The 144,179-nt window shown below is 36.7% G+C and overlaps 5 protein-coding genes across 5 annotated transcripts; 2 read left to right on the top strand and 3 right to left on the bottom strand.

Moving 5' to 3' along the window:
* Positions 1–27,564: 27,564 nt before the first annotated feature.
* LOC107807702 (uncharacterized) lies at positions 27,565–32,094 on the top strand. Its single transcript, XM_016632139.2, has 6 exons — positions 27,565–27,981; positions 28,904–29,088; positions 29,216–30,568; positions 30,940–31,075; positions 31,177–31,562; positions 31,664–32,094. The coding sequence occupies exons 1-6, from the start codon at positions 27,690–27,692 to the stop codon at positions 31,898–31,900; spliced, it is 2,589 nt and encodes an 862-aa protein (XP_016487625.2). The 5' UTR covers positions 27,565–27,689; the 3' UTR covers positions 31,901–32,094.
* Positions 32,095–32,451: 357 nt separating this feature from the next.
* On the bottom strand, positions 32,452–35,349 carry LOC107807704 (protein SENSITIVE TO PROTON RHIZOTOXICITY 1). Its single transcript, XM_075226539.1, has 2 exons — positions 35,213–35,349; positions 32,452–34,123 (listed from the first exon to the last, which is right to left on the bottom strand). Exon 2 carries the CDS (start codon positions 34,092–34,094, stop codon positions 32,550–32,552), a length of 1,545 nt encoding a protein of 514 aa, XP_075082640.1. The 5' UTR covers positions 34,095–34,123; positions 35,213–35,349; the 3' UTR covers positions 32,452–32,549.
* A 16,389-nt stretch (positions 35,350–51,738) lies between these two features.
* On the top strand, positions 51,739–99,150 carry LOC107788684 (phospholipid-transporting ATPase 2). Its single transcript, XM_075226538.1, has 25 exons — positions 51,739–51,916; positions 57,147–57,375; positions 57,717–57,930; positions 58,337–58,453; positions 59,509–59,601; positions 59,702–59,876; positions 66,541–66,707; positions 69,198–69,302; positions 72,522–72,619; positions 72,709–72,851; positions 74,254–74,350; positions 74,475–74,584; positions 74,676–74,840; positions 77,816–77,970; positions 78,131–78,211; positions 78,386–78,506; positions 80,912–81,018; positions 87,055–87,186; positions 90,009–90,162; positions 91,838–91,955; positions 92,038–92,211; positions 92,405–92,456; positions 94,846–94,973; positions 97,213–97,363; positions 98,275–99,150. Exons 2-25 carry the CDS (start codon positions 57,251–57,253, stop codon positions 98,608–98,610), a joined length of 3,318 nt encoding a protein of 1,105 aa, XP_075082639.1. The 5' UTR covers positions 51,739–51,916; positions 57,147–57,250; the 3' UTR covers positions 98,611–99,150.
* Positions 99,151–108,112: 8,962 nt separating this feature from the next.
* LOC142167181 (uncharacterized) lies at positions 108,113–109,032 on the bottom strand. The gene is made up of 3 exons (XM_075227341.1): positions 108,859–109,032; positions 108,491–108,664; positions 108,113–108,445 (listed from the first exon to the last, which is right to left on the bottom strand). The coding sequence occupies exons 1-3, from the start codon at positions 109,030–109,032 to the stop codon at positions 108,113–108,115; spliced, it is 681 nt and encodes a 226-aa protein (XP_075083442.1).
* Positions 109,033–133,353: 24,321 nt separating this feature from the next.
* Positions 133,354–138,193, bottom strand: LOC107788685 (tetratricopeptide repeat domain-containing protein PYG7, chloroplastic). Its single transcript, XM_016610385.2, has 5 exons — positions 137,833–138,193; positions 136,596–136,656; positions 134,872–135,164; positions 134,302–134,448; positions 133,354–133,907 (listed from the first exon to the last, which is right to left on the bottom strand). The coding sequence occupies exons 1-5, from the start codon at positions 138,004–138,006 to the stop codon at positions 133,626–133,628; spliced, it is 957 nt and encodes a 318-aa protein (XP_016465871.2). The 5' UTR covers positions 138,007–138,193; the 3' UTR covers positions 133,354–133,625.
* Between the last annotated feature and the right edge of the window lie 5,986 nt (positions 138,194–144,179).

Genomic DNA, 144,179 nt, shown 5'->3' with positions numbered 1-144,179 from the left:
TCCCGGACCATCCGATACTCTACCTGAACATAGGACCAATTCCAAAATCACCTTACGAACCCGTTAGAACCTTCAAATCCCTATTCTGATGTCGTTTACTTAAAAGTCAAACCTTGGTCAACTCTTCCAGCTTAAAGTTTTCGATTTGAGAATTATTCTTCCAAATCAACTTCGAACTTCTCGAAAATCAAAACCAACTACACGTGTAAGTCATAATACATGAAATGAAGCTACTCGAGGTCTCAAACAGTCGAAAGACATGCTTGAGCTCAAAACAATGGGCTGAGTCTCCCCCACTTAAAAATACATTCATCCTCGAACGTGCCAAGAACTGCCCCAAAGTTTCCAAAATCACTGTATAACTCCTTGTGCACCTACCCGTGCCACCACACCCCATATGAGGACATTAGCTCAAGCCAGACTGAAGATTCTTCCTGCTACCTTAGCCCACAAGCCTTAGAACCAAATTCCAACATCCAAAATTCTCTACCATGTCTGATTCTAACCATACATACAATGTATCAAGCTGCACCAAAACATACATATACACCCAACTCGTGACCACATGATGTACCGCATCGCTCATACGCCTATAGTAACATCATCCAACCACCATAGTTATAACCTTTTAAACCATGTACCAGCAATAAACCTCGTGACACATAAAAGTTCTGTTCCAAAGCTTGCGACACTGCAACGATGAAAGAGATGTACAAAATATCATGACCACCCACCAAATCAATAAATCATGGAGTTCTTCAGTTCGGCAAGAACTATTTCCACATTCTGAACTGATTAGCGATATTCTCCCTCACAATATACGTTATACAAATGTGTTTGCATTATTCCAGGTCCAATGACCTTGTCTCGCCCTGTACAAGCTTCTCGGGAAATAAGACACATCAAACGCCGTCTAAAATCTCATACGACATCATCAATGCGCCAACACACCACAACTCAAATATGACCAATGAGGAAAGTGAACTAGAGTACAGAACTATACACCCTGCGTAACGAATAATACAATCAAATAAAGCTATGAACCTATCCCATAGATGAGAAGTAAAACACACAAAATAGTATAATAAGTTGTACCCAACATCTCACCGTTGCGGCGTGCAACCCGATCCAAACATTATACCCGTGGAGGCGTGACACTCAATCCATACATAATCAATCTGCATGGGAATACTCATCGATCCAAAAATGATCATATTCACTAGATACACATATAATAACCACAAGCACACCAAGTGTATAAATATAACCCGGGGGGAGACGGATAGCATCATGTACTACAAGGCCCAATCATGACTAAGGTGCATTAACAAATCAGCATCTCGAGAGCCATCTCGCTTACATAAAACTGCAAGACTACACAGGATCACAACACACGTGTAAATAATTAAGCGCCTCACAACCTACATAGTATAGAAGTAACACAGGAAATAAATAGTGACATGAACAACATCCACTATGCCTGAAGACTCATCCATAGACTATGTTGTGCTGAATAAACATATCCGATCTGGTGTAGAATATACATTCACATTAGACCTACTAATAGCCCTCTAAACCGATTCTGAACATCTCAAAATAGGTAAGCATAATTTCAAGATCCACAATGACCCTATTCTTGACACAACAAACCGTCAAATCCTAAACAAACTTCCACTCTACTCCAACCACGGGAATAGTGCATTTCTCAAATATAAACTCTCCAATTTGTGACGGTACCAAAATCTCTGTACTTGACCTCAATCTCTACTACTTAAATGATTGATGCGTCGCACCTACATAATCATCCCATGGGAGGTACTCCCACAACCTCCCGTACCAAGTAACAAAATTTGAACATTAATGGCATTCGACCATGCTATTTTTGTAGTGCTAGTCAAACATCTGCAAATCATTATACAATACTTCTTCCACAAAATAAACCATCCTTAGGCTACCCGAAAATAGTGCCAACATACTCTGAACATCTAAAAGCTCCCCCGCTCCTTCGAGCTCGTGACATTCCTGTCAAAACTAAACTGCAACCTTGATCCTTCAATTCCAATTCCATACAAGAATTTCATCGGCTAGAAACCTTTTACTTAACTCATTTCAGGAGGAAAATTGCAACACACAACCAACTTCTCATAACCATAGAAAACACAAACATCAAGTCGTGGTCTAAACCGCTATTATTTTTTCGATAAACTATCAGAATTAAATACCTTCAAATCAATAAAATTATGGAGACTGCCAAGCCCACAAGTATAGCCACGAAACACCTGTATAAACTTACAACACCGAAGGAACCGATCATTTCCTTAACCATGCTGATCCAAACCATTTCTAAATTGATTCAGCTTCTTCTGATTTCCCCTTGACTTGCCTTCAAAGTAATACCTCTTTTTACCAACACATGATGGATCCCAATCAACATTCATCCTGAGTGACCGCAAACCGCAAGACTGCATTGCCTCAATACCCATACCATTTTATACTTTACCTCATGCACTCAATAATATCTCTAACGGATACACCCATTCTAAAAGGATATTCTGTGAATCCTAAGCTATTTCCTCTACCTTTCTAGCACTACATCGCATACCTGGTGATATTTATAGAAATACTCCAAGTCTCTTTCACACTCCGATGCAAAACTAAATCATTATCCACATAACGAACCCGAAAATCCTTAGGCACCACACTTTAATTCTTGAACCCACTAGAACCATTGTTGAGAGTCGCCCATTCTAAAATAGTCACGAATACATGTCACGACCCAAAACTCCACATGTCTTGATGAGGCCTATCACAGAACTAGGCAAGCTGACAATCCCACTAAAACTAGGCATTTATTTATATTAAAAATAAGATGAAGCAAGTTTAATAGTAATAACTCTAAAAAATAGCCGATATAGACAACTGCGACTCGGATACAAATTTCCCAATAAATTTGAGTGTCACTGAGTACATGAGCATCTATACAATAACATAGTCTAAAACATCGTCTAGGAAAGTAGAACAATACGAGTAAAACTAAGAGATAGAGGAGGAGAGTCAAGGTCTGCGGACGCCAAAGAAGTTACCTTGATGATCTCCAAATGGGTAAAAACTCCAAGATCAGCAACCACTGTGCCCGAAAATACTTGGATCTGCACACGAAGTGCAGGGTGTAGCATGAGTACAACCAACTCAATAAGTAACAAGTCTAACCTTTGGGCTGAAAGCAGTGACGAGCTCAACCAATATAGTTCAAATACAGAGTTTGACAGTACAGTAATGACAGGAAACATGACAATAATATCTCCAAGAAAAACCCATAATCTATTCGTACACAGTACATGAAATGTAGACATGCTTCCAGGTTTAATGGTAAAGTTCAACATAGATAAAATATGCCAAGTGTGACTGATATGAGGAATATGACATCTATATAAGTATATGACATTATGAATACCGTATGTGATGCAACACAATGAAAACTTCACGTACTCATACTCTAAGAGCACTCAATCCCCATAACACATAACACATAATTTAAGGATTCTATTCCCTCAAGTCAAGGTTAACCCAGACACTTACCTCGCTTTGCAAATTTCAATCAATTATTCAACCATAGCTTTTCCTTTTAAATTTACCTTCGAAAGCTTCAAATCTATTTACAAATAATTCAATACATTCAATACTAATCATAGGAATTAATTCCATATGAATTTATATATTTTCCGGATAAAAATCTGAAATTCAATAAAATATTCGACAGTGAGACCCACATCTCAAATCTCAGAAAAACTCACGAAATACGAACACCCATTCCGAGACGAGTCCAACCATATAAAAATTATCCAATTCCGATGTCAAATGGACCTTCAAATCTTAAATTTTCGTTTTTGGAAGATTTTATAAAAATCTGATTTTTCTTCCATAAATTCACGGATTCATGATATAAATGAGTATGAAATCGTGAAATATAATCAATATAGGATAAGGAACACTTATCCCAATATTTGCCCGTGAAAATCGCCCAAATATCGCCTTACCCGAGCTCAAAAATGGGAAAAAATTGAAAATGGGTCGAAACCCCATTTCCAGAACTTAAGTTCTGTTTCTCGGATTTTTACCCTTCGCGTTCGCGAAGGTACTCTCGCGAACGCAAAGCACAACTTTGTGTTGTCCAATTTTTACTCTTTGCGAATGCGAGGGCTACCTCGTGAACGCGATGTTTGCCTGGCTTGGCCTTCGCAAACGCGAGATGCCCTTCGCGAAGGCTAATCTTTCCTGGCCAGCCTCTTTCCCTTAGTGAACGCGAGGCTTCTATCGCAAAGGCGAAGCTTTGAACCTCAAGCCTTCACGAACGCAGTCGCTATGTCGCGAACGCGAAGCACAAAACGTGTCAGTCCCAATTTGCTCTTCGCGTTCGCGAGAGTACCTTCGCGAACGCGAAGAAGAACACACCAGAAGCCTGAAGTCTGCAGAAAACCAGATTTCCTAAGTCCGAAATCATCTCGTAGCCTATCTGAAACTCACCCAAGCCCTCGGGGCTCAAAACCAAACATGCATACAAGTTCTAAAACATCATACGAACTTGCTCGCGCGATCAAATCGCCAAAATAATACCTAGAACTACGAATCGGACGCCAAATCAAACGGAGTTTTCAAGAAAATTTTAAAACTTATATTTTTTACAACCGGACGTTGAATCACGTCAAATCAACTCTGATTCTCACCAAATTTGACAGACAAGTCATAAATATTATAGTGGACCTACACCGGGCTCCGGAACCAAAATATGGACCCGAGGTCAATAAATCCAACATCAGCAATTTCTTAAAAATCATTAAGCTTTCAAGCTCTTAATTTTTCATCAAAATTCCATATCTCGAGGTAAGGATCTCGGAATTCGATTCCGGGCATACGCCCAAGTCCCAAATCATGATACAGACCTACCGGAATTGTCAAAACACTGATCCGGGTCTTTTTTTCAAAATATTGACTAAAGTCAACTCAATTGAGTTTTTAAAGCTCTATTTCACATTTTAATCCATTTTTCACATAAACACTTTTCAGAAATTTGTACGGACTACGCATGCAAGTCGAGGAATGATAAATGGTGATTTTCGAGGTCTTAGAACAAAGAATTACTTATTTAATTTAAATATGACATTTTAGGTCATCACACACAATTAACCCAAATCCTAAGGGGTAGTTCCCCCACACAAAGTTAGGCAAGATACTTACCTCAAAGAAGCAAAACTGATACTCTAAATGACCTTCTCGTGTGAAATAACCTCCGGACGGCTCAAAATCTAGCCAAACTAACTTCATAATATAAATAAAAACCATAAGAAACAATTCCGAATAATAAAGCTTCGAACTTTAAAGAAAACTAAAAAGTCAACCCAAAATAGTCAACCTCGGGCTAGCACCTCGGAACCCAAAAAAATTAACAAAATTCAAACACCCACTCCGATACGAGTCCAACTATACTAAAATTATCAAATTTTGACATCCAATCAACCTTTAAATCCTCATGTTACATTTTGAAACGTTTATACAAAAATTCTCATTTTCTCCCATTCAAATCACTAATTTAATATTAAAAACAAAGATGGAATCACGAAATATAATTAAATCTAGATAAAGAACACTTACCTCAATCCAACACGTGAAAATCCTCTCAAAATCGCTCAAATCCAAGCTCTCTAACTCAAAAAGTGGTAAAATATCAAAAGCCCTCGAAATAGAGTACTTACATTCTACCGAGTGAAATATACATCGCGATCGCGGAACATACATAGCGATCACGGAGAACAAAGACTTCAGCTACCAAAAACGTACTTCGCAAATGTGTGAGCATGGTCGCGAACGCGACACTCAACCGCCCAGCAAACATCGCAAACGCGCTCTAAACCTCACGAACGCGGAGAGCAATCTCCTGGTGACCCTCCCAAATTCCTTGTATGTGATCGTGTATACCACAGCGCGAACGCGAAGACATCAAATCCTCAAAGCCTCGCGAACGCGATCGTCTCTTAGCGATCGCATAGAACAAAAGTGCCAAATTCCACAAGACACTATGCGAACGCGAATTCTTCATCGCGGTCGCATTGAAGAACACCAGGTGACAGAAATCAGCAGTCCAAAAATAGAAGGAAATGGCCGGTAGCCCATCCGAAACACACCCGAGGCCCCCGGGACCCCGTCCAATCATACCAACCAGTTCCATAACATAACTCGGACCTGCTCGAGGCCTCAAATCACATCAAACAATATCAAAACTATGAATTGCACCTCAAATCGAACTTAATGAACTAATGAACTTTTAACTTCTACAAGTCTCGCCAAATCATATCAAATCAACCCGGAATGATGTCAAATTTTGCATGCAAGTTCCAAATGACACAACGGAGCTATACCAACTCCCCGAATTGAAATTCGAACCTGATATCAACAAAATCAACTCCCAGTCAAACCTCTCAACCTTCCAAACCTTCAAGTTTCTAATTTTCGCCTAAATGCATCAAGTCAACCTACGGACCTCCAAATCCAAATCCGTATACACACCTAAGTCCAAAATCACCATATGGAGCTATTGGAATCATCAAAATACTATTTCGGAGTCGTCTACACAAAAGTCAAACTTCGGTCAACTCTTATTGGTTAAGCTTATAAAGCAAGAATCATCCTTCCAAATCAATCCCAAATCATCCGAAAACCAAACTCGGCCACACACGCAAGTCATAATATATGATACGAAGCTTCTCTAGACCTTAATCCACCGAACAGGACGCTAATTCTTAAAACAACTGGTCAGTCGTTACATTCTCTCCCTCTTAAATAAATGTTCGTCCTCGAACGTGCCAGGAACCGTTTTGAAGTCATCAAATCATTGCATGAACTCACCATACATACGCCCGGGGGTGATTCCACGTCACCCCAATCCATGAAGGCCCAACAACATTATCTCAACTGAAAATTATTCCTTCCACCCATACTAATAAGCCTTAGAACCAAATTTTTCACCATCTGAATCTTCCTAAAGACCTGATCCCCGCATAAACACACTGTATCAACCTCAACTAGCTGTCACAGCTAATGCATACGCCCATAAGGTATGACCACCCGACATAATACATCGCCCGTATGCCCATAACAACATCTCTGACCATTATAGCTGCCCATAATCAAATCCAGCACTAGCAATTAACCTAATACCAGCTAGAACCATGTTCCAAACCCTCACAATGCCAATAACGATGCAAGAAACATGAAGATCCCATGACCATTCACTCGAATCAATAAGTCACATCTAATGCCACCTAGGCACATACCTCACAAGATAACACCCAATAAGCACAACGCGAATATGACTGAATGTACAAAGAGAAACACATGAGAGAACTATCAAACAAGCCCGATAGGCATAACTCCTATTCAGTATCATATTATGAATCAATTCTACAATAGAGAAGTAAATCATATGAACTAGTCACAAGGATCTCATCCTAATATAACTCCACCACGGCACATAGCCAAGTTCAAGCATATCAAACCACATGAAAACTCGAGGATCCCATCCTCAGCTCTGAATCACATGTAGAATACACATCATACTAACCGAAACCTTCCGTGAAACAAAATCACAACACGTAACGAACTCCTTGTACCGGTAGGGCATCTAAATCAACAATCATAACCAAACCATCCATAAATCACATCAAACCTACCGTAATGAGTAGCAGAAAGTTATTTTTAGTCTCATAGCTCTCAATAGTGAACAAAATAAAACGATAAATACAGGCTACCACTATAGAATCTCCCAACAGTGGTAAACACATTAGCAGAGTACAAAATTACTAAACTCACCCATATGAAGCAAGGTAGGAGGACTCACCCTGATAAGCGGAATTGAATCAAAATAAGAATGACGCTCCTCTATAATGAATCGAAACCATACCTGTAACGACACCATCTAGTGAAGAGGCCTCAACCCTACCATGGTAAGCATACTAACAGGCCGGGTCTCCCCCTCTAGAGCACCCTCTACCCGCATGTCCTCCACCCCTAGCTAGTTGTCCAAGTGGAGTAGCAATTGGAATGGAGCCCGTAGCCCGAATGCTCTGATGAAATCCGCCCCTCCCAAGTCTGGGACAATCTCTCATGATGTGCCTACTATCACCACACTTATAACAAACCCTCTGCGGACATGGTTGCTCGTACTGAGTCCATGCCAGATAACTGGAATAGCCGTTGTAGGAACCCTGTGCTGGTGGTGCACTAAAAGATGACTTCCCCACATGAGTACCCTGACTAACTAGAGCACCACGAGTAGTCTGAAGTGCGGTCTAGACTGGCATTGCCTGAGCCTCCTCCATGATGGGTCATCGCTGAAGAGTAGAATCCAATGAACCCTCCTGAACCTTATGACCTCTTGGTCTCCTTATCCTCCCTCTCCTTACCCCAAATACACTATATCATCCTGGCAATCTCCACCGCCTGTTGAAATGGAGTAGCAGTCTTCAACTCCCGAGAGATGCTGAATATAAGATTATAACTAAGACCCTCAATAAATTTGCAGACTCGCTCTCTGACTGTAGGAAACAAAGTAGGTGCATGACGGGAGAACTCACTGAACCCGATGGCGTACTCTGACATTGTCATGGTGCCTTGACGCCACGCATCCCGGAGAGTCTGGGGAACAAACTCCCTCAAAAATATCTCTGAAAATGAGCCCAAGAGGGTGGTGCTGCATCGGCTGGTCTACCCTCCTTATATACCTGCCACCACTTATATGCTACCCCTGACAACTAAAATGTAGTAAAAGCAACTCCGCTCACCCCCACAATTCCCATGGTAAAGAGAATACAGTGAAACCTCTCTAGAAATATCTACTAGTACACAACGATCCAAAAACCAAAGCTCAATGCAAAAGATCCTAGCATGAACCACGTAGCCCAAAAGCTCATAATCCACTGTATTTCCTCTAAAGCATCCCATAATGCCGCAACCGAGATACCCACTCTGAAGAGACCTTTTGTGAGTTTGAAGTTGTTTCTCTAACCTCTCTGATGCTGAAGTGTAGAATTATTAATGATGCAGAAATACTGCAAGTCCCAGCATTATCCCATACAAATCTCAGATCTTAATCATATACAGATTTCGGGGAACACCTTCAATACCACATATACATCGCAGGCCAGAACTGATATAACATATGACATTGCAATCTGATCGTCGATAGTGGACTCCCATACTTGTCGCGAAGCTATATGACACAACATCTGATGATCCACTATACTAACCCTCATAGCTTGTACAACACTAATCATGAGATACCTCAAATCATCTACTAAGTGCATATCCATCCTCGTGATAGTCAAACTCGCTTCCTCCAGTACATTGAATGATAATATGCACCTTTCACTGAGTAGAAATCCCATACGAACCACATAGTCTCAAATACTACCCACTATCCTCAAATCATCATCCACGCCATGACCCTACCACAATCGCGATGATTAGGCAACCAATTAAATCTTCCCAAGTTCGTACTTATCAACCAGATGCCAGAACCCGTTGCACCCCCACGTGAACAACTGGCTGGTCTCTCAATACATTCGAATCCTCAGTATGGACAACATGTTGAGATAATTTTTGAGCATCCCCGGCTCCCTCGTAGCTCATCCACAACATCACTGTCACATCCCGGAATTTCCACCTTCGGGGCTGTGATGGCGCCTAATATTTCACTTGCTAGGCAAGACAACGTTAGAGGATCTTTAAGCAAATTTTTCAATCAATTCAATTAAGTAAAACCAATTAAGCCGAAAAGAAACTAAAACGGAAGACAAATTACATAAAACTAATAATATCTAAGTACAACCCGGATCTGGAGTCACAAGTTCACGAGCTTCTAGAATCTCTACAAAATAGGGCTTGAAATAAATACAACTGTATCGAATGAAAAGAATAGTAAATAGGGGAAATGGAAGGGGACTTCAAGGTATGCGGACGCCAGCAGATCTACCTCGAGTCTCCAAATGCCAATCCGAGCCGGTACGCCTCACAGACAGTTGGGACCAGTACCAAAATCTGCACAAGAAGTGCAGAGTGTAGTATGAGTAAAACCGACCCAATGTACTCCGTTAGTATCGAGCCTAACCTCGACGAGGTAGTGACGAGGCTATGATAGGACACCCACATAAATAAACCTGTACAGACGGAAATATATGTACAACATAACAACAAATAAAGAATTAACAAGTACTAGTGGGAGGGGACATGTGAAAGGGGTACAATATACGGTAACTACCGCAGGGAATAATAACAAGAATCAGTCAATAAACCTTCAATCAACAAAATGAACAAGCATAATGAATAAAACTACATGACATCACCCTTCGTGCTTTTACTCTTAGCCTCACCATGAAACATTAATAAGGGCACGGCATCACCCTTCGTGATTTTACTCTCAATCTCACCATAAAATGATAAATACGGCACGACATTACCCTTCATGCTTTTACTCTCAATTTCATCATGAACAATAGATACGGCACGGCATCACCTTTCGTGCATTAACTCTCAAATATGGCACGACATCACCCTTCGTGCATTAACACTCAAATACGGCACGGCATCACCCTTCGTGCATTAACACTCTCCCTTACCATGTAACAATGAACATATAACAATAGAGAGATAGAATAAGCAAGATTAAGTCTTATGTCAACAATGGTTCCACAACACCAATCTCTTCTTTAGAAACAATATTCAATTATCACAGATAGCCCATAAATACGGAAAGAATGATCAATTTAGTAATTAACTAGGGTAAGCATGGATATCATGATCAAAGAAAGAAATAAATGACAAGAAACAAGTCCCACCCGTATGCTTTAACCCAATAACAATGCATAAGTACTCGTCACCTCATATATACGTTGTATCCAGCATTTAAACAAGTAGCAAATAGGCAAACAAATCCTAATCCCTCAAGTCAAGGTTAACCACGACACTTACCTCGCTCCAACAGTCGACTCAAAGCTCTACCGGAGCCTTTTCCTTAGAATCCGTCTCCAAGCCACTCGTATCTAACCACAATTGACTCAATAATGTCAAATATTGCTAAAGGAATCAATTACAATGCATAAATTTAGGATTTCCACACTTTTCCCCAAAACATGAGGTAAGGACCAAAATTCATTTTCCAATTCACCCCCGAGCCCGATTATGTAATTAGTTTCGGAATCCGACCTCAATTTGAGGTCTAAATCCCTAATTTGCAAAAACCCTCAATTCTTCCTAAATCCCTAGTTTTCTACCATGGAAGAACAGAGATTAGGGCTAGAAATTAATGGGTGATGTTAGAAATGGAATAAAATGAGTTAAAGTGTACAAACCTATGAATTGATGTTGAGTTTTCTCTTAAAAATCGCCTCTAGGCCGAGCTCTAATGGAGAGTTAATGAAAAATTTTGGTCTGTTTTTAATCACTGGGTGTCAGGCCTTCTTCGCGTTCGCGAAGGGCCTGACGCGATCGCGAAGCAGTGGCTCAAATAGCCTACGCGTTTGCAAAATACCCTTCACGTTCGCGAAGGCTTACACCCACCAGCCTACGCGTTCGCGAGCCTTGTGCCGCGTTCGCGAAGAGTATTGGTCAGTTCCCAACCCCCACCTCTATTTCACTACGCGTTCGCGATTGACTGGTTGCGTTCGCGTAGAGCAGGCCCCCCAATGCTCCGCGTTCACGACCAAGGTTTTGCGTTCGCGTAGAACAAAATCTCCCCCAGCCCATTTTACCCTTCACAATCGTGGGAGTATATTCGCGACCGCGAAGAAGGAAACACCAGAAACCAGCAGAAGTGAAAAACCAGCAAACTTTCTAAGTTCAAAAGGTCCATACGCTATCCGAAACTCACCCGAGCCCTCGGGGATCCAAATCAAATATGCACACAAGTCCAAAAACCTGATACAGACATGCTCGCGCGATCAAAACACCAAAATAACACCTAGAACTACGAATCGAACACCAAATCAAATGAAATTTTCAAGAAAACTTTAGAATTTCTATTTTAATAACCGGACGTCCGAATCACGTCAAACCAACTCCATTTCTCACCAAATTTGACAGACAAGTCATAAATATAGTAATGGACCTATACTGAGTTCCAGAACCAAAATACGAACCGGGTATCAACAAAGTCAAACATTGGTCAAACCTTTGATTCATTAAGCCTTTAAACTTTACAATTTCGACAAAAATCGATAACTCGAGCTAGGGACCTCCGAATTCGATTCCAGGCATACGCCCAGGTCCCAAATCACGATACGAACCTACTGGGACCGTCAAAATATGGATCCGGGTCCGTTTGCTCAAAATGTTGACCGAAATCAACTCAAAGAGATTTTTAAGGCAAAATTTCATACTTTATCATTTTTTTAACATAAAAGCCTTCCAAAAAAATACTCGGACTGTGCACGCAAATCAAGAAAGGCTTAAGGAAACTATTGGAGGCTTTGAAATACATAATTAAGGTTTAAAACTCTAGATGACCTATCGGGTCATCACAATCCGAGCCATCGGCGCATAGCTGATATCGAGTGTGCAATATCATACACGAGTGGATGCAAAGGAATATAAGATATATGATTTAAGCTGAATCAAAGCCGCATGATAAGGAAGGAAAGAAGTGGAAATTCCTAATAGTTCTGTAGCCTCTCGAAGATAAGCACAGACGTCTCTGTACCGATCCGCAAGACTCTACTAAACCTGCTTATGACTAGTAGCACCTATGAACCTAGAGCTCTAATACCAACTTGTCACGACCCCATTTTTCCACCTCAAGACGTCGTGATAGCACCTAGTCTTTAAGACTAGGTAAGCCTAACACATGTTGATTATTAATGAAATTTACCTAACTTAACTGCAATACATTAAATAATATCTATAACAATATAGTTGTACCAACATCAGTTACATAACCCCAAAACCGGTAGTAAAAGTCATAAGCTTTTCAAAGAGTCACTAGAAATAATAATACATCATTATGCCGGAATAATAGGAAACAATGGAAATAAAATACAACAAAGGGTGACTTCAAAGCCTGCGAACGTCAAGCAGGTATCTTGAATTCTCCAGCCGCGCAGGCATAAGTCTCAAACCAACTCGATCATAAGTACCTGGATCTGCACAAAAATATGCAAAAGTGTAGCATGAGTACACCACAGCGGTACCCAATAAGTATCAAGCCAAACCTCGGTAGAGTAGTGACGAGGCCAGGCCAAGACACCTACCAGACATGTAAACATGTGCTGGATATAACTTAAAACTAACAATGGAAAGAACATCAATGTAAGACCAACAGCAGAAGGATCACAAATTTACAATCAACAGTGAAAATAATAGAAGCACGAAAAGCAGAAAGAAATAAACGAGTTATAAAGAAACGAATGACAACTCAATCAATCAAATCGTTCCTAATGCACAATTTACAAAAGGAATTACCCGAGGTACCACACCTCGTAATCTTAAATCATAAATCACAACTTCAAATATTACACGCATGGCACCTCGTGCCCATATTTTTTCAATCACTTTCGCACGGCAAAACCCACGTGCCACCATGTATATTGTATCCATGTCAAATGCTAATTAAAATGTTCAAGAGATTTATTTATATACAATAAGGCATAATAACAACCTTGAATAAAGTAGGGAATCAAATTATAAAATGAGTTTATTCTAGAAATCATTTGGGTGAAGAAAATAATATTTTCAAATAAAATAAAGTATCGGATAAGCTACTGAATTAAATACAGAATTTGTTAAATTAAAACATAATAATGATTTTTTTAAGTAAAGTAAAAACATCAATAAGGGTAAGGAGTTTAAGTTGAGAAATTAATTAAAGTTAAATATGACAACTATTAAGAATAGTAAAGTACCGAATGAAACGACGAGTTTTAGCTTAAGAGTCACATAAGGTAAGCATGTTAATAATTCTTTTATTTAAAACCGTTATGTTACCAACAACTCAGTTGGGTATGAGATAATGACTTTGCGCAGTAAATTCATCAAGTCACCGCGGAAGCATAAATTGACACATTGAAGTGATACAACAGTTCACATAGGATGCATGACTCATACAAGACATAACAACAACAGCAAGTACAACACACATAATTCGTTACGGAGTGCAACCCGATCTCACTGTATCATCATTTATCAATATCATAATCCTCCCTTATTCCACCATAGTATCAATAAGCAATATCAAGTATCACGTATACAAACCATTGCAGCGCGTAACCTGATCCTACCGTATCATCATTTATCAACCATAGTATCAATAAGCAATATCAAGTATCACGTATACAAACCATTGCGGCGCGCAATCCGATCCCACGGTATCGTCATTTATCAATATCATAATCCTTCCTTATTCTACCCGTTACGGCACGCAACCCGATCCCATCGTATCATCATTTATCAATATAAAAATCCTCCCTTATCCACCTGTTGCAGCGTGCAACCCGATCCACAAATAATTTCAAATAACAATAAATCAATTTACAAGAATTTCTAAAATCCAAGGGTATGAGTGAACGGTAATAAGGACCACGTAATAATCAAAAGAATGCAACAAATATTACAAAAAAGGAAAAGTAAAGCACGTGACAACTAAGGTATGTAAGTAAAACAGTTAAGACAAGTAGCAAATAGGCACGAAGTCACGGAAGGGACGAACAATTCAATATTTTCACAACAAATAGCCCATGGCTCAACCACAATGTGTACAAGAATTTCAACAATAACTAATAAATGGGAATACTCAACAATTAAGAGGTAACAAGACAATAAGGAAGGCAATAACTTCAACTAAAGCATATAAGAGCAAAATAACAAGTAAGAGGTAGAACAAGTGCTAACAACGTCAAATAGAGCATGTAAGAGTAGATTAACAATGAGAGATATAATATGTTATGACAATTCAATTAAAGGCATGGAAAGAGTATAGATAATCTAAACCGGTCAAATACCATATATAGGTCATGTACCCACTCGTCACCTTGTGTACGCGACTTTCACATAACACGAATAGCACAATTAGCCCAAATCCTAAGGGGTAATTCTCCTACACAAAGGTAGGCAAGATACTTACCTCAAAGAAGCTAAATTGATACTCTAAAATGACCTTCTCGTGTGAAATAACCTCCGGACAGCTCAAATCTAGTCAAAATAACTTTATAACATAAATAAAAATCATAGAAAACAATTCCGAATAATAAAGTTTCAATCTTTAAAGAAAACTAAAAATCAACCCAAAAAGTTAACCTGGGGCTCGCACCTCGGAACCTGACATATTTCACAAAATCCGAACACCCACTCTGATACGAGTCCAACCATACCAAAATTATCAAATTCCGACATCCAATCGGCCTTCAAATCCTCATTTTACATTTTTAAAAATTTTATACAAAAATTCTCATTTTCTCCCATTCAAATTATTAATTTAATGTTAAAAATAAATATGGAATCACGAAATATAATCAAATCCGGATCAATAACACTTACCCCAATCCAAAACGTAAAAAACCCCTCCAAAATCGCTCAAATCCGAGCTCTCTAACTCAAAAAGTGATAAAATATCAAAAGCCCTCGAAATAGAGTATTTATATTCTGCCCAGTGAAATAAACATTGCGATCGCGGAGAACAAAGCCTTCAACTGCCAAAAACGTGCTTCGCAAACGCGACACTCAACCGCCCAGCAAACATCGCGAACACGCTTTCAACCTCGCGAACGCGGAGAGCAATCTCCTGGTGACCCTCCCAAATTCCTTGTATGCGATCGCATATACCACAGCGCGAATGTGAAAACAGCAAATCCTCAAAGCCTCACGAACGCGGTCGTCTCTTCACGTTCAAATCGAACTTAATAAACTTATGAACTTTCAACTTCTACAACTCGCGCCGAATCATACCAAATCAACCCGGAATGAAGTCAAATTTTGCATGCAAGTTCCAAATAACACAACAAAGCTATACCAACTCTCGAAATTGAAATCCAAACTCGATATCAACAAACTCAACTCCCGGTCATACCTCTCAACCTTCCAAACCTTCAATTTTCCAATTTTCGCCAAAATGCATCAAGTCAACCTACGGACCTCCAAATCCAAATTCTGACGCACGCCTAAGTCCAAAATCACCATTCGGAGCTATTGAAATCATCAAAATACTATTCCGGAGTCGTCTACACAAAAGTTAAACTTCGGTCAACTCTTATAGCTCCTAAAGCAAGAATCATTCTTCCAAATCAATCCCGAATCATTCGAAAAATCGAACTCGACCACACACGCAAGTCATAATACATGATACGAAGCTGCTTGAGACCTTAAGCCACCGAACGGGACGCTAATTCTCAAAATGACCGGTCGGGTCGTTATAATTTAATAATAATCTCCAAATTAGTTGACAAGAGCTTGAAAAAATAATCATCTTGTTGTGCTTAATAATAATTAATATGTCAAAAAGTAGGAAAAGTTATTATTGCTTGTTTACTCGTTAGCCTTCTCACTTCACCATTAAGAACAATAATACGACTCATTAAAGCTGTGGCTGGAGTTGTTGGTTGTATGAACAACTTGTACCAAAGTGTTGAAAACCTTAGTGTGGAAGATCTATTCATAGAACAATGCAAAATCATACTACTAAATACCAAGAATCCCTATCCAAAATATTGTATGAGGTTAAAAATGTACATAGATGATTCCGTCTTCGAGAAGTATTTCATATTGCTCAAAGCAAAGCTATTTCATGAATGTGGTGTGTTGATGTGAAGGGAAGTTTACTAAAGAGAAGTTTTCTTGCTAGCATTCTTCAAGCTTCTCTCAAACAATATAATTTCAATCCATCCGTGGAGCCAATAACTCCATCGTTAAAATAATTACAATTATCATCAGTCCCAACTCAATTACTAATTTGGATACAAAACTAATTCTCTGAACCATTGAAATAAATATTTCTTCCGGTGATGCATGAACTTTGGTTCTCAATGCAACATCCGAACTTTAGTTAGTTCTTTGTTTCTATTATAAGTTTTTGCACCTTTTCGAACACCAAAACCTTTTGCCACGGCATAGGAATTGTAGCTTCATATGATTCATTTTCAGAACAAAATTTCGTCCCAATCTTAAAAGTAAAGTCGTTGTCGATGTTAATCACATTATGCGCCAATGTAGAACAACCTTGAACATTAACGTCATTATGATCTAAACAATAAAGTAAAATATTTACATATAAGTAACAATAAATATATAAGATTAAGTTTTATCATTCTCTAAAATAATGAGCAGACTAAAAATATTACGTAATCGAATAGAATTTCGAGATACGAAAGTCTTACTTAATTGTGTGAAGTTCACATTGTCAGCAGCATGTAAATCCTACATATCAATTCTTTGAGCAAAAGGTTATTTTGTTTTTCTTCTTCAACACAAGTAAAGTAAAATTCATGTGCGCTGCTGAACGGAAGTAAAGGTTAATTGGAGTAGCTTTTTAAATGCATATATTTTCTTACTATTTTGATTATTGTGTTATTACTTGCTTTTGTCTTTAGTTAGGCATATTAAATGACTTTTAAATTGTCTTTTTTAGTTTTATCTTCAAAGTAAATAAATGGGACCCATGAATCCACTTGTCAAATAATTAAGGGCCTCACATAAGTATGACATGGAATGTGAGACACAAAATAAAATTTCTCTAACTGTACTAGTTTCGTGTCTTCTTCTTTCATCCACAGGTTTTTCATCTTTGACTTCCATCGTCATATCTACGGCATATACCAGTGCCGTGTGTATTCTATCTTACATAATTTTTGTTTATGTGCAGAAGTTAGAAAGCAGTCGTCATATAGAGTATTATTCTTTTTTGTGATATTCTTAAATTAAAAATCTCAGAAAGTAGAAGCTCATATAAGGATTTCTTTTCATTTATTCAATTAAAAAAAGATAACTTTGCATAGTGGAGATTTGTTGGAGTTTTTAAAATTACGATCATTCGATGCAATTTCAGGTGAGTCTTCAAAGGGAAAAGGATTCGAGATTGGTTCCTTTTCAAAAAGAAATTTGTCCTCCTTTGTGGAGCACCAAGTTCACAAATATTATTTTTTATTTTCTTGAAAATCCTTTTTTTTTTTAGTTTGTGACTCTTAATTTCCTTTCAATAAAAATTTTATAGTTGAAAATGGTGGAAAATGAGAGTTCATTGTGTATTTTTATCTTAGGTAATCAGTATAAATTAAAAGTGAATTAAAAATACTTATAGTTACGTCAATTTAGAATAAAATACTATAGTAATCAATTTTTTATAGTGCTAACAGCTTTACGGATATGATAGTCATTTTAACAGAAAAAAATATTTAACAATACTTGTTTACCAAACACTTCAATAACTTTTTTTCAGTTTCAATACTTTTATCCAAATGAATAAGTGTTTATTTTTAAAACAAGCTCCAACACTTGAAAAGTACTTTTAAGCATTTGTGTTTAAAAGTTATTTTTTTAAGTTAATTTAAACGGGCTCAATTTTCTGTGTAAAAAAGAAGGCTCACAAAAATCTAGCTTCTAGTTTTTTGGGGACAACTCATCAAGATATTCCCGAAGGCATTTCTAAATCAACTCCTTCTATCCCACATTAATTTTTCTAAGTTAATCTGGGAACCAAAATTTACAATTTTTTTTTTTTTTACTATTTAGGTAGTTAAAACTAAAACCTTATTCATAGGCTGATAGTTTTATCCTAACTAGTATTAGAATCCGTGCGATACGCAGATAATTTGACAGAATATTAATCTTATAAATTTATGATCTAATATATCATATTATTTTAATAAATATTAGTTGTATTTTATTATTTAATATATTTACAAAAATATAACAAAATCTATACAAAATTAAAGGATACACATCATATAGTAATCAAATAAATTAGTTGTTCCTTTTTTTTTTATTATTGAATTAGAAAATACTTAGTACTATACATTTACTAATGTGAATTTTGAACAATAATAATTTTGATACTACTGTTCAAAATTCTTCAATTGTCTAAAATTATTGGTAATTTTGTTTGAATGTTATTTATTTATACTTATATTTTTAATTAATTCAAAATATAAGTATCATAAAATTATATTTATCCCCCTCTTTTCGTATATTCAATTACTGTAATATTTGATTAGTTTTCTCAATTTTGTAATTTATTAAAAATTTAAATGAAAATATGTTTTTACTAAATTATTATTTTGAATTCATCAAAAGTATAAAGAGATAAGCCTTTTATTATTTTCATAAAAAACTACCAATATTTTAATAATTATTAATTTGTGTTATATATATATAATGTGTTTATCTTATGTATAATATCCTAATAGTATCTTTATATTTTTATATTTTTTATTGTGAAATTATGAGTTCTATTTATTAACTAAAATTTTCTGCCTGAGAAATTTAATTAGTATATACATTTTTAAGCTATCGCTTGAATTTTTATTTTTTTTAGTATTCTTCCTTTATAACTATTTATTTATTATGATTTTAGTTAAGTGTATATGTACGACTTTTCTCATCATAACTGTAATTAGAAGTGTTATATTTTTATATTTTCCCACATTTCATTTTGTTCCTTGCTTATGTAATTGTATTATCCATTACTTAATATTATTAAATTATCATATGAATTATTAATAAATTATCAGTTTAATATAATAAAATAAATATAATTTTGTATTACTCTTAAAATTTAACTTGACTTTATCATGTATGACTTTCTCATAATTATTTCGATATTGAAATTTATCAATAATATTTTCTTAATATTTTAGAGTATTATTTATTTACTTAATTTTATCAAAATAAATTTAAAGTGGGGGATAGAATCACATTATATGTATTCTCCTCTTTATACATTAATATTTGTTCTATAATATTTAAAAAAAATCGTTATGTTTATCTATAATACGAATATTATTGTATTATTTTTCTTATCAATGGTTATACCACATGGCATCATATAAATATTTTACTTATCTTTTTATATATAGATAGATATTGAGATAGATATTGACTATCATATTAGGAAGAAACTACTTCCAAATTTGAATCCCAAATTTGAATTGAAAATGTTTATTTCTTTATTTTGGTTTTTATATTTTAAAATAATTTTAAAACTCCAACTTGAAACTACTCTCCAATTTGAATTGGCAATTATTTTTTTCAATTTTGTTTTTTATTTTAAAATAATTTTAAAACTCCAACTTTGTTTTGTTAGAAAGGTAGTTTATTTTTTAGTTAGAAAGATAGTTTATTTTATCTTAACAATGCCACTTGGCTTTTTATGGTTATGTCACTTGTCTTAATATTGTACTTTTGCCTCTCCTTTTATTATATATAGATAGATGGTTATGCCACATGGTATCATATAAATATTTTACTTATCTTTTAATATATAGATAGATATTGATATAGATATACACTATCATATTAGGAAGAAACTACACCCAAATTTGAATTGAAAATTTTTTATTTCTTTATTTTGGTTTTTTTATTTTAAAATAATTTTAAAATTTCAATTTGAAACTACTCCCCAATTTGAATTAGCAATTTTTTTTTTCAATTTTATTTTTTATTTTAAAATAATTTTAAAAGTTCAACTTTGTTTTGTTAGAAAGGTATTTTATTTTTTATTTAGAAAGATAGTTTATTTTGTCTTAACAATGCCACTTGGCTTTTTGTGGTTATGCCACTTGTCTTAATATTGTTCTTTTGTCTCTCCTTTTATTATATATAGATTTGACAATATCCTATTATGGTATTCTAAATTTAACAATATTCTTAGACGAAATGTCATTGTTACAATTGGTCAAGTATAATTTACCTTTTCAAATTAAAATATGTCTTACACCTCCAATCAATGGAAGCATGAATTTCAGCTCTGTTAACATCAACTAGTAGTCGTACCCGCGCGATGTGCGGTCAATATTAATTAAATTAAATTATTATCGGGCTTGTTTGAACATATTAGATCGTATTGCTTTAATAAATTTCAATTGTCATCTTATTTGTCAATATGATATACTCAATAATAAAATCTCTATTAAATTAAAGGGGTTTATATAGTCATTGGATAACTTTTTTGTTCTATATTTTTCTCTATTCTATTATCCAATATTTAGTATTTTTACATTGTTAATACAAATTTTTATTAGCAAATTACTTTATTAATATTTTTGTATGCTTGCTTTCTTTTTGTAATATAAGAGGAGATATATATATTATTAATCTTGAAATATTTTTTATTTTAATTTTTTTCTGTTGTTGTCAATAATATTATTTGAATTTTAATGAATAATGTCACGACCCCAATTTTTACCTTAGGATATCGTGATGGAACCTAGTCTTAGAGACTAGGTGCCATCATGACATCCTACGGAGAAAAATTGGGGTCGTTACAAGTTGGCATCAGAGCTCTAGGTTCATAGGTCTACGAGTCATAAGCGAGTTTAGTAGAGTCTTGCGGATCGGTACAGAGACGTGTGTACTTATCTTTGAGAGGCTATGAAACTATTAGGATAGTTTCACTTCTTTCACTCCTATCGTGCGAGTTTATTGATATCGGAGTTTGAGCCTTTGTTATTCTATTCTCTCACAGATGGTGAGGACACGAGCTACAATTACTGATGATGCTGCCCCTAGAGCTGGTGTTGCTAGGGTCTGGGGCAGGGGCCGAGGTAGAGGCCGAGGAGGGGCACGTGCTACAGCTAGAGCACCTGTCAGAGCAGCAGTTGAGGAGCCGCCAGTAGCTCCTGTTGGGGGACAGGCACCGGAGGCGCCTGTTATTGCCCCCGGACTTCAGGAGACCTTAGCACAGTTCCTGAACATGTTTGGTACATTGGCTCAGGAAGGGTTGATTCCGATTGCACCTGCTACTTCACAGACCGGGGGAGGAGCTCAGACTCTCGCCGCCCGTACTCCAGAGAAGCGAGCCCATGTTGGTCAGGTTCCAGGTGTCATGCCGACACACAGCCTATTATTCCAGTTCAGCCCTTGGTTAGGGCAGCAGTATCTGAGGAGGAACAACTTAGACTTGCGAGGTTCAAGAAGTATTACCCTCCTGCCTTTAATAGTTTGGCTTCAGATGATGCACATGGTTTCCTAGAGGAGTGCCACCATATTCTTCGCACTAATTAGAGGGCATGAGGGACCAGGAGAGAGGGGACATGTGGGGCCAGGAGAGAGAGGACGGTGAGGCTAAGAGGCCTCGTGGACCGAGAGGATATACTGGTCCCTATTTTGGAGGCAGGGTACGCCATGGTAGAGGTTTTATGGGTTAGCCAGTTCAGTTTGCACTGCAGGCTTCGTGCGGTGCTTCAGATATCCATGGGTCTCAGAGTGCTCGTACATTTTGTAATCCCATTTACTTGCCTTGTTAGTATACTTGGTTGGGGTCTCATAGGGCTCGGGTGAGTTTCAGATGGGTTTGGATTATGTTGCGCTCTTATTTGATGTTTCGGCGTCGTTATTTTTGGCATAAAGAGTACCACATTGTTAAAACGACTTTTGATTTGTTATTTTATTCAACCATCAGATCCGTATCGTAATTACATAACCATAGCAACAAGAATCGTCGCATTACGAGGTCGTATGAAAGAATTATGCCCATTTCCGTGTCGGGAAAGATTGCTGTTTTGTTTGGCGTTTAAGGGAACAAAGGCAAATTACAGGTGTGAAATGCGATTTATAAGTCTCAGGTATGAAATGCGATTTATAAGTCTCAGGTGTCAAATGCGACTTTCTAAAAAATAGGGGTTCACCATTTTTATCATATTTTGAGTTGTAGACTTCGGATTTGGGTAATTTTTGAGGGGTTCTTCACGTGGTTGTTTGGGGTAAGTGATCTTTACCCGAATTTGATTTTATTTCATGATTTTATATTTGTTTTTATCATTAAATTAGTGAATTGAATGGAAGAAAATAGAAAATTTATAAAATCTTTCAAAAATATAAAATGAGGATTTGAAGGGCGATTCGATATCGGAATTTAATAATTTTGGTATGGTTGGACTCGTATCAAAATGGATATTCGGATTTTATGAATTTTATTAGGTTTTGAGGTGCGAACCCGGGGTTGACTTTTTAGGTTGACTTTTTAGCTTTAATTAAAGACCGAAGCTATATTATCCTGAATTATTTTCTATAAGTTTTATTTATGATTTGAAGTTATTTTGGCTAGATTTGAGCCGTCCGGAGGTTGTTTCACTCGAGAAGATCATTTTAGAATATCTGTCTAGCTTCTTTGAGGTAAGTATCTTGCTTAACTTTGTGGGGAGGAGGAACCACCCCTTAGTATTTAAGTCATTTGTGCTAATTGTGTCATGTGAAGGCCGTGTACACAAGGTGACGAGTACGTACTCGAGCTTAGTTGTGGAAATTTGACCATTTAGGCCTCTTAGGTTCTTATGTTCATTAGATGTGAAGTTGTTTTAGCATGTTATTTCCATTTACTAAATTCACTCTTACGTGTCTTATTTGAAATTGATTGATTCATGTTCTACCCTTGTTGCCAATTAAACTCTTATGTGCCTTAATTGAAGTTGTTGCCTCTTTATTGCCTTGGTGTATTTCCAGTAGTTGCTTAACCTTAATTGAAGTTATTATTATTTCTTCCATAATTGCTTAACCTTAATTGAAGTTATTATTATTTCTTCCATAATTGCTTAGCCTTAATTGAAGTTTTGTTATCCCTTTCATTGTTGACACATTCTTATTTGGGGTCATTGATTCATGATATCTCTCTTATCGTCGAATTGCACTCTTGTGGAATCATTGTTACACATTATCTCTCCCTTTGTTGAGCTATTCTTGTTGAGACCATTATTCTCTGTTGTGTCTTTCTTTGTGAGCTCGTTCTTCCGTTTCTTTGTGTTCTGAAGTTTTTGTGTTGATTTACTTGTCGTACTCTTGTGTTATCATTGTTGTTATCGTTGTACTCGGTGTTGTTGAGTCGAGGGCTATGTGTGGCTGTGGTATTGAAATTGTTTTGAGGAAATATTGTGGCATATGGGTACATGTTGTGAAAGTCATTTTATTGTGTTGTTATGTTTTGGCACGGGTGGAATTGTTGAGAGCATTGTCGGGATATTCGCACGTGATTTTTTCGTGTTGTTGTTATTATTGATATTTGCACATGCGGCATGACAAGACGGGCTATATATGTGGGTTTGCACATGTGACGAGATAAGGTGGGAATATTATTGTGTGCGTGCGGCGAGACAAGGCGGGCATTTACCTTATTATTGCGCACGTGACAAAACAAGGTGGGCTATGTCGGGAAATGATTTGTGATGACTTGTGATCGACTGGGGGCATTGTTATTGTTGATATTTGTGTAGTGGTGTGCCTGCCTTGTGTGAGTTATACCTTGTACATTTTGTTGTGATCGTTTCTTATGTGCCTTTCATTATCTCTACTCTTACTTGTTGACTTGAATTGGGATAGAACACTTCCACAAGCATACACATAATTAATCACCCATATCGGTTTAAGAAGATGAATCCTGATATTATTGACCATTTACATGTACTCCCGTTTACTTGCCTTCTGTGTGAGAGATGTTCTATTGGCGCGTGAATTGTCCGTATGGTCATGAATCATTAATATTGTTGGCACGTGAGTTATCCATGCGGATATTTGATATTGTCACTCTCTTGACACGTGAGTCGTTCGTGCGGTTATGAATTATAATGTGGGAATGAGATTTCAAGTGATTAGGGTTCACGAATTGAGACCCGTGAAATGTGAGTATGAGGTGAAGTACCTCGGGGAAATCTTTGAACAAATCTTATGTGGAAGTCGTTGCTCCATTGAATTATTACTTGTTCCTTCTACTTGGTTTCACCGGACTTTAACTGTATTCAGCTTACTCCATGACGTTATTACATGTTTGTTTCCCTACTGATATTGTTCCCTGATAGTTTCACATTCATACTTGTACAAGTTATTTGATCTAGTAGGTGTCTTGACTGTCCCTCGTCACTACTTTACCATGATTAGTCTTGATACTTACTGGGTACCGTTGTGGTGTACTCATACTACGCTTTCTGCATATTTTTGTGCAGATTCAGGTACCTCAGAGTTTGTTGATCATTAGCTAGCTGATCGGGCATTGCTGTGGAGATTCAAGGTACACCTGATGTCGCGTTCGCACGCCTCGGAGTCACCTTCTGAAATTTTACCTTGTACTGTTTAATTCTATTCTGGAACAGTTGTATTTAGAGATTTTTTAGTAAACTTTATAGAGCTTATGACTTGTACTACCGGTTTTGGGATCGTAAGCTTTGTATAGAAAATTTATGTTCATGTTTAATAGTTTTTGATTGAGTTTGTCATTAATTCAATAAGTGTTAAGCTCACATTGCCATCACGACATCCTACGGAGGAAAATTGGGGTCGTGACAAATAAAATCTCTACTAAATTAAAGGGACTTATATAGTTATCGAATAACGTTTTTGTTATGTATTTTTCTTTATTATATTATCCAATATTTAATAAAATTGCACTGTTAATAGAAATATTTATTAGCATATTACTTTATTTAATATTTTTGGCTACTACTTTCTTTTTGTAATATAATAAAAGATATATATTTTATTACTCTTGAAATATATTATTTTTTAAAATTTTATTCTAATGTTCTCAATAATATTGTCTGAATTTTAATGAATAAAATCTCTATTAAATTAAAAAAATATTTATTAGCATATTACTTTATTTAATATTTTTGGCTACTACTTTCTTTTTGTAATATAATAAATGATATATATTTCATTACTATTGAAATATTTTTTTTATTTTAAATTTATTCTAATGTTCTCAATAATATTGTCTGAATTTTAATGAATAAAATCTCTATTAAATTAAAGAGACTTATATAGTCATTGAATAACTTTTTTGTTCTATATTTTTCTTTATTATACTTATCCAATATTTAATATTTTTACATTGTTAATAGAAATTTTTATTAGCATATTACTTTGTTTAATATTTTTGTCTACTACTTTCTTTTTGTAATATAATAGAAGATATATATTTTATTACTCTAGAAATATTTTTTTTATTTTAAATTTTATCCTATTGTTCTCAATAATATTATCCGAATTTTAGTGAATAAAATCTCTATTAAATTAAAGAGAGTTGTATAGTCATTGAATAACTTTTTTGTTATGTAGTTTCTTTATTCTTTATTATATTATCCAATATTTAGTATTATTGCATTGTTAATAGAAACTTTTATTAGCATATTATTTTGTTTAATATTTTTGTCTACTACTTTCTTTTTATAGTATAATAGAAGATATATATTTTATTACTCTTGAAATATTTTTTTATTTTAAATTTTATCCTCTTGTGCTCAATAATATTATTTGAATTTTAATGAATAAAATTTCTATTAAATTAAAGAGACTTATATAGGCATCGAATAACTTTTTTGTTATGTATTTTTCTTTATTATATTATCCAATATTTAGTATTATTGCATTGTTAATAGAAACTTTTATTAGCATATTATTTTATTTAATTTTTTGTATGCTACTTTATTTTTATAATATAATAGAAGATATATATTTTTATATTTTATATTTTATTCTATTATTCTCAATAATATTTTCTGAATAAATAAACTTTTATTTTTAAAATAAAAAACAAAGAAATTATAGATTTATTTTTTGTAATTGTAGTTTTTTATTTTAAAATAATTTAAAAAATCCAAATTGAAACTATTTTCCAATTTGAATCGACAATGTTTTTTTAATTTTCGTTTATTATTATAAAATATTTTATTTTATTATTTTATAGATATTTAAATTCAAAAATAATAACGAATAACTAATTATTAACTACTTATGTCATGTGGCTTCTTTCTAAGCTGTCACTTGGCTTAAGGAGAGGGTTTTTCCTCTGCTTTTAGATATAGATGGATATTTTCTGAATAAAAAAACTTTTTATTTTTAAAAAGAAAAACAAAAATTATTAAAAAACAAAGAAATTATGAATTGGCAATTTATTTTTTTAATTTTTAATTTTAAAATAATTTAAAAACTTCAATAACTACTCTCCAATTTGAATGGACAGTTTTTTAAAATTTTGTTTATTATTATAAAATATTTTATTTTATTATTTTATAGATATTTAAATTCAAAAATAATAATCAATAACTAATTATTAACTACTTATGACATGTGGCTTCTTTCTACGCTGCACTTGACTTAATGAGATGATTTTTTCCTTTGTTTTTATATATAGATAGATATAGATATAGATTATAAATTTTAAGAAAAGTGAATCTCAATTTTTGAAAAGTTACTCCTATCTGGTTTACCATGGGGTAATTTATCTCAAAAGAAACGGAATTGGAGAGGATTAGAGCCAAACAAATTACAATAAGCATTGTAATAATACCGCTATTAAATGGGAAAATTAGCCGTTTCTTTCACACAGATTGCATTCCCTCTCAAACGGTCACCTTTTTCAAGATTATATTCAAAACCCTCTTCTCATTTCCACCCAAAACACATAGGAGTATACACACACATACTTTGCTCTGTGTCTTCTCATTTTCTTCATTCTTGATCTCATGGCAGACAAGCGGGAAGCTCAACCCATTTTAGAGAGTGTAGAAGAGAAAAAAATTCCAGTGTTTACAGTGCTAAAGAACGGTGCCATTCTCAAGAACATTTTCCTCCTTGACAACCCCCCTTCATCTTCTTCTTCAAATCAAGAAACATCAGAATTTGAAGAGATTTTGGTGGTTGGTAGACACCCAGATTGTAACATTACGTTGGAACATCCAAGCATCAGCAGATTTCACCTCCGTATCCACTCTAAACCCTCCCTTCACTCCCTCTCTGTTACTGATCTCTCTTCAGGTACTCTGCCCTTCTTCTTCTGTAAAGTTTGCATTATTTTGAAACTTAATTTATGGGTTTTCAGTTCTCTATCCCTATCTTGAAATGGGTATTTTGTGTTTGCTTTCGGTTTTTGAAGAATGTCTGTATTCAATCATCATATATGGTTCTTGAAACATCATTTATAGTTTGCTATTTAAAAGTAATCTTCATTATTTGTGATGGTAATTTGAGTTATTTTCTTGAATTTTATCCTACTCTTGTTTGCAGCAGATTCATTCTAATCCTCATATGTGGTTCTTGAATTCTTGAGGGTTTCTATAGTTTCTTCTTTTTGCGTTTGATTGTCTTTATCAATGTGTCATCTTTCAATTTTAGAATTATTGTTGCATTTTTCTTGATGATGACAAGATTTGTGAATTATGCGAAGAATTTACGAAATCTCTATCCATATCTTGATTGTTACAGTATTTTAGTTGTTGAATGGGGTTTTATTACAGACTCTTTGTACAGTTTATTGAGGAGGCTAAATGTTTCCGCGTACGATACATCTGTTTTTGTTTCCTGTAGATACTCTGAAATATTCATTTTATGGTTCTTGAAATTGTTAAAATTCAGCAAGTGTCTTCGAGCAAGTGCATGTCTTTGGGGGTTTAAAATCTTGAATTTTTTAGGGGGTGATGGAGTTCTGTAAGAGCATGTGAACTTTAAACTCTTGAAATCTTGTTGGCTATTATCAATGATACAATGTGTTGTCTTTCAAGCTTCAACCATTTTTCCCAATTGATTTAAGATTTAAGACATAACTACTGATGTCAAAGCCTATTTTTGTGTGAAGGTTTTATCTCTCTCTATACTTTGCTTTCAAATGCATTCTTGTTTAGACATTTCATCTTGCTTCTTTCGGTTAATCAGTAAGGTCATTTCATCTTGTCCTTTGTAGTTCATGGGACATGGATTTCTGGTAAGAAAATCGAATCAGGAGCTCGAGTGGAGTTGAAAGAAGGTGATAGGATGCAGCTTGGAGGTTCAAGCAGGGTTTACAGGCTTCACTGGGTTCCAATCAGCCGCGCATATGATATGGAGAATCCATTTGTACCAGAAAACACACAGGAGGAACAACATCAGGTGAGCTGAAGCAGTAGTAATATATAGGTTCAGAATTATGGTGCAGTAACTCCATTTCTTTTTTCTTTTTTGTTCGCTCTAATTTTTATTCTTTGCCTTGTTGTGCATGCATTTATTGATTCTCTAGGAGGAGAGTGGCTTTTCTCCCCAGAATGACCAAATCCAGAAAGAGGATGATGATATGGTGCAGGGTTTAGACTCATCATTTTCTGGTATGAGTTCGTTACCGCGTGTGAGTAGTTTGACCCCACCAGCTCCTCCACTGCTTGAGAAAATGAGTTCTCCATTTCCTGATAAATACGAGGCAGCAAACAGAAATAATCTACCTGGGAATATCCATGAAAAAGGTGAAATTAGTTTGCTGCAGCCTGCTTCTTACCAACCTGACAATGAAAATAGTGCACCAGAAGCGCTTCTTGACTCAGAACAGTCCAAAACAGAAAATGTAGTAGATGGTACCCCGGAAAGATCACCGCAAAGATGTTCAAGCATTTGGTCTAGAAGGGGAAAACTTTTCAGTGTTCAGATTCAAACTGGTAGAGATAGGGCAATGAATGAAAAAGTTGACATGGAAACTGAAGTTGAATCGCTTAATCGTGAAAGAGCAGGAATTAAATCAGTTTCTAAATATAGGGCAATGAATGAAAAAGTTGACATGGAAACTGAAGTTGAATCGCTTAATCGTGAAAGAGCAGGAATTAAATCAGTTTCTAAAGATCTTTTTGCTAGTGAAAACAAGGATAAAGAGGAAGAGGTCTTTACTCCTGACAAAGAGAACAGTACTCCTAGTTCTCTCTTCCTTGGGTCCATGAAGAAATCGTGTCTTTCTGAGATGACAAATGGATCAGATAGTAAGTCTGTGCTTTCTAATATGGATGAGAACCAAGAGATTTTCACTCCGGACAAGGAGAATAGGACACCAAACACTCGTTTGCTGAGGACGATGAAGAAGATGGGAAGCCAGCATCAAGTTAAGCATCCAAAACCCTTTAAATTTTCATCTCTGAAAAAAGTGGTTGAGCCAATGGCCAGTCGAGCTGAAGGTCTTGTATCCCACAAAAAAGAGAAGCTAGGATCAACTCTAGGATCAACTACTAAATCAACATGGTCTGATATGGATGACAATGATGAAGAAATGTTCACTCCAGATAAAGAAAATATGACACCTGGTACTCATTTTATGAGATCAATGAAGAAGATAGCAATGTTGGAAGATGTTCAGCATCTAGAAGCGTTTAAATTTCCTCTGAACAGTGTAGTTGATTCCATATTCCATCAAAATGGAACTCCAAACCTTGCTTCCAGAAATCTAGAGAGATCAGAGGTAAACACAGTGAAGAACAGAATGGATAGAGTGCCTTTTCAGTCACTTCTTGTGAACAGCCCTGCAAAGACCAGCTCAATATCTCCACACGAGGACGTTAAGTTGAGTGGCAGTCCAATCAAGTATCGAGAGACTAAGGAGGCATGCCCCTTCTCTGTAAGTTCAATATCAAACTTTTATGCTGAAAAAGCTTTTTTATTCTAAGATTAGCATAGACAGAGGCATGTTTCCAAGCTGCAGTACTTGTCATTAGCTTCTGAGAGGTCATAGATTTGGAGAAGTCTTCTTGAAATGATTTTGGCTAGGACGCATTTCTTCTGGTTGCATTTGTTTTAGTTTCTTTTCCACTATATTCTTTGAGACAAGTTGATTCACACAGCAAATTTGTTGGTTCAAAGGATTAGCTAATAATGTTATTCAAACTTTCTTCTTTGTTCAAACCTTACAAGTTAACAGTTAGTTTGACTCTCTGGTGTAAATGTAGAAACTTGAAGATCTCTAATTTGTCTCTTAAAATTTATCTGCAGAATAACAGTGTCGTGGAACAGAATAGGACGTGGACCATGGTAGTAGACACTGGTTCTTTGCTGAATAAAGAATCAAGGAAAAGTTTGCAGCTGCTGCAAGGTCTCAAGGGGACATACCTGATAATACCAAGAACCGGTAATGAATTACCCCTGAAAGTTTCATCATTTTCAAATATATCCATCATATTGGTCTAGAATGCCTGCTTTGGCTGAACATTACCTGCTCATTGTTAACAGTTATAAGAGAATTGGATTGCATGAAAAGGCGTGCTAGTTTGTTTAGAAGGACAACAGAGGTATCTGCAGCATTAGAATGGATAGAAGACTGCATGGTAAATGTAAAGTCATGGATTCATGTACAGAGTTGCGCGGAAGAAACAAGATCAGTGGCGCCAACTCCTCCTGCTACTTCTCCATTGTCTTTGTTCAGTGAGGAGAATGGCATGTTCCCTATTGGTGGTTCTCTTCCATTTTCTCCACAGAGTGGTCTAATGGAATCTGCCTCACCCACAGCAGAAGATCATATCCTTGAATATGCCCTCTTCTTCAAAAGAACCAACAAGAACGGACAACTCGTCCTCCTTAGCAATGATCTTACCATGAAAATCAAGGCCATGGCAGAAGTAAGACCATACCCAACCATCCTACCTTTTCAATATTCAATTTTCCAAAACTAAAAGCTGTACGTGATGAATTCTTTTACCTAATGTTAATTGATGCGCAGGGTTTGAACTGTGAGACAGCAGAAGAGTTTCGCGAGAGCTTAGTGAACCCATTCTCTGAGCGGTTTCTTTGGAAGGACAGTTCTCCTAGGGGAAGGACTTGGTCATGCGAGGATGACTTTGTTCTTAGGGAAACATACTACCGTGGCCCTCCAAAAAAGACTGGAGAAGCTGCAAAAGGGTTGAAGCTCATATTGCTCCATAATTCTCATTATAGGCACATATGTTCAGCCAGCTGAACCAATTGTGTTAGCTGTTTGCTGTTGTACAGCCCTTCTCTTCAGATTGAATCGTTCATGCTATGCTCTCAAGTGCCAATGTTTCACCATTTTTGGAACCTTTTGTTATTGCAATAAAATGGTTGTTTGCTTCTTTTTTTTTGTGAAAATCTGGGTAATTCATAAATCTTTAGTTCTTTCTTTTTTGGTTGTTAGCTTCTTTTTTGGTGCAAATCTGGGTAATTCATAAATATTCGGTTTCGTCCACTCTTTCTTTCTTTGTTTTATTAAACCCCTCTTCCCCCACCCCCCACCCCACCAAAAAAAACAAAAAAAGGAAGAAGTGATAAATTATAGTATACAGTTTGGTGATAAATTATTATCATCTGATTTGCTGCTAAAAGGAACGTAATTCCCTTGGCGAAATGATTAGGGACGGTTCTGATATCAATCGAGATTCTTGTTAGGCTGCATGAGCTTAATCTTCGGTAAAACTGCTCTAACCAGTTAACGAGTTATCCTTTTTGACTTGCTGCAACTGAACAAACTCATAGCAACAATGATACTAAAAATTTTAAGAAAAACAATTTTAGTTATTCTGAGAAACCAATGGCATGATGATAGAATAGATAGCTACACTGAATCAAATACAAATTGAATACTGGTTGTGTTATTCCAGTTCACTAGAACTCATATATTTTGCAGCCTTGTGAGGAGGGTATTCACATGATCCAGATAGCAGAAACGAGAATGAGCTATCTGACTCGTCAAATGGTGGTCGAGGGAACTCTTGAAATCCATTAAGATTGCTAGTATCAAAGTTCAAAGGCGAGAAATAACTGCCTGGATCATCTGCAGCGCTTTTTATATCCCTGGGATTTTGAAACTCATTGCCATGTGAAGCATTTACCTTAAAATCTTCTTGTCGTGCTTTCATGGTGACTTCACTTGTTTGGCCTCGGTCAGATGTCCCAGCAGATCCTTTAGTTTCATCCAGTGGAACTGCAGGAGTATGACCTTGAAAAAGGGCAATGTGTCCGAAAAGCTTATCTTTCCTAGAAAATGTTGTTCCGCAGGAACAAAGCCATTTATCTTTACCACAATGCTTTTCATGTGTTTTAAGATCAGCAATAACAGAAAATTTCTTTATATTACATCTACTGCAAGTATAGGCTTTCTCACAGTGGGTTCTCTTGTAATGGTTTTTCACACATAAGATCGTCTTCAGAGGCTGAAACTTCTTATGCTCCTTATTGCGCTTGCATCCAACATAAGGACAGGAATACCTTTTGATGAGTGTTGGCTCGGAGCTTGGTTCTTTATGAGGCTTTGCAAGAGCTGCTGGAGTCTTGTACTCATCACCATGACCTCTCATGTGCATCCGCAAATTGGCATCCCTCTTAAATCCCTTGCCACAAATTGTGCAAAAGTGAGTGTGTGGTGCAAGGATTTCCTCCTTCTCCAACTGCAGAATCTCATAGGAACCGGGAGGAAGGTTCTCTTCTTCCTCAGCTTCATCTTCATCTTTTGATTCATGTCCATCAACAGCATGGCTTTGTTCAATTCCACAATCTCTCAACTGGTCAACGTGGTTGGACTGATCTTCCACTTTAGTAACACCACCATCATTACATGGCAGTCCCCCGCCATTAGTACATGTTGCAGAAGGAACTGTGACGCCACCAAACTGCACAAGTTGGCTAGCAGCAGGGCTCACGGAGGAAAGTGTGCGCTTCATAGTTGGAAGAAGACTTCCTGCAGTTGATACCAATTGGACTATAATAGAAGTAAGGTCCGCTGTGATTAACTGTTGCTGCTGAACTATAAGGTCATTTCCCTGAAGCCCAGTCTGACCTCTCCGCCCAACAATCAAATGTACTAGTTCCTGGAGCTGATGAATCTTTTGCTCGAGAAACGAAAGGTTGTTTAGCAAAGTACTTGGATCCCAGTCCTTTGTTCTGGTTGAGTCATGATTTTCATTCATCTGATTCCCATGTTGATCCATCTGATATGTGTGTTTTGGTTGAGTAAATCCAGAAAACTGTTGCTCAATCCTGGTCTGTTGATCCAAATAAGAGGAACCTTCCCACTTCTGCGCGTGCAGATTGAAATTGGTAAATGAATGGTTATCTGAGGGCACAATTTTCAGTAATTCATTGCCAGCTGAAGACGACTTTGTCCAAGGATCTTCACTAAGACTGTCATCAGGATCCATATCCGAATCTGCTTCCTAAAGTAAAAAGACTGCACAAAGAAAAGTTGGAAAGCAAAGAAAATTAAGAGCACTTCATCATAATCAATCAAATCCATATGACACAAGCATGAAAACAGTATTTTATTCAGTAACAACTGAATTAATTGAATATACTTTAAATTAAAATCATCAGGAGAGTACTCAAGACCGCAATTTTAAAAGCATTAAAAACTAAGAAAAGAACATCAAAGAAACGTCGTTTTATGATATGATAGGCCGAGAATGATCATACACGAGTAGCATAGTAACGGGTAGGTAGGTAACATTAACTTCTAACAAGCTAATGTTAAAAGTTAACTATACTGCGCCATCCCTGTTCAGCACAGCTACATCAAGGCAAACAAACAGTCTAACTAATAGGATGGATGGTACAACTGCGACCAAATTCATTCTTTCTAATAAAGTTCAAACCATAAATCTGGTGTATCAATTTACATATTTCTAATCATAGTATGTTCTTTATCATCTTGACTTCTAATTCAATTGTCCTGTATCCAACTAATGAGCCTCCACAGAACTAAATATTCCACGCTAAATTTTTCTTTTTTCTTTTTTCTTTTTAAAAGTGAATATCCCACAGTAAACTTCCACAAAAACAATAAATAAAAAAAAAAATCCAGTAATTTTCAAGTCTAATGATTGAGTTAGAACTTAGGTTCAATCCTAAGTCAACGAACCCCCCCCCCCAACCAAAACAACCCTTCCTTTCCCATATACGGGTCAATCTATCCCCCAAAAAAGTTTAACTTATATGCATTAACCAAACCCTTCAACCCCCCCCCCCCCCCCCAAAAAAACCCCCAACCCCTCCATTTCTCTATCCCGTCCGAATTCCTCCACCGCAACCATGAATATCAAGAATCTTATATCAAGAATCTTCAGTAATCATTTCTGAGAAAAACCCCCCACTACAAGATATTCACGTACACATCAAATTCGATCATTTTTAATTTTTTTTTGTATCACGAAATCACATAGTCAACTCATCAAAGACTAAACTTTTCAGCAACAAATCATTATAGGATCCACCAAACACAGAGAAAGTGAACTAAAACCCCTTGGAAATCATGAAAACTAACCAGATTGAAGGTCAGCCAATGCTAAATCTTTCTGTTCAGAGATGTAGGAAAGCGAAAGAGAAAAGTTGCTGAACCCCAGTTCATATATATAATAGGAGTAAGCAAGCGTATTTGATTCCTCCTACCGATTGCTACCCAAACAGAGCCTTAAGGCCTACTGATGGGACCCACTGCTCTCCAAGAATATTCTGACTTCACTTCTCTTAAAAATTTAGTCGCAACTAGAGTTTTACACGAAAAAAGAAACATAAAATCTTTTATTACTTAGTTGTGATTAAATAATAGAGTTTAAAATTTCTTATAATATGAATGTTATAACTCTGTATTGCTGTAATAAACAATTAAATTTTCTGAAAAAACAGAAACAGAAAGTTAGTAATACTTGTTTAACGAAATAGATTCTGAAAAATAAAAAAACAGTATAGGAATAAATCGAGCCCACTGAATACACAGTGTGTCCTTAAGGAAATTATTCCCCTCAAGTACCTGAAGTGCTGGAATATATCCTCCCAGAATAGAACGATTTAACTCACCAGTGTATTGGTACCAAAAACTCTGATGAACTGCGAACCACTCAATGGCCGTAAAACATACTGAAAAATATTGTGAAGAAGAAGAAGAAGAAGAAGAAGAAGAAGAAGAAGCAGCAGCTCAGAAAATTTCGTAAGGAAGATTCTGGGATTCAAACTCTATTTATAGAGTTGCTGGCATTGTTTCTGAAAAGGTTTGCAACCTTTCAGAAACAGCCATGTCTGTTGAAAAGGGGGGTTTGAAATATTGCGGGAAAAATGTATTTAAAATAATCCGGAAAAGAAAACGGGCCTGACCGAACCGGATCGCAGGTCATGGGTTATTCCGAATTAAATTTTTCGTTAATTATTTAATTAATTAATTAAATAATTGAAAGGAATTTTATCCAAAAAGATTAATCAATCAATCTTTGACCGAAGCCGAAGCCGAGCGAGCGACGACGACGGCGCGAGGGTTGCCTTTTTCTTAACTCTTTAAGAGCTAGAAGAAAAGCAATTATATATATACCCATCAAAAGCCTTTTCTTCCTCCGATATGGGATAATGTCCCTTTCCCAAGGGAAACTCAAGTATTTTATTTTTCCTCCATTTCTCATTCACCCTCTTTAAGCTACACAAGCTTAAAATCCCAACAATTTCCCACATGAATGGGGAATGGCTATAAAATAAAGGAATGCACGGACGCGTGTGTGTTTTACATGCAAGAATTAATTGCATCTGGATAAGTAGGTTTCCCTTTGAACTTTTCGTAGTGAACTTATATCGGATATACTCGGTCAATCGGTAGATTTGATATCTTTGAACCGTCGAGCTTTGTTGTATACCTAGACAATATAAGTCACACAATCAATCCTTAACCATCTATGGTTCTCACGGTTGTGTTCGTTTCAGCCATGAACACCGCCTGATTTCATGAGTGCTTAGAGAATGGGCCTTTACTTTCATTCCCCTTGAAGCGGCTTATACTTCACACTCACATAGGTGATTTCTAAACATGTAATCCTATAGATACACTATCTGGTCATATCCTGCCAGACTTAGCAAATCATTAAAAACCTTTAAGCTTTGTTGACTCATCAAAAAGCCTTAATGATTTACCTCGATTTCTGAACATTGTCTTCATCACAAGAATGGGTTGAGTTATTTGACAATGTTGAACCGTCATTCATAACTTTGTTTGATCTCTTTGAACCTAGCTCGTGGGATCTCCAGTCTGCTAGGTAGAGTTACCGTCATGATGACTTGTCCTAGACCTTAACCCCATTCCCTTTGATGATCTTTCAACTGCCTCTCTAGATATGCCTTTTGTAAGTGGATCTGATACGTTATCTCTTGACTTTATGTAGTCAATTGTGATAACACCACTAGAGAGTAGTTGTCTAACGGTATTGTATCTCCGTCGTATATGACGAGATTTTCCGTTATACATAACGCTCCCTGCCCTGCCTATTGCCGCTTGACTATCACAATGTATACAAATAGGTGCCAAAGATTTGGGCCAAAATGAAATATCTTCCAAGAAATTCCGGAGCCATTCAGCTTCTTCACCGGCCTTATCTAAAGCTATGAATTCAGATTCCATTGTAGAACGGGCGATGCACGTTTGTTTGGATGATTTTCAAGACACTGCTCCACCCCCAATTGTGAAAACATATCCACTCGTGGATTTAACTTCAGATGATCCAGTGATCCAATTTGCATGACTATATCCCTCGATCACGGAGGGATATTTGTTATAATGTAAAGCGTAATTTTGGGTATATTTGAGATACCCCAAAACTCGTTTCATTGCCATCCAATGTATGTGATTAGGATTACTTGTAAACCGAATCAGTTTACTAATAGCACATGCTATATCTGGTCGTGTAAAATTCATGATATACATCAAACTTCCCAATACTCTTGCATAATTCAATTGCGAGTCACTTTCACCTTCATTCTTTTGAAGTGCATAACTCACGTCAATTGGAGTCTTGGCAATTTTGAAATCTAAATACTTGAACTTGTCAAGTACCTTTTCAATGTAGTGAGACTGTGATAATGCTAGACCTTGTGGAGTCTTGTGAATTCTGATTCCTAAGATCATATCAGCAACTCCTAAGTCTTTCATATCGAATTTGCTAGCCAACATGCGCTTAGTAGCATTTATATCTGCCATATTTTTGCTCATTATCAACATGTCATCAACATATAAATAAACAATGACTTCATGACCTGGAGTGTTTTTAATGTAAACACATTTGTCGCACTCGTTGATTTTAAACCCACTTGCCAACATTGTTTGGTCAAATTTGGCATGCCATTGTTTGGGTGCTTGTTTAAGTCCATAAAGTGACTTAACAAGTTTGCACACTTTCTTTTCTTTACCAGTTACCACAAAACCCTCAGGTTGTTCCATGTAAATCTCTTCCTCTAATTCTCCATTTAAGAAAGCTGTTTTAACATCCATTTGATGGATTTCAAGACCATACACGGCCGCTAGTGCCACTAACACCCTAATAGATGTTATCCTCGTTACTGGCGAGTAAGTGTCAAAGTAATCAAGGCCTTCCTTTTGTCTATAACCTTTGACAACAAGTCTTGCCTTATATTTGTCAATAGTGCTATCAGCTTTCACTTTCCGTTTAAAGATCCATTTCGAACATAAAGGCTTATTTTCTGGAGGAAGATCTACCAATTCTCATATATGGTTATCCAAAATTGATTGAATCTCACTATTGACTGCCTCTTTCCAAAACGCTGAATCAGAAGATGACATAGCTGCTTTAAAATCAGAATAGTTCAATTAATGGCAAAATCAGAACAGTAAACAATACTGTTATTAACAAAAACAGTATGTATAATTAATAAAACCGAAATTTTTATATACTGTTTCACAGAAAAACGATGAAGTTTTTATGTTCTTCAAATCGTTTTATGAATTTCAATACTCTGATGAAGTTTTTATATCTTCAAATCAGAATAGTAAAATTTAGAAGGAGTAGAAAATCACACAGGTTTTAATCTCCACAAACAAAATACAGAATAAAAAATAATAATTTCCTTAAGAATGTTATAACTCTATATTGCTGTAATAAACAATTAAACTTTCTGAAAAAACAAAAACAGAAAGTCAGTAATACTTGTTTAACGAAATAGATTCTGAAAAACAAAAAAACAGTATAGGAATAAATCGAACCCACTGAATACGCAGTGTGTTCTTAAGAAAATTATTCCCCTCAAGTACCCGAGGTGCTGGAATATATCCTCCCAGAATAGAACGATTTAACTCACCAATGTATTGGTACCAAACACTCTGATGAACTACGAACCACTCAATGGTCGTAAAACACACTGAAAAATATTGTGCAGAAGAAAAAGAAAAAGAAAAAGCTCAGAAAATTTCGTAAGGAAAGATTCTGGGATTCAAACTCTATTTATAGAGTTGCTGGAAAAAATGTATTTAAAATAATTCGGGAAAGAAAACGGGCCTGATCGAACCGGGTCGCGGGTCATGGGTTATTCCGGATTGAATTTTTCGTTAATTATTTATTTAATTAATTAAATAATTGAAAGAAATTCTGTCCAAAAAGATTAATCAATCAATCGATCTTTGATCTGAATCCGAAGCCGAAGTCGAGCCGAGCGAGCGACGATGACGACGCGAGGCTTGCCTTTTTCTTAACTCTTTAAGAGCTAGAAGAAGAGCAATTATATATATACCCATCAAAAGCCTTTTCTTCCTCTCATATGGGACAATGTCCCTTTCCCAAGGGAAACTCAAATATTTTATTTTCCCTCCATTTCTCATTCACCCTCTTTAAGCTACACAAGCTTAAAATCCCAACAATCACGTCACCAAAAAGTACCTACAAATAAACTTTCTTAAAATATAAAATTTATTATTTTTAAAACTAAGATATACTATTTTAAAACTAAGAAATAATACTTGTTGATAAAGGTAATATGATGATGTAATTTTTTTCACTAATGATGCATATAACTTAGACTTTAAATAACATATATATTTGCTTTAATTGTTAAATTATTAAAATTAAATTATTTAATTCGATATAAATTTGAAATAAGTATTTACCCTATGTTAATGGTCTATTCTTATTTTGCTCAAATTAATGGTCCTATTCAGTATTTACTTTGGTGTGCCTAATTGGTTGGTAAAAGTTTTGGGTTTAGAGAATATGTACTAAGAGAATATTTTACCATGTTTATTACACGTAAAATCTGAATTTTTGTATTGATTATAATATGAATTCAACTATCATTTCAAATTTGATTTTTATTTAAATTGTGCCACAATATGACAAAGATTAAAAAAAATAGTTCTCTAACTTTTTTCAAGTGTATGGACGTACCTTTCTTTGTGATATTTGGAGATGAATGTCATTTTCGTTGATATGTATATCTTGATCTGTCACGATTCAAAATTCAAACCGTCATAATGGCACCTAACACAACTCGTTAGGTAAGCTAATTAAAAAAATAACATAATATAATAATGCTGATGTGAATCAAAGATGAGATAATTGAATTTTATATAACTCCCCAAGGACTGGTAGTACAAATCATGAGCTTCTAAGATTTAGAATTTACAAAGCTAGTATGAAATAAAGTACATCATATGTTTGTACTATATAGGAACAAATTAAAATTCTAAAGCTACCAAGATCAAGAGGCAGTTATGACCGGAATGCAGGTACATCTTCAGATCCAGCTCCCGCCGTACGCAGCTACATCAGCGTCCAACATCTGTATGCAAGGTGCAGAAGTGTAGTATGAGTACAACCAACATCATGTACTCAATAAGTAACAAATCTAACATTAATGTAGTAACTAGTTGGGACAAGGGTCAGAGTCCAACTCCAATAACCAGCAACAATTCATAACAATATAATAAAGATGGTACAAGAAATAACTCAATAAATAAATGCTCAACTCGTATACAATTCCGAAAAATAAATACTTTCTTTTCAAGTATGCATGTCTAATGCAATGCATCGCAGTGATGAACTCATGTACTCACACTCTCAGAGTACCCAATCTCATTGTCTCGCATTTTCACTCATCACGCTCAATATTCCGTACACTCAGTCACTCGGCACTATACAAGGCAGATCCAGCCCAAATATAAATGACAACTCGCGCACAGTCACTCAGTATTGTATATGGCCAATCCAGCCCATATATATATATATATATATATATATATATATATATATATATATATATATATATATATATATATATATATATATATATATATATATATATATATATATATATATATATATATATATATATATATATATATATAGAACTGACATGCAGTCACTCAGTACTTTATAGGGCCAATCCAACCCATGGAAGATACATCCCTCGATATAAATAATTAGGCAAGATCTATGCCCAGGGAAGATTCATCCCTCAGTAGAAATAATTAGGCAAGATCCATGCCCAGGGAAGATCCATCCCTCAATATAATATCAACTGCGCTCAGTGGAGGTATGCAAACTCTGGAGGGGCTCCTTCAGCCAAGCGCTATAATGAGCCAAATCCAAACATAAATCAATAAAATATGCGTGGCGTGCAGCCCGATCCCATAAACATCACTCACTATCAGGCCCTCGGCCTCACTCAGTCATAAATCTCTCCAGTCTCTCGGGCTCACAATGTCATGAAACTAGCCCAAAATAATGATATGATGTATCAATAAATAGCAACAGAGACTGAGATATGATATGTAATGAATGAACATGACTGAATACGAAATTACAATTTAAACATTTAATTCGACAGCATAAATGATCTCAGTGGGTCCCAATAATACCAACATTTGTCTAAGCATGATTTCTAACATGAGTCACAACTTAGTTTCTCTATCACATGGAAAATACATGGAAAATACAAGTTAATTGACTACACAGCTCTACGGAATCGTCTGAGTCTCAATTTCTACGGTGCACGCCCACACGCCCATTACCTAGCATGTGCGTCGCCTTCAAACAAAATCACATAACACGTATAATCAGGGTTCATACCCTCAGCTCCAAGTTTAGAAGTGTCACTTACCTCGAACAAGCCAAATCTAATACCGAGCAAATCAAGCGATGCTCCAAAATATCACCCCGCGCGTACCGACCTCCGAACGGCTCGAGACTAGCCGTAAGCAACTCAAATATATCAAATAGAGTCTAAGGAAATAATTCCAATTGATAGATGTCGAATCTTTACTCAAAAGCCCAAAATCAACCAAAAATCAAACCTGGGCCCGTACCTCGAAAATCGACGAAACTTACAAAATCCGACAACCCATTCAATTACGAGTCCAACCATACTAGTTTCACTCAAATCCGACTCTGAATCGATATTCAAATCTCAAAAATTCATTTTATGAAACTATAGACAATTCCTTCGATATTTCTTTAAAAATCAATAATCCAATGCTGAAAACGAAGATTAATTCATGAAATATAATCACAAGTGAGTCAAGAATACTTACCCCAAGTCGTGTGGAAGAATTCTCCTCCAAAGTCGCCCAAACCGAGCTCCAAAATCCGAAAATATGAAATAAATGACCAAAACCTCGAAATATAGTTGTGCCTAGGCGCGTTCGCTTCTGCGAACAATTTAGCCGTTTCTGCAGCGTCGCTTCTGCAACTTGCATCAACTGGAGAAATGGCTCTTCGCACCTGTGGAAACTCATCTGCTCCTGCGACATCGCAGGTGCGATATCAATCGCGCATCTGCGCAGACGTCCAGTCCTGCGCCTCAGCCATCGCTTATGCGATAACGCAGATGCGACCCAAAACTTTGCGTCTGCGATGCTTCCAAACATAGCCCATTTCCGCTCTTGCGACCACTCTGCCGCTTTTGCGGCTCCGCACCTGCGCCCATAGCTCTGCATGTGCGGTCACACCAGAACCCCTGCCAAACCAGCTTCAACCAAATAGTTCCAAAATGATCAGAATCCCGTCCGAAACGCACCCGAGCCCCTCAGAACCCCATAGAATGTACAAACAAGTCCCATAACATAACACGGACTTACTCGAGGCCCAAAATCACACATAACAACATTGAAATGATGAATCGCACCTCAAATCAAAATTTAATGAACTCTGAACTTTCAACTTCCAAAACTTGCGCCGAAACATATCAAATCAACCCGGAATGAACTCAAATTTTGCACACAAGTCTCAAATGACATAACGAAACTATTTCGATTCCCGGACCACAATCCAAATCCGATATCTACAAAGTCAACTTTCGGTCAAACTTATGAACTTTTCAAACCTTCAAAATTTCAACTTTCGTCAATTAGAGTCGAATACTTCTAGAATTATTCAAATACAAATCTAGGCATATCCGGACCTAACGGAACCATCAGAACTCCGCTTCGGGGTCATGTTCACAAAAGTCAAACTTAATCAACTCTTCTACTTAAAGTTTCAAACATGAAATTCATTCTTCCAAATCACTTGAAAACCAAGACCGATAATTCATACGAGTCATAATACATCATACAAAGCTACTCAAGACTTCAAATAGCAGGAACGAATGCTAGCGCTCAAAACGACCGGTCGGGTCGTTACATCAACAATGTGGACTTTATGTACTAGAATTCAAATGTTAATTTATATACATAATTATTGCTCTTTTGGTTTGAACTTTCCAATTCAGTTTATAGATAACCAAAACTAACTCATTTTAGGGATTGTTTGATTGGGGAATAAGTTATTCTAAAGTTACAATAATAGGATTATAATATAAAAATTAAATAGTGACAAAATTATTTAATTTATATATTTTTATTGGGAGATATTTGGTCATTAGACTAAAAAATGGGATAACATAGTATAATATAAAACATGTATTTAGTGTATAATAATAAGTTGGGATAAATTTTAATTTTCAATTTTAACCTTGAATTTCTTTAAGGACTTTGGTGAAAGAGCCTTGGAAAGGATATCTTTGTCATTGTAGTATACTTAATCCCGAGATTATTATCTCACCTTCAATATCTGGTAGATTAATAGCACAATTATGGTATAAATTAATCTCGAAAGTGCTAATTCCATATTCAAAAATTCAATTAAAAGTAGGATAAATTAATTTCGCATCTAATTTCAAGATTATTATCACTTTTCTCACCAACCAAATTAGCCCTTAGGGTCTGTTTGGAAAGTTGTGTGTAATTATATGACTGTGTAATTACTAGGATGGTAATTATACAACTCATAATTACACAACTTAGTAATTGCAATAACATATTTATTTCTTATAACATAATTACAATGTAATTTCAGGTGTCATATTTGATTATACAAGTGTAATTACATAGTTAGATATTTTTTGTTTAAATAAAAGTTAATTAATAAAATTAAATACATTTTTTTTTTCAAAACATATGTAAACGCGTTTTAATGTCTAATAATTATGTATGTACGTAAAAAATATTAGATATTATTTCTATTAGATAATGTAATTTTTACTTAAACATCTGAAAGAATTGTTTGGAGCATAATTTCAGCTAAGAAATATGTTTAATATCTTTTGCTCCTATGAGATAAAGATTCCGCACGCAACTTATTTTATAAACTTTACAAGATCAAACCAGATAAAATATAAATAGTATTTACCAATCTACCTACATTATAAAAAATATTATTATAAAGCTTATAACAAAGCATAATATTTGAAAACTATCATAAGTATTAACCCAAATTGATTAAATAGATTATTCACCTCACCAAAAGTATAAAAAGAATGAAAGATAGTTAAACATAAAAATTCATGAAAAAGGTAATAGTACTACTATAAAAAATAAAGGAAAAGAATAATAAAGAAATAAAAAAAGGGAGGAAAAAAATATAAGAATTTGCAAAACAAAGAAATGAATCAGAATAAAAAGAGTGAAAAGAAAAATATAATTAGAAAAAAGAAGAAGAGAAAAGTCACCATGTAATTACCTCAAATTGTTAAGCCCCTTATAAAAATTAAAGAGTGTAATTAACCTTTCTTAATTACACCAAATTCCATACTGATCAAGTAATTACTTAGCCAGACAAATATTTCAAATTGTACAATTACATCCATCAATTACAAGATAGCTTCCCAAATAATCCATTAATATTTTAAACTAAATATCATGGGATCTTCATTTTAACAAAAATTGTACCTTGATTATACTTCATTTTCCATCTTTTTTTCTTTCCAATTTATGCACCAAACTTGTGCTAGATTAGACTAAGATATTCAATTTACGACAATGAAAGTTACAAAATGAGTCAAAAGTAAATATAAAGCCGAATTTTATAAACATATTTTGAATTCTATTTAACTTTGCACAAACAGCTAAAATTTTCTGATATAGGAAGAATGAAAATAATATAATTTGTTTCTAATTAATACAATAGTTGTTTTATAAGAAATGCAGAGTCAAAAAATAGAATTTAGTTTAACTTTTTATAATTTTAAAACTTTGAAGGTATTAGAGCGGACCTCTTTTGAATTATCTAGTAATATTACTTTGGATCTAGCACATAATTAATAAAATACTTACACTCATTTACCTTTCCATAACTTTTGCATGTTATCTTTTTGCATTTGGACTAGCGTAGAGAAAGTTCTATTCATATGGTAAACATGACTCTCACATAATTATTTATGGAAATTTCTTAAAGGGAAATGTTTTAACACGGATTTAATTTTTTTTTAATCTAATACAAATGTCTAGAGGTGAAATATTGAGAATATTTACCAAAACACAGCGGAGCCCACTAAGGCCCATTTGTTTTTATTAAGATCAATACGTCTAAATTTGAATATACATCTGAATATTAATATGCATATTAAGGTTAAAACGTCTGAATCTTAATACGTATCTGAATATTAAGATGTTTTATTAAGATCTAAATACTGAATAATTAAGATTATTTATTTTCTCTATATCTGAACGTATAAAACTTGTCTTTATTTAAAAATTAATAAGTATAAATTTAAATCAAATTGTACTAATTAATCTAAGATTATATTAATAATATATTTTTTTAAAATTATATGGTAGTTGGTGGTGATGATGGCTAATGGTGGTGGTTGTGGGTGCCGGCTGGATAATGGCTGGTAGTGGTGTTTGGCTGATAATGGTGATTATGAGTAGTACAAGTGTCACGACCCAAAATCCAACTAGTCGTGATGGCACCTAACCCAACCCTTTAGGTAAGCCAAATAACATTCAACACAACTCAACTGAGAATAATGGGAGACAATGAGTAAAATAATTGAATTTTTATACAAAATTCTAAGGATTGGTAGTACAAATCATGAGCTTCTAAGACTTAGAATTTACAAAGTTGATACGAAATAAATATATAATATGTTCAAAGTATACAAAAACATACTTGCAAATCTAAATCTACCAAGGACAAGTGGAAGACATATCCGAAAAAGCAGGTACATCTTTAATGCTAGCTCCCGCCATACACAGCAACATCAGCTCCAAGATCTGTACACAAGGTGCAGAAGCGTAGTATGAGTACAACTGACCCCATGTACTCAATAAGTAACAAACCTAACATCAGGTTGAAAGTAGTGATGAGCTCGGAAGATAGTGGAAGTCCAACATCAATAGCCAATAACAACTTGTAATAATATAATAAGGACAATAAAGGTGAATAACCCAAGAGATATATGCTCAGCTCAATCACATTTACGAGAAAGTATATATGCTTCTCAAGTATAACACCCAAGTCCAAATCTTACCATCGAAATCAACTAAATATGAGTTTATCAAAAGAACCGCATTTATCATTTCACAACATCAGAATCGATGTTCAACCATACTAATTTCACTCAAATATGACTCCGAATCGATATTCAAAACTCAATAAATCACTTTAGAAAAGTTTAGACAACCCCCCCCCCCCCAATTTTCTTATAAATTCATCAATCAAATGCCAAATTCGAAGATAGAATCATTTAATATAATCAAAACTGAGTAAAAAATATTTATCCCCGTGCGGTAAAAATTCTCTTCAAAATCGAGCTCTAAATCTCAAGTTGAGATAAAATGAACCAAAACCTCGATTTTTAAATTTCTGCCCAATTCTTTTGCATTTGCGAACAATAGGTCGCTTCTGCGACAAATATCCCACTTCTGCGGAGACAACTAAAAGCCCATCCTTTCGCACCTGTGGATAAACTCCTGCTTCTGTGACATCGTAAGTGTGATCATATCCCGCTTCTGCGACACTCCTGCCTAGTCAGCATTTCTGCCTCTGCACCTCGTCTTCCGCTTCTGTGATTCCGCAGATGCGTCCCTTTCTCCGCATTTGCAAACATATCTGACCTGCCTAAAATGCACTTTTGCACCACCGGTGCCGCTTCTGCGGCTCCGCGCATGCGTCCATAGCTCCGCATGTGCGGTCACACCATAACTCAAAATCTCGATAATGCTAACATAATCCAAAATGGTCTGAAACTTGACCAAAACTCATCCGAGCCCCTGGGGACCCCGTCCGAACATACGACCAAATCCCAAAATATAACACGGACCTACTCGAGGCCTCAAATTACTCATAACAAACAGAAATCATGAATTGCACCTCAAATCAAACTTAATGAACTTTCAAAGTTTCAACTTTCAAAACTCGTGCCGAACCGTATGAAATCAACTCAGAATGACCTTAAATTTTGCACACAAGTTTCAAATGACATAACGAGCATATTCCAACTCCCGAAACATCAATTAGAATTCGATAACATCAAAGTCAACTCCCGATCAAACCTATAAACTTTTCGAACCTTTAAATTGCCAACTTACACCAATAAGCGCCAAAACTTTCTAGAAACATTCAATTGCAAATCCGGGCATACACCCAAGTCCAAAATCACCATTCGGACCTAACGGATTAATCAAAACTTCAATCCGGGGTGAAATACATAAAAGTCAAACCTGGTCAACTCTTCTAAGTTAAAACTTCTAAGATGAAAATTATTCATCCAAATCAATCTCGAATCATCCGAAAATCAAAGCCGACGATACACACAAGTCATAATATACCATATGAAGCTACTCATGACTTCAAACCACAGAACTGAGTGCAATTGCTCAAAATGACCAATAGGATCATTAGAACATGATGCATGACAATAGTAGTTAATGATGGTGGGTGATGGTAGTAGTGACTGATAACAGTGATGAGTGATATATAGTGGTGATTGGTGATTGTTATAGTAATGGTGGTTGGTGGTGATGGTTGTAAACGATGGCTAGTAGTAGTGACAATTGACATTCGTGCTTGACAATGATGGTGATTGTGGCTGAGGATGGTGGTAATGAGTGGTGAGTAGTGGTTGGTTGGTGGTGGTAGTCTATAATGGTGGGGTACAACGATATCAATGGTGATTGTGATTAGTGGTGAAAGTGTAAGAGTAATAGTGAAATATTATTTTTACCTAAATTCTTGAATGTATAACATCCTAATGGTATTAAGACTATGTTATAGATTGTAATCATTAATATCTATTCAGACTCATTAAGTGATTGTATAATTGAAAAAATAAATAGATTTAATGATTAAGATCTGAATAATTAAGATTCAAATCTAAAAAATAAACACACTTAATAATTAAGATCTGAATGATTAAAATTCAAATATTGTTAATGCAAATAAATGAGGCCTAAGTGACCAATATGGAAGAATCGAATGTCCTACTTTTTCATCTCTAGTCCACTTGCAAGCATTGACCTAGTACTTTGAAAATTTAATGCAACTATTCTGACACGTTGAGAAGACCATGTTGGAACTTGCTAGGAAGCTATATTAGGGAAAATATTTAAACAAATTTTCCATTAGGTCCATTAGATCAGTGAAAAACTTGCTAGGAGCATATTGGAACTTACTTTATTTTGATGTTTACACCAACTCCTACTAACTAATCATAATTAAGATGAAAATATATATTAATAACTAGCTATTACCATTTGGTCATATCAGTATATATAAAGATAAACATATCATATATTAATTGGATTGAGGCAAATACCAAATATGGATAAATATTTTAAAAAATAAAGTATATAGAATTAGATTTTACTAAAATCCACAACATCTAAAAGCTAGATTCCTCATTGATTACATAGAGAATGAAAAAAGGAAAAGAAGAAAAAGATAGTGAAAATTCAATTCCACATCGTATGTGTATTATATTGAGCTTTAATAAGTAGGTGCAAAATTGGTACAAGTCTAATAACATGTTTGGTTAAACTTCTAACATTAGCTTATTTTGGAAAGTGCTTTTCGATTTTTTTTGGGTGAGAATCAGTTTATATTTGACTAATTAATTTAAAATCACTTTTGAGCAACAATTAGTGTTTAACCAATGTCACAACCTAAAATTCCACCATAGGTCGTGATGGCACCCAACGCCGCCGCTAGGCAAGCCAACACTAATCAGCATAACAAATAGTCCAAAACACATCTTAAAACAGTTCAAGAATCAAAATAATCGAAAAGTATTCTCAACCATACGTTAGATATCAAGTATTATTAAAAGAAGTTTGTACAATGATTCAAATACAAGTCAAATGCTAAATCAACCAATACAAAATACGATCAAGCGGTCCTCAATCCCAAAACTCGGTATCATAAGTGCATGTCATCCACTTGAATATACAATACTACTACAATAACTGTCTCGAATAGAACATAGACAAAATATAGTAAATAAATAGGAAGGGGACTCTGTGTGCTATGGATCATAGCATGGAAAGTATCTCACCACAAAGTCTCCTCGACAGCTGCACCTACGTGCCTGTATGACCACTAGATGGGCCTATCTCAGCACCCGCACTATTAGTGTAGAAGTGTAGTATGAGTACGTAATTCAACGCGTACCCAATAAGTATCCAGTCTAACCTCAAAGAAATAGTGCCTAGGGGTCGACATCGACACTTACTAGTGGTCCAATAATCAGATGTACACGAGAAATAGATAGGTATGGGGCATGGCAAGTAGCAACGACGCAGATAAATATGTACAACATGCTTTCCAATAAAAAATCAAATACGAAACCGTCAATTACTAATTACTGTCTCGAATGGAGTATAAGTGACAATATCATATGCAAATGCCAAATCTAAGTCAAGATGCTCAAGTACGCACTAACTCCCTACTGAAATATTCGACACTATCCTGTTGAGGCGGACGACCTCCCATAAGAGTAGTGCAAAGATGATCAAATATTTCACATAATCCCGTCGAGTTCGAACGATCCGATCCAATAAAAATGGTGCCCAGACGGACAACCTGATCCATAAGAATACCATAGAGGTGTTCTCACAAAAGTACTTTTGAGGCAAGCAGACCGATCACATACAAATATTGAAACTTTCGAAAAAGTAAGTACATCACAAGAGTAAATTTGTAAGAGAAGATATAATTTTACGGCTAATCGGGTAGCGCGACAAATCTCTAGAATAGCAAAGCTCGGTAAACTACACAAGTCTAGTCTCAGGCTAAATCGTGAGTTAAATCAATTAAACAGGCAAGATTAACTCAAGTAGTACCGCTAAAGCATGATGTAAATCTAAGTTTACTAGACGTGTAAAAAAATCTAGCATACACACGTATGCTCGTTACCTCGTAAGTACATAGCTCCCATAATACATAGCGCATAACAAATAGAACACCTACGTGGTTAAGTTTCCTCTTACAAGGTAGGCAAGAGACTTACCTTACTCCAAAATCCGATATCGGCTCCTATGCGCTCTAACACCTCAAACCAATGCCGAACAATCCTAAACTAGACAAAGAACATGCAAACCAATTAAAATATACTCAAGAACCCATAATTTATTAATTAGAAACAATTCTCAACCCTACACAAAAAGTCAACCACGGGCCCGCGCGCCCGAGTTCTAAAAATTCTCGAAAATAAAAGTTATTCATAGCACCACGAACTCAAACATATAATTTGTTCTCTAACCCATGCCTAATTTTGTGGTCAAATTCTCTTTTTTATCGAATTTTAGGTTTCTACCAAAATTCCATAATTTTTAACAATTTCTACCAATTTGTATGTTAAATTCCATTTATAATTTATGTATTTAGCTCACAACAAGTTCAAAATAACTTACCTTATGATAGATGACGAAAATGGTCTTCACGAATCACCCCAAATCGCCTTTGAAATAAGAAAAATGAAATAAAATGAGCGAAGTCCTGAAGTTCCAACTTATAAGTCCGCACATGTACCATCCTTCACGAACGCGACCCAGGCCTCGCATTCGCGAAGTACAAAATGCTTCTGCCAAAAAGTTCCTCTTCGCAATCGCGGGACTCCACTCAAGAACGCGATGCCTTGACAGCGCAGCCTTCCGCGAACATGGCCCTGCCTTCATGAACATGATTTGAGACCCACAAATAACTCATGTCACACAATAAATAATCTATCATATGACGTATTTGACATGCCAGCGCAATTGATATACACGCTCGGTTGGATGGGTTTATTATACTATTTATTCCGTCAAGTTAAAGTGTTAAATTGGAAAAATTATAAGTTTGTTTACCGGGTGCAAGTTTAAGTGGTCAGGAGGCCTTTTTGCCCAAAGGTTTTATATCTCGATTTTAGCCATCTGGACAATATTTAGCATTTTTTTAAACATCTTGGGAAATAAATATTTGTTCCAAATAAAAACTTTGCGTAGAAGAACACATTAACACCACTTATTAACTTTTTTGAATAAACCTTTAGCTAAAACCTGTTGCAATTCTTTTCTTAAATGAATACGTTTGTTTGAATTATTTAAGCTACACATACTAGCAACAATTTTTTTATGTTATTAATACAGTTTACATTATTATAATATATTATTATTATTAATACATTTTTCATACTAGCATATAAACTTTTTAAAATCTTTTGCAAGGATACCAAAGATTTTTCCACAAATAAAGTTTCGTTCCATATAAAGATACAAACACAAAAGCATAACGTACAATACTAACGTAGCACATAATGCTCTTCCTAAAATAAAAGTTCATCTGACAAATATCACATCGTTGATTTTCCGGAAACTCACCGTTTGCGCGTGTCAACGGCAGAGCTAACACCACCTCCCTCAGTCACCATCTGCGGCGACTTCATTATAATCTCCGTGATCCTCGCAGATTCCGTAAGCATCTCCTTTTATCTGGACAACTCACTGCAAATTGGATAATTCTAGAATCAAAAGTCTATTGGCGACTCTATTGCTTCAGTAGTAATAGTGATTTTTTTCTTTTCTATTCCTTTTTGCTTAAATTTCGGTTTGTTTGTACTGGAAAGTCTGATAGGTGGCTAAGTTGCTCTAAAAGTAGTTTGTAAATAATTTTACTTGCTTAATTTTAATTTTTGTGTTAATTAATCACCTTCGTCGATTATATTGTTCTGGAAGTAATTGCAATTTTGCTCGTTCATCTATTTATCTCCTTGGGTGAATTCGGATCGTTTACTTTAGAATTAGTGTCTCATTGGTGACTGTATTGCTCATAGAAGCAGTTGTGAATTTGCTTTTGTGCTACTTTTTCGTTTTTTCTGTCTCATGAATTTGGTTCATTGTGCTCTATAAACATAAAACATAGACAAACTATGAGAAGAGGGAGCATGGGGCTTATAGGGGGAGTTAGATATTATGTGGAAGGAAATGTTATGTTGCATTTGAAAAGTTGCACGTGAAGTGTTAGGTTTGCCTAGAAGTTTAGGTGATCCTGGTGGTGGAATGAGGAGGTGCAAAGAATTATTCGTGCTAAAAGAGAGTGCCATAAGAAGTTATGAAAGGCAGAACATGGAGAAGCATTTGAAGAGTATAAGAGATCTAGGAGCGAAGCTAAGAAGGTGATTAGTAAAGCTCGAGTGGAAGCCCTGGATGGCTCCTACCAAAAGGTAGGAACAAGAAAAAGAGAGAAAGAAATGTTTAAACTAGCGCAATGAAGAGAGAAAAGGAGTAAGGATTTAAATCAAGTGAAGTGTATTGAAGACCGATTCTCTGAAGTTTTGACAAGGTATAATGCACGATGGAACTTTTGCTATACTTAGTAGAATTAGACGATTGAGAAAAAATATGCTATGAAAAATATGAAGATGAGAGATGCTTGTGGTTCAAATAGTATTCACGTAGAGGTTTGGAAGTGTCTCGGAGGGTTTCAAATGGGTGACTTATCAAGCTATTTAATACTATACTAGGAAGTCATAGGATGCCCAGTGAGTAGAGAAAGAGTACCCTGATTCTAATTTGTTAGAAATAAGGAGATATTCAAAGTTGTGTGGACAATCGTGACATTAAATTTTATGAGTCATATGATGAAACTTTGGGGAAGAGTGATAGAACATAGACTTAGGGATACTACAAGAGTGACTGGGAATCAATTTGGATTTATGCCCGGTAGATCTACAACAAAGGCTGTATTCTTGCTAAGAAGATTGGTGAAAAACTAAAAATTTATCGCGAGAGGAAGAAAGATCTACACATGGTGTTTATTTACCTGAAGAACATATGATAGAGTACCAAAAAAGACTCTTTAGTGGGTGTTGGAGAAGAAAATATTCATGTTAAATATATAAATGCCATAAATGACATGTGCGAAGGAGGCATCACGAGCATGAGAATAGTAGTAGGCGATACAAAAGATTTTTCCATAATTGTGGGTTTACGCCAATGATCAACAATTATTACTTATAAGCAATACACTAAAGATCGATATTGAGCCCGTACTTATTTATCCTAGTTATGGACGAGCTATCTAACGGTCCCATAGTATGGTATTTGCTGATGATTAAAAGCAAAATAAAAATAACCAGATAGTAAAGTGATCAACAACAACAACCCAGTATAATCCCACTAGTGGGGTCTGGGGAGGGTAGTGTGTACGCAGACCTTACCCCTACCCTGGGGTAGAGAGGTTGTTTCCGATAGATCCTCGGCTCCCTCTCTCCAAGAACTCCCCACCTTGCTCTTGGGGTGACTCGAACTCACAACCTCTTGGTTGGAAGTGGAGGGTGTTCACCACTAGAGCAACCCAACTTGACTATAGAAAACATTCTAGAGAATAAGACTTTTAGGATTAGTAGAAGTAAGACTGATATGAGCTGCAAGTTTACTTAACATAAGTAGAGTGACTGTAAGGTGAGATTAGATGGTATTTTGGTGCCTAAATGCAATTGAGTATCAAGTAAGAGAAGATCGCTTGAGATAGCTGGTCATATCATGCGTTGACCTCTAGATACACTGGTCGTAAGTGTGAAAACACGTCGAATTAATGTGCTAAAAAGGGACGAGGTAGACCTAAGATCACATGAAAAGAAGTTGTCTCGAAAGACCTACATCTCTTGGAACCAATGCAGATTTAGCGAAAGACAGGGCATAATAATAATAAAAAATTATATAGGCGATATCAATTAGTTGAGAATATGTTTTGGTCATGTCAATACATTTACATTAGGTCCTATGCTTTCTAGGAGTCTTTTAGCCCCATTAGAGATTCTTATGCCATAAGGAAATATAGAGAAATTCTAGTACTTTTTATTTTTATTTTACTTTGTATAATGTTAATTTGAGATAGAATTTAAATGAGGAAACTTGGTCAGTGACGATTCATTAACATATCAATAACGGATCCCAAATTTGGATGTTATGTGTTCTAAGTTGGAGTTTGTGTGTTACCAAAAAAAGGGAACCCGTAAAAAACAAAAAGAAGTGTACACCGTGGGACTCAAACCCAAGTACAACTGCTCAATACCATTCAAACTTAAAGGCCTGTTGAACGGGGTCCACAACTGAAACGTAGTCTGATTGGCGACTCTATTGCTATAGAAATAATTTGTTATGTTACAGATTTACTCAACATTCTTTTGTCTTTTTTGTATGTGGTTGTTTGCCCTAGAATTATTGTCTGATTGGCAATTGTGTTGCCGTAGGAGCACAGATTGGTTGTAGAATCACAATTTATCATTGTTCTTGGAGGAGTACCATTTCAATTTTGTGAGACTTGTGAGTTCCACAGCTTGGGTAGGCCAAGGATTCTTGTAGATTAATAATAATTAATGATATCATGAGCTAGGTGATTCCCTCCGATCCGCTCAAGTCTTAGTGAGCAAAGTTACCATAGTAAGGTATCTGGACTGATGGGCGATAGTAGATATCTACCAGAATAGTCAAGGTGCACGCTAGGTGACACGATACCGCCATTATAAAAAGTGTGATATCATGAGCTGAGCTGAATGCATGGTTAGTTGGTTATATGCTATTAGGGTGTGCTTTGGGCAGGGATGATTGCAAGATAAAAAAATCATCTAAACCTTAAAGGTATGCTATAAGATTCGTCTATGTTCGATTCGAACCAGCATTTCAGCATGATAAAGAAATGGACGTTGGGCGTAACTCAATCCCAAAAGCTAGCTCATGAGGTGAGGATTTTTCAGACCATATAAAGAGACCTTCCCATCCCTTGATAGCCTATGTGGGACTCAACATCCCTTGCACGGCGATCTGGAGCGTGGACAATATAAGATGGGGGGCCCAACATCGGTTAATGAATTGGGATGGGCATCTCAATACCATGTTAAAGAAATGGACCTTGGGCCTAACTCGACCACAAAAACTAGCTCATGATTTGAGGATTGTCCAAGATCATATAAGGAGACCTATTTATATTTTTCCACTTGATGTGGGACTCAACACCCCCTCCCCTCCCACGCCCAAGGTTGGACATCTGGAGCGTGGACAACTAAGTTGCTCGGACTCTTCACTTCCAATGCCGCACCCGTGTCGACACGACGTGGGTGTGAGATCCGTACCAGATATGGTTAATCTATTTTGGGTACTTTGACCAAAATCGACGGAGAAATTCAGTACATATACAATGAATTTTTAAAATCAAAACAAAAGTTAGGGTGAAATTGAAGAAAACGAAATAACTTGTATATAGAAATTTTTATGTCAGTCCTTTTTCCTTTTATCTCTTTCTCGGGTTCTCCTCTTGATCAATATTTTTTTCTTCTTAGAATACCTTTTAAGTTTTTCACATAATATCTCATAATTTAGATATATCTTTGTAACTCTATTTTAGCACCCAAGGGTGTAGCCTAGTGGTCAATGAAGTGGGTGAGAACCATGAGGTTTCAGGTTCAAATCCCAGCGGAGGCAAAAAACAGTAGGTGATTTCTTTCCATCTATCCAAGCTTTTGTGGATAGAGTTACCTAGTACCTATTGCTTGTGGGAGGTGGAAGGTATCCCGTGGAATTAGTTGAGGTGCAGGCAAGCTGGCCCGGACATCACAGTCATAAAAAAAAACTCTATTTTTAGATATTTGAATTATTTTTAGCCGAATCTCCGCACCCGTATCAATGCCTGGATCCGTACCCCCGAATCTTAAAATTTAGATCATGAAGGATTCAACCTCTAAATCCGCACCCGTATCGGACACCCGCACCCAAGTCCGAGCAACTTAGGTGGACAGTAATGGGGCCCAACATCGGGTAAATTGGGATGAACCTGAGCTCTAATACTATGATAAAGAAATGGACCTTGGGCCTAACTCAACTCCAAAAGCTAGCTTATGAGGTGAGGATTGCCCAAAACCATATAAAAGAGAACTTCCATCTCTTGATGGCCGATGTGGGACTCAACACAATACCTTTAAATAATTTGTTTTTAAGGAAAATTAGGTAAACTTTAGAATTTGAGGTTCTCTAAATCTCACACTTATGTCACATTGACATAAATATTTCTGATTAAACTAAAAGGAGGCTAAAGGAACACTTGGAAAACATTGGACCTATTGTAGGTTAAACTACTGAGTTTTAATCCCAACAAGTTGATATCACATGTGTAATAAATTTTCTTTTGTTCTGTTTTATTTTTAACAAAGAAGCACCGGTTCCATGAAAGTTTACGTTTTTTGAGATAACTTCCTTCCATATGATTTTAGGTATACTCGTATCCTTCTAGTGCTTCCAATTATCAACCTTTCAGTAATCTGGAGGAGAGATATACCAAAAAGTAGAGAATATACAAGAAAACACGATTCTCTACGAAAGACACCAATTATCTATACAAATAGGAGTCTCATGCGTGCACCAAAAAGCAATCAAAGACAATAGGCTATTCCGAAAGTACAAAATCATGCATTATGTCTGTTGTTAAAAGATAAAATCCTACATATCTGTCTATCGGACTCCTAAGGGGATGGTCTCATGCTGACCATCAACTTTGAGCAGCAATTCTTGTTCTGATAATGTTTGGCTTTGGATGAGTCAGATTTTCTGGTCTTTATTGTTTTCTGATCATTGTCCAGTTTCTTCCTTACAAGTCCTTATTGTTTTTGTAATGTAGTTGTTAACCTTATCAGTTTTATCAATCTTGCAGGTACACTTCTAATTCTTTGGTAATGAATAGACCCATATGACGCTAGATGTGCTTTAACCTCAAAATCAGCAGCTATTACATGAAAACGTGCATATAAGTCAACAATGAAGCGTTATGTTTATATTGACGATGATGATCTGTCAAACAATGTTTACTGTGACAACCGTATCTCGAACAGAAAATATACTGTATGGAATTTTCTTCCAAAGAACTTGTGGGAACAATTCAGGTAACTTTTTAAATTTGTTGTCATAAAATTTTTGCATTCTATTATAGATTGAGTCAGTGAACATGTGGATTTGACATTTTGGGTTTCTCACGAATGTTTTGCTATCATGCAACATTGTGATTTAGTGCGCCAATTAATTCATTTGTGCTTGTTTCATTACATTATCAATTTTATTTGTAACCTTCTTTCGGGTCTGTTATTATCCTATTCATTGTTGTCTAGATTGTTTCTTGCATCAAACTTTGTAAAAGGAACCAACTCTTTCTTATTCTGTTGTGAGCTTGAATTTCTAAATATCTATCTCTCCCTTTTCCTAACAGCTTTATCTTTTTTGTTTCCAGCCGATTTATGAACCAGTACTTTTTGTTGATTGCTTGCCTTCAACTATGGTCACTCATCACTCCAGTAAATCCTGCTAGTACATGGGGCCCTCTCATCTTTATATTTGCAGTCTCAGCAACAAAGGAGGCATGGGATGATTACAATAGATATCTTTCGGACAAGAAAGCTAATGAGAAAGAAGTTTGGGTTGTGCGGAAGGGCACCAGAAAACATGTATAACATTAATGTCTACATTTTTCATTACATTTTTGTTCTCTTATATCAGAAACTATATCAGAAAGTTCATTTCTTATTTGATTTAATTCAACTTTGGATTTGTCTGATTTCTTTCACCTATTCTGTCCTGAAGTGAACATACCCCCAAAAGTTACGTGGTCAAACTTTAGTTTCTTAATACGACCTTCCATTGTTCTTTTCCACTAAGTTGAAAAGTTAATGTGCAGCTTCTCGTATAACACCCTTCGTAGTCAGAATATGATTTTTACTTTTGGCTTGAGCGAGTATCTTGACTCACTTTTACGTATTCTATTTCATCATCTCTGTAATTATTTTCTTGTTTATTGTTTCACCAGAATTCTGATACTGATTAAATGTCTACTTTACTTGTATTTCCTTGTAGATTCAAGCCCAAGACATTTGTGTTGGTAACATAGTATGGCTTCGCGAGAATGATGAAGTGCCCTGTGATCTGGTCTTGATTGGTACATCTGATCCACAAGGTCTTTGTTACGTGGAGGTAAATCATTATGCCTTCATCAAAGTTTTTCTGTTGTAGAAGATTATGTTGCACCTCTTCCTCTTTACCTGAAGTACTAAGCAGACGTGTTAGGATCTGATGGTTGTCGTTAGTTAGGATAAAGGATGGTTGTTATTGTTTGGAAGGGTATCACAGGAGTCATGAGATTCTTGAGAAAAATTATACTTGATGTTTTAGACTTATCTTTCTTTTTTATAAGGTAAATACTCTTATTAATAATGGGAAAATCACCCGTATACAAGTAGTATACCAAAAATGTAGAGATCAACAAAACAACACCCAATCTTCTATACACACTGGACCTTCATGGATGCACCAAAAAGTAACCAGAAATGAGGATAGTCCTCAAGCGTATTGTTCTCTATACCATCAAATGTTCTGCTATTCTTTTCCTTCCACAGGATCCACATAAGTGCTAGTAGCGCAACATCCATGCTCTTCGACTTCTCTTTCTTCTTCTGAATTTCCCGTTGGAGAGTACCTCCGTAACTGTGCCCAGATCACCCATTGCATCCAAACCATCTCAAAATCTCACACCACAAGCAAGCTGCCAATCGACAATGTAGTGGTAGGTGATTCACATCTTGACCTGAACTTTTGCACATGAAGCACCACCTGACATATGTAATCCACCTTTTTTCCAAATTATATGCCGTCAATATAGCTCCTCTCGCTGCTATCCAAGTGAAAAAGCATACCTTTTTTGGTGCTCTGGGAATTCAATTGGGTAAGTGTGAAAAATTTGGCTCCTACGTCACCAAGAGCTTATGATAATATAACTTTATTGAAAACTCGGTGCACACAAATTGTGGATGCTCCAATGTAAACTGCGGGACTAAATCAAAACACTTCTTGCTTGCATCTTTTACTGATGGATGTGCTCTATTTGATTTTAATTATTTATTAATAGATTTGCTGGCTTTTTCCTGATGGATGACCCTATGCTTTTCAGTCTTCTGGAATAATACGCTTTGATGATCACCTCTGTTCAAACTGACTTATAGGACATTTTTTATTGCTATATCATATTACAGACAGCTGCCCTTGATGGTGAAACTGATCTTAAGACAAGGGTGGTTGCCTCTGCTTGTATGGGAATAGATTCCGAATTGTTGCACAAAATCAAGGTAAATAATACTGCTTTCTATTGCAGGGAAATAATCTGTTAGTATTCGTTCTGGTGAAAGTTTCTTCTTGTGTATTCTACATGTTGACGTTCTTCTACAGGGTGTAATTGAGTGTCCCATTCCGGATAAAGACATCAGAAGATTTGATGCAAATATGAGGCTATTTCCTCCGTTCTTGGACAATGATGTATGCCCTTTGACCATTAAAAATACAATTCTCCAATCATGCTATTTGAGGAACACAGAATGGGCATGTGGTGTTGCTGTTTATACAGGCAAGTTTTCATATGAAGAAGAAATAGAATAAGGGAACATTATTGATGAAAGTATAATTTGCTATCAGATACCGCAAGTTAGTGATGTTTGATAGAAGAAGAGCCCGTTGGGCCATGAATTTTTTTTCACTTTTTTTCGAAAATTTTTCACTTTTTTCGAAATCAGTGTTTGGCCATAAAATTTTCAATTTTTATTTGAAGATGAATTTTGGAAATTTTTGAACATTTGAGAAACTCCCAAAGCTGTTTTTCAAAATTTTCACTCAGATCACTCACAAAAATTTAAAAACAACCCAAAATTATATTCATGTCCAAACATAAATGGTCCTTCGACCTTCGTTTGATTCCGACGGCCGGCATAGATCTCATGAGACCCGCCCTATCTTAACCTTATGATCCTAGTCTGCTCGTCTCTGTCTTGAGGCCAATAAAATGCAAATAGGGATCAGAAATGTGGTCAATATCACCAAGAATAAAGAGATACCGTCTATACCTAAATAAAAATTGATGCTTTCATAAGGAAGTCATCGAAGGCTTTCCACCTAGCGCACAACGTTGAGTTCTATTCGAATGTCGTTAAGAAGGCCGACCACATAGGGGGGTGAACCGAAAAACTCAGCTTTTCGGAGCGGACCAATCTTCCGTGCCCCCCCCCCCCCCCCTACTCTCTCTCTCTAAAAAAGCCTTAAGCATAGAAAATTTTTCCTTTTCCATAGGAAACTCCAATTTTCAAATACCATTTTCACTTGAAAAATAATTTCACTTTTTCCGGAATTTTACAACTCTTATGTCCAAACGCCCACTTAATAGGATACCAATATGCGTATTTATTTTTAAAGCTTGGTGATATTTCTTCTAATTAACACCAAGCTGACAGTTGACTAATAGGAGGGAAATTGGTCCAATTTTCTTGATCAAGGTTGATGTATTGCAGGACCATTGGTTGGGTTTGTCTCATAGCTGCTTATATGAGCATGATTTTATCGTGATGACCAAATATCGATATTCGTTATTGTGAAAAGGCACGAGAAAAAATATGTTATTGATATTGGATATTAAATACAATACAAGAGGTCCCTATTTATAGCTATACACTACAAGGAGATATTACTCCTCTTCCAATGTGGGACAAGACTACACTATACATATCTGTAAACTAACACTCCCCTCAAGCCGGTGCATACACATCATATGTACCGAGCTTGTTACACATGTAGCTAATACGAGAACCAGTAAGAGACTTAGTGAAAATCTCTGCTAGTTGATCATTCGACTTTACAAACTTGGTAACAGTATCTCCTGAAAGTATTTTTTCTCTGACAAAGTGACAGTCGATCTCAATGTGTTTAGTCCTCTCATGGAACACCGGATTTGACGCAATATGAAGAGCAGCTTGGTTATCACACACTAGTTCCATCTTACTGATTTCTCCGAACTTTAACTCCTTGAGAAACTGCTTGACCCAAACTAACTCACACGTCGCCATAGCCATGGCCCGATATTCGGCTTCGGCGCTAGATCGAGCAACTACATTCTGTTTCTTGATCTTCCACGAGACCAAGTTACCTCATACTGGAACACAATATCCAGACGTAGAACGTCTATCAAAAGGTGATCCTGCCCAATCAACATCTGTGTACCCAACAATCTGCTCGTGGCCTTGATCCTCGAATAGTAATCCTTTGCCTGGAGCTGACTTTATATACCGAAGAATGCGAATAACTGCATCCCAGTGACTATCACAGGGAGAATCCATAAACTGACTTACAACACTCACCGGAAAAGAAATGTCAGGTCTAGTCACTGTGAGATAATTCAATTTGCCAACCAACCTCCTATATCTCGTAGGGTCTCTAAGAGGCTCCCGCTGTCCAGGCAGAAGCTTAGCATTCGGATCCATAGGAGAGTCAATAGGTCTGCAACCCATCATTCCAGTCTCCTCAAGAATGTCTAAGGCATACTTCCGCTGTGAAATAACAATACCTGAGCTAGACTGAGCGACCTCAATACCTAGAAAATACTTCAATCTGCCCAGATCCTTAGTCTGGAAGTGCTGAAAGAGATGTTGCTTCAAATTAGTAATACCATCCTGATCATTGCCAGTAATAACAATATCATCAACATAAACCACTAGATAAATACACAGATTAGGAGCAGAATGCCGATAAAACATGAGTGGTCAGCCTCACTACGAGTCATGCCGAACTTCTGAATAATTGTGCTGAACTTACCAAACCAAGCTCGAGGGGACTGTTTCAAACCATATAGTGACCTGCGCAATCTGCACACACAACCATTAAACTCCCCATGAGCAACAAAACGAGGTGGTTGCTCTATATAAACTTCTTCCTCAAGATCACCGTGGAGAAAAGCATTCTTAATGTCTAACTGATAAAGAGGCCAATGACGTACAACATCCATGGACAAAAAGAGACGAATAGATGCTACTTTAGCCACGGGAGAGAAAGTATCACTATAATCGAGCCCAAAAATCTGAGTATATCCTTTTGCAACAAGACGAGCCTTAAGCCGATCAACCTGGCCATCCGGGCCGACTTTGACTGCATAAACCCAACGACAACCAACAGTAGACTTACCTGCAGGAAGAGGAACAAGCTCCCAAGTGCCATTCGCATGTAAAGCAGACATCTTGTCTATCATAGCATGTCGCCATCCTGGATGAGATAGTGCCTCACCTGTAGACTTAGGGATAGAAATAATGGACAAAGAAGATATAAAAGTATAATGAGGTGACGACATGTGATGATAACTTAAACCGACATAGTGGGGATTAGGATTAAATGTGGATCGTACACCTTTGCGGAGTGCAATTGGTTGACTAAGGGGAGACAAGTCCGCAGTAGGTGCAGAATCTGATGCGGGGCGTGAATCACCTGGGCCCGATGCTGGATGTGGACGACGATGATAAGTCAAGAGTGGTGGAGTTGCAGAAGGTTAAACTGGATTATGTGGAGGAACTGGAGCTATAGGTGGTGGAGCTACAACTGGAGCTGTAGGTGGTGGAACTGGAGCTGTAGGTGGTGGAGCTACAACTGGAGCTATAAGTGGTGGAGCTACAACTGGTGCTGTAGGTGGTGGAGCTACAACTGGAGCTGTAGGTGGTGGAGCTACAACTGGAGCTGTAGGTGGTGGAGCTGGAGTGAATGAATCTCCAAAAGATGAAACTGGTAGTACCTCAGAAATATCTAAGTGATGACCTGAACTTGTGAAGTATGATTGGGTTTCAAAGAAGGTAACATCAGCGGACATAAGGTACCGCTGGAGGTCAGGAGAGTAGCATCGATACCCCTTTTGTGTTCTCGAGAAACCCAGAAATACGCACTTAAGAGTACGGGGAGCTAACTTATCTGTTCCTGGAATAAGGTTATGGACAAAACAAATGCTTCCAAAGATACGAGGTGGAAGAGAGAACAAAGGTAAGTGGGGAAACATGACAGAGAATGGAACTTGGTTCTGGATAGTTGAAGATGACATACGATTAATAAGATAGCAAGATGTAAGAATTGCATCCCCAAAAAACGCAACGGAGCATGGGATTGTATGAGTAGGGTACGAGCAGTTTCAATAAGATGCCTATTCTTTCTTTCAGCTACCCCATTTTGTTGAGATGTGTACGGACAAGATGTTTGATGAATAATCCCATGAGATTTCATAAACTGCTGAAATGGGGAAGACAAATACCCGCGGGCATTATCACTAAGAAATGTGTGAATAGAAACCCCAAATTGATTTTGAATTTCAGCGTGGAAGGTCTGGAAAATAGAAAATAGCTCGGATCGATTTTTTATCAAAAATATTCAAGTGCACCTGGAATAATCATCAATGAAACTGACAAAGTAGCAGAATCCCAAGGTGGAACTAATCCGACTAGGACCCCAAACATCTGAATGGACTAAAGTAAAAGGTGACTCTGCTCGATTATCAAGACGCCGAGAAAAATGGGAGCGAGTATGCTTACCGAGCTGACATGACTCACACTCTAGAGCTGACAAGTGAGATAAACCAGATACCATTTTCTGAAGTTTTGACAAACTGGGATGTCCCAATCGTTTATGTAATAAATCTGGTGAATCAGTAACATGACAAGTTGTAGAAGGAAGACAAGATGTGAGTCCATGTGATTTAGCAAGGATAAGATAATAAAGTCCGTTTGATTCACACCCGGTACCAATGATCCGCCCCGTACTACGTTCCTGTATAAAAACATGGTCATCAAGAAATAAAACAGCACATTTAAGTGATTTGGCTAAGCGACTAACAACTATGAGATTAAAAAGACTATTGGGAACATAAAGGACTGAATCTAAAGGTAAGGAAGGAAGTGGGCTTGCTTGACCTATTGCAGTTGCCATGGTTTGAGACCCATTGGCCATTGTGACTTTTGGAAGAGATTGAGAATACGAAATAGTAGTGAAAAGAGATTTGTTACCAGAAATATGATCTGATGCACCTGAATCAATGACCCAAGACTCAGAGGATAAAGATTGGGAGAAACAAGTCACGCTATTACCTGTTTGAACAACAGAAGCTATCTCAGAAGATGTCTGTTTACCTGCTTTGTACTGAAGGAACTCAATATAATTTGCTAAAGAAACCATCCGACTATTCAAAGTATCGGTTCCCATGTCGCTACAATTTGTAGTAGTAGGGTTAACTTGAAATAGTGGAAATAAGTAATTCCTGTAAGAAAACTGAAGAAATAGCTTGAAAAACACCGTTTACAGCAGGAAAACAAAACACTGTTCTGCGCCGGAAACACTGTAGGTCGCCGGAAAATTCCAAAGTTGTCGGAATTTGTCGTAACCAGGATGGATAGACTCGGAATTCCCTTGTGAGCAAGCTGTCCTGAAGAAATATTTTTAAAAAAAAAATGGCCGGAAAGGTCACTGTTCACGCCGGAAAAATATAAAAGTGGTCGGAATTTGATTTGAATTAGATGGGTAGGCTCGGAATTTTGAGGAGAGCACACTGTCCTGAAGAAGCTTCGCCAAAAAATGGCCGGAAAGTAACCGGAACCCTCGCCGGAAAAGTTGTTGTCGCCGGCGCGTGGATGAGCGTGGCGGCTTTTCTGTCGGATAAAATTTCAGGGGTTGGTCGTCGGAGGGTGATCTACCTCGTGGTGGTGTTGGTTTTAGCACAACACCGACAGGAAGTGACTTTCACTTAGACAAGCCTTAGGTCACCGGAAAAATTGCACGATGACTAAGTTCTTTCTTCCCGGTTAACGCTGGAATGACGCACAACGATCTTTTCTCACTAATGCTCTGATACCATGTGAGAAGGCACGGGAGAAAATATGTTATTGATATTGGATAATAAATACAATACAAGAGGTCCCTATTTATAGCTATACACTACAAGGAGATATTACTCCTCTTCCAATGTGGGACAAGACTACACTATACATATCTGTAAACTAACAGTTATGTTTTATGTTCTTTTTTCCCTTTTTGTGTCCCTCTAAACTCATTATGTGCAAGAAATAGTTTTCCTTAAGCTGCTGCAATTTAGTGAAGTTTGGCAGAAGAAGTAAGAGGATACTCATCACCTAGCTTATTTTTGATGAATAGAAGGGAAATTTGTGCAATCATAGATTTAAGTAGATCAGAGGTTTGTGTGATTTTTAGAACTAGAAGGGAGGTCCCCTTAAATTATGACAATCTAGAGGGGATGTCAACTTAATGTAATTTGTGTGCAACCTCAACTTCTCTGCATTGAAACATATCCTGATTCATGTGTTTTGAAGTGTCCACTAACTTGGTCCTGTATCAGAACTGAAAATTTGGTTTTTCTATCATCCCACTTCTTCTCCTGCATAATCACGTTTGTCATGTGAAAATCATTTAATATAAATATTTGATGGAGAAAATGAAAGTAGTTTTCCAATTAAACGCAGGCAGATTTTGTAAGTTTTGGTACCGGAAATGCGATACTTTGTTCATCTTTAGAGGTACAGATTTATAGAAAGAGAAAAAACAAACTAGGAAACTATCCCTTGACTTTTGTCAAATTGAATTTCCTGCTTGTTTCCTAATTTTATTTTCGGATCAATAGATGTTTCAGCTGGCCGACACCCACACACCCTGTCTCTTTCAGAAATCTACTTGCCCTTGAGTATACCCTTGTTTTTTAATAAATTGAGTAAACCTCTTAAACCAAACTCTTGGAGACTGTTTGAGCCCGTAGAGATTTCTTTAGCTTGCACACTCTAGTTTCATACCTTTCTTTAAAGCCCAGAGGAGGATCCATGTAAACCTCTTCTTGAAGTTATCCATTCAATAATGCATTCTTCACGTTTAGCTATTCAACAGGCCAATCAAGGTTGGCAGCAACGGTCAGAATTTATTTATTTATTCATTTGTTCTTTTTCCCTTTTTCTTTTCTTGCAGTCTGATGAAAATCAGTTCAATTGCCCTACGTACTTTTACCATTCAGTTATCTTCTTGTCATACGCAGGGAAATGATTTCTCTAAGATTAATTTTCTGAATTGCCCAACTTGTTTCTATTATTTTCCTGTCCTCATAAAGTTCTAAAGTATGAACTAATGCTATCATCTTTTTACTTATAAGCTATGATAACCTGAGGTGCCTCATTTTTCTTCCTTCGTGAAGTATATTCATGACCTCTCTCTCTTTCTTTCAGGGAATGAAACAAAGCTTGGCATGAGTAGGGGCATACCAGAACCAAAGCTTACAGCCATGGATGCCATGATTGACAAGTTGACAGGCGCAATATTTGTTTTTCAGATAGTCGTTGTTATTGTTCTGGGTATTGCTGGGAATGTCTGGAAAGATACAGAAGCGCGTAAGGTTCGCGTCATATAAAACATGTTAATGATATTGTTTATATTATTTTTAAAATTTTGAGTTAATAGTCAAGTATATGTTGGGAGTTATTGAACCTCTGCTGGTTAAACTGTAATTGAAAAACAGAGTTATGTTGTGACCTCTTTATATTTTACCTTTTATGGGTAAACCTTGTTAAGTATCTATATTGTTGAAGTATATGACCATTTGATCTAAAACTTAAGCTATTAAAGAGACCACAATTTAATTTACATAATTATGTCTTCCCCCCCCCCCCCCCACAAATGCGAGCTTGACTCTTTTTTCTTGGGCCAAACACATGGAAAATTTTGTGATAACGGGTGAAGGTGAGACTTGAACCCAGAACCTTGTGCGTGAGACCATCTCATCTAAAAGGTTAAACCATTAGAGAGACCACACTTTAATTTATTTAATTATGTCTTCAACACATATAAATCATGGTGTCACTGTTTCAAAAATTCTGTTTTGGGTGGACTAGACATCATTTTATAACATATAAGAAGATTTCTGCTTTTTGATGCATTTCTTTCACCCCTTTCTTTTTTTCTTTTTGTGGGGGGGGGGGGGGGGTTGTTCGACCAAAAAATTGAGGCCTTCATATTAATTACTTATCCAGGTCAAGGTGAAACGAATCTAAAATAAGGTTGACAGAAATGCTAGAATGAAAACTTGCATTCTGATGCTCAACAATATTTCTTCTTCCAAAGAAACTCCAACTGGAACTTCTGAATGATGTGCAATCATATAAGGAATAATGTGTTTCGGCTGTTTTTCTTTGACATGGTAACCCCACCCCACCAACCGCTTCACCTAGGAATCAAATTCTGGCTCTTTCCCACCTTGCTTCCTGGAGACTCCATATGGTTTTGGAGGTGGAGGGTCCTTACCACTAGGTTATGCCTCCCTTGTCAAATGTGTTTTGGTTATATATATTATGTATAGAGAGTTGGGACTTGGGACCTTGTTAACTTAATGGAGATACTGACTAAGTTGTGGACTTGCGGCCTAAGTCTTGTTTTAATGACATGTGTTATTATTGTTGCCCAAATCTGTTACTCTGTACCAATTTATGTGATGGTATTTCCCCTTTACAAGACTTGGGTATTTCCGTCCCAAGTCTTGTAAAGTTGCTGCCATGTGACCAGGAGGTCACGGGTTCGAGTCGTGGAAATAGCCTCTTGCAGAAATGCAGGGTAAGGCTGCGTACAATAGACCCTTATGGTCCGGCCCTTCCCCGGACCCCGGGCATAGCGGGAGCTTAGTGCACCGGGTTGCCCTTTATTTCCATTTTAGTCTATCTCAAAAAGAATGGTAGCTTTCTATGTTTAGAAAGAATTTAACTTTAAACTTCTGGTTTTCCCTTAATAAGATGATTTATAGCAACACAAATACCTATGGCTTGTTTTAGACCCAAGTTTCAAAGTCTCTTTTTTTTTTCTTAAACTCCTTGCATAGTCAAACATCATCACGACCTCTGTTTCCCAGTAGTTCTGGAATTTGCTTGAACATTATTAGAACTCAGGAGCAATTGCCTATTTTACTGTATAGTGCATACATATGCGTCTGTGTATGTATATATATCTACATGTATGTGAATCCATTATCAAAAAAATGTCTGGGGAGGGAGGGAGTCAGGGAGGTGCACAACTCTGAACTGCTATGGGGTATTTGGAAATTATGAGCTCGGTTGAACTAACTCTCAATCCCAAACTTTTATGAGCTCAGTTGACTCATAAATATGGCTCTATGCTTGCACTTGATCTATGTTCCATGAGTGATGATGCCAGTCAAGATTGAGCGATGAAATCAAGATATATGTACCATCTGATATCGCACTCCAGTTAAATGTGATTTTGCTGTAGATGTATTTATGAGAATTAGATCAATAAGAAGTCACTGAAGATGTAGCATGTGATGAATTAATTTTGCTGTCTCATGGGGTATCCGTCTTGTCTCCATCAGCATTGCTGTGTTCTGGTAGTTCATAATGTGTTTTGTGTCTTTTTCTTATATGCATGTTGAGACATAATATATTAGGTATTAAAACTGTGCTCTCTCTAATAGTTTAAGCTTTTAGATGAGATGGTAACATGCTTCAACATGTTAGCAGAGAGGGCAAGAAGTCCCGGGTTCAAATCTCACTGCCGCCCAATTTCCACGTGTTTGGTCCATGAAAAAGAACTAGGCCCATACGCGAGGAGGCATGTTGCAACATAATATAATTGGGTAATTAAAAGTGTGCTTTAAGCTTTTTGATGAGATGGTCACACATTCAATATTTTTGTATATAAAAAAAGATTATATAATGCGTCTTAGATTGTTTCCTCTTGGAATAGTTTGTATCCCCTTTCTGTCTTGCTTTCTCTATGTTTGATGGTTGAGCTCTCATGTAGCAACCTCTCGAGGTCTATAAGATCCTTGTTTGGTGTGGATTTTCATCTGTCTGATTGCAGGTTTTTGTTCATCTTGTAGCTATGGTATGTCCAATATCCAAATGAAGGTCCATGGTACGAGTTACTGGTCATCCCTCTTCGGTTTGAGCTTCTTTGTTCCATCATGATTCCCATTTCAATAAAGGTATGCTGCGAAGTATCCTTTGCACTATGGTTGTTGCATTATGGCATTTTTTGTCATATTCTAGAGTATTTTTGTAATCCTTTTTTTTTGATAAGGTAATACAACAACAACAACAACAACAAACCCAGTGTAATCCTATAAATGGGGTCTGGAGAGGGTAGTGTGTACACAGACCTTAACCCTGCTTTATAAAGGTAGAGAGGCTGTTTCCGATAGACCGATAAATTTCATTAAAAAAGGGCAAAACATGCCCGTATACAAGGAGTATAACGAAAAGTAGAAAACCTTACAAAAGGACATGGCTTTCTACGAATAACACCCAATCTTCTATACAAATAGGAACCTCAAGGGTGCACCAAAAATAAATAAGGGAAAAGAGGCTACTCCTCAAGGGTGAACAAGATCTTTTTCTACTCCATCAAAAGCTCTCCTATTCCTCTCATTCCAATTAACCCACATGAGTGCTAGGAGAGCAACATCACAAGCTCTGCGTTTTCTCTTCCGTCTTCTGACGGAAGTGAAACATATCTTCTTTCACTGTGCCTGGCATCACCCACTTGAAACCAAACCAACTCAAACCCCCCACAAATAAGATGCTATCCGGCAATGTATAAAGAGGTGATTCACATCTTCTCCCGATTTTTTGCACATGAAGCACCAACTAACACATATAATCTTCTTCTTCCTCAAATTCTTCGCCGTCAAGATCACCCCTCATGTAGCTAACCAAGTAAAGAAGCACACCTTTCTCGGTACCCTGGGAATCCATACCGAATTATGTGGGAAGACAGGCTCCTCCCTAGATAGAAGCTTCTCATAATAGGACTTCACAGAAAAAATGCCATTTTCCCCAGCACTCCATCTCCATGTATCATGACTATCTAGTGAAATTTTTTGGTCGTGAAGCAATTCGAGCAAGTTTTGAAATTCTTCTACCTCCCAATCTTGCAAGTTCTTCTAAATCTCACATCCCACTGCTCTTCTCCTCCTTGTAGACTCCACAACCGTTGGACATGCATTTTTGTAATTCTTAGCAGTCATTTATCAAAAAAGTTCCTTTTACGGCAGTTACGTTTTTCTATTGTAGAATGCGCAAAAGCAAAGGTATCTTGGCAGAAGTAGCAAAGCAATCTGCTATACTTTTATTCAGATTAAAAAGTAATTTGTGCGTTCAAGTTGATTGTTGTACATCTTAAAGACCCAATTTTTATGAATTGTCTAGTTTCACTGGTAGCCTAAAGTATGAACTTTTGGGGAGCAAATAGAACTCCAGGCTGGTAGTGGCTATACAACTGGAGTCATAACTTCAACTTTCACTATTTTTGGCTCCTTTGAATTATATTATTACAATATTACTGTATATACCGGTGCAGTTGAGTGTTCTTTTCTTCAGATCTTTATTATGTTCTGGTCTGAATGTTGGCTCTTAATGGTTAAACCTGTCCTGTGTTGCATGCAGTGAAGAGGAAATTAATGCATAGCCAAAATATATCTTACTACATTCTATACCAATTTCTAGTTATATCCGATAATAGAGGTAGTTGATAGCTACTTTCTTGATAGTTCTGCATAATTCTGTCCTTCGTCCCTTTCTTTGATGGATCCTGGTGTGATTTCCTCTCACTTAATACTGGCATATGCTGACTATAATTCCCACATTCTTCATCCTTTTCACCATATTCAGCGTCTTAACCACCATAAACACCTTTTCTGTAGTTTAGATTCAACTAGTTTAGTAATTTGCTTTTAAATGTTATTCTGTCGTCTCCTTTTACTTTTACTTTTTCAATATTTCTTGTGACATATATTTCATAGGACTCTATGAAGTTAGATGTTTTGAGGAATCGACAGTGTTACTCACGTTATCCTTAATATCCTGATCTGATTGAATTAGCTTTGAAGGTGGTCTAGTAAACTTGAGCACATTATAGAACTAATGGGTAATGGCAACAGTGGTGGATCTAAGATTTTATTCAAGTGGGTTCAGTCAAAGAACGACGCCGATAAATAGAATTTGCTCACTACTCAGTTTTGTTCATCATGTGACCTCAAAATAAAGTCATTGACGCTCTTTTTTTAATCAAAGTTGGGATTTTTAAAAAAAAACTATTTACTTTTAATTTTAGAATTTTATCTATATATTAACAAATTTTACTTCAACCAACTTATAAATTTATTAATTTTAACAAAAAAGTATTTTACCAACTTAAAAATCTTATAACTGTAAGAAATTTAACATAATAAGTATTTACAAACAAAAAAAAAGTAAAAAAAAGGAGTTATGAACTAAAATAATTGATACAAACGTTTAAAGTAAAAGAAATTATACACCAAACTAGAATTTTCAGTATAACACAAATTAACAATTTTAACACATATAAACTAAACTACATTAAATTAAAAAACTATAAAATAATCTCAACAAAGCACTCTCATGTTTTAGCAGAAATTATGAAAGAGAGAACCAAAATTCACTTTATGAAAAGTTTTTTTTTTTTTTTTTTTTGAAGTAAAATAGAGTTTAATAAAAATAGCTATTATGGATACAAGGTAACAATAGGTGATGAAAACAAAAAGATAACAGGTAAAATAGTATATTAGTGTATAACAAAGTAATGAACTGGAGCATGAAATGAAATCTGGAACACACATAAGTTAGCCGCATCAGAGATTCGAACTTTTGACCTCTGCCTCCATTATGAACACTCTTTGCCCCTACTCTGCAGCTTCCATTTGTGTCAAGTGGGTTCATGTCTTATAATCCGATCTTTTTCATGATTTTCTGATGAAGTTAACAGGTGAAAATAATTAATTTTTTCGATGAAGCGGGTTCAATTGAACTCCCTTACTATAAGGTGGGTCCGCCCCTGAATGGCAGTAGGTGATTGAATTCTTTCTCAACCTTTAAGAGGAAAAAGAACATATTTTTAGTTCTATTTATTCTAACTGAAATAATTCTTGTTGAACCAATATACAAACTGAGGGTAACTGTTGACACAAAAATGTAGGGTATGATCTCTATTCATGCTATTGTAGTGGTATAGACATAAAAGTAAATATATGCAACTTTACAAGGATAGGTATGATAATGCTTCCAATTTAAGTTTTTAAATTTTAAAAATAAAATTGACAAGGTTAATTTATGCAATTAGAAGTGTACCTTTTCCTTTTGGATTAGAAGATATATGGCTTCAAATGTGTGTTTGTTCTTTTTGATAGGTATCACTGGATCTTGTGAAAAGCTTATATGCCAAGTTCATTGATTGGGACAATGAGATGGTTGATCCAGAAACTGGTACTCCATCCCGTGCAACAAAGTAAGAAACATTGTCTTAGTTTTAATTTTTGTTTGCTAGCATATTTGCTATTCCATTGGTTTATGTATCTTCTTTCTCTTTCATGGCAGCACAGCAATTAGTGAGGATTTGGGGCAAGTAGAATATATATTGACTGATAAAACTGGGACGCTTACTGAGAACAAGATGATCTTTAAAAGATGTTTTTTTGGTGGAACCTTCTATGGGAGTGAAAATGGAGATGCTTTAAAGGGTAAGGCCTTAGTTATATTTTCCGTGAGTTATCTATTATTGACTCGTGTATTTTCAACTTTTTTCCAGTTTTAATAGTATACATGCTGTCAAAGAAATAGATACAGAAACAGAGTCTAGATAACTTGGAGTACGACCTGATGTGAACTCAATTACCCACACTAATGAATTTCATGTACCCATTAAAATGCTTTCAGCTTTCCAATGTGCTATTTGAGATCCTACTTTGGTGTTTCAAGATGGCTATAAATTGGAAAAAGACTTGATTTTAGACTATTATCCAAATGAATTGCGAGCAGATTTTAGTACTGGTTGAGATACAAGGTGCTTAGTGTAGGGCAATCCACAATCCTAAGAGTTATAGATCTATTTTTCTATTATTCTACATCCACCTCTATTTAGCTTTTTCCTTGGTTATCTTATTGAGATGTTTAAATCGGTAGCTAGCTTTCGCACCCAAGAGCGTGGCCTAGTGGTCAATGAAGTGGGTTGAAAACCATGAGGTCTCAGGTTCAAATCCCAGTGGAGGCAAAAACGCTAGGTGATTTCTTCTCTTCTGTCCAAGCCTTGGTGGATAGAGTTACACGGTACCTGTAATGGTAGGAGGTAGCAGGTACCCTGTTGAATTAGTCGAGGTGCGTGTAAGCTGGCCCGGATATGACGGTTATAAAAAAAGTAGCTATCTTCTTTCTGCAAGCTCTTGTTTAGTACAAAATACTATTTTTGTTAGTCTTGGGTTTTGAGTTAAGTTTCAGAGTGACCCATGATTTCGCTACTTTGCTTCTTTTGAAAAAAAAAAAAGTACGAAAAAGTGGCTGCTTGTCTGCTTTTCTCACAACTCTGCTGCTTGCCTGATGCGGCAAAAGTTCAGAAAAAGGTATTTTCCAGCTCTTTCTTTTCCTTTTCCTGTCAATCCAAACTGTGTTTACTCTCTGTTTGAAATGAGGGAGACTCCTCAAGTGGGTACCCTACAACTTGAGCATGTGAAGTATGCAGATAATTAGCATTGCATAAAACAAACATACAGGACCTTACTCAATTCTAAAGCTTGGGATTTAGATAGTTGCTTCCATGTTTTAGAATGTTTAGCTAGTATGGGCTTGCATTTTGTATATCTGGATAACATTGTTAGTTCCAGCTGGAAGTTTTTACTGCTCTCTTCTGTGTCATGCAAATCTATTGATCAAAACAACTTCAAACTTTTGATCCTAGGGAGGACTATAATATCTTTCACAAAAAGTAGTCTCTCTTCTGTGCATCATCTTCAACTTATTTTGACCTTTCCTTATCTGATTTTCCTCTTTCTCTGGGTTGAGAACTAATGTGTTCTCCATACTCTTTTTCCTTATCAATTACCCTTCTCGCAAAAAAGAAGGTTAAACAAAACTTTGTTTCTCGTGCAGATTCAGAGCTGCTTAAAGCTGTTGCCGCTGGTTCCCCAGATGCTATCCGATTTCTTATTGTCATGGCAATATGTAACACAGTAGTTCCTGTACAAAGGTATTGGATGATTTGTCTATTATTGGTGTCTCTGTTTTCTTTCTGTAGTAGAATTCTGTTTCCTGGTACCTTATAATTATTTTTCTTTCATTAACTTTCATATTTCTTCCATTACTGCCCATAGCAAAGCTGGAGCAATTTCATACAAGGCACAATCTCAAGATGAGGAAGCGCTTGTGCGTGCTGCAGCTCGCTTAAATATGATTTTTCTTGAAAAGAAAGGGAATATTCTTGGTATGAATCTGTGTGAGGAAAGCAGCAATACTATTTACATTTTTTATATAATTGTAATATTCTTCTCTTGAAACCTTCTTTTCTCACGCAGATATCAATTTTAATGCTTCATTGGTCCAGTATGAAGTGTTGGATACCCTAGAGTTCACTTCTGACAGAAAAAGGATGTCTCTGGTGGTCAGGGACTGCCAAAATGGAAATATCATACTTCTATCAAAGGGAGCAGATGAGGCTATTCTGCCTCATGCACATGCTGGTTATAATTCTTTACCCAGTAGTACCGTATTCCATAAATTAACAGAGGAGAAGTCTGAATCTCTGTGAAAGTTGATTTTTGTGTCCTTCTGTTAAAGGATTACACCAACATTTTATCTACAATTTCTTCTCTCATATGACACTATGTATTTGCTGCGAATGTATCATGTCACCTACTCCAATAACTTTGTTTTACTGCTTCTATCATTACTGCACAAGAGCAACTATTAGTATGCCTTAATCTCAAACTAGCGGGAGTTGGTTATATGAATGCAACATCTATTTCGCTCTATTTGGACCAGTTCCATACTAACACTCAATAATTTGGGGTTTGACATTCTGGCATACAAATCTCTAAATATACTAAAAAAAAGGCTCTTGGAAACACCAGATCTAGTGTAAGTTTATCAATCTGATTACATCTTAATACCAATTATTGGTATCACCTCTGTAGATCTTTTGCTTCCATTTTAATTATAGTCTATCTTTTGCTTGCTAAGTCCACATAAATTCAGAGAGATGGTGACTTCCTTCTACGTGATTTTAAGAGTGCTTTTAATGGGACAGAAAATGACTTTGTAAATTTGAAGGAATAGCCTCTTATTCTAGTTTCCTTTTGATGCATCCATGAGGTTCTGGTTTGTATAAAGATTGAGTGTAATTTGTAAAGAATCACATCTTTTGGTATGTTCTCTACTTTTTAGTAAACTAGTATATGGGAGATGTTCCCAACATTGAGAAAATTATCTACCTTATAAAAAATAAAAAAATTCTACCTCGTTCCTTTTAACATCTTAAATCATCACAGTGTCACACCTACAATCTGGTGCTTCCATCACACCATAATGCACAAAATCTAATAATGAATTTAATTTATTTGGAAAATCTCCTTTTTGCATCGAAAGTCAAAAGTTGGACTGGGAACTCAGTTAACAAATGGTGACCCCCTTTTTGTCTGTGTTCACCCTCTTCTTCCTCTCTTTCTGCTTGTCTCTTTTCTCTGTTCTCCTCTAGCAGCACTCCTCAGTGTGTCTCGTGTCTTCTTGTCTCTTCTATCTCTTTTGGAGTTTTTGAAATTCTTAGCCGAGGCGATAAAAAGGTGAAGGTGGCTCTACTTACTTTTTTATTTCTATCATTTTCCTTTTCTTTTCGGTAGGGCTAAGTAGGGAGTGATCTTCCAAGAAACATTTGATTGTATTCCCCACGCTTTGCTACCATTTTAGAGTGACTTTTGTGGAATATTTCTGTGTCGTTTAGCTTGATGTGGACAGCAGAAGTTCTTGTCGGGTTTAGCTCCATTTATAGGTCAAAAAGGCCAGGTGATCATGGTAGCTTCTAGGATGAGCTAAAATTTTATTTTTCGTCTTTGTTCTAACAAGTGGGTTTTTGGTGGGAATTTTAGGCTCATTAGGAGTACTAATGAGAAAATTTCAGGATCAGGGTTAACAGTAGTTTGAGAGGTTTTGATATTGTCACTCGAGATTGTGACGTAAGGGATATTCCTCTTACCAATACTCAATTCGCTTGGTGTAGGCTAGGACATTATCCAATTGCAAACTTGCACATATTGCTTCCTTTCTTCAGTAGAATGAGACATTTCCTTATATAGTACAAGAGATCACCCCATGCATTTTCTCAGATCATTTTCAAGTTGTTCTCCATTTTCCTCAAGTTTTGCTGGATCAAGTGGGTTCTATTCCTTTTAGATTTGAACTATGTGGCTTTCTACTAGGTTTATCCATCCTTTTGGGAAATGGTCGAATGTTGAGTAAACGTGTGGTGGGCTTCTACTCTTTTCAGATTTAAAATATATTCTTTCCCAATGTAACCTAGCATTCTTCTTTTATCTCTTACTTTTAAGTCATCTTTTGCTTTCAAAACTGTCACCTTTTGCTTTCAAAAGTTCGTCCACTTTCATTATTTTGTTTTTGGCTGACAAGGAGAATCTTTAGACAACTTTTAGTTTGCACATGAGATAAATAGCTCAAAAGCAGGAGTGTGCATTTGAGGACAGTAAATGGCAGAGATTCTTTGACAAGTGATTGAGGGAGGAGACTGGAGTGTAGCAGGATAGGTGCAAAGTGAGGTAGAAGAGTCATCAGGCGAACAGTCATGAAAAAAGAATCTCACCTTCAAACAAACTGCATCAATGTGGAAATGAGGGCATAGCTGGGAGGATAGATCTCAGTTTGTCACCCTTTTTATTTTTGGAATTTGCTTTTATTTCTATTGTGACAAGAGTGGGTTGCTCTAGTGGTGAGCACCCTCCACTTCCAACCAAGAGGTTGTGAGTTCGAGTCACCCCAAGAGCAAGGTGGGGAGTTCTTGGAGGGAGGGAGCCGAGGGTCTATCGGAAACAGCCTCTCTACCCCAGGGTAGGGTAAGGTCTGCGTACACACTACCCTCCCCAGACCCCACTAGTGGGATTATACTGGGTTGTTGTTGTTGTTGTTGTTGCTTTTATTTCTATTGTAACATTTTAAATTTGGCACGGGGGAGAAGAAGTGCAGACAGTGTTTAGTTTGTGCATAACAATAAGTAGCTCCGGAACTCTGCGCAATACTTATGTAGGAGTATTCAGCAATGTTTTTGTTCTTTCATCTTAGTCCCTTTCTTAACTAAGTGTTCCATTTATCCTTGACCACTGCTAGAGCATCTTAGATCTGACAAAATGCTGACATTCTACTATTTTGAAATACTTTTCTTTGCTACTGCATCATCTATTCATCTGGTTGCTTAGGAGAGTTAAAATCTGTGGTTGCTATGCATATTTTCACTTTCAAGATTGAGAAGGAGGTGCCTTTTTTTTTTTTTTTTTTTTTGTGTGTGTAAATATTTGGTAATCTCGTGCTGAATTGTTCTGAATATTTATGCTGAGACAATCTGATTTTGTTATGTAAGTTGTATATTTACTAAGCCATCCTGCTGCTCAACTGCCAATGCTTCTTATTTATTGATGGAAAGAATATGTACTAGGACAACAAACACGGACCTTTACTGAAGCTGTGGAACAATATGCTCAATTTGGTCTGCGGACGTTATGTTTGGCATGGCGTGATTTAGAAGAAGAAGAATATCATGAATGGTCATTACTGTTTAAAGAGGCTAATAGTTCATTGGTCGATAGAGAGGTGAGAAATCATCACTATGGTTTATGCTTGCTACTATTTGCTTTTTTCTTGCAGCGAAGATTAGATCACCTGTGTTGTGTGCCCATTGTGCTCTGGACTTTCTGTTGGGTGCTGCACAAGTTTTCAATTGACTGAATGCTCCAATACTTGTGTGCTGCAGTGGAGAGTAGCTGAGGTCTGCCAAAGGATAGAGCATGGCTTTGAGATTATTGGAGTTGCAGCAATTGAAGATCGTCTACAGGTGACACTGCTTTCTTTTTCTTCTCTTTATCCTGGTAAGGCTTGCTTGCTGTCCTGACACAATTCTTGCAGTTATGCAAAGATGCTCCTTTTAGAACTATAATTCATTTTGTCTCTTGGTCAATGAGTTTCGTAATCTGACTTTTCACTTGTATATGTATACACATATATCTAGGATGGTGTGCCTGAAACAATTGAGACACTCAGGAAGGCAGGAATAAACTTTTGGATGCTGACTGGTGACAAACAGAATACGGCAATACAGATTGCCCGTTCATGTAATTTTGTTTCTCCTGGTATGCCCTGTTGATTCTGTTTTCCTTCTGGTTCTTTTCTAATTTGTACTTTCTTGTACAACGTCTCCAACTGTTTGATGACATATTCACGCCGCACTCTTAGATAGCTCAAATGCCTGACTGAGTTTTTACAAAAGATAAGAGACAAAGTTATGCTGAACAAAAATTGCATTAGGACTTCAGAGTTTCTCTTCTGTTAAAGAACTACTGCTGCTTCCCATGTTTGTGATCAACAAAATCCTTCCAATCAACTCCTCGTACCTTATGCTTGCTGCTAGATGCATTATCATAAAGGATTAGTTTGAGTCCAGGTAAAGTTTCCTGCAGTAGGCTGGGAAAGTAAGGAATATTTTGGGCACCTTTGAATTGTCTAACTAAATGAGCACGAATAGTCTTGTGATGGATGTGAAGTGGAGGGCCAAATAATCAAAAGAAAGAAAGTGGCTTTGGTTCAGAGATTCTTCATTGTAGCATTGGAAGTTGAACTCTAGTGCCGCTAAAGAAAGGAAAAGACATAATGATTTCCTACAATGATACTGATGAACAGATGCACTAGAGTCCAAGTTGATACCAAATAAAATGGACAGACAGTGACAGTTTGAGAGCCATTAACAGCAGTGTTGTCAAAGGCGCGCTTAAGCCCTGAAGTGAGGCTCAAAACACGTTTAGCGCTTCTCCTCGCTTTGTGTGTGCTTTAGTGTCGCATCAAAGCTCTAAGGCACACTTTTCCTTGCCAATGAGTGTAATCCTGAAAAGGCGACCTTAAACAATTGATATTTCACTTTATCGTGATTTTTATTTTCAATTTCTTTGTCCATATATTTGTTATTCATGCTTATAATGATTAGTCTTGGACTACATGCATATTTTTACTTTTTCTCCCATTGCACCTTTCTTCATTAAAGCCCACGCTTTATTTGCACTTTGCACTTAAAGCCCCAACGGACCTTAAGAGCGTTTTTGCGCTTTTTGCCTTTGATAACACTGATTAACAGTTTCCTGCAACTCTTGTGTAAATATCAGAAGCTTGGTATCCGACACTTAATCACAGCAAACCTTCTTAGAGCATATATGGAAAAAAAGATAAATAGATGGATAAGAAAATAGAAAAATAAAGTGACAGTTTGAGAGCAATTGATAGGTTTCCTATTATCAGAAGCTTGGACTCCTGAAACAAAGTTCATCCATCTTATTAGAGCTTATACAGTGATAAAGACGGGACTAGTGTTAAAATTTGGTCTTAGGTTACCAAACTGCGGAATGGAATGTCTGCAAGTTCCACTTGCAGTAGGAATGACATGCAGCCACTGTGCTGTCTTTGTTTGTACTGATTGCATGGAGATCAGGGAATTGTTCCTTTGCTAACCATTTATCTGTCCACAATTTCACTATCTTTTCTTTCCTTATTTTCATTTTTGGGAACGAGAAGTAGCACCTCTAGCCATTATATGGACCATTTTGTTATGGGTATTTCGGGGGTGGGGGTGGGGGTGGGGTGGGGGGGGGTGGTTCGGAAGGAGAGATTTTTTTATCATGGCGGTGTTAGGTACACCTCGACTGCTCCACTAGGTACCTCCTATCTCCCACAAGTACAAGTACCGGATAACTCGACTCACCAAGGCTTTGGAGCTTAGGCAAATGAGAAGACATGACCTAGCATTTTATCTCTGTTGGAATTCAAACGATGGTCTCTATTGATTTTCATCCCATTTCATTAATCGTTAGGCCACACCCTTGGGTGCAAAGGGAGAGAAAACTTTGTACCGCCACCGGCTCTCAGGGATTTCTTGGTTATCCAAAAAGGAAAATCTCTTGGCTATCGAAATATATAAAAGACCATAATGCTCTTGGCTCCAAAATGTTAATGGCTAGCCTAAATATAATCCATCTTTCAAAGCGAGCCAGATGCAAAATGAAGTAGTGTTTTCTGATTTTTCCATGATAAGAATTAAGATATATTCGTTATTGAATCTTTTCGTGTTGAGGTTTAATTTTCTTATGATTTCTAATTTCACCCAAAACTGATTGCCGACATTAGCATGTCGTATACTAGGACAAAGGTCCATTTGATTAGATCAAAAGATGCAATGCTGAAAACGAGTTGGTCTTCTAGTTAAAACAGAATGAAATGGAATAATATTCTAGGCGATCTCCTGCCAAGCGCTCTTGTTGCGTGACACATCCAATAATGCCGCAAGCCTTCATCTTCAGAAATGCTTTTCAGCTGCATGACAAAAGCAACTAAATAAGATTGCTTCAAAGTGAAAAAGGAAAATGGATATGCTAAAGGCAGACTAATCCTCTGGATTGTATTCTCTAATGCCATCAATTGTGTCGAGAGAAGTTTTTCCTTCAAAACAATTGTGCTGAGAGATGCTTTTATTTTCTGAATGACATGTTTGCAGAACCAAAAGGCCAGCTTCTGCTGATTAATGGGAGAACTGAAGATGAAGTAGGCCAAAGTCTGGAGAGAGTTCTTCTCACAATGAGAATAACAAATGCAGAACCCAAGGTATGTTGAATTGAATTCATATCTATCTTGACGAGTGTTCTATCTTATTGACTGGTATACTAACTCTTTCATTTGCATCAGCACCTAATAACTTCGAGCCTAAATGTTTTCTTGGCTTACAATTTTATAATCTCCTTTGCTAAAGGATAAACAGAGATCACAAATAATTGAATATTCCAGCCATAACTGCATCTTCAATTGCGTCATTTTCTTAGATCTGGATAATATGAGCTTCTTTCCTTGGCCATTGTACTTGCACATGTAGAGCTTGATGTCGACGTAGGATGTGCACTTGCTTCTGAGTTTCTCTTTGTATTTTTCAGTAGTGCATGAAGTAAAATATGTATCTTTTGAGTTATTTGCTTTTGGAACTTCATGATTTTCCGTGAAGCTTAATGTTTGTGAATTTGTCAGGCTGGGCTCTATATTTGGATTACTTGAAGAGATTCTTAATTAGTTAATGATATCCTAAGAATTAATTTTTGCCTGCCTTAAATAAGGCTGTCTAGAGTGCGTTTAGAGTAACATACAATTATACACAAAGAAGTTCACAAGGATTATACATCAACTCTCAATTGGAAGACTAATGGCTACAGTCAGGAGAAGATGGAAGTCTTCCCCTTTTTTTTTGTTTGGGTAATTATTGCTTAATCAGGAGACTCTAAAATCATAGAAGTGCTTTGTCTCTTCGAAAATATTTGGAGGACTTATTTCAGTAAAGGCAAATCTTATCCATGATGGTCTGGTGAAACATTAAAAAGGGCAGCCCAGCACTCGCTGTGCCCGGGGCCCCGGGAAAGGTCGGACCACATTAGATTTATTGTATGCAGCCTTATCTTTCATTTCTGAAAGATTTTGTTTCCACGGGTTGAACCCTCACCCCTGGTTATACAGTGGCAACCCCTACCGTCGTGCCAAGGCGCCCCTCAAGTGAAACGCTAAATCAGATTTTATTTTTACAAGATCATATCTATAAAGGTATTACCGTGTTGACAAGGAAGTTTCCCCACACAAAGCTGAACAACTTTCCTTTTCCCATAGTTGGGTAGTGTAGAATAAAGTGTTGATTTGCCAGGGGTAAAATACCTAAACCCTAGGTTAGACCATCTCCTTATTCGGTGATGCAGAAATCTGAATGTACATTACTGCAAGTAGATAAAGCTTTGTTGGGAGCTTCCATTTTCCTCCGTTCTATTTCAGGGGTGAGGCGCATTGTCTGAACAAATAAACATTCTAATTTAAATGGTCTTGTAAAATGGATTATTGAAGTTCCTATCTACAGGGTATTTAGACTATCAGACATATTGGAGTTCAACAACAACAACAACAAACACAGTATAATCTCACAGGTGGGGTCTGGGGAGGGTAGTGTGTACGCAGACCTTACCCCTTCCTGGAGAGGTAGAGAGAGTCTTTCCGATCAGTGTTATCAAAGGCGAAAAGCGCAAAAAATCTCTAAGGTCCGTTGGGGCTTTAAGCGCAAAGCGCAATTAAAGCGTGCGCTTTAATGAAAAAAGGCGCAACTGGAGAAAAAGTAAAAATATGTATATTTAGTCCAAGACCAATAATTATAAACATTAATAACAAATATATGGACAAAGAAATTGAAAACAAATTATGATAGAGTGAAATATCAATTGTTTAGTGTCGCATTTTCAGTATTACATTCATTGGCAAGGAAACGTATGCCTTAGAGCCTTGATGCGACATTGAAGCGCTCACAAGGCGAGGCAAAGCGCTCAATATGTTTTGAGCCTTGCTTCAGGGCTTAAGATGATGATAGGTCAGGAGTGGTGTTCCTGTGGCTGGGGATCTAGGAGGAGCAACACTAGACTCCTCAACGGTTGGTATAGGTACGACCTTAGATATATCAAGTTGGTCAGAAGAGGTAAAGAATGGTTTAGACTCAAAAAATGTGACGTCAACTGACATAAGGTACCTACGAAGATCAGGTGAGTAACAACTATATCCCTTATGAACACGAGAATAACCAAGGAAGACACACTTGAGAGCACGAGGAGCTAACTTATCTTTCCCGGGGCTAAGTTATGAATGAAGCACGTGCTCCCAAAAACACGAGGGGGAAGAGAGTATAAGGGTGATTGGGGAAACAATACTGAATACGGAAGCTGATTCTGGATGGGAGATGAAGGCATCCGATTAATCAAATAGCAAGCTGCAAGAACTGCATCGCTCCCAAAACGCAACGGAACACGAGATTCAACGAGAAGTGTGCGAGCAGTCTCAATGAGGTGCCTATTCTTTCTCTCTGCAACCCCATTTTGCTGAGGGGTGTAAGGACAAAATGTATGATGAATAATTCCTTGAGAAGTCATAAACTGCTGAAACTGAGAGGATAAATATTCTAAGGCATTATCACTGCGAAAAGTGCGAATAGAAACACCAAATTGATTTTTGATTTCAGCACAAAAATTCTAGAATATTCATTAAGAAAAGCCAAGTACATCTTGAATAATCATCAATGAAACTAACAAAATAACAAAATCCCAAGGTTGAACTGACTCTACTAGGACTCCATATATAAGAATGAACTAAAGACAAAACAGACTCTGCATGACTCTCAACATTACGCGAAAAGGAGGCTCGGGTATGTTTCTCAAGCTGACACGACTCACAATCTAATATAGACAAACTAGACAAACTAGGCATCATCTTCTGAAGCTTGGATAAACTCGAATGTCCTAAACGTCTGTGAATTAACTCTGGAGGATCTGTAACTAGATATGCTTTGGAGGGATTGAGTGAGTTAAGGTAGTAAAGGCCTTCTGATTCACGCCCTGGTCCAATCGTCTGTCCCGTACTGCGGTCCTGCATAGTAAAAGAGTCATCAATAAAATATATACCACAATGGAGGGCACGAGTCAAACGACCAACAGATCCAAGACTAAAAGGACAGCCAGGGACATAAAGAACGGATTCTAGAGAGACAGAAGATAGGGGATTAACTTGTCCAACTCCTTTTGCTTTAGTTTGAAACCCATTGGCTAAAGTAACAGTGGGAAGAGACTGTGAATACTTAATATTCGACAAAAGAGATTTATTACCAAAGATATGATCAAAAGCGCCCGAGTCCATGACCCATGGTTCAAGAGTACTAGACCGGGAAACACAAGCAAAAGAATTACCAGCAACAAAAGTATCAGTCTGAGCAACTGAGGCTACTTGTTGAGATGTCTGCTTACTTGCTCGATACTGAAAGAACTCGTTATATTCTCCTTCAAATAAAGAAATTCCTTGGTTACCTGTAGTCTCGGTCTGAGCAACATAAGCATTTTTGGGTGGTCGATCATGTAAAGAATAGCACACTTTACGAGTGTGTCCAAGTTTATGACAATAAGAACACTTGGGTCTAGATCTTCCAAAACGACCTCCTCCTCGTCTATTCTCCATAGTTTGAGATGCCCGATTTTCCACTGTCTGGGATGCGAGAACATAGGAGTCAAGTGGCTGTGATGAGATCACTGGGTGACTTGGTGCTGTAGTAAGGTGAAGTAATCGAGAGAATAATTCATTAACTATAGGGACAGTCGGACTAGCCAAAATCTGGTCACGTACTGAATTAAGGTCATTAGGAAGTCCAACGAGTGTAAGAATTAGAAACATCTTCTGTCGTTGCTCTTGTTGCTTTTCAATACTAGCAGAAACTGACATCAACTTCTCAAATTCTTCCATGACTGCCTGTACTTGTCCCAAGTAGACATATCCAATTCCTGTTTCTTCAAGCTTGTCATTTGTGATATCACATTATAGAAACGAGATATGTTATTAGTGTATAAAGTACGAGCCTTTTCCTAAACTAAATAACATCTCTGGAATGGACAAAACAAGGGCATCAACTTGGAATCAATAGATCGCCATACGATACTACATAACTGAGCATCTACCTTCTCCCAAAGTGCTTTGGCCTTTTCGTCTCCTTCGCTAGCCTTTTTGTTAAATGATCTTGAACACCTTGACATTTACACCGCAATTCGACAGACGAAACCCAAGCTAAGTAGTTTGAACTTCCCATTAAAGGTTCTGAGGTAATCATAATATCGGAACTTCCAGAACCCGTGTTTTTAAACCAAACGCATCAACTCCCAAAGACATTGTTAGATAGAAAGTATGTCCAGCAAATTAGCACCAAATTAAACAAAGAATCAACTGTAGTTGCCGGAAAAATACTCTACTGCCGGAAAAGTACTGTAGTTGCCGGAAAAAATTTCAATGTGCTCGGAATTAAAAAATAAAATTATGGGTAGGCTCGGAATTTGTAGGCGATCCAACCATTATGAAGAAATTTTGTCAAAAAGTGTCCGGAAAGTGCTCCACGCGCGGCGCGTGGAGTAGATCTCGTCGGAAAAGCAAAGCTCTGATTGGCGCGTGAGATGTCGGTTGCCGGAGCTGTTTGTTGGGGTTTGGTCGCCGGAGGTTGGGGGACCTTGTGGTGGTGTTGGTTTTTGCACAACATCGATGGAAATTGGTTTGACGAAAAACAACCCTAAAAGGGTCGCCAGAATTGAAGCACGGCGACTTTTTCGGCTGGGTTTTTTTCCCTGGATGTTTTCTCACTGCCGCTCTGATACCATGTGAGAAATAATACACGGAAAATTTGTATTATTGATGTTAATTGTAATACAATGAACCCTATTTATAAGTACACATAATATATAACCTATTCCTATTACCTATGGGACTAGGACTAATTACATATATTTTCACATAGCTATTCTAACAAGGTGGAAAGGAAGAAAAGGGAAGAAGAAGACGAAGAAAGAGGGGGAAGAAAGAAAGAAGAGGGAGACAAAAGACAATAAGGAAAAAGGGGAGAAAAAGTAGCATCAAATAGTAACAATCAGGGAGCAACAATTTCCTGTAAAAGGGGAGAAAAAGTAGCATCAAGTAGTAACAATCAGGGAGCAACAATTTCCAATAGCAATTTTCAAAAACAATGGACGTGGTAGCTAAGTACCAGATATACTAACAAACTAGAAGAAAGTATCTTTCAACCAACATATTGGAGTTCCTATGGTCTAATTTTTTTTCCTATTTCATTATGCTTGCAAAATATGAAAAGTAGGTCGTGTCCTCGTCTGATAACTTTTCTAATCTCACCCTACTGTGTCGATGAAAACATTGTGAAAGTGGAAATAAAGCTGGAAAAGAGGATTTTGGTTTTAGAAAGGTCTAGATGCAAATTCAGAATTTACAGAGCAAAGAAATAGAAAAACAAAACAATGTTAGCTCTATTACAAAAGGTCTAGTCTGAAGTTAAGGAGCTAACAAAGTCCAAAAAAGCTTCAGAGGAATTGACAGGGAAAGATTACTCCAACTACAAAGACTTGTTAAACATCTAGCCTTAAGAATGTATTTGGAGTAGTAATGCCTTCAAAGCATCTAGTATTTCTTTCTGTCCAGACACACCAGAAAATACAAGCAGGGATCATCTTCCAAACTGTCCTGATGGATTTCCCAACCTTTGATGAACTCCAGCTAACCAGGGCATCTTTAACACTCAGGCATAACCCAGTTAAGACTAAAAGCTGAGATGAACAGTTTGTGTCTGTTTGCTTCTTGGCCAAATATGCTAAGGTGCCTGATGGGATGGGATGTAATGTTGTTCAGTAGTCTGTATAGCTGACTTCATACAGTGATTTTGTACAAAATTTTTCTGGCACCTACAGTCGAGTCATTCTTTTGGTGCTGAAATAGTCTTCAAGTGAATGGAAGACTTATACAAGTCCCTCAGTCGTTCCAGATAGGTTCTTTTTCCCCCTATTGATAGCTTCATTTTCTGTATGTGTACTCTAGAGCATTATCTTGTAAATCTTAGAAATGTACTTTCTGAGAGGGAGGAAAAAGAAAAGAACAGAAATATAATTTCCTTTCCAGATTTCTGAAATAACACTAATGTTGGACTGTGTGGTGCTTTTTCTTTTACTTTTTCCTCTTTCATGGTACATGACTCTCACTTGAATTTGTAATAACCCCTGTTAACTCCCAAGCAGATGACTTAGTATTTATCTCACACAGGATGTTGCTTTTGTTGTGGATGGCTGGGCTCTTGAAATTGTACTAAAGCATTACCGGAAGGCATTCACGGAACTTGCTATATTGTCGAGAACAGCTATATGTTGTCGTGTTACTCCATCACAGAAGGCACAGGTATTATGTCGGCTGTCAAAATAATTTTTCATATTCAATGCATTATTTTAAGAAGAGAACAACATCTGTGTTACCTATTTTGATAATGCGAAGTTCATAAGTTCCCGTCACAACGTAAGCCCTGCAAATAAAGTTCAAGCAGTGGAACATTATTCATAGGATATAGCAAGCTTTACTAATTGTATTTAATCTGTCATGTCACTATATAAATTTGGTAGTTTTTGTATTTGCTTCATTCCTTTTGAGTCCGTGTCAGAGTTAACATTCTCTTTATTTGCATTGCAAGTTGAAAGTGCAACTTATCTGGACAAAATGTTTTAACTACTTTTTACTACTATAACCAGTTCAACAAGCACCTTAAATTTTATTTGTTGCTTATCTCCAGATGTGTGCATGTATTTTCTTAGTCATAATGAAGTATCTAAATTCTAGCACGTCAAAGGTTGTTCTAATAAACATGTTTTGAATGGTAAAGAACATGTTAGGAAACTCATGCGCAGCCCTAGTCTGAATATTTTTAGAAGTTTCTCTCTGGAGCATTAGACGTGGATATAAAGTCTTGCTACATGTTCCCAAACAGGGCCATACACTTTGATTCCCAGTACCTTATTCCTGTAGCTTGCATGATAAGATTCTAGCGCTCTTGAAAGGAGCAAGCCATGAACACAACAAATCTGATGACTTGGATGGATGGTCTGACAAAGTGTTGAGTCACATTTGTACATTTTATAGAATGGTAAAGATATACCCCTGCTACATAGCTTGATGTTCCATTCTCAGATTGTTTTTGTTTTTCAATAGTACCTATTAGTCATTTTTAGATCTCCTAAATGGAGCAATTCAGTGGTGTGGCCAGAAATCTCGCCAAGGGTGTTCAAACTTTAAAGAGGTCTAGTAATTGTTTTTCAATGAATGGGTGCACCGAAAATTTTAAATCAATCTGTGCAATATATAGCTAAATCATGAAAATAATTGTAATAGAACTACAATTTTACAGATAAAGCCTAACATAAAAAAGACAACAAAAGAAATTCTGCTAATAAAAGTAAGCATAGAACCAAAGGAAGAGAGAGTCGAGAGGTTTGTAGTCTATAAAGATCTTTTTTGGTTAAAGAAATATTTGAATTTTAACTTATAAGATTTGTTTAATAAACAACTTTTAATTAAAAAACTACTTTTAAGATTAGTTGTATGTTTTTACATAAATATTAAGTTTGAGGAGTTATTTATTAAGAAATTCTTTGATTAAAATGATAGTCCAATAGACCAATGTCGTCTCCGTGTAGTTTTAAAAACAAAATGGGCAGATACGGATGTTAACACAAGGATAACCCATAGACTCCACTTCACTTGGAACACCCTTGGCCATTGGGCTACTTTTCTCAACTGTGCAAAGGATGTTCAAAATATATATATATGCATATAAAGTGGTATTTGACCTATATGCATAATATAATTTTTCGGCGAAGGGTGTTCGCTTGACCACCCTTATCCCAATGTAGCTACGCACTGGAGCAATAAGTAAATCCAGCTAAACAATATCGCATGCTTAAATAGTCATTTTTTGGGGGTGGGGTAGTGGTGGGTAGCTAAGTTGCTCGGACACAGCAATTTGGGCGCCATACCCGTGTCGACACGACACTGACACGGGTAAGGGTGTGGGATCTGTGTCGGATTCGGTCAGACAAGATCGGGTGCGTTGACCAAACAAAGAAGGAAAAGGTTTTATACTTAAAAAAACAGAGACATGGAAAAGGTTTTGTTGGGGAAGAAGACTAAGGAAAGAAGAAGAGGCGAGTGCAGATAGACGAAGAAGACAGAGACAAATTAGGATATGCTTTTTGAAAAGTGATATGCTTTCTTCTTGAAAAGTGATGTGCTTTCTTGAAGAGTGATATGCTTTCTAGCTGTTATGACCGTGTGCAAACTGTTTTGTCTCGTACTCTTATTTATACATTTCAATTGACCATAAAAGGACAAGTTTTTCTTTATCCCAAAAAACTATACGTGGAGCTTGCTTTGAAATCTTTAAGCTTTTGATTCTTTTGACTATGTAAAATAAGAGAACAATAGCAAAAACACGAATAAAGAAGAAATTCACATTTAATAAGTTATAGGTAAGTACTCCACATAATTTAGAGATATATTTATTTTTATTTTAAAATTAATTTTAGCCGGATCCCCGCACCCGTGTCGGTTCTAGGATCCGTATCCCCGAATCTTAAAATTTCCATCTTAAAGGATCCGACCTCTAGATCCGCACCCGTGTCGGACACCCGTACCCGTGTCAGAGCAACTTAGGTGGGTAGTGTACTGTAACATTTCTGCTGTGCTGTTTGAAGAGTGATACATAGGGGGTCTTGTTATTTTCATTCTTTTTTTTCACTAGCAAAGGCCCACCACATAGAAAGGTTACTGCATGATGATGTAGCAGAAAGTTTCGCCCGTTACATATATATTTTAATGAGATAAAATGGAATTGTTGGACACAGAAAAGTTCAGCTTCTATAAAGAAAACTTATTATAACTAGAGCAAAAATACTAGGAGTTTGTGTATTTTGCATGTCAACGATGACACTTTTGAACAAATTTTATAGCCAGGTCAATTTTACCTATGTTTGCAGATCAAGCATTGAAAATGATGCTTCAATCTCTTATGCAAATATACATTAGTTTGAATTTAGGAAAGCAAAAAAATTTCATAAGCTGTTTTTGTGCTGGTATGGTCTTGGATAGCAGAATGCTCTTCATGTTGATGCCTGTAGTTTGTAAAAGTACAGCTTATGGGTGTATAGATCTCAACTACATTTTATTACTTTCAGCTGGTAGAACTCCTAAAATCCTGTGAATATCGAACACTGGCAATAGGGGATGGCGGAAATGACGTGAGGATGATCCAACAAGCTGACATTGGAGTTGGCATAAGTGGGAGAGAAGGACTGCAGGCAGCAAGAGCAGCTGATTATAGTATTGGAAGTGAGATATCCAATACTCTTTCTTTTTTATGTTTCAACGTCTTACTTATGACAGATTATAATAGCTGCTTCTTAATTTATCTCACATCTTTCCTGTGTCAGAAAGAATGTCAAGTGGGCCGGTCCAGGCCCGGGACCGCGGGCCAAATGGGCAAAACGGGCCAGGACCGTTTGGCCCGGTTTTAGTGGGCCTGGGCTGGTCTTGTGGGCCGGTCCTATGATTTGGGCCCGCCAGGCCCGGGACTATTTAGCCCTCCAGGGACCGGGACCGGACCGGTCCCTTAGCGGGCCAAACGGTCCCAACAGCTATATTTAAAAAATAAAATAAAATATAACCGTTGGGCTGTCAAAAATAGCCGTTGGGCTGTCAAAAATAGCCGTTGGCTATTTATAAAATAGCCATTTAACCCCCCCAACTTTGTTTTAACCCCAAACTTTTTATAATTACACTTTTTTCCTATTTTCAACTATAAATACCCTCTCATTCTTTCATTTTTTCTTACAAAATCATCAATCTATCACAATCTCTCTCTAATTTCCTTCTATAATTGCTACTATTGCTTACTTTATTGTTACTAAGTGTATAATATATAAGCTATATTCGATATATATATATATATAGCTTATATATTATACATTTAGTATATATACTATACTATACTATACTATACTATATATACATCTTATATAAGCTATATAAGATGTATATATAGCTTATCAAATATAGCTTTATATATATATATATATATATATATATATATATATATACTATATGTACATCTTATACAGCTTATATACTATACACTTAGTATATATATACTTTTTAGTAGTAACATGAAATGACCTAAGTATGATACTTTTTAGCTAGTATAAATATGGAATGATAGAAGATCAAGTTTTAGCTCAACTCAGTTTTAGTTGAAACTGTAATCTGAGTTGAGCTAAAACTTGATCTTCTATCATTCCATATTTATACTAGCTAAAAAGTACCATACTTTGGTCCTTTCATGTTACTACTAAAAAGTATATATATACTAAGTATATAAGTTATATTCGATATAAGATGTATATATAGTATAGTGTATATATATATTAAATAAAATTTAGGTCACAATTCTATAATAAAATTTACAAAGCATTGCTTTAGATATTTTTTTTAACATCCTTTTGTCTCTAATATCTATTTAATTTTTTTTTTTTTAAAAACATCCGTTGGGCCCATTTAGCCCGCGGGCTGGGACCGTTCCCCGGGACCAAACGGTCCCGGTCCCTACAAAAAGACCGTTTGGCCCGTTTAATTTGGGCCCGGGACGGGCCCGGGACCGTTTGGACCGGCCCACTTGGCCCGTTTAGGCCCGGGACCGGCCCACTTGCCACCCTTAGTCAAGAATATGAAATAGGTAGCATAATAGGTGGCAGTCTAGTTTAGTACTCACTAAGATTTAAAAGCTCTCTTACTAAAGATCGGAGGTGATGATAGATTGATAATTATGCATTTGTAACCAGTGGTAGACCCAGGGATTTGAGCAAGTTGGTTAGACACTTAGATATTATATATATACTCCTGCTAAAATTCATCTGTCATTTTCTTGGGAAATGCTAAAACAAAAAGGGTATTTATAGGCATTAATATTTTGGCATTTACCAAACTCATTATCTTTTAATGTTTCGTGCAGAATTCAGGTTCTTGAAAAGACTGATACTTGTCCATGGACGTTACTCTTATAATAGGACAGCATTTCTATCCCAATATTCCTTCTACAAATCCCTCCTAATATGCTTCATCCAGATTTTGTAAGTGCTAAACTTAGTTTGTCGTTGAGTGACTCTTGAAAGCTTTGACTATGTCGTGTACTAACATTACGATACATACCAGCTTCTCATTCATTTCAGGTGTTTCTGGAACAAGCCTTTTCAATTCTGTTAGTTTGATGGCATATAATGTTTTCTACACAAGTGTTCCTGTTCTAGTCAGTGTCCTTGACAAAGATCTCAGTGAAAGAACCGTAATGCAGCATCCACAAATACTGTTCTACTGTCAAGCAGGAAGGTTTGGGATTTGTACTCATTAAATCCTTTGCATCTTAATTACTGTAGTTGCTTTTCATCTGTTCCAAAAGACGCAGTTGGATTATAGCTTTAATTTTCGTGGCGTCTCTTTCCATGAAGGATTATTCATTTAATTTTCACGTTCTCTGATATTATACTAACCCCTTTTTTTCATTAAACCATTTTCTGAACAGGCTTCTTAATCCTAGCACATTTGCTGGATGGTTTGGACGGTCTCTCTTTCATGTGAGTACTATTTGGTTCAGATTTCTAATTTTCATTCAGTGGAGTCCTTAGAACTGCACATCAATCATTTTGAATTTACAGTCTCTGGAGATTTTGCAAGTCATGGAAGTACATAGACTTTGGTGTAGCCAGTCATTATTCATATTTGCTTTAACTTAGTTTGCTTATCCTGGATGTTTCCAGTTTCAATTTACTTTAGCTGTTCCCTCCTCCATAACGTTTACCTTTACTTCTTTGTCCATTTCAAAACACCCATCTATTTCCTTAAGTGGAAAGTTTCTCCTTTTGCACTGATCAAAAGAAAGTTTCTCCTCTGAGAATTCTAATCAATATGAACTAACACTATGTGACATTATTTGATCTTGATATAACATCTTCAATGGGGAACTCAACTTCTTTTACGTTTCAAAAAAATTGACTCTCTCTCTACCAACTATAATCGAGGCAAACTTTCTTGTATTGGTCTTTTAGCAAGAAGAAGGTTTACTTTTATTTGATGGAGGGAGTACTTTTTGGTCCAATGCATATTATAGAGAAGTGTAATGTCACAGCCCAAGTCCATGACACGTATTATCTGCTTTGACCCAAGAGACCTCATGGCTTTGTCCCTTGGGTCATCATCGAGCCCTAAAGTGCACGTACCATGTGAACTTGTGCTTTATCTTATATAACACTTCACTATTCTCTCTCTTTTTGATGTGGATTGGCCTAAAGTGTCATATGCCTCCTTTCTTCAAAAGCTTGCCAGCCTAGAAGCCTTCTAGTCCTTCTCTTTGTCCCACCCTCATCAACCTGCCCTCCATCATAGGCATTACATATCACCCCTTTAAGGACTTGATCGTCTGAGGATTGACCAACCATCATATTGCAGGAGTTCGGCTCTGATACCATATTTGTTATAGCCCATGCCATGGCGTGTATTGTCCACTTTGGCCCAATAGAACTTGCGGATTTGTCCCTTGGTACGCTATCATCGAGCCACAAAGCGCCTACCATGTGAACTTGTGTTCTGTTTTATATAGAATTTCACTCTTCTCACCCTTTTGATGTGGGATATGCGTAAGTGTCATATGCACCCCTTCTTCGGAGCTTGCTAGTATAGAAGTGTGCCAGTCTTTCTCTTTGACCCATCCTCCGTCATGGATGTCACTTACGCCTTAAGGTTTGCGCTAACATCGTGCTGTGGGAGTCCGTTTTCGATACCACACTTGTCACATCCTAGCCCATGACACGTATTGTCCTTTTTGGCCCAAACAAATATCATGGATTTGCCCGTTGGGTTATGCCATCATTGGCCCAAAAACGCGTGTACCATGTGAACTTGTGCTCTATCTTATATAGCACTTCACTCTTCTCTCCCTTTCTGATATGAGATTGGCCTAAGGTGTCATATGTACCCCTTCTTCAGAAGCTTACGAGCCTAGAATCCTAACAGTCCTTCTCCTTGACCCACCTTCATCAGCCCGCCCTCTGTCATGAGCGTCACACATAACCTGCTTCCATCTTTTATTTCTCTAATCAAAATACTGAACTAGGTCAAACTGTCAAACTTTCATAGATTACCTTTAATAATATAATATCAGGCGAGGCAAAATAAACCCGAGCTTCAAATTAACAAACAACTTTTTTGGGGTTAGTTCACATACTAGATGAAGTTTGTCTTTTAATATGAATCGTCATTATACAGACCCATACGAACTATTATAATCAACTGGATACAAAAAAATTCCTATCATGTCAAAGAAGAGAACAAAAAGCAAAATTCTTTCATATCTGAGACGTATTATCTGATTTCTCTGCTGGTGACTTGGAGCTTGACCTTTGTGGAGGCTTTCCTAGAGAATGACGTAGGCTTATTGGTATTCATCTGCGAATGAAACTATAATTCTGTTGATTTCTTGTTTAGCTTGGAATGTTATACAAGTTTGCTCAATAATATTTGCCACAGTTTTGCTGAAGGGGCTTATTGCCTTGAGCTGAATAAAGGAATTTCATGGAGAAGTCAATGTGTCATTTGTTGGAGAAATTTGGAAGAATTTGTAGTTTAGATTCCTTCACTCATTTTCTGATCAGTTTAAGCATGCGTTCTCTTTTTACCTTTTTTTTTTTGGGTAGATTGACATTTTTATTGTCTTTACTCTTTAGTTAGGTGTAAATGTAAGATCTGACCGCCAGATATCGTTAACCTTATTTTGTTTCACCGAAAAGCTGAAAGAATTTCTTGGGATATATTATGTGGTATTTGCATGTCCATGTGCCTGCATACAACTTATTGAAGGAATTATCAATCGCTTAAAAGTTGGTCATATCTGCTGCTACCTGTTTCTAGTAGTCTCTGATAAATCTGGTTTTAATATTTAGCCATAATGATTGGAGGTGGTTTTTTCAGGCTATTGTTGTCTTTGTCATCACCATACATGCATATGCTTTTGAGAAAAGTGAGATGGAAGAAGCATCTATGGTGGCACTTTCAGGATGTATTTGGTTGCAGGCGTTTGTTGTAGCACTGGAAACAAAGTAAGTATATGCTCTAAATTTCACTACCTTATCCGCAGATTCTAGCCCCCGGTGCTTGAGTAGGAAAGAGGATTCTGGCTGCCACAGATTGACAAATAAGCGAGAAGGATCCTTCATGAAAGTTGGAAATTTAGTTGGTCCTTAGTTTTTGGCTGGTTTTCAAGCCCATGCCACATGTCAGCACCCTAGGGGTATGTTTAAAGACCTCACTTTCTTCCCATTGAAAAGAACTATAGAGAAAAGACAAAGAAAAGGGGAAAGCAGGTCTTACTATCATCATTGCTATCTTATCCTGTGTTGTTGTTCCTGCCTTTGGAATCTCTGTCTGACCTCTACGATCTTCTTATTTGAAACTGGTAAGGAGAGAGGAGTATACCAACGGAATCTAAACTGGGCCAGGGAGTTACAACGGGACTGGGCATCGTGATGTATCTGAGCTGGACGAGAGAGGTCCAGGATGGGGGTAATACTGGAAGTTTGTGATGGTGATTTTTTTTAAGAAAATAAGAGAATAGCTTTATAGGTGCTAACCACAGTACACATGATATTTATTCAAAGTGAGATAATATTTTAGCATTTTAACATACCTCAATGGAAAGTAACCAATTTGAGTTTGCTTATTTTGAATACAGTGATAAGACATAGTTAAGTAAAGATTAAGCTTTTAGACAAGGTGGTGACACAATTCAACATTGTATTAGAGGAAGCAAAAGGTTTTGGGTTCAAGCTACCCTTATCAAAAAGAATTTTTCACGTGCTTGATCCATGAAAAAGAACTAGATCCACACAGGAGGGTGTGTGTTATGTTTAAATAAATATTTAGTGTACCCTCTCTACCAGCTTAAACTTTTAGATCAGCTAGTCACACAACTCAACATATAGCAGAGTAGTCAAAAGTGAAAAGCACAAAGTAAGCGCCAAAGTTCTTTGGGTCCTTAAGTCGAAAGCACGATTAAAGCATTGACTTAAGCAAAGAAAAGTGCCAATGAAGAAAACATAATCGAAATGTAATACAAGAAAATGTAACTATAAGCACAATTAATTCCAGAGACCATGTTAAATTTCTACTATAGATTGAAGGGATGTAGTTTTAGGTTTTTAGTGGCTAGTTTCTTATAATGTATATCTAATTTCTTATTTTGAATCACTAAAGGTTTGGTCATGACGTTTTCTTAACAATTAATGCATCATTTTGTCAACTATATTTATTGTCTATTGTTGTGCACCTTGAAGATTATGCTAAAGCACCAACTAAGCAAGGTGAAGCACACAACTCGAGCTTCATTTAGCTTCAGGGCTTAAGCATGCTTTAAGTGAACCTTTAACAACACTGACACATAGAAAGCAGATAGTCTCCAGAATGGTTTTCGGTAAACAACAACATACCCAGTGTAATCCCACAAGTGGGGTCTGGGAAGGTTTTGTTGGAATCTTGATGGAAAAGTGTTTGGTTGCCTGAGTCTTGCCGAAAACGTTTCAGCTGCTAGATCATTGGACAGATTTCAGTCCAAATTTTTGCAGAAATAGTGATCGAAAAAATGCAGGTGCCTTCGTAATAGACATTCAAGAGGCGTGGTGTAGCCGACAAAAAGGAATTAGAACTGCAATTAAGCAAATATAAAAAGTAAAACCATGCAAATGAAGTTCTGGAACCATTAAAAATTTCTTATGCAGAGGCAAAGATACAGTTATAGCTTCTAAGATTTAGTCACAAGTTTTCTAAATTTCAATCTTGTAATTCTTAATCACTAATATAAGTACCGATGATGCCTCGACTGTGGCAACAATTTATTTTTTGGTGCCATTCTATTCAAGATAGAGAACCACTTAAGCAAGTTGGAACCTACATTGCACCTAGTCTCTCAGTTTTATATTCCTTAAGCGTGCCTTTAACAATACTGACAATGACTTGGATGGGAAGAGGGCAAAGGGTAGTGCTGGTGGGCCTGGCTGAAGATTAGGGTGGTGACAATGGAGACTGATTGTCTAAGGATCATTGTTACCATTATTTTGATAAGTTCTCTTGAAGGATCGTCTCTTTTTCTCCTTATGAAGGAGAACATTTGACTGGTAACCAGTGAAAGCAAAAACGGATAGTAACATTTTCACCTGCCTAGTGAGTTACTATATAATCTTTATTTAGTTGGACAAAATATGTGTATGAGTACTTGCAATGCATGCTAGTATGCAATACTGGTCTTAAATCTCTAGGGAACTAAATTTGTCTCAATATTTACAGCTCTTTCACAATATTGCAACACATCGCCATATGGGGAAATCTTGTTGCTTTCTATGTCATCAATTGGATTGTCAGTGCCTTCCCATCCTCTGGCCTGTATACAATAATGTTTCGCTTATGCAGACAGCCCTCATATTGGATTACTATATTTGTAAGTAAACTTTTTCTTTTTTGTTTTTCCATGTAGTCTAGTGTTCACAATTTGGAAGGTTTTTTATTTATTTAATATTAATTTGGATGGTATTCAACTCTATGGTTCAAATACTTTCTGAATTTGAAGCTCTCTTTGGATTGGATTTTACTTTTGTCACCATGATGAACTTGCTTAACAAAGCACAGTAAAAAAGTCGAGATAATGCTTCAGATTAGTTACTTAATCCATCTAATTTTGTATAATATAGTGTGGCAGGGCACAAAGTTTTAGGAGATGATTTACTATTATACCAGCAGTATCAGAAGAAATACTTGTAGTTGGATATTTCATTTAATTGGAGAAACATTATCTGGGAGTTGATTTTTCGAATTGTTGCATGAACTCAAATTCTTTAACACTTGAAAGTGTAGATACTCTGCTGAGTTTAAATAATTTAGAATGTCAGAGATAAGAATGTGTCATGTTACTTGGGACAGGTGTAGTTAGTCTTCAGATTATTCTTGACATCATTCTTTCATCATCTTTCCTTGCTGATCCAAAAATAAGCTAGTATGTTTACCATTTAAGTGAAGTTGTGATTTTTTTAAAAATATTTGTTGTTTAAATATGGATCCATTGTAGTAGATCACCAAGGCTAGAAAGTGTAACACCTTGTGAAAGTTGATGCTCCCACACAAATTGATTACAAATTGACGGAAAAGTATTTACTTAAGTCTACTCGTTTTCTATATACTAAAGGTGATAAGGTGCTCCTAATTGTTATATAAAACGCTTTGTTGCACCTAATTAGATAGGATGCATGAAATGGTTCCTTTTTTATCAATTATTTAAAACTAATTTTGTTATTCCCTCTTTAAGTAGCAACTATAATATAAGAGAACTAATTTTGGTTTTCCTCCCCCTTCCAGATCATTGTCGCAGCTGGCATGGGTCCAGTGCTAGCTTTGAAGTACTTTAGGTATACCTACAGATCAAGTAAAATTAACATACTTCAGCAAGCCGAACGTATGGGAGGACCTATATTGACCCTGGGTAATATAGAGCCTCAGTCGAGATCCTTGGATAAAGATGTTACACCTTTATCAATTTCTCAACCCAAGAACCGTACTTCTGTCTATGAACCACTACTCTCAGATTCACCTAGTGGTACAAGACGTTCTTTTGGACCAGGGGCTTCATTTGATTTCTTTCAGTCCCAGGCCCGGTTGTCTTCAAATTATACAAGAAACTGCAAGGACAACTAATATTGGCAGTTCTCCTGGCAGGACATGCGGGAATTATACAGATCACATGTAGAAAAGATATTACAGTGAGGACACTAACTGTTGATCCGTTCTTTTCAACTTAGCAGCATCTTATTCTACACATTTTCTATGTTGCGCGTGTTACAGTTGCATCAAACTGCCAATGTCATGCTCAGAGCTGTATTTGGTAGCTTATGGCGTAAAGATCAGGACCGATTACTGTTCCCAAGGTATGAAGATGCAACACGATAGCACAGTTTGATTATTGTTTGTTGGAGAAACAGTGAAATATTTCGCAGATTCTGACACCCCATTTTTGAGGTGATATTAATTTACGTACTCAATTAGAATGGAATCAGAGGTCTATTTGTCATAGGAATATTCATTTTTCACATTTTTGTTTCTCAAGGACGATGCTATGATTGGATCTGTATAAGATTAAGGACATCAATGAGCTGGAAACCTCAATTTCAGAAAATGAAGTTCCTGTGTAGCAATTGCAGTGACATTTATAAGTCATATTGACAAAATTAGTGCTGGCATTGAGGACTTTCGCATTTGTTGAAATGCTTTTTCTTGCATTTGCTATGGATGGTCTTTCAGGCATATTACACTACTAGAATAAGGATGGAAATTCAATATAGAAGTAATAAGAACGAAATAGGTTATAAAAAAAATGGGTAAGGAATCAGAAATGAGTATGTAAATAGGTGTAAATACAAAATTGACATTTCGGTGAGAACCAACTGTTTAGTATAAATTTTAATGCTGGAGCAGAAGTTGAGAACCTAAACAGGTTGTAAAATTAGTTTGCGACGCAATTTATACCTAAAGAGTGGTGAACATTTAGTTTTATAAGATAATACTACGATTAAGTGGTAAACTGAATAAGGATGCCTATTAATCACTTGTCATATATTCATAGAATTGGTGTAAGTAGCCGTCTGGACAAATTTTCTTTCCTCATGTTGTTCAGTGGCAATTAATCTTCGCTTACAAATTATGAAGTTTTTACCAATTTTACCTCTATTAATGTTCTGTCTCAGTATATAATATTGTTAGCATAGATTTTGTTCACAGAAATAACGTAACTTTATGTGTATTTGACGAATTCTACTTCTACTATTCTTTTTATTATCTTACGATGATCCCACCGCTTATGAATAATATTGAAGCGTAAGTGCGAAGGAAAAAGAAAAGCTAAACGTTTTATAACTACTTTTAACTAAATGTCACCCAAAAAGTCTGTCGGACAACAATTATGGGAGGACGACGAGCAAGCTATTCGTAGTGGGGTATTCCTAATCGATTATCATAAGACTTGTATCTCATTCTATATTTAATAACTTTTAATTTTAATATTTTATTTTATTTTATTTTTAATGGCATCACTAGTAGGAGTGGCATGACATATTTGAGACCATAACAACAAGTCCCATGTCTAGAAGATGAAAATAGCTGAAATGAGAATGTTGAGATTGATGTGTCGACATACCAGGAAGGACATGATTAGGAATGAAGTTATTAGGGAGAAGGTATGAGTGACATTTGTGGAGGACAAGTTGCGGGAATCGAGGCTGAGATGCTTCGGGCATGTGAAGAGGAGAGATATAGATGCTCCGGTTAGGAGGTATGAGAGGTCGTCCATGCGAGTCTAAGGAAGGGAAGGGGTAGGCCTAAGAAGTATTGGGAAGAGATAGTTAGGCAAGACATGTCATTGCTCCAGCTTATCGAGGATATGGCCCACGATAGAAAGATGTGGAGGTCGAGGATTAGGGTTGTAGGTTGACAGATAGTAGTGTGTTTCTCCTAGGCTTACCGGTAGAACTAGGACTATTTTTGTATTATCTTATTCGTGGTTCTTTACTATTATATGCTGCGTCATTCGCGCTGTTACAATAATACATTGTTGTTACTATTGTTTGTTACTTATTGCTTTATCTCCACTGTTCCTTGAGCCGAGGGTCTATCGGAAACAGCCTCTCTACCTCTATAAGGTAGGGGTAAGGTTTGCGTATATACTACCCTCTCCACATCTTATTTATGGAAATACAGTGGGTTTGTTGTTGTTGTAGACCATAAGATTCAGAAAAGTATTAAACCATAGTGCTATAAAATAATTTTATATCTTTTCCGTAATAACAAAGTGCAACCTAGATAAGAACAAATAATTAGCAATATAATACAATAATTGTTTTATTCTTTTCTTGTTTGCACCAAGAAATTGCAGCCAGTCAAATTGGAAGAATATTTTCATGGTTGAGGCTTTGATAATGTCGAGTTAAGCAACCAAGAAGGTATCTCAGGCAAATCACTGGTAATCTACTTCTGCTTGTTTTTTAAAAATAATAATTTATAGAGCTTCTATTTCTTTAAGATCAACATGCTCTTGAATTGATAAAATTTGCTCGGCGTTTCTCTTTACTTCAGAAAAGTCTCCTCAAACTCTATTAATCTTCTTTCCCTATAAAAAAAAAGTTCAAAATTTTTGGGGAATAAGATGATTATATTTAGTTGGAATCTGTCACGAGACCTGCTCTTCCAGACCTACTTTGAGGAAGATGTGTAGTTATGTTATTTAAAGAGTTTAAGATATTTGCCGGTAAATATCTATAAATTTTTTTAAACTGATAACATGGTGAAAATAGTAACTAACCTACTGTCACATATTAAATGACATTGATAGTCAATATTTACAATGTTAGTAGATATAATTTAAAATTTATTTCAAACTGAATTAGGTTAAGTTCTTATAACAAATATGGCCTTATAACCCTATATATAAAGTAGATAACTTTATAACGAGTTAAATTAATTATGTTGGATATTATAAAATTCTTAATATTGTCAACGTATATAACTTAAACCGTTTTACATTATGTTATGTGGCATTTAAAGAAATCTTGACAAAGGTAGAGCCTGATCAAGCAGCATATATATGGCAACAAACAAGCATGAGAAAGGGAATTCTATGTCCTCAGCTGAAGCAATTGAAGGTAGTGATGATCTTCTAATGAAACTACTATTATGCCACCCACCAAAATCACTTTTCATGTTCAAATTAGTAACCAAAAGGTGGATTTCCACCATTTCTAGTCCTTATTTCTCTTCCCTATGGAAGCCTAGGCGTATCTCTGGTCTCTTTATGATCTTATCTTTAAAGGGTAACTTCAACATCAAGTATACTTATATATGCCTTATACAACCTAAACAAAATCCAGTAGTACCTCTTCAATGCCTTGATTTTATTAAATATTCTTGTGGAGTTGAAATATTACAATCTTGTGGCGGTTTATTATTTCTTTGTCGATCCCTTACAAGTGTATCTAGTTTACAATACTATGTATACAATCCAACTATAGAGCATTTTTAAACATTCCCATATCCAAATCGGCTAGATAAATATCCAAGAATTTCATGCTTGAATTTGACATTTGATCTTTCTAAGACACCATATGGCCAAGTTATCAACATCTATGGTGAGTATAGATCAAACATTATATTTCATATTGAAACATACACCTTTGAGACCAAAACTTGGAGATACTCTGGATGTCCATTCGTCGGTCCAGTTGGTACGAGCTTTTCTGAGGGTGTTTTCTTGAATGGTATACTTCACTGGCCTACAGACTACACAGAAACTTCAGTATGTTATGATGTTTATGAGAAGGGTATCAGAAGATTTCCAATGCCTCCACTTCAGAGTGCATGTGGTCGAAACTTGAACTACTTCGGGGAAGTTGCATGCTATTGATTATACAGAGTATAATGCATCAAATTTTGATGTCTTTGTGATGGAAAATGACTACTCTTGTTGGTTCAAGAAGTACCATGTTGATCTTGACACAGTGGCTAAAGCATTTTCTGAAATGGTGGTCTATAAGCCCGATCCATTTACAGAAAATATGTTAGTTTGAGTGCCCGTATGAATTACTAAAGAACTTAGTTCTTTACCATGTTCCTTAAACGAGAAGTAAAATAAGCAATAAAGTAAACATATCGATTTTTACGTGAAAAATCACCCGGCTCAAAAGGTGCAAAAATCACGACCTACTGCGTAGGATTTTCAACTTCAACTCCACTAGAACAATGAGCCAAAATGTATCAATTACAAAACTATAATTCAATACTCTCCGGTACTCCGACTATTTGATTTACAAGTTACTCTAACTTGTAAATCAAACGCTCGCTCTAACTCACTAATTGTTTGTGACACTTTGATTACAACTCAATTTCCTAAAACACATTCACTAGACTGACTTAAGAAGAACACAACACTGGTACTCGACTAGAGTATATAAAATGTAGTTGTTCAGTTGATATGTGAAAGGATGATCTCACAAGTCCAAAATAGATAGTATTTAAACGATGGACTTTAAGATCTTCTAGGAGTCCTATGCATAGTCAGTTTCTCGTTTGATAGGACTCCTACTGTTCCAAGGGCTCCACAAGTTTTGGGACTCTTGTCACTTACTAATTTATTTGTATCTTCTTGGGCAACAATCCTTATCATATGTAGCAGTCTTCTTCCACCAAACTCAGACCTAGGTACCTTTGAGATAAAGTTACTGTCTTGCACAGACGTTCAATCATCAACATGAGGAGCTGCTCCTTTACCCTGAGGAGCTGCTCCTTTACCCTGAGGAGCTGGTTCTTAGAACAGTTAAGCAGCTACGTTGAGGACCTGGTTATCCGAACATTGCATCTAAACAAACTTTGTTAATCATCAAAATCTCAATACTCAACAAATTTCCCCTTTTTGATGATGACAAACTTTGTACACACTAGAACCAGGTAATCACAACAAGTCGCGATCAATCAACATGCACATTACACCATAGACAAACATATTCACAACAACACCCCCAATCTTATCTTCCCCCTTTTGGCATCATCGAAAAAAATAAAAAAGATGTTAGACATATTAAGCACAGTTAATATAAGATTCAAATCCATACAGGCTATAGCACAAGCTCAAGAATTATCAAAGCAAACAATCTAAGCTGATGATCCAATATTGTACGATGCATTAAAACAGTATAAGAGAAGTCATTTAGTAGTGCCAAAATAAGCCCAGGACCTTGTCTTAAACCATTAGAACAAAATAAACTAAACATACTGCAACCTACTCAGACTAGAATAGAAAGAGAAAAAAGACTAAAGCATCACTGTGATAGCAAAAGAGACAAAGGACACTTGGAAGGAACATATTCATGGATGAGAGGTAGAGGGCGTCAATGTTTTCACAAGAGTGACAATCTGTTGGGCATGAGCTTCCCTATCTCTGATGAGCTTTCCTAAGTTGCCTAGTTTCTTTTCTCAACTCATCATTGTTTTCACGAAGCTTGGCATTCTTCTCAACAACCAACTCCAACCTATTACTGAGCTCTGCTACTCTGCTGCTTCCAAGTAGAATAGCAGATCATGTTGGTCCTCTAGCCTTGATCTCCTCATATCCACACTGCTTGAGGGTAAAAATATCCAAAATATCATTGTGATTTCCATACTTAAGCTCTATAAAGGCAATGTTGAGCTTGTCAAAAAGCTTAGTCAACATGAAGCCATAAGGAATAGTATGCTTAGGCTTGGAAGTGTCTGCAGCCCCTTGCCATATGCTGAATCATCAGGCTAGGGAGATTGATAGGTCTACCAGTGTCAAGCAGTTCCATTACAGCCATGTCTAACAGTGTAGCCTCATGCCTTCTCTCACACCTTTGCAGAATGCAGAAATTGACAAAGTGAAACCGCAGCTTGTGGGGGGGGGGGGAGGGGGGGGTCATATCAGTCTTGTACACCTTATGGGGAGCATCCACTTCAAACTTTTGGGAGAACTTCCCTGTTACTACAATTCCTGTGTCAACATCATTGTCTATGGATGACCACTTTTTCTTTAGGTAATTGTCAAATCCTAAAGAGGAAATGTTCAGAAGCATCCCCAGCTCCTCAGTATCAAACTCCATTTCAAACCCCCTTATCTTAATTTTGACTACATTTTGATCAAATTGGAAGTTTACATAGAACTCCACCACAACAGTAACACACACAGGGGAGAAAGCTTTGACAAACATGTGTTTCCATCCATGTAACTCAAGTTTTTCAACTAGTTGAGCCATCCCTTTTTCATCAGTGTTTGCAAGAATCTTCCCATGAGCACTTTTCTGTTCCTGAACTCTGTGAGTCTATCAACCACAACTGGCACATTCTTTCTCTTCTTTCCTCTATTGGCCCTTGTAGATGGGGTAGCGGTTTTTGTAGCTTTGGAAACCTTTCTCTTTTGTGTGGAGGACTTTTCTGGCAAAGCAGCCTTAGACTCATCTTCTCCGTCCAATTCAACCATATGTTCCACAACTGAAACTTGCTTCCTTGGCTTCTTGCCACCTCTGAACTCCTTAATGATTTGTTCATCAACAACCTTTCTTTTACTCTTTGTAAGAGTAGTCCTGGAAGGAGGAGCCACTTCTTTTCTTGTTGGGACTGCAGACTTTGTTGCTTTTACATGAGTCTTCCTGGATTTCTTCCCTACCTCAGACAAGGGCAAGTCATATTCATCACTGCTGACCTCCTCAGCTCTAGGGAGTTAACAAGGGCCCAGGTTCTTCAGCCCTTTTCTCTCCACTTGATTCTTCTGAAAGGGCTATGATAGTGTTCTCAATGGTCATAGAGCCTTCATATTTCTCACTCACATTCTCATTCTTTTCCTCACTTTATTCATCCACTCCTTCACTCTCACTTGCCTTTTCTTGATCCTCACCTTCGCTCTCAGAATTACCCTCTTCTTCACTATTATTTTCTTCTTCTACAGAATCATCCACTTGTTAACCTAACCTATCTTATATCTCACTCTCCTTCTCTTTACCAAAATCTCCCTTATTCTCACTCTTTTCCTCTTCATTAGAGATGTCTTGAGTAGTATGTTCCTCATAACTGCCCACAACTCCTTCTTCCTTTTCACCCCCATTATCATCATCATCTTCTGCCCAACTGAATGAAAGGCCATCAGATGCCTCCTTTTGCACTGGTTCTTTACTCTCTTCCCCCTCAACCACAGGCACCACAATAGTGGTATCTACCTCTTTCTCCAGAGTTCATGCAATCTTTTCTACAGTGAGTTCCTGGACTTGTGATTTATCACTTATGGGTGGAAGAGTGTCTAAAGGTGCAGCATCTATCGCGGATACTAGAACATCTAATTTTGAAGGAGGGAGTTATACCTGACTTGTAGTGATTGACATTGATTCCCCCTGAACCATAGCTTCCTTGACCATTGTGTCTACTTGAGAAGTAGCATCAGGCACTACCTTAACATTCTTGACAGACTTTCTTGAGGTAGCCTTGATCTTGGTTAACTTAGAGGTATTTTTTGAAGTAGGAACAGATGCATGGGTAGTTGGTTTTGAAAGTGAAGGTCCAGTAGAGGTGGGGATGGTGAGAGCATCAGGAACAATGGATGATGGTATAGGTACATTGGAGGATATAGATGGAGAAGGAGCAGGTGTTGGTGCGGGTTCACTTGATGCTTTGACACTTTTCTTTGATTTGGGCTTCATGTTCTTGGATTTGTCTTCAGTCTTGGATGATGATTTAGCTTTAGAAGGGGTTTGGCTAGATTTAGGCATGGTGATCATCGAAGAAAATCGATGAAGGGATAAGAGAGAATTATTTCTTGATTCTTGCTTAGGGTTTGAGAGGAACAGTGAGGTCTAAGAAGCTGATCATAAGGGGCTTTTAAAGACGTAACTCCTGATTTGACTGGAAGAGAGAGGGGGATCGAATTTGAGTTTAACGGGACTCTTATAACTGTTACTTTGACTATTGGAATTTCAGGAGTAATTAAACTCCAATTTCTCTAGGATTCCCCCTTACTCTTTGATTAGATGGCAACTAGAAGTGATACTAACAAGATTAGAAGTCTGAGCATAACAATAATTTAGGATATTAAGTCCCACTAAATTAAGACAAGATGGCACGTACCTGAGTCGAAGAACCAACTCCTTAGTAACTCCTTACTTGTTTCTGCAATAAAGCTTCAACACTATACATTAGTATCATACAACATAGTTAACAACCATATTTTTCTAAGAAGGTGTGTGTGCTTTATACAAGCACGAGATTGAATCAAACACATTGTACTTAACTATCTACATCTAATTATATTTTTTCTAGCCAATCATTGGAGTTTAACTAGTTGAAAGTATTGATTAGACCTAGTTCTAGTCTATTCCTTTTAAAGTGATCCATACTCAAAGCTTTAGTAAAAATATCTGTAATTTGGTCGTCAGTTTTATAAAAGTTAATTGAGATATTTCCTTTTTCAACACTGTCTTTGAGAAAATGGTGTTTAATGTCAATGTTCTTGGTTTTTTTGTGCTGATATGAATTTTTAGCAATGTTTATAGCACTAGTGTTGTCACAGAAAATGGAAATAGAATCAACAAAAATACTATAGTTCCTTAGCTGTTGTATTATCCACAAAAACTGAGCACATCAAGATGCTGCTACCACTTATTCAGCCTCAGCTGTGGATAAAGCCATTGAGTTCTGCTCTTTGTTCCCCAAGACACCAGACAAGAACATAGAAAATGTGATGTTCCTGAAGTGATTTTCCTGTCAACATGAAAACCTACATAGTCAGCATCAGCATAACTAATTAGATCAAAGTTATACCCTCTATGATACCATATGCATAAGTCAGGAGTCCCTTTGAGATATCTTAGTATCCTCTTGATAACCTTCAGGTGAGACTCCTTGGGATTTGCCTGAAATCTTGCACACAGTACCACACTGAATACAATATCGGCCCGCTTGCTGTGAGATACAACATTGACTCAATCATTCCTATATATAGTTTATGTTCAACACTTTTCCCTTCTTCATCAAGGTCCAGCTTTGTTGCAATGGCAATGAGAGTGTCAATGGACTTAGAGGAGTCCATGTTGAATTTCTTCAGTAGTTCCTTGATGTATTTCTGCTGATGTATCATAGTTCCAGTAGGTGTTTGCTTGATTTGCATCCCCATGAAGAAGTTCAGTTCACCCATCATGCTCATTTCAAACTCATTCCCCATCATCTCAGCAAATTCCTTGCACATTACTTCATTAGTATCCCCAAAGATAATGTCATCCACTTATACTTGCACAATTAGAACATTCTTGTCTTGCTCCTTAGAAACAAAGTGTTGTCCACCTTTCCTCTTACAAAGTTGTTGGTTAAGAGGAATTTTGAGAGTCTTTCATACCAAGCTCTTGGAGCCTGTTTCAGTCTATATCGGGCTATGTCTAACTTGAACACACAGTCAGGGAATTCTTCACTTTCAAACCCAGGAGGTTTTTTAACTAACACTTCCTCTTTCAGATAACCATTCAAGAATGCACTCTTATATATCCATTTGATACAAGGTGAACTCTATGTGTGTAGTAAAGGCTATTAACATTCTTATAGCTTACATTCTAGGTACAGGTGCAAACGTCTCATCATAGTCAATGCCCTCCTCTTGATTGTATCCCTAAACCACTAGTCTGGCCTTGTTCCTTGTGATATTTTCTTGTTCATCCAGCTTGTTTCTGAACACCCATCTGGTACATATGACAGTTCTGTTCTTGGGTCTTTGTAACAAGTGCAAGACCTTGCTTCTTTCAAACTGATTTAGCTCATCTTGCATGGCTATAATCCAATCCAAATCCTTTAGAGCTTCCTTGATGTTCTTAGGTTTAACCTGTGAGAGAAATGTTGTGAGTGCACATAGATTTCTCAGAGATGACCTGGTCTGTACTTTTACATTTGGAACATAGATGGTGTTCTCAAGAGGGTGTGAACTTTGATGTTTCCATGGCCTCATCTACATACCCAAATATGATTCACCCAATGAGTGACCCAAAGGAACATGTTCAGTAGGTATAGCTTCATCAGTCTGGTTAGTAGTCATAGTAGTTCTCTCTTCTTCTTGTTCCTCATGATCATTGTCGATTTCCTTGTGGTCTCCGGATCCGTCTTCAGATTGAGGTTCAGATTCCTTATGATCTCCATCACCAGTGAGTCCTATGTCATAGTCTTCATTCTTCAGAACTTTCTCAACCAAATTGTTAGATTCATAAAAAATAACATGAATATTTTCTTCTACACACAATTCTTTTATTAAAAACTTTATAGGCCTTACTATGTGCAGAGTAACCCAAGAAAATTCCCTCATCACTTCTGTTATCAAACTTACCTAGATCTTCTTTGCCATTATTATACACAAAATATTTGCACCCAAATGCTCTCAGGTGAGTGATGTTGGGATTTTTTCCCTCGAAGTAACTCATAGGGATTTTTCTCAAGAATAGGTTTGACCATGCGCTTGTTCATCAAGTAACAAGCAGTATTGGCTGCCTCAGCCCATAAACTCTTAGGCAGTCCACTAGCAATCATCATGGTCCTCCCCATGTCTTCTAGGACTATTCTTTCTACAACCCCATTTTGTTGTGGGGTTCTAGGTGTAGAGAAATTATGATTAATTGAGTTACAAGACTCAAGGAATTTGGAATTTTCAACCATGGTCTGTTCTTATACTTATTACATTACAACCCAATTTTTGTTGAATCATTCTGAAAAATACACAGAAAGCATCAAAAGTTTCATCTTTAGATCTCAAAAACAGAGTCTATGTATACCTAGAGAAGTCATCTACAATGACAAAGACATACCTCTTACCTCCTCTGCTCCTCACTCTCATTGGTCCACATAGGTCCATGTGAAGGAGTTCTAGAGGTTTGGAGGTGCTGATAACATTTTTAGATTTAAAAGGTAACTTTACATGTTTCCCTCTAACACAGGCATCACAAACCTTGTCTGAGGAGAACTAAACTTTTGGTAGACCAAGGACCAAGTCCTTTGCTGCCAACTTGTTGAGTTGAGAAAGACTGGCATGACCCAGTCTTTTATGCCATAGTAGTGGGTCATCTTCCACTACACTTAAGCATGTGTGCTCTCTCTCAGGAAGAGATATAATAGATATCTTGTAAACATTGTTATGTCTCTTACCTTTTAACACAACTTCATCAGTAGCAAGCTTAGTGACAATGTAGATTTTGGAATTGAATTTTACTTCATTTCCTTTATCACACATTTGAGAGATGCTAAGAAGATTGTGTTTAAGGCCTACCACATAATACACATCTTATATAGCATGAGAGAATGACTTACCAACCTTGCCAATACCTATTATCTGGCCCTTTTTTCCATTTCCAAATGACACACTCCCTCCTTGGAAGGCTATCAGTGAGAGAAAGTTTTTCTTTTCTCCAGTCATATGTCTTGAGCATCCAATGTCTAGATACCGGTCTTGATCTTTCCCTCTCACTTTAGCCTGCACCAAAAATCACAAGTTAGTCTTGGGAACCCAAACAAGCTTGGGTCCCTTTTTGTTTGAAAAAGGATGAATCATATCTCTTCTTGCCCAGAAGGGAAGAGGATTAGCAACTATTTTCTTATTAACCTTAATCAACTTAGTATGGACAAAAGGCTTTGCTTTTGGTTCCTCTTCCTTCTTACATTTTTAGCAAGACTAAAGGCGTTTCTAAATTGAGCATGAATTAGGGCAGAACAAGTATCTTTAAAGTGTCCTACCTTTCCACAATGAGTGCACATTTTATTATCAAAAATTCCTACATACTTTGGATCATACTTGGGAACAGGTTTTCCGTAGCCAATTCCTAATTTGTTAGAGCTGCAGTTTTCATTCTGCCAAACTAAGGCATCTGAAGATCTATGCAATTTGCTTTGTCTAGATAGTTCATAATTTACCTTTGCTAAATTTTCATGCAGGACTTTATTCCTACATTCAACGTCACAAATATTATCTTTAGCCCTTTTTAATTCCTTTTCAAGCTTATCCTGCAGATCACTCATTTTTTTCTTACCATGTATATCAGTGAACTTCTCATTTTTAGAAGTGAGCTCAAGAACCTGATTTTTAAGGTCTTTGACCTGCCCTTCTAGATTAGCTTGTCAGATTCAATATCTTTGAGATCAAGTTTGACACATGAAAGATTGCTTATTAACTGATCATTTCCAGCACTCATTTTATCTATTTCACTCATCATGGTCACAATTATGGCCATCAGTTTTTTAGACATAGCATGAATGTTTTCTTTTAAGTTAAAGATACTTACCTGCTTTGTTTCATCTTCAGTTTCTGAATCACTCATGGCCATCATTCCAATCAATTCTTCTTTTTTTTTTTTGACTTTCTTCAATCGCCATCAGTGCCACTTCGATGTTTTCATCTCCAACGTCAACTTCCAAGGTCCTCCATATATCATAGGCCGAGATACAAGAGGACACTTTGTAGATAATATTTTTGGGCAAGCTTTTGTAAAGCAGGTCCTTTGCTTTAGCATTTTTTTGGACTAGCTAACAATCTTCATCACCGTATTCCTCTTCTCTCTGGTTGTACTTATTACCTTCACCATCCATTTTGGTTGGGAAAGTTGGTCCATGACTGAAAATTACCCATAGGTCAAAGTCAGTGGCCTGAAGGAACGTTTCCATATGTAGCTTCCATTTATCATAGTGATGTCCATCAAATAGAGGAGGTCTTCCAATGTGCATTCCAAGCTGTACTGGGGGCTCCGTCTCCACTGCCTGATGTTCATCATTTACAGCATAGAGACTTATAGCCTCATCCTCCTTTTCTTCCTCTTTATCACTTCCATTGTCCTCATATGCTGCCAAGAAGGCTTGCTTCATTGCTTCAGTGAATTCTTTACCTAGGATTTTTCCTTTGTTGGAACCTTTTTCTCTCATCTTCTTCCGTTTCTACTTTTCGGCTAGTTCTTTCCTCCATTTAGTTTCCCACATTGGGCAGTCCCTAACCATGTGATCTAGCTTGCTACACTTGTAGTACCCATCACAATTAGCTTTATCAATCTATTTAGGCTTACCGTTGGTCTCTCTCTTAGATGCATTTTTGGAGTTCTTCATGAACCTCTTGAACTTAGCAAACATTGCTAGGTCAGGATCATCACTGTCAGATTTATCTTCCTTAGATGCTTTAAGGACCAGGGCCTTATCCCTATTTGGTTCTTCCTTGCACAATTCTATCTTTCTCATTTCATGAGTCTTTAAGTTTTCAACCAACTCCTCAAATGGGATTTTTTCCAGCTCCTTGGCTTCCTGGATTGCTGTAACTTTTGATTCCCATGAAGCTGGAAGGATCCTTAGAACTTTGCTGACCAATTCTTCTAATGTAAACACATTTCCAAGTGATTTAAGATAAATAGTTATTATGGTAAACCTAGTCATCATCTCCTGGATGGGCGCAGACTCCTTCATGGAGAAGAGCTCATAGTTTCTCATAAGTAGTTCTATCCTTGATCTCTTCACTTGGTTTGTCATTCATGAGAATTTTGGAGTGCATCCCATATCTCCTTGGTATTAGAGCATGCAGAAATTCTGTTGTACTCATCAGGACCAAGTTCACAGATAAGGATTTTCTTAGCCTTTGCATTCTTCTCCTTCATTCTGAAATCTACTGGCACAAATCCAGAGGAGTCCTTAGGAACTGTTTCTTTGTGTGCATTTTGTTTAGTAGGAGTCAATGAACCTTGGTTCACTATGTTCCATAGTTCATAGTCTTCCGCTATCAGTAAGTCATCCATTCTTGCTTTCCACCAACTGTAATATTTTTCATTGAATATGGGTGATCTGGTAGTTGATTGTCCTTCATTAATTTCGGGTGGAGCACTCATTTTTCTTCCAAGATCTCTCTAGGTGTTAGCCGTATGTGTGAGAGAACCCGCTCTGATACCAATTGTTAGTTTGAGTGCCCGTATGAATTGTTAAAGAACTTGGTTCTTTACCGTGTTCCTTAAACATGAAGTAAAATAAGCAGTAAAGTAAACACAACGATTTTTACGTGAAAAAGCACCTGACTCAAAAGGTGCAAAAACCACGACCTACTGCGTATGAGTTTCAACTTCAACTCCACCAGAACAATGAGCCAAAATGTATCAATTACAAGATTGTAATTCAATACTCTCCAGTACTCCTACTACGACTATTTGATTTACAAGTTACTCTAACTTGTAAAGAAAACACTCACTCTAACTCACTAATTGTTTGTGACACTTTGATTACAACTCAATTTCCTAAAACACATTCACTAGACTGATTCAAGAAAAACACAACACCGGTACTCGACTAGAATGTACAAAATGTAGTTCTTCAGTTGGTATGTGAAAGGATGATCTCAGAAGTCCAAAATATATACTCCCTCTGTTTCAAATTAGATGATGTACTTTCATTTTTAGTCTGTTCCAAAATAAATGACATATTTCTAAATTTGGAAATAATTCAACTTTAAACTCTTCATTTTACTTATTTTACCCTTAGTGAGAAACTTTTATAACCACACAAATGTCATGGCCCCACAAAGCTTTTACCCCTTAAACTTTTAAGACCACAAGTTTCAAAAGTCTTTTTTTTTCTTAAAATCCGTGCCGAGTCAAACTACCTCATCTTAATTGAAACAGAGGGTGTAGTATTTAATAGCCTGGACTTCAAGATCTTCTAGGAGTCTAATGCATAGTCAGCTTCTCGTTTGATAGGACTCCTACTGTTTCAAGGACTCTACAAGTTTTGAGACACTTGTCTCTTACTGATTTATTCGTATTTTCTTGGGCAACAACCCTTATCACATGTAGCAGCCTTCTTCCACCAAACTCGGACCTAGGTAACTTTGAGATAAAGTTAATGTCTTGCACAAGCGTTCAATCATCAACCTGAGGAGCTAGTCCTTTACCCTAAGGAGCTGGTTCTTAGAACAGTTAAGCAACTATGTTGAGGATCTGGTTCTTCGAACATTGCACCTAAATAAACTTTGTTAATCATCAAAATCTCAATACTCAACAAAATACAAGAAGTATTCTAAGATACCAAGTACATTCAATTGTTGAAATATAACCTCCACATAGTCCATCTTTGGTGCTCTATATATATGGTGATAAGTTTATATCCCTGAACTTGACATATTATACGTTATTGAAGCTTTCTGATTTAACTAAACGATTATCTGATAAGCAAATATCATATTTGAGAAAGTCTCGAGCCTTCTAGTATGCTGAAAATCCATTTTGTATATAAGCAGAGGCAGATTTAGGGATGGTGATGTGAGTTCAACTTATCTCATTTACTTTATGTTCGAACTAGGTATTATTGGAAGCTATAAAACTGAACTCACAGTTTCTTATGTTAATGTAATAAATTGGAAAATTATGCAACTAGATCAATCTTTTGAAACAAAAAGCCACATTTTCATGATAATGAGGTGGTTTTCATATTGTCACGACCCGGAATCCCAACCTCGGGGTCGTGATGGCGCCTAACATCCACTTACTAGGCAAATCGATGTGAGATAGTTGATTAGCCAAATTTTAATAGTTTAAACAAGGTGATGATGAATAACGAGAGATAGAAACTCAATCTAATACAACACCAGCATGAGTCATGTAATAGTATCTACTCCCAAAGATCCGTAGTTACGAGTACACGAGCTACTAGAAGTTCTACAAACAGAATCTGAAATAATAGAACTCTTTCGAATGAAATGAACAGTAAAAGAGGGAAGATGAAGGGGACTCCAAGGTCTGCGGACGCCATCAGATCTAGTTCAACTCTCCATATGCAATAATCCTAGTTGACACACCTCACGCACCACTGGGACTAACACTAAAATCTGTACAAGAAGTGCAGAAGTGTAGTTTGAGTACAACCGACCCAATGTACTCCGTAAGTGTCGAGCCTAACCTTGACGAGGTACTGACGAGGCTATGATAGGACACTCACGTAATTAAACCTGTACAACCATGTATATATATACAACAACAACAAAACAAAGATTTAACAATGTACAATTAGGAGGGGACATCCGATGTGATGACCCGATAGGTTATCTCATTTTTTAAAACCTAATTCTGTGATTCAAAGTCTTAAAAGTCATGTTTTAGCCTTCCTCTATTTGCATGCGCAGTCCGGCGTCTTTCCGATAAGCTTTTATGTTAAAACTGAGAAAAATATGAAATTTTGCCTTAAAATCCACTTGAGTTGATTTCAGTCAACATTTTGAGGAAACAGACCTGAATTCATGTTTTGACAATCCCGGTGGGTCTGCATCGTGATTTAGGACTTGGGCGTATGCCCGGAATCGAATTCAGAAGTCCTTAGCACGAAATATCGAACTTTGTCGAAATTTAAAAGTTAAAGGCTTAATGAATTTGAAATGTTTGACTTGTCTGTCAAATTTGGTAAGAAAACAGAGTTGGTTTGTCGTGATTCGGACGTCCAGTTGTGAAAATAGAAGTTTCAAAGTTTTCTTAAAAATTTCATTTGATTTGGTGTTCAATTCGTAGTTCTAAGTGTTATATTGGCGATTTGATCACGCGAGCAAGTTCGTATGATGTTTGTAGACTTGTATGCACTTTTGGTTTAGAGCCCCGAGCACTCGGGTGAGTTTCGGACAGGCTACAGAGTGAAAATTGGACTTAGAGCATTGCCGGTGTGCTTCAGTTTTATTGCAGGCCTCATACCTCGCAATTGCGAGGTCAATCATCACAATTGCGACCGCTGATGGGTTCGAATTTGTGAGCTACTCATCGCATTTGCTAAGAGTAGCTGGGAAGGCCTGAGTTCGCATTTGCGAACAAAGCTTCGCATTTGTGAAGAGGGACAGGGGGAGACAGTGATCGCAAATGCGATCAAATGGCCGCATTTGCGGAGATCATTGTTCGCAATTGCGAACCATTCTTCGCATTTGCGAAGAAAGCAGAAGTGTGGAGAGCTTTGCATTTGCTATGGTTTCTTCGCATTTTCAGGGTTCGCATTTGCGAACCCCATGTCGCAAATGCGACATCTGCACCTGATCAAATATGACTTAGACGAGATTTTTGGTTCATTATTCAAATTTTCAAACTCAAGAACCCTAGAGGCTATTTTCCAAAGAACATTTCTTCCCCAAATCATTGGTAAGTGATTCTAAATTAGTTTCTTTCAATCTTTCACTACTTTTCCTAAGATTTCAACCTAAAATCTAAAGTTTTCATGGTGGAAATTGGGGGTTTTGGGTAGAATTAGGAATTTTTGAAAAATGGGGATTTAGACCTCAAATTGAGGCCGGATTCCAAAATATATTACATAACCGGACTCGAGGGTGAATGGGTAATCGGGTTTTGGTCCGAATTTTGGGTTTGGACCAAGCGAGCCCGGGTGTTGGCTTTTGTTGACTTTTTCAATAATGGCCTAAATTGAATTCTTTGCAATCGTGGGTAGTTCCTAAGGCTTAATTTGAATCGTTTGGTTGGTAAATTGCTAGATTCTATTGGTTCAGAGGCTTGTTTGAAAGTAAGAGCTATGGTTGAGCATTGAGTGGCCTTTGGAGCGAGGTAAGTGTTGTGTCTAACCTTGACTTGAGGGAATATGACTTGTTTGTCTATTTGCTACATGTTTATATGTTGGGGAACAACGTATATGTAAGGTGACGAGTACTTATGCGTTATAGTCGGGTTAAAGAATGCGGGTGGGGCTTTGGTTTCTTGCAATTATAGCTTCCTTCGTTCATGTTATCCATGTTTAGACTAGTATTGTTAAATTGATCATTCTTATCATGTTTACGGATCTTCTGGTGATAATTGAGTATTGATTCCGAAGTTTAGGTTGATATTGTGGAACCAAATGTTGAAGTAAGGCTTGTACTTGTTATTCTATCTCCGTGTTGTTATTTGTTCACTGCATTATGGTAAGGGAGAGTGTTAATTCACGAAGGGTGATGCCGTTCCATATTGTGAGTTTTAATGCACGAAGGGTGATGTCGTGCCATGATTTGTGAGTGTTAATACACGAAGGGTGATGTCGTGCCATATTGTGAGTGTTAATGCACGAAGGGTGATGCCTTGATGTTTTGAGAGTTAATGCACGAAGGGTGATACCGTGCCATTTCTATTGATATTATGGTGAGGTTGAGAGTAAAAGCACGAAGGGTGATGCCGTGCATTGTTTTCCTTTACTGTGTTTACTTGTTCTTATTGGTTCATAGTATATTGGCTTTTGAAGTTACCATTCTGCTGTAGTTCTCTACCTCGTATTCCCCTCAGCATGTTCCCCCTCCCGATATTACCTGTCAAGTTTTTCCTTGCTGTTATTTGTACATATACTGTTAAATTGCACAGGTTTGTTATGTAGGTGTCTTGTCATAGCCTCGTCACTATTTCGTTGAGGTTAGGCTCGACACTTACCAGTATATGGGGTCGATTCTACTGATACTGCACTCTGCACTTCTTGTGCAGATTTTGGTATTGGTCCTAGTTGATCGAGAGGCATAGCAGCTCGGACTGGTTCATCGGGACTCAAGGTAGATCTGTTGGCGTTCGCAGACCTTGAAGTCCCCGTCTATCTTTTCTATTTTTTTACTGTTTCTTTCGTTCAAACAGTTGTATTTCTTTCAGACTTTTGCTTGTAGTAAATCCTAGAAGTTCGTGAATTATGACTCCAGATCCAGGTTGTAGTAAATATTGAGGCTGTTATATTATTCCGCACTCGCTTTAATTCATTTTACCTTATTTGCTATTATTTATTGAATTGAATAAGGATTGGTTTAATAATACTCTAATGTTGGCTTGCCTAGCAAGCGAAATGTTAGGCGCCATCACGGTCCCGAAAGATGAGAATTTCGGGTCGTGACATGTGAAAGGGGGGAAAGATACAATAACTATAACAGATATCACATCACAAGATAGCCAAATAACTCATCAACTAATGAATACAGATAAATATGTGGTATAAAGAAGGCATGGCATCACCCTTCATGCTTTTACTCTCATCCTTACCATGATATGATGACACAAGTAAAATGAAATGGCATGGCATCACCCTTCATGCTTTTACTATCGATTTGCCCATGTATCAATGAATAATTGGGAAGAATGGCACGACATCACCCTTCGTGCTTTTACTCTCGATCTTACCATGTAACAATGAATAAATGATATAGATGGTACGATATCACCCTTCGTGTTTTAATTCTCCTCCTCACTATGTATTAATCAGTAAATGAGATAATGAAATAGCACAACATCACTCTTCATGCTTTAATACTCTCCCTTACCATGTAGTAAAGATAATATAAACTCGGGAGATAAATAGTGCAGAGAATGTGCTTTACGTCAAATATGATTCCACGATACCAAACCTCAACTTCCAAAATACTCAACCATTACTAACTAAGCAATAATTACAGAAGGAATGATCAAATAAGTAATAATCTAATCTAAGCATGGATAGGATAATTAAAAAGGCAACAAATCACAAGGAAACAAGCACACCCGCATGCTTTAACCCACAACAATGTATAAATGCTCGTCACCTCACATATACGTTGTACCCACACATTAATCACGTAGCAAATAGGCAAACAAGTCCAAATCCCTCAAGTCAAGGTTAACCACGACACTTACCTCGCTCCGCAATCAACTCAAAGCTCAACCGAGGCCTTTCCTCTAAAATCCTTCTCCAAACCAATCGAATCTAACCAAATATCGTTCAAAGAATGCAAAATAAGCTTTAGAAACTACTTATGAGTAAAAAAGATTCAATCTTTAATGATTTCAGAAAAAGTCAACAAAAGTCAACCCTCTGCTCACTTGGTCAAAACTCGAGATTCGGACTAAAATCCAATCACCCATTCATCCCCGAGCCCGGTTATGTAATTAGTTTCGAAATCTGACCTCAATTCGAGGTCTAAATCCCAAATTTACAAAAATCCCTAATTCTACCCAAATCTCTAATTTCTACCATGAAAATCCTTGATTTGTTGTCGAAAACTTATGAAATATAATGGGTAATTTAAAAGAACTATAATAAAGTCACTTACCAATGAATTTAGGAAAATAATCTCTTGGAAAAATCCCCTCTAGGGTGTTTAGGGTTGAGAGTTTGAAGGAAATGAGCTAAATCTCGTTTTTTCCATTTTTTACCCAGCTGCAGTTATCGCAATTTGCGACATATAGTTCGCAATTGCGATGATCGCAAAAGCGATTAACCCTTCGCAAATGTGAAAAAGTCACTTAGCTTGTTGCCGTCGCAAATGCGACAATTTTATCGCAAATGCAAACCAAGGTTGTCCCCAAAAGAGAATAATGCTTCGCAAAAACGAAGCAGTACCAAGTCAATCAGTGGTCGCAATTGCAACCAAAACCTTCGCAATTGTGAAGATACAGAGTCCGCAAATGCGAAGAATTTCTTGCAAATGCGAACTCTCCCAAACACAGCCCATGCTCGCAAATGCGACTCATTGTTCGCAAAAGCAAGGCTCGCATTTGCGAGCCAGACCTCGCAAATGCGAGATCTGCAGTTCAACACCAGAAATAAACATGCATCAGCTATTCTTCAAAGTCCAAAATCACTTTGTAGCCTATCCGAAACTCACCCAAGTCCTTGGGGCTCTAAACAAAACATGCACACAAGTCCAAAAACATCATACGAACTCGTTCGCACGATCAAAATACATAAAAAACACCTAGAACTATGAATCGGACACCAAAACAAATGAAATTTTTAATGAAACTTAAGAACAAGCAATTTTTCAACCGGACGTCCGAATCACGTCAAATCAACTTCGTTTCTCATCAAATTTTGCAGACAAGTCATAAATACTATAATGGACTTATACCAAGTTTAGGAACTGAAATTCGAACACGGTAGAAAGAAAGTCAACTTACGGTCAAACTTATGAATTCTTTAAACCTTTAGATTTCTAGTTTTCAACAAATTACATTAATTCAAACTAGGAACTTCCGAATTCGATTTCGGGCATATGCTCAAGTCCCAAATCACAAGACGAACCCACCGGGACCGTCAAAATACTAATTCGAGTCCATTTTCTCAAAACGTTGGCCGAAGTCAACTTTAATGAGTTTTAAGGCACGATTTTACATTTTTATCAATTTTTTCATACAAACCTTCTAGAAAAGGACATGGACTGTGCCGGTAAATCGAGAAAGGCTAAATAGAGCTATTTGAGGTCTCAGAACAAAAAAATGAAGGGTAAAACTATAAATGACCTATCAGGTCATCACATTCTCCACCGCTAAAATAAATGTTCGTCCTCGAATGGACATAAAAAAGTACCTGGACTGGTGAAAAGGTGTGGATATCTACTCTACATGTTCGACTCGTACTCCCACTTGGCTGCCTCGATCGGCTGACCTCTCCACTGCACTCGAACTGAAGGATACCTCTTAGACCTTAACTGTTGGACCTGTTGGGCTAGAATAGCCACCGGCTCCTCCTCATAAGTCAAATCCTTCTCCAATTGGACTGAGCTGAAATCTAACACAAGGGACGGATCATTGTGATACTTCTGGAGCATGGACACATGGAACACTGGATGGACTGCTGATAAACTAGGTGGCAATGCGAGCTTGTAAGCCACCTCACCCACTCTCTCAAGAATCTCAAAGAATCCGATATACCTAAGGCTCAACTTTCCCTTCTTACCGAACCTCATCACACCCTTCATGAGCGAAACCCGGAGCAATACCCTCTCTCCAACCATGAATGCAACATCACGAACTCTACGGTCGGCATAACTCTTCTGCCTAGGCTGAGCGGTGCGAAGTAGATCTTTAATAACATTGACCTTATCCAAGGCATCCTGTACTAAATCTATACCCAACAGTTGAGCCTCCCCCGGCTCGAACCACCCAATTGGCGAACGACACCACCTCTCGTATAATGCCTCATAGGGATATATCTGAATGCTCGATTGGTAGCTATTTTCGTAGGCAAACTCCACAAGCGGCAAGAACTCATCCCAAGAACCCCCGAAATCCCTAACACAAGCGTGAATCATATCCTCCAATATCTGAATAGTGCGCTCGGACTGCCCGTCCATCTGCGGATGAAATACTGTACTCAACTCAACCCGCGTGCCTAACTCATGTTGTACATCTCTCGAGAAGTGTGAGGTGAACTGTGTACCTCTATTAGAAATGATAGACACGGGCATATCGTGAAGATGGACGATCTCACGGATGTAGATCTTAGCTAACTGCTCTGAGGAATAGGCAACTGCCACCGGAATGAAATGTGCCGACTTGGTCAACCTGTCCACAATGACCCATACCGCATCAAACTTCTTTTGAGTCTGTGGGAGCCCAACAACAAAATCCATAGTAATACTCTCCCATTTTCACTCAGGAATCTCTAACCTCTGAAGCAAGCCACCAAGCCTCTGATGCTCTTGCTGACAATTTAGACACAAAGCTACATATGCAACTATATCCTTTTTCATCCTCCTCCACTAATAATGCTGCCATAAGTCTTGATACATCTTGGCGGCATCCGGATGAATAGAATATCGGGAACTATGGGCCTCCTCAAGAATCAACTCACGAAGTCCATCCACATTGGGCACACAAATACGACCCTGCATCCTCAAAACCCCATCATCTCCAACCGTAACCTGCTTGGCACCACCATGTCATACCGTGTCCTTAAGGACAAGAAAATGAGGATTATCATACTGACGCTCTCTGATGCGCTCACACAAGGAAGACCGAGCGACTGTGCAAGCTAGCATATGACTGGGCTCTAAAACATCTAACCTCACAAACTGATTGGCCAAGTCCTAAACATCTGCTGCAAGTAGTTTCTCACATACTAGGATATACGCAAGGCTACCCATACTCACTGCCTTTCTACTCAAGGCATCGACCACCACATTGGCCTTTCCGGGATTATACAAAATGGTGATATCATAGTCTTTCAATAGCTCCAACCACCTCCTCTGCCTCAAGCTGAGATCCTTCTGCTTGAACAAATACTGTAGACTCCGATGATCCGTGAATACCTCACACGACACATCATAAAGATAATGCCTTCAAATCTTCAGCGCATGAACGATGGATGCCAACTCTAAGTCATGAATAGGGTAATTCTTCTCCTGAACCTTCAACTACCGCGACGCGTATGCAATCACCCTGCCATCCTGTATCAATACTGTACCGAGCCCAATATGAGATGCATCACAATACACCGTGTAGGATCCTGAACCAGTGGGCAACACCAACACTGGCGCCGTAGTCAAAGCAGTCTTGAGCTTGTGAAAGCTTAACTCATACTCATCCGACCATCTGAACGGGGCACCCTTCTGGGTCAATCTAGTCAATGGGGCTGCTATGAATGAAAGCCCCTCTACAAACCGGCGATAATAACTCGCCAAACCCAGGAAACTCCGGATCTCTGTAGTTGAAGTAGGTCTAGGCCAGTTCTGAACTACCTCAATCTTCTTAGGATCCACCTTTATTACTTCTGCCGATACAACATGCCCCAAAAGGCGACTGAGTCTAACCAAAACTCACACTTTGAAAACTTGGCATATAACTGGCTATTTCTCAGAGTCTGAAGTACAATCCGAAGATGCTGCTCATGCTCCTCTCGACTACGGGAGTATATCAAGATATCATCAATGAATACAATCACAAAAGAATCCAAATAGGCTTGAACACCCGGTTCATCAAATCCATAAATGTTGTCGGGGCATTTGTCAACCCAAATGACATCACTAGAAACTCATAATGCCCATACCGAGTCTGAAAAGCAGTCTTAGGGACATCGGATGCCCTAATCTTCAACTGGTGGTAGCCGGACCTCAAATCAATCTTCTAAAACACTTTGGCATCCTGAAGCTGATCAAATATGTCATCAATCATCGGCAACGGATACTTGTTCTTGATAGTGACTATGTTCAACTGCCAATAGTCTATACGCATCCTCATCGATTCATCTTTCTTATTCACGAACAATACGGGCGCACCCCAAAGTGAGATACTAGGTCTAATGAAGCCCTTATCAAGAAAATATTGTAACTGCTCCTTCAACTCCTTCAACTCCGACGGGGCCATACTGTATGTTGGAATAGAAATGGGCTGAGTGCCCGGAGCCAAATCAATACAGAAGTCAATATCTCTGTCGGGTGGCATCCTCGACAGATCTGCAGGAAACACCTTCGGAAACTCACGAACAACTGGCACTGAATCCATGGAAGGAACCTCCACACTAGAATCGTGGACATAGGCCAAAATAAGCTAGATATCCCTTCTCGGCCATATGTCGAGCCTTCACATAAGAAATAACTTTGTTGGTAGAGTGGCTAGGAGTCCCTCTCTACTCTAATCAAAGCAACCCCGACATGGCTAAGGTCATCGTCTTGGCGTGACAGTCCAATATAGCATGATAAGGTGACAGCCAATCCTTACCCAAGATAACATCAAAATCTACCATATAAAGAAGTAGAAGATCTACACTAGTCTCAAGACTCCCAATAGTAATCACACACGAGCGATAAGGATGACACATAGGAGTAAGTAGATCCCGGATCAAATAGAACTGAAGCATCTCTATGGCAAACTAGAATAATACGTGTGATAATGGCGTCAGATGACTCAGCCTCAGGTCTAGTTGGGAAAGCATAACATCGGGGCTGGGGACCACCACTCTGAACCACGTCTCTAGGACGACCTCTAGTTGGCTGAAATCTACCTCTAATGGCCTAACCTCCACCTCTAGCTACCTGACTCCTGCCTCTAGCTGGTTGAGCGGGCGGCGGAGCAACCAGTGCCAGAATCATGGCATGAGAACCCTGCTGCTGCACACTGCTCTGTGACCGGGGGAAAAATCTAGCAATGTGCCTCATATCACCACAAGTATAACAATCCCTCGGCTGCTGTGACTGGCGACCATGGATTTGGCCCTGTCGACAAGGGTAACCACTCTGATAACTCTGGATCGGAGGTACACTAATAGGAGTTGGTGGTGCAATGTAGGCTAGTTGCTTAAGATGAGACACATAAGGACCATGGCTTCCTGAAGCATTGTGAGATGACTGAAGCGCTGGATGAAATGGCCTGGGAGGATGGACTCTACCAAAAGTACCCCTGCCTCCAAGTCAGGCACCATTGAAACTACCGGAAAGACGAGGCCTCTTATCTAACACCGACCCCCTCTACTGAGCACGAACTAACTCGATTTGTCTGGCAATATCTACGGCCGTCTGGAAAGAAATATCACTCCCGGTCACCTTAGCCATCTGTAGCCTTAGAGTGAAAGTGAGCCCATCAATAAATCTCCTCACTCTCTCCCTCTCAGTAGGAAGCAAGATAGTGGCATCTAGGTCCACAAATCGAGTCTTGTACTGGGTAACAATCATACTACCCTGCTAGAGATGCTCAAATTGCCTGCGATACTCCTCTCTCAGGGTGACAAGAATGAACTTCTCTAGAAATAGATGTGAGAACTGATCCCATGTAAGTGCAGCCGACCTAGCTGGTCTAGTCAACATATAATCTCCCCACCATATCCGGGCGAAACGAGTGCAAAATCGACCCCATTGGTCTCAACTATACCCATTGCGCAACACCTCATGGCAACAGTCCAGGAAATCCTATAGGTCCTCAGAAGATGCACCACTGAAATGAACAGGAAAGAGCTTGGTAAAGCTTCAGAAGATAAAGCGGGCCCATCACCTGCTTGTGCCGCAATAACCGGCTGAACTACCCTAACTGGCGGGGCTGTTGGAGTCTGATACTTGGGAGCCACCTGCTCCGAGGTGTGAGTAGCAGAGGTCTGTGCTCCTCCCCCAGCCTGAGAGACGACCGGTGCCACCAGAAAGGTACCGGTCTGGGCCACACTCTCCATAAGGCCCACCAAATGGACTAGAGCATCCTAAAGCACTAGAGTGGTGGCTATGAACCCCTCTGGGACTTGAGATTGTCCGACGGGTACAGCCTGAGCTGGAACCTCCTCCTCCAAATCCACCTGAGGCTCCACTGCGGGTGCTGTTGCTCGAGCTCTAGGATGAGTTGTGCCTCTGCCTCTGCCTCTACCTCGGCCTCTGCCCCTAGTTGTAGCTGCCACTGGGGACTCCGGCTCCTATCCGGCTGTAGATGCAGTGCGTGTTCTCGCCATCTGTGAGAGAACAAGAGTAGAATGGTTCAATCATCAATGATAGAATAAAATCGCACGACAGAGTAAAAAAGAAGTGATATTTTTTCGAAACTCCATAGCCTCTGGAAGATAAGTACAGACGTCTCTGTACCGATCGTCCAAACTCTACTAAGCTTGCTCGTGACTCGTGAGACCTAGGCAACCTAGTACTCTGATACCAACTTCTCACGACTCGGAATCCCAACCTCGGGGTCGTGATGGAGCCTAACATCCACTTGCTAGGCAAGCCCACGTGAGATAGTTGATTAGCCAAATTTTAACAGTTTAAACAAAGTGATGATTAATAACGAGAGATAGGAACTCAATTTAATACAACACCAGCATGAGTCAAGTAATAGTATCTACTCCCAAAGATCCGGAGTCACAAGTACACGAGCTACAAGAAATTCTACAAACAGAGTCTGAAATAAATACAACTGTTTTGAATGAAATGAACAGTAAAATAGGGAAGAGGAAGGGGACTCCAAGGTCTGCGAACGCCACCAGATCTACCTGAAGTCTCCGTATGCAATGATCCGAGCTAGCGCACCTCATACACCACTGGGACCAATACCAAAATTTGCACAAGAAGTGCAGAAGTGTAGTATAAGTACAACTGATCCAATGTACTCCATAAGTGTCGAGCCTAACCTTGACGAGGTAGTGACAAGGCTATGACAGGACACTCACGTAATTATACCTATACAACCATGTATACATGTACAACAATAACAAAACATAGATTTAACAATGTACAATTGGGAGGGGACATGCGAAAAGGGGGGAAGATACGATAACTATGGCAGATATGACATCACAAGATAGCCAAATAACTCATCAACCAATGAAGACAGATAAACATACGGTATAAAGATGGCACGTCATCACCCTTCATGCTTTTACTCTCATCTTTACCATGATATGATGACACAAGTAAAATGAAATGGCACGGCATCACCCTTCGTGCTTTTACTCTCGATTTGCCAATGTATGAATGAATAATTGGGAAGAATGGCACGACAACACCCTTCGTGCTTTTACTCGATCTCACCATGTAACAATGAATAAATGATATAGATGGAACGACATCACCCTTCATGCTTTAATTCTCTTCCTTACTATGTATTAATCAGTAAATGAGATAATAAAATGTCATGGCATTACCCTTCGTGCTTTAACACTCTCCCTTACCATGTAGTAAAGATAATATAAATTCGGGAGATAAATAGTGCAGAGAATATGCTTTACGTCAAATATGATTCCAAGATACCAAACCTCAACTTTCAAAATACTCAACCATTACTAACTAAGCAATAATTACGGAAGGAATGATCAAATAAGTAATAATCTAATCTAAGCATGGATAGGATAATTAAAAAGGCAACAAATCACAAGGAAACAAGCACACCCGTATGCTTTAACCCACAACAATGCATAAATGCTCGTCACCTCACATATACGTTGTACCCACACATTAATCACGTAGCAAATAGGCAAATAAGTCCAAATCCCTCAAGTCAAGGTTAACCACGATACTTACCTCACTCCGCAATCAACTCAAAGCTCAACTAGGGCCTTTCCTCTAAAATCCTCCTCCAAACCAATCGAATCTAACCAAATATCGTTCAAATAATGCAAAATAAGCTTTAGAAACTACTAATGAGTGAAAAAGATTCAATCTTTAATGATTTCAAAAAAAGTCAATAAAATTCAACCCCGGGCCCGCTTGGTCAAAACTCGAGATTCGGACCAAAACCCAATCACCCATTCACCCACGAACCCGATTATGTAATTAGTTTCGAAATCCAACCTCAATTCGAGATCTAAATCCTAAATTTACAAAAATCCCTAATTCTACCCAAATCCCTAATTTCTATCATAAAAATCCTAGATTTGATGTTGAAAGCTTATGAAATGTAATCGGTAATTGAAAATAAATAGATTAAAGTCACTTACCAATAATGTGAGAATTTTATCACAAATGCGAACCAAGGTTGTCTGCAAATGCAAACAATACTTTGCAAAAGCGAAGCAGTACCAAGTCAATCAATGGTTGCAATTCCGACCAAAACCTTTGCAATTACGAAGATACAGAGTCTGCAAATGCGAAGAATTTTTCCCAAATGCGAACTCTCCCCAACCCAGCCCATGCTCGCAAATGCGACTCATTATTCGAAAAAGTGAGGCTCGCATTTGCGAGCCATACCTCGAAAATGAGAGATCTGCAATTCAGCACCAGAAAGAGACATGCATCAACTATTCTTCTAAGTCCAAAATCACTCCGTAGCCTATCCAAAACTCACCCGAGCCCTCGAGGCTCCAAACCAAATATGCACACAAGTTCAAAAATATCATACGAATTCGCTCGAGCGATCAAAACACCAAAATAACACCAAGAACTACGAATCAGACACCAAAATGAATAAAATTTTAAAGAAAACTTAAGAACATGCAATTTTTCAACTAGACGTCTGAATCACGTCAAATCAACTCTATTTCGCACCAAATTTTGCAGATAAGTCATAAATACTGTAATGGACTTATACCAAGTTCTGGAACCAAAATTCGAATCCGGTAACAACAAAGTCAACTTACGGTCAAACTTAGGAATTATTTAAACCTTTAGATTTCTAGTTTTCAACAAATTGCGTTAATTCAAGCTAGGGACCTCCGAATTTGATTCCGGGCATATGTCCAAGTCTCAAATCACGATACGGATCCACTGGGACTGTAAAAATACTAATTCAGGTCCGTTTGATTAAAACGTTGACCGAAGTCAACTCAAATAAGTTTTAAGGCACGATTTCACTTTTTTATCAATTTTCTCATTAAAAACTTCAGGAAAAGGACACGAACTGCGCACGCAAATAGAGGAAGGCTTAACAGAGCTATTCGAGGTCTCGAAACACATAAACGAAGAGCAAAACTATAAATGATCTATCGGATCATCACACATATGGTTTGAATTGTGAATTGTACATGCCAACAATCTCTTAATTAAAACGCGGACTTAAACTTTCATTGTCAAAAATGAAAAAGAAAAGTTACTCCCTCTATCTCAATTTGAATGTCTTGTTTTGCCAAGAGTCTAAAAGGTGAAAAGGTCAAATCTAGAATGTTAACTAATTTTATTCTTAATAGAGGATTTTCATTTCTCCTAAGCTTGGGAAAAAATTAATTATCTTAGTGAAAGAATATGAGCGTCCAATCCAAATTCCAAAATCTAAAATCTTAAGGTAATAGGCAGAGTAGTCGAAAGCAAAAACGATTATAAACCCTAGTCATTTGACACAATTATATCGATCAACATATTTTCCATCAATAAACAAAATATTTTTTTTCAATTTGGGAATGAATAAAACTATGTATCAACCATTCATAACATCAAACGGAACTACATCGAACATCAATAGGATCAAATGGGCTTTGTTGCTTAACTTTCATACCATGAGATGAAGCATTTCCAAGTACAACTAAGAAAAGGGAAATCTATCTATTACTAATAGGAAGGAAGTCAGCCATGAGAATTTGCCAAGTGTCGCGAGAAGAAAATGCATTATGGCAATTTTAAGATCTATCTATCTATTATTAATAGAAAGGAAGTCAACCATGAGAATTCGCCAAGTGTCGCCAGAAGAAAATGTCATATAGTAATTTTAAGACAATATTAGTTAAGTTAGGTAAAATTAGTTTATTTATAAAATTTGAATTTCAAAATAATAAAATATCTATGTTTTTTTAAAAGGAAATAGTAATTTTCAAATTTATTATATTCTTAAACCCATGCATAATATAACTCCTCCATGCGCGCCTTTGACCTAAAACATATCAATACCTACCGATTCGACTTTCATTCCCGGGATGCTCTGCCAGTACAAACTCAAATTGCTTAGTCAAAAACCATTTTTCTCTTTTTAAAAGAAGTTGATCTCTTTTTGAAATCCCACTTTCCATCAGTGCAAATCATCAAACCACTTCATCTTCCTTCCAGTTTATTTCAAAAAAAGCATACTAATCCAACTTAGTTGATCCTTCTCCATGGAGTATAAAAAAAAACCCCTTCCAGACTAAACAAATGTAATATACATAATCAGAGACGGCGCAAAAAAACCTCAGTTACCAAAGGTTTGTTCTTTGATTACTATTACTATCTCTTAAATAATTTTTATGTATTTTTGATATGCAAGCGTATAACTATAAGACCACTAGACTAAATCTCTTATCTTCTTTGTATATAAATGGGGGAAGAAGATAATTTTGGTGATAATGGTATATAAAATTCAGGTATAAGTTGCATTCGCTATGGTGAATGATCTCCTGTAAAAGAGTAGAAAAAAATATTCTAATAAACTATAGACTTGATCACATGAAGTTTTTTGGAGAAGTTCAACATTAATCGATATTCTTAAGATCGCGTCGCAATGTCTTGCAAGGTGGAGAAGGGAGTGAAACTATAGTGTAGAAAATAAAATTTATATATTTCCGAACATTTATAAAATCATATGTTATAAGAACTTTGAACTGTAAATTTGTTTTATGATTAATCTTTTAATTATAAATCTTTGAATGTTATCACCGAAAGATGAATGGGTATGTGTTAATTTTCATTTCACATATTAAAAATAGTTCTTTTTTGTTTCTGTGTCACTGCTGCTGCTATTTCTACTAAATTTTATTTTATTGATGAAACTCTTTTCTTTCTTATTCGCTTTGATTTACCTTCCTACTTTCAATGGGAAATTCCGGAGTTGAGAGAATATTAAGTAAATTGTTACCTTCCTTTTCTTGTGCTTAATATATATAAAAAAGGGAAAAAAATACTCTACCATTTTTAGTTTTTTTTTTGGGACAAATAGGATCCATAACAGAATTAGTCTGTAGATTATTCAAAGTAATTTTTCCTTTATATGTATTGTTGCTTCTAGAACCTGACTTAAAATAACATACAAATCAATCTCTTCTACAGACAAAGTTGAACCTTCCAAAAATAAAAACTATTCAGTCGAAAGTGAAGAAATATTTCCTCCTTTGTCTGATATAACAAATGGTGAGTGACAATATTATCGATTTACTATATTTATAATTGTGTTATTAGAACTTACTTTACCATAATTTATTCTTATTAGAATGTTTGGTTAAGTTGATTAATAGTTATACAACTAACGATGCATATGTACTCATTATGTAGACATGACAACACATCATCTTCTTCATGATTTAAACATAATTCCTATATTGCAAGATTAGTACCTCAGAGTGTTCTTTATTTAAGACATTTATCATATACACTTTTATTCACTTATTTTGTTCTAGCTATATTATTTATAAACATTACACAATTCCATCATCGATGACAACATATAAATATAGCTTCTAAAATAACTTGATCCTGCACATGGTAATTTGGTTTAGACATCGAAAGACCAGCTTCTTAGCAGGTTATCCAAAAATAAAATGTGCAGCAAATATGACATGTTGAATAGCAGAGGAGCAACATAATTTTCGATGTATAACAAATAATTTATATATACTCCTGAACACTTTATCATATTATATGTTACAAGAAATTTGAACTGTAATTTTTTTTAAAGTTTAATCTTTTTAATTGATGAATCTTTGAATGTTATCACTGAAAGATGAATGGGTATGTATTAATTTTTATTTCATAGATAAAAGTGTATTTGTTTTTTGTTTATGTGTCGTTGTTGCTATTTCTATTTTTGCTTTATTTTATTTTATTGGTCAAATTGTTTGCTTTTTTTATTCACTCTGCTTTCACTCCATACTTTCAATAGAAAATGCTGGAGTGGAGAGACTATTAAACATATTATTGCCTTCATTTTCTCTTGCTCAATACAGGAAAAAAAGAACATGAAAAATACTCTACCATTTTTAGTTTTTTGTGACAAATAGGATCCGTAACAGAATTAGTCAATAGATTATGCGAAGTAATTTTTTCTTTATATGTATTTTACTTCTAAGAACCTTTTATGGCACTTTCAATGAACCATTACAAGAAAAATATTTGTTGCAGACAAGGTATTGTTCCTTCAATTGAGCGGACTATCATGAAGTGGTTCTTATACATTTTAGCCTCTGATAAATAAGGTGCTTGAAAACTCTAATGATGATAATTAAAGTAAGTTGGTCGATTTATTTGATCAACTAATGTAGAAGCAAACTTTTAGTCCTTATGGATTTGTAGGAAGTTTTTAGCATCTCTCTTTAATTTCCTTTTTGTTGTCAGGTATACTGGACAACTTTTTGTGAAAGGAAGCGGCAAGTCGCTAGAGATATTAGCAAAGATAAATGAGTTGGTTGGTCGTTCGCCTGACAAAGAAATTGACCTTTTTGAGGTAAATTTTTCTTCTTCTCTTGCTGCCAGGTTTTTAACTAAAATCAAATGATGCGTGATTTTTCAAATAACATTCGAACCAAATGTGATGTTTGAACATATTGACAAAAAGTTGAGTTTTCGTGGTTGTCAGGTGTATGGAATCAATTGTCAGTAGCAATTTTGGGATTTTACGCATTTCCTTTTGTAGCTGATAAATCGAGCCAATAATTTTGTAAGTGGATAAAGCTCACAAAAGATTATAAACTCCAATGTGAAGCTCAATTTTTTTTCATTATGTTGTAAAGGGAACCAAGTGGTGCGAAATTTGTGTGCGATATCGAGCTGCGTCTTTGGCTACTTTGGTCCGAGATGGAGTGTGAAGATCAGCACTTTATGTGTCATTGAGTGCGACACCTAGAGCAAAACTCAGTATTTGATGCAAAAGTTAATGAGAATATTGGGTCTTACCATTGGGAGCACCAGCATGAACCTAAAATTAGAAATAAGCAATAAAATGAGCTATCTAAGTGAAAAAGAAAAGGGAATTTCTCTTGGCTACAAAAACTCTAAAAGAGGACAAAGATCAGAGCAAACAGTGTAAGTTTTTTTTTGCTTGGCAAATTTGTCTCTGTGTCACTAAAATTGCACAAGAAAGCATAGCTACATGTTGTATGTCACAGATGAATCACATTGATTTTGCTCAGTCAAAAGCTTAAGCTAAATACAATAGTATCCAGTTGTAATGATAAGTGCAGTACTTTGAAGCTTTGAACAATTTTGACAAAATATGACGAATGACGCAATAAGCTTTTTATTTATTTACCTTTGTTTATACTTTAATTAGTTTTAGTGGATTAAAAAAAATTATTCTTTGAGAAAGTGCATTTATCGAGGATGACAGAAAAAAATCGGCGTGGGTAAAGCTTATTTTATAATAAAAAAGTACTTGGGTGAGTTTTCAATTATTTCATTGGGTTCTTTTTTGAAGGTTATATTATTTTATACACGTTCTATCTATTGACTATTTTCCAATGTGTGGTATTAGCACTTGATGCTCATTCTGTTGAGAGATTGTCAATGGATGGAACTATCATAGTGAGTTCTAGCCGCAAGAAGATGATGACAGAGTTGAGTTACTGTTTTATTAATTCTCTCAAGAGTTGATTGATGATTTTATTCACATGGAAGTCGAGAATTTATACAATTTTTTTTGTATTAAACCATTGATTGGAGGTGAAACCTTGAGCATGTCTTTGCCGATTGCTTGATTTCTTAAGAATATGATAATTCCCATGTATTAGATGTCGTATGAACAAACCTAAGAATTTCTTCTTCTTCTTGATTTTCCTGCAACAAACAGAAATATAGACAGTAGACCTTATATCACATGCTCTACTCTTTTTTTTCAGGGCTCAATATTCTGTTGTTGCCGGGTACGTTGGCATATGGGTGTCAATACGTGCTAATGTTCGAGTATCAAGTGTAGCAACGTGGTATGCTCGAGAGGCTTTGCTGGTTCTTTTCTTTCACTTCTCAAAATAATTTCAATAGGAGCGACGCTAAGGTCCTTTGTTGTATAAATTGACTTGAGATCTTTCTGATGTAGATAGTTGTTTGTCTTGGTGGATTTTCAGCATTGGTAGTCGTTGGAATGGCTGTAATGGGTGTGGCCATCCTTTATGCAACTTTGTATGTGAGGTTGGGGATGGGTTCACCTGGAGCAATAAAGGCAACAAATTGTAAGCAAAATCTGTTAGCGTTCCGCATTGTTTTGTTTCACTAAGAGTACCAAACGTTCTACCTATTATTTCATCTAATAGTCTGCAATATACATTTGTTTCTACAGGTAAGAAAACCTTTTTTAAGCGTGCAACAGATAACTCTGCCTTAGCTGTAAAGGAACATGTAGCTTATGATGAAGGTGTTTTCGACTGGAACGACATCACTGTTATGTCGGTATGTGACATAAAACCTTGATGAGAATTAATGTTTTTATTGTATGCATTTCATCTAAGACTTAAAACTGTTATACAGATTCTACTTACAAGGATTGGGTATTTCCGAGATCTTGGTTTCCGTGTGAGTCGTCGTTTATATCATCAACCAACATGACTGACTTGCTCATATTCTCACATACTTCTAATTCCAAAGTACATCACAACAGAAGGTGATGTCTTAATCTGTGAATTACACATGTGTTTAACTGTCCTTTATTTTTTCTGATCATAACTTGAAACAAAAATATCTACTTTTTCAGGTGGACTAATCCGTTTAAAGCCAAGTACTTATGTAGCAATATACATCTGTTTCTAATATCTCCTTCCGCTTTTTTTCCTTTAAAATGATCCGCGCATCGTGGAGGTACATATACTAGTAAACTTTAAAAAGAAGACAAGGGAGCATCAAGTGTCCTCCTGATTATATGCAGATAAAGTAGAATAGACACTGTTCGTTTCATTTACACCAAAGACATAGGGATGAAGAAGTTCATAGAACTGCTTGCCCTCTTCTGTTATGAACATCCGGAAATTCAAGATAGCCACATTGACAGCATTTCACTCGTGTAGAAGAAAGACCGCTGTAAAGGGGGAAAAGATAAAAGAAGCAAGCTCCTCAATATATAATTAGCACAAGGCATGTAAAAATAACTAACAAGCTCCCTATATCATCAACTCTTCTTAGATTTCACAGGTACTCCTTTGTACATCTTTACTTTATCCTTCAATGCATCGCGCCTAGGACGAGCTATTTTGTTATTAGGATCAAAAAGAAGGACCTCTTCAAATGCTCTTAGAGCGGATGTTAAGTCTTTGGTTTTCTCATACGCATCGCCGAGGTTGTTCCATGCCGTAACATAACCTGGTTGAAGTTTTACAGCATTCTCAAACTGAGCAATTCCTTTGTCAATTTTCTCATCAAGTACATAACTGACACCAAGGGCATTGTAAACCTGTCAGGATGCGCAAATTATAAGGGAAGAATACAACACTCAGATGCCTGAAAAGACTTGGTATGCAACAACAAATCCAACATAGGCAAGCAATAATTCTAAATAATTTGTTAGCTGAGAATTTGAGCAGTTTTTAGATGGCTTTTGAACTTAAACATTTTATAGGCGTAAGTTATGTGATTCAGGGTAAAAGAGATTCTTCACATGTTCAGCAGGATAAATGTGCATTCACTTGTTTTGAGTTAAAACGGCAGTATATTTTAGGTCAATTCACATAGACTATTTACAATGTATCAGAAATTTAATATGTGAAATAGCAATTGGCGTAGAGGTCCTTTATCATTTATCTAAAATTAAAAAAAGAAAAAGAAACTGTTGAAGAGATAGTTCATACTTGGGCAAGATCCTGATCATCTCCATCCCACTTTTGTACTGCCTGAAGCAGGTACTTCGTAGCAGCTGGGTAGAATTTTCGCCTCAACATCACAGCTCCAAGTTCAAAAAGTTCTGTTGCACTGGCATCACCGCTTCTAACTTGCTCCTGTGTTAATGCGTCCAATAATACAGTGTGTTCAGAGAAAGAGAAAGAGAGTTGCATTCTCACATCTATGAACAAACAAACAAGTCGTTCTTGCAAGTGATATAGATGTCTAGACACATGATACCAAATTGTCGGTTAAAAGTAAGCAATTGTCTGTAGGAAACAAATAGAATAATTCATATTGATATCTAACAAGTCGAGATTGAATCACAATCTTCTCTCTTTTTAAAGCATTATTCTCCTGCTAGATCTGCCTTCAGGAAAATACAATGGTGTTCAGATTTTCTAGCTACCGGTTATATATATATATATATAGAAGAATTTTGCCTTTGTAGATCTAAACAATACAGATGCAAATTATGTATGCTTCAAATGAATGGCCATGCATTTATAAACAAAGAGAAAAGTTATTGGGTCACTTACTTGCAATTCTTTGGCAGAAAGATCAAGCTCTCTGCGGACAAGGACTTGCCGAATCACAAAGAAGCTTCCAGCACCAAGCAATGCTAGTAGTATAAGCAGGTAGGTAAGTTGGATTCCCAATTCAAATAACTCTCCGACCTCATAAACCATGTTTACTCTGACACTTTCACTTGCTGATGCCACTTGCCCGGATGTCAACCAGAAGATATATCCACATGAGAAAGCAGATAGAGAAAGAACCTGTCCTTTACTAGTAGTAATATCTCCACCATTCAGCAACTTCTCTGATGATTCTGCAACGGAAAGCCAATGATGGTACCTTTTAGTTCATGCAAAATCTGTGACAAAGCACTATTGTCTCATACTTATGGTACATAGCAAGTAGATTATGCAATCTTCCTCTGTTTCTGTATAAAGAACTTGAAACAAAACAGGAAATTACTGAAGTTTTGAACTTCTGTTGGAATGATTTAATTTATTTGTTCATGGAAGAATAAGCTGATGAAGCGGGGTCTTAGAGCAACGGTAAAGCTGTCCCGTCTGATCTATAGGTCACGGGTTCGATCCGTCGAATCGGCCATTGATGCTTGCGTCAGGGTAGGCTACCTATATCAAATCCTTGGGGTGCGACCTTCCTCAGACCCTGCGTGAACGCATGATGCTTCGTGCACCGGGATGCCCTTTTTATAAAAGAACAAAATTGATGTTTTCTTGGAAATTAAACTCAACAATATACACAGTAATGAATACATTTATAAGTCCCAAGTATGGACTTGCGTAACAGGTCACAGAAGCTGATTTAAATTTTCTGTTTGCTTTCCATCCTGAGGATGAGGATGGAATTTCAGTGTCTTTTGATCAAGAACCAACAAATCAGTCAAAACACATCAGCGTAGTTAAATATTTAATCATATATTATGATATTGTTTCTGGAAAAAGCATCCTTCAAACTATATTATATACTTCCTGAAAAATACATCCTTTTATGCTTATGTAAAAATGAAAATAAGAAAACAAAAGGATGAAAGAAAAGAAAAGAAAAAGAAATGGTGATTAGAAGCTATCACATTGTAAACCTCTTGAATCATTATATATATATATAACACAAAAAAATACATAACAAAATTAAAAAACTAATATATTCCTATATGTAAAAAGAAAGATATAAATGTTAACTCATTCTATCATTTCAATAACTGCTATCTCATCATCTCTTGATCTTTCTCAAGCTTGGAGTTTAGTACGTCCGCATATCTTTCTAATTGAAGATGATAACTTTTCTTTCTTTTTTTGGTAAGTCTATGGGAATGATTATTGTTTCCTAAACATTTGATAGACTGTGACAAAACAATAAAAATGTATAAATAACCCCTAGAACTAGCACTTCAAAATGTAATAATCCCTCCTTCCCAATGTGCCATATTTTCACTAGGCATGATGATTTGAGTTTGACTTGAGTATTACATAATCAGTAAGAGAAGAAATATAACTAGTTGATGTCATCTATAAGTAAAATACTCATTGTATAGTTAAATAAGGGAAAACATCCAATCAAAGTTAAAATTTGACTAGTTAAATAAATTTGAATCCTTGAAACTAGTAAAAGTTACATTGGATAATGTTATTAGTGGAATGATATCTAAAGCTCTTTGATGTTCCAAATAGAAAATGTCACATAAACTGTGACAAAAAGGAGCATTTCTAAGAATTAGAAAAGGAGCTACCATCAACTTTCTCTGGAACCAAAAGTGAGAATGATTCTACTTTCCTTGCAAAAATCTGCAGCTGTACACCAGAGAGACAAGACTTAGGAATATCCAAAAGAGGTGAAAAAGATAGAGAAATGTATTACCAAAACAATTTACTAATACGTATTTGAAGGAACTTAATTTTTGAGTCGCTCCGTGTATGGAAAAGAATCCTGTGACAGATTCATTCATCATAAAAGAACAACCAGAAATACTAGAATAGTTTGCAGGTATTAGAGATTGCAAAGAAATAATGAGTTCAATCATGTGAGCTATGCTTCCTTTCCAAAATGAAAGTCTTGGACTCAAGAGCTCTTTCATTTTTTTTGGGAGAAAACCTCTTGCATTATGCAAGCACAGAAAGTCCATTAGCATTAGATGGTTGAAATTTTAAGTTCTATTCCCTCTGTTTAAGAATATATCTTACTTTCTGTTTTCGGTTATCTTAAAATACTGTCCACCTACTTAAAACGGAAATTATCCGATACTTTTTAATCATTCTCTAACCAAACTGTACTATGAGACCAAATTAATTCTATTTTAAATAGTATACAAAGTTTCACATGTGGGACTAAATTTGTTGTTGTGTTCAAGCCAATACCTTTTTTTAACAAGAAGCTCAATGGAATTTGTATTGTTAAAGTTCTCAAAGAAGAAAAGAAAAAAAAAATGACTCACAGCATACCAATTGAAACATAATCTTAAGGGGCTTTCAACTATATAGTAATAGGCAGCACTCTCTCAATTAATCAACAAAAACTATAGTAAAAGGTTATTGACAACATCAAGAAAAAATATCACAAGTAAAACTATATTAAGAAACAACAACAAACAACAACAACCCAGTATAATCCCACTAGGTCTGGGGAGGGTATAGTATACGCAGACCTTACCCCTACCCTGCCGGAAGAGACAACATCAAGAAAAAATATCACAAGTAAAACTATATTAAGAAACAACAACAAACAACAACACCAACCCAGTATAATCCCACTAGGTCTGGGGAAGGTATAGTGTAGGCAGACCTTACCCCTGCCCTGGGATAGAGAGGCTATTTTCAATAGAAACTCGGCATCCTTTCCTTCAAGAACTCACACCTTGCTCTTGGGGTGACTCGAACTCACAACGTCTTGATTGAAAGTGAAGGGCGCTTACCGTCAGAGCAACCCACCTTGTCTATTACTATATTAAGAAAACACAGTAAAAATAATACCTGAACTGAATTTCGCTTGATGGGTCTTCTTGGAAAATGAAAATAAGCAGATGTTGAGCCAAATCCGCCATGTAAAGCAAGATAGCAGCCATGTTTACCACTTGCTGCAATTTGAGCTGGAACAAGTAGTGTTTTTTGGACAGGAGGTGAAATGGTGGACTGTATCATCAGCATTTCTTTTCTGCTTTAAGGGTCTTTTCTTAATCTATTTCTGAATTAGAGAGTGAACTCGGAAGCATCAAGATTGAATTTTTTGGGGCATTTCAAGAACCATTCTTGGTAAAAGTTTCTTCTGTTTGAAGATAATAAAGTTTATCTCTATCAGAACTAAACCGGACCGGCCGGTTTACTTTTTTCTCCTGTGACTTGGGAATTGGGATCAGTCTTTTTGTGTTTATTTTCTTTTAGCTTTTTAGTTTTCAATAACTTACACTGTAAATAATATTATTTACACTACATATAACCGCTTTTGGAAAAATTTCAGACTGATACCATTTTATTCGATGGGTTTGATATAAGCATCCTGTGCAAATATGCAACTTAGACTTTTTCTAATTGAAAATTTGGTCTTTTTGTCGAAGATGATGAATTTTTTTTAGGGGAGGATGAAAAATTTTCTATGAAATAATAGGAGTTTTTTGGGGATGAAGTGATTGTATTTGGATAGGGTCCCTTTCGATTATGTTTAAAGTTAGATATCATCCAAAATTTTCGTTTGACTTTTGTAGATTGAGATAGTAGAAATGTTTTATTGTATATCGTGTAAATTCTTGTTAAGTACCTTATGTAATATAGAAATCATGATACTTGATGATATTTACTCATAGGAGATGTATAATTATAAAAACTTTTCTTGTACTTCTATGAGCTAAATTTGACACCACTAGTGAGATCAATTTATCCTGGTACCAATTATTATAAAAAAAAATAAAAAAAAATTACACGATAGAAATAGTGAATGTTCATTTTGCAACCTTTCTTGGCTATTCATGTATTCATTAAATAAGCTCATTAATTCTTAGGAGAACGCTTTGTACCTATAAATAGAATGTCATGATCTTATGAAAGATACAATTGAAGATAATTGAAAATATATTTCTACCTTTCTATTCTTGTTATCTACGATAGCAATATTTTTGTTTCTTTATTTTATAGTTATACTTTTATTTTACGTTATCGGCATGACTCTTAATTTTTATTTGCATCGTCACATCAAAAATTGGGCTTGTACATAAAGTTTAAAAGTAAAAATCCGGCATTCACCGATTATACTTCTTGTATAACATTAAAGGAGAAAGGCAACGATGGTATTTGATCGAATCTGATTACTATTAAATCAAACTTCAACATTTTACAGAATTAATTGATGTTGTTAAAAACTAATTTATCCCATGTGGGTAATTTCCATATTCATCAGTTTTAACCAGCTCAAAGTGATCAACCGAGACAAGACTATCAGGAAGTGATAAAAAAAAATTATAAAGTACAACAAATCAATCTTTCATGATCATCTATTCCTTCAAAACAATAGATTATAGGTTGACTATTAGCTTTTTAGTTCCTGGAAAACACCAAACAATCAAACTACAACTTTCGTTTGGAGTCATAATATTTATGCGCAACATCAGTACATCGAGCACAAGTTCGGAGAGAGCCTTAGAACAACAGTAAAGTTATCTTTGTGCCACTTGTAGGTCATAGTTTCGAGTTGTGAAATCAGCGACTAATCTTTACTTAGGGTAGGTTGTCTATATCATATCACATGATTTGTGCATTCTATTTACTCAGTAATCATGCGCATAGATCTTATTATATGCGAATAAATATACAAAATTGCTATTTATGAAGTAAAAAAGATCTCTTTAATTTTTCTGTAAGACTTGTTATCAGAGCAAATTGATAAAAATATAACCCTCCAAACTTGAGGGAATTGCGCTAGACATATATTCATAGGCGAGTCATTTTTTATATAATTTAATTAGTTCAATAAAAATTGGGCTAATTCGGATTGCATATATGTCTAAATTGGTGGTCAAAATATTATAAAATATAGAACGATAAGACTTTTTATTTTTTTTTATTCATAATAGATAAAAGAATATCTTTTTGATAAGTAAACAAATTATTATAAGAATAAACAAGGAAATAGAAAATCATTGTTAAGCCCTAAGTAACTCTCTCCTCCCAATTAATTAATCATAGACCCAAGGAAAATTTGGATTGACCCAATCCATTTACCCATTTGAATATGTTGAAATTTGCCCATTTGACACTTGTAATCAATAAATAAATACCTAAGACCGCGAGTTGAAGTAATAGCTAGGACCCAGGAGAGAAGGTAGTTACAACTTACAACCAAACTTCCCATCAACGTTGGTTAATTAATCAAAACGGTGCTAAAAATGATTATGGCATTGTAATTTTAGAGGTTGAATGGGTTTTAGAGCCTTTATCTAGACATGATGGAATGTGGTTGAAGTAATATTGATTTTTGGATCTAACTAAAATGATGCTTGCTTTTACATATTGTTTGGAATAACTTCTTTTTTTCTCCATAATTGTTTTTTTGTAAATACATCTATTCGCTCCATATTTAATTGTACACCAAGTTTATAATATTCTTTGTCGTATGAATTATATTAGCGATAGCTGAAGAAAATATTAAAATAATTGATTAAGTTTTTTTATATAAAAGATATCACTCGATATTTTAAAATCTTAATAGTTATTAGTATCGTATCAGATGAAATGTCAAACATCGTAGAACCCCATGAATAAAAAAATATCATATAAATTGAAGGTAAAAAATCATGTTTGCACCAAGCTAATTAATACAATACATGTGTCTTTCGTATACATATTTTATCACTAAATGTATTGTTATCTTATTAAAAAGGAAAAAGTTCGCAAAAACATTTCCTATTAAAGTATTAGTGTTATGAAAATAATTATAATATGGATGTCCATTTATTACTCCGCTATAGATAATCTTCCTGAAGAGGATTATCCGTTTGATACTCTATTGAAGTTTATCTACAAGCAGCTGATGCAGACAGGTTGCAAACAACTCAATAAAATAATTTGCAGCAGCTTCTTATTAAACAGGCATGTTGCAAGCAGCTCATGCAGACAGCTTACAAGCAACTCAAGAAAAGCCTCGCAGTTGCTTCCTTTCTTCTATAAATAGAGGAGTTTTCAGTTCATTATGTATATCAGTTTGAAGTTGAAGAATATATCAGTTTCTCTCTATACTTGTCTTTACTTTATAATCTTTATTTTATAACACGTTATCAGCACGAGACTCTGCCATCTCGAGCAAATACTTTGAAAGTATCAGAGGTACGAACTTTCTTTTTTCTAAATAATGTCAAATCTTTCTAAACTTGAATTTGTAGCCCTGGATATATCGGGCAAAAGTTACATATCTTGGGTGCTTGATGAGGAAATTCATCTTGATACGATGGGTCTGGTAGACACCATCAAGGATAAAAATCAGGCATCAAATCAAGATTGTGCCAAAACAATGACATTCCTACGCCATCACCTTGATGAGGGCTTGAAAATGTAATATCTTACTATTAAAGATTCAATTGTGGAATAATTTGAAAGATAGATATAACCACCTGAAGATGGTCGTTCTTCCATAGGCACGATATGATTAGACTCATTTAAGGCTACAGGATTTTAAATCTATCAGTGAGTATAATTCTGCTATGTTCAGAATTATTTCTCAATTGAAATTATGTGGTGATAATATTACTAATCATGATATGTTGGAGAAAAATTTAACCACTTTTCATGCCTCGAATATGCTTCTGCAGTTGCAATATCGAGAGACGAGATTCAAAAAGTATTCTGAACTTATCTCACATCTTCTTGTAGCCGAGCAACATAATGGGCTATTAATGAAAAACTATGAAAGTCGACCTACTGGTTCTTGTCCACTCCCTGAAGCGAATGAAACGGACTTCCACCAAGCTAAGCGTGGAAGATGTCGTGTCCCCAGTCGTGGTCATGGCCGTGGTCGGGGAAGAAACTCTAATCATGGTAATAATAATGCACCAAAGAACCCTCCTCACCACCAACAGTGAAAAAGGAAGGAACAAAAGCATGAATCGGTGCAAGCAACAAATGCAGAAAATGCATGCTATAGATGTGGAGGAAAAGGGCACTGGTCACGTACTTATCATATGCCAAATTACCTGCTTGAGCTTTATCAAGCCTCCCTTAAGAAGATAGAAAAAAATGCTGAAATAAATTTTATTTTTGAAGATAATTTAGACTTCATGTATTTGGATGTAGCTGATTACTTTGCACTCCTAGAAGAAAAAATAAGCCATGTGATCGGTGATGAATCTGTAGAAATGTAAATATTTTAATTATTTGTAGTAGATAGTATGGTTATGTAATTGTTGTATATAAATAAAAAGTTATGCTTTGATAATGATGTTTACTATAATATATTTTGTTTATGTCATTTCGAAGAATATAGATAATCCTCAAATTATGTTTGGATCAAAGACCAATCATGAAGATATTTGTGTAATTGATAGTAGAACAACTCATGCCATATTCAAAGATCAGAAATAATTTTCTTATTTGCATAAGGAAAAATCAAATGTTTCGGCAATTTTTGGTAATATAAGTTTGATTGAAGGCTCCGGAAGAGCCACTATATTTCTGTCTAAGGGAATAAATTTTATTATAGACAATGCATTATTTCCCTCCAAATCCCAAAGAAATTTATTGAGTTTTATAGATATCCGCTGAAATGGGTATCATGTTGAGATGATAGATGAAATAAATGTGGAATATCTTTGTATTACAAAGAATGTTTCTGGCCAGAAGTGCATTGTAGAAAAGTTACCAACTTTATCTTCTGGCTTATACTATTCAAAGATTAGTACAGTTGAAGTACACTCTATCGTAAATCAGAAGTTTACTTATTCAAATACTTTTGTGCTTTGGCATAGCCGTTTGGGCCATCCTTAATCAATAATGATGAGACGAATTACTGAAAATTCAAGTGGGCATCCATTAAAGAACCTGAAGATTCTTACAAATGATAAATTTTCTTGTGATGCTTGTTATCAAGGCAAAATGATCACTAGACCATCACCAATGAAGGTTGGCATTGAATCCCCTACCTTTTTAAAGCGTGTACATAGGGATATATGTGGATATATTCACCCACTAAGTGGGTTGTTTAGATATTTTATGATCCTAATAGATGCATCTTCAAGATTGTCTCATGTGTGCCTACTATCATCTCACAACCTGGCATTTGCAAAACTATTAGCCCAAATAATTCGATTAAGGAAACAATTCTCAAATTATCCTACAAAGGCTATTCGCCTTGATAATGCTGGAGAATTCTCATCTCAAGCTTTTGATGATTATTATCTATCAGTTGGGATAAAAGTTGAACATCTTATAGCTTATGTTCATACTCAAAATGGCCTTGCAAAGTCATTTATTAAACGCTTGCAATTGATAACAAGACCACTGCTTATGAAAATAAAATTATCCACTACTGTTTGGGGCATGCTATCTTGCATGCAACATAACTTATCCATCTCATACCGACACATTATAATACATATTCTCCGTCACAATTAGTTTTTAGTCATGAACCAAATATTGCCCATCTATGAATTTTTGGATGTGCTGTATATGTGCCAGTAGCACCACCACAGCGTAGTAAGATGGGCCCCCAGAGAAGGTTAGGAATATATATTAGGTTTGAATCACCCTCTATTATTCGCTATCTTGAACCATTGACAAGAGATTTATTTACTGCTCGATCAGATTGTCGGCATGATGAAACTAACTTCGCACAATTAGGGGAGAGAAATAGGAAATCAAAAGAGAAATTGTGCGGAAAGTTTCATCATTATCCCATTTTGATCCACGTACCCCTATATGTAATCGGGAGGTCCAGAAGATCATCTATTTATAGAATATAGCAAATCAAATGCCAGACGCATTTATTGATTTGAAAAGGATAACTAAGCCACATATCCCTACAGAGAATGTGCCTATCCGAATTGATGTGCCAGTAGGACCATCTACTAGCATGAGAGCTAGTGAACCTAAAGCTCGCTTGAAGCGTGGTAGGCCTTTGGGTTCTAAGGATCGAAATCCTCAAAGAAGAAAATCGACAAATGATCAAAACAATACTATAAAGCGGTATCCTGAAGAGACCCAAGATGTGATTAGTTCTGAGATTCCTGAAGAAATCAATGAACGCGAGACTCAAGTGAGCGAGGAACTTTTAATAAGTTCTACTGGTGATGAAATTAATTTAAATCGATCTGAAATAGTGGTGGATAATATTTTTGCATATA

The sequence above is a fragment of the Nicotiana tabacum genome, chromosome 12, assembly GCF_000715075.1.
Source record: "Nicotiana tabacum cultivar K326 chromosome 12, ASM71507v2, whole genome shotgun sequence".
NCBI lineage: Eukaryota > Viridiplantae > Streptophyta > Magnoliopsida > Solanales > Solanaceae > Nicotiana > Nicotiana tabacum.
This window is presented reverse-complemented; position numbering and strand designations above follow the sequence as displayed.

What these genes read in the sequence shown, in the direction of transcription:
- LOC107788685 (XM_016610385.2), bottom strand. Translation starts at nt 138,006, where the DNA reads ATGCTGATGATACAGTCCACCATTTCACCTCCTGTCCAAAAAACACTA. An exon ending in TTTCTGCCAAAGAATTGCAA is followed by an intron (nt 134,449 to 134,871) that starts GTAAGTGACCCA and finishes GCATTAACACAG; the next exon opens with GAGCAAGTTAGAAGCGGTGA. An exon ending in ATGATCAGGATCTTGCCCAA is followed by an intron (nt 133,908 to 134,301) that starts GTATGAACTATC and finishes GCATCCTGACAG; the next exon opens with GTTTACAATGCCCTTGGTGT.
- LOC107807702 (XM_016632139.2), top strand. Translation starts at nt 27,690, where the DNA reads ATGGCAGACAAGCGGGAAGCTCAACCCATTTTAGAGAGTGTAGAAGAG. An exon ending in TGTTACTGATCTCTCTTCAG is followed by an intron (nt 27,982 to 28,903) that starts GTACTCTGCCCT and finishes TGTCCTTTGTAG; the next exon opens with TTCATGGGACATGGATTTCT. An exon ending in CACAGGAGGAACAACATCAG is followed by an intron (nt 29,089 to 29,215) that starts GTGAGCTGAAGC and finishes TTGATTCTCTAG; the next exon opens with GAGGAGAGTGGCTTTTCTCC.
- LOC142167181 (XM_075227341.1), bottom strand. Translation starts at nt 109,032, where the DNA reads ATGGGGAGGACCATGATGATTGCTAGTGGACTGCCTAAGAGTTTATGG. An exon ending in ACTCACCTGAGAGCATTTGG is followed by an intron (nt 108,665 to 108,858) that starts GTGCAAATATTT and finishes AAAGTTCTGAAG; the next exon opens with AATGAAGACTATGACATAGG. An exon ending in AAGCTATACCTACTGAACAT is followed by an intron (nt 108,446 to 108,490) that starts GTTCCTTTGGGT and finishes TTGGGTATGTAG; the next exon opens with ATGAGGCCATGGAAACATCA.
- LOC107807704 (XM_075226539.1), bottom strand. Translation starts at nt 34,094, where the DNA reads ATGGATCCTGATGACAGTCTTAGTGAAGATCCTTGGACAAAGTCGTCT.
- LOC107788684 (XM_075226538.1), top strand. Translation starts at nt 57,251, where the DNA reads ATGAAGCGTTATGTTTATATTGACGATGATGATCTGTCAAACAATGTT. An exon ending in TTGGACGGTCTCTCTTTCAT is followed by an intron (nt 92,457 to 94,845) that starts GTGAGTACTATT and finishes TGGTTTTTTCAG; the next exon opens with GCTATTGTTGTCTTTGTCAT. An exon ending in GTTGTAGCACTGGAAACAAA is followed by an intron (nt 94,974 to 97,212) that starts GTAAGTATATGC and finishes CAATATTTACAG; the next exon opens with CTCTTTCACAATATTGCAAC.